This window comes from Carassius gibelio, chromosome B13 (genome assembly GCF_023724105.1).
Source record: "Carassius gibelio isolate Cgi1373 ecotype wild population from Czech Republic chromosome B13, carGib1.2-hapl.c, whole genome shotgun sequence".
Taxonomy (NCBI): Eukaryota; Metazoa; Chordata; class Actinopteri; order Cypriniformes; family Cyprinidae; genus Carassius; species Carassius gibelio.
Genome location: NC_068408.1, coordinates 26,288,738 through 26,432,916, shown reverse-complemented (window position 1 = coordinate 26,432,916; position 144,179 = coordinate 26,288,738). Strand labels below are relative to the sequence as shown.

The following is a 144,179-nucleotide window of genomic DNA, read 5'->3' as shown; positions in this document are numbered from 1 at the left end:
GCCTTGTTCCTAGATGGATAGAGAGTGGAAAGTAATAGATCAGATGAGGAGATGGAGATAGAGGAAGAAAAAGAGGGAAATGTAGAGGCACAACGACAGAAAGAGAGCAGGGAACCGCAAGCCAGGACACAGAGGCTGGTGAGAAAGTGGAACATGTAGAGGCACAAGCAATAAGAAGTAGTCCAGTGCAGAAAGAAGTAGCCATGGAGAAAGAGGCTGGTGAGAAAGAAGGAAATGTAGAGGCACGAGTGACAGAAAGAGAGCAGGGAACAGCAAGTCAGGAGAAGGAAAAAGATGCCAGAGAGAGGCTAATTTCAAACCTTTTTGGACTACAACACCCAGCTGATCCTGTCCACGTCCTACAATTTAACATAAAGTATGATGAGGCCTATATCCAAATGTGTGATAATATTGGATTCTGCCAACCAGTACTGTCATTTCCAAAGAATGTAGAGGGGTCTATTTTATATTATGAAAAATAGAAGTGTCACACTAACTGGAAAACTGTAGGATTAAATCGCTGGAGGAAGGCTTTAGAAAAAATGAAAGAGCATTGTGCCTCAGAGGCTCACATGTATGGTATGGTGAGGTGGAACTCGTTCAAGAAAAAATTACTGGAGGCAGCATTTGAAGTGGGTGACCTTGAGTCGCAAGCTGCAAAAGACAAAGAGAGGGAGAGGAGCAGAGAAGTGTTGCCTCATCTGATTGCCATTACTCTCTTCCTGGCAAGACAGGGCATGTCTTTCAGGGGAGATGTTGAGACTTCATCAAGCCAAAATCGAGCGAATTTCTTAGAGTTAGTGGAGTTGTTCAGCAAGCATGATAGTGTAATTAAATTACACCTTGATGCCGTAAAAGAGAATCAGCGAACCTGCAAAATCTTTTCGATACTTCTGGATGAAACGAAAGATGTGTCCCACACTGAACAGGTTTTGTTTCTTGTGAGATATGTACACAACATGAAAATAAAGGACATCCGGGGTCAAGGTTATGATGGGGCTGTGAACATGAGTTGGCACTATGAGGGATGGTAGTACAGAATCCTAAAGCAAAATCAAACATCTGTTTTGTCAACTTTTTTATCTAGTTGAAACACTTTAAACTTTTGATACACTTTTGATGACTTTGGCCAACTCATCAAAATGGCACTCTGCATTTATTGAAATGAAGAGGAAGCACCCCGATCAGCATCCACTGGAGCTGAAGAAACTGTCAGATACTCAGTGGGCCTGTATAAAGAGTGCACTTAAAACTCTGGAGAAGGTCCTCCCCTCTGTCATGCAGTTCCTTGAGGAAATGACACAGCAAGATCCCCCAGACTCCTCAGCTGGTGATGCAATGATCCTTCTAAATAGCATACATTTTGAGTTCTTCTTGTGTCTGGAGATGACCTGTCCAATCTTCCAGGTGTCTGCAATTGCATCTGATGCATTGCAGCAGAAAGACATGGACCTGGCTGCACCATACAGCATTGTTGATGGAGTTTTAAAGAGGCTTGCCTACAGCAGAACAGAAGAAGAGTTTGAGAACATAAACAGGCTACAGAGAAGGCTGCATCAGTGGGCCTGGATCTTCCATCTGAGGTCCCTGGTCAAGCTAGGAGGAGGAAAGTGCCAGCGGAGTTCGAGTTTGCTGTCACATCAGCTACGACTGACCATGCTTTCCCAACTTTGCTGGAGTACTACAGTGTTAAAGTGTATTACATTTTTGTGAACACAATGATACAAGAGCTTCAGTGACACTTTAAAGGAGGAGATAATTAAAAGTGGAACATTTTGCATGCCTTACATTGCCTGGGAGTCCCAGAGAACTGGAAAACAGCTAGCATTCCAACAGCAGCATTCCAGTCTGTGAAGAAACTGTGCCAGTTCTATAACATTGATAATGAAGACAAATTGCAGACAGAATTGAAGGTCTTCCATACATCATACTAGAAATACTAGCATAAGAGCATGCCACTAATGTTAGTGTTAATGTAGTTTGCTAATAGTAATGGAGGGTGAAATAATTGTCCCAGTTCATGTTTCGGTGTACAAATCTGAAGTGTGCCGTCATTTGGGCTTATGTGGTAACATCCACCGCGGGACTGTGGCGCTGGTGCTGCTTTGGTTCCGCCGCTTGCAGTGACCCGTGTGAAGAGGGTCGCTCGGGGCTCAGCAGGTGGGAGGTTCACCCCGCGACTCTAGTTAGCTCTCATTTTGGGTGCGTTTTGTCCAGTTTGTGCGGTGCTCGCGGAGTGGATTCAGCGATTCCAGGCGGAAAATAAATACAAACGGAAATACTTATGTGTAAACAGACTTATGTACCTCTAGAAGCTTGCTTGTTATAGCACTTATATATCATTGCTCCTTTGTTGATTTTGATTGCATCCATTGTCCGAGTGGAAAGGTTCAAAATCTGTATTAATTTTGTGACACAATTGTACACTGAAACTGTGAACCTTTAAATGAGGGTCTAATATATATACAGTACAGACCAAAAGTTTGGACACACCTTCTCATTCAAAGAGTTTTCTTTTTTTTTATGACTATGACAATTGTAGATTCACACTGAAGGCATCAAAACTATGAATTAACACATGTGGAATTATATATGGAATTATATACATAACAAAAAAGTGTGAAACAACTGAAAATGTGTCATAAGTTCTTCAAAGTATCGACCTTTTGCTTTTGTAACAGAAATGAGTCGAACCAGACAAATTAAAGAGTCTATCAAAGCGATGCATTGAAACACGAGCTGAATTCCTCAGGAAGTCATAAATCAGTTCTAGTGCCACAAGAACCAAGCAAGATGACCAACCAACTTGCTCACACAACAGCTTTGAACATTAACACCACTAGAACAATTATTTACAATTTCAATTCGAAGAAGAGAAATTTGGTGTCAAAAAATGTGTTGTTCGTAATGGAAATGCAACGCTGGACATCACTTGTAAACCCAGGAGATCAAGTTAAACACTTCCATTGACTTCCCACCCAGCAGAACCAGACTGAAATTCCTAAGGGGGGAAGGGCTTTAAACCTCTGTCTTCACAGAACATCCCTTTGTCAGAGAATGGCAAAGAAACTTCTTTTGTACAGATATATGGACCAGAATGAACTCAAAAAGACTTATAAATGAATCAGTCCATCGCTTCACTCCATATTCATTTATGTGTAACCCACACATTTGACTATCATGTTATAATCACTTATTGTGTATGTTTTTTTTTATAACTATGGCATAATTTGTAATTATGTTTGGTATGTCTGTGATTGAATTTTCTTGCTTGATATTGTCCTGACAATCATTTATTTGTAAAATATATCATAACCTGGTAATAGGAATCATGTCCAAAATTAGGCCCTGCGAGGCAGGAAAATTCGGACCACATGCTTGGTAAGATAAACAAATGATTTATGATACCCCCGAGCCAAGACAATATCTGATTGGTCAAGACAACATTTGAGGTGTTGCCAACAGGCCACTTTAAATACTTTGGACACCATGAAATCTGGCTTTTAGTTCTAGCATTGCTTGTGCTATCAGTCATGCCTTGCTTTTTAGTCTGCTTTTAGTGTCTGCTTCTAGTCTCTAGCTATGCTTTGGCTAGCTTGTAGCATCTAGCCATGCGGTTAGTCATCATTGTTCTTTGAGCGCGGTTGCTTAAGTTTTGTAACGTCGAGTCTCCGACGCCTGACCTCGGGTGCCCGTTCAAATTCAGCCAACGCCCAACAACCATGGGCTTCCCAAGACGTCACTTCAGCCACTACTGAACTTCCAGCCAATCAGCGACACCGGGATACCCCTTTCAACGGGAGTCCCTTTCACAGGAAACGAAGGCAACATATCCCCAGATATTTGTTGTACTGGTGTATCTAATATAATTTTAGTCACATTGAGGAACTCAATGCGAGGGCTAATTACGTGATTGATGGTTGTTCATGTCTATGCAATTTAACGTATTGCTGTAAACTTGGGATTCAATATTTCCATTCTCTTAAACTCATCTTTCCCTAACTTTCAGTTTCTTCCTGCAACTTGTGTGAATGTGTGAGTGCGTGCATTTATGTGTTAGATTAGTTTATATGTCTTAGATTGATCTAATAAAGCCTTATTCATATTGAAAAGAGAAGTATCTTGTGTTTTGTGCTTACAAGTTAATGTCTTAAACTGACGATCTTGTTACTGTGCTAATTGATAGTGTTTCACTATAGTTTGGATATTAATATCCAGCGCAGATTTGATGTTAAACGGCTTGTTCAGTGAATCGCAGGGCGTCTCATTGATCAGCCGTGAAACAGTGATTCTGTTCAAATTCCCTTTAAATTATTAAATGATTCCCTTTGAGCTAAATTGACCTGTTTCCCTTACACTTTGATTACTGCTTTGCACACTCTTGGCATTCTCTTGATGAGCTTCAAGAGGTAGTCACCTGAAATGGTCTTTCAACAGTCTTGAAGGAGTTCCCCGAGAGATGCTTAGCACTTGTTGGCCCTTTTGCCTTCTGTCTGCGGTCCAGCTCACCCCTAAACCATCTGGATTGGGTTCAGGTCCGGTGACTGTGGAGGCCAGGTCATCTGGCGCAGCACCCCATCACTCTCCTTCTTGGTCAAATAGCCCTTGATGCCTTCACTGTGACTCTACAATTTCCATAGTCATGAAAATAAAGAAAACTCTTTGAATTAGTAGGTTCATTTAACTTAAGGATCCTGCAAGCGCTTTAATTTATCCCCTTTACTCATACTTCACAAAAAGTGGTTCAATAATGTTGAATGTTACAGGGACTGATTATTCCCAATGCAGATCTCAATGTGTTCTGGTTAAACAATTTTTATTTATTTATTGTAAAGGTTTGCATATAGTGGTGTGTTCTTAATGAAAGCTTTCCTTACAGTATATCCTATTCCTAAAATAAGAAATATCCCAATATATCGCCTTGCTTACAGTATCGCAAAGTGTAGCGACATATCGCATCGCAAGCCATGTATCGTGACATGTATCGTATCGCCATATTCATGGTTTTATAAGTACACTCATAAGTTTTCTTTACGTGAACTTTACATGATATTTTAAGTATACACCTATGTCCCTATTTGGGTATTCATTTGTATACATTTTGTTATATGAATATCCGAACATACAAACATCAACAGAAAGAACATGGTATCTGCTTGCAAACTAAAAACTTTTTTTTCTAGCTTCATGAATCTTTTTATAAACACTTGAATGTAAGTTTCACAAAAGAAAGAAAGAAAGAAAGAAACATTTTGAACAAAAAGCTGTAATAAAAAGACGTGATAATCAATACGTACTGTAGATTGAGTCGACCAGCACCCGAAGCTTGACAGTCATTACCTCTTCATGCGTCGCTGTTTTATTCCATCACATTACACAGTTTTGATGCTGTTTTATGTCTGATGATCATGTTAGATTATTTGTGAAAGCATCTGTTGTTTTGGTTTCTTCTTCACTTGTGTTTTGGAAATTATGTACAGAAGATGTATGTAATGCTCCCTACCAAATAACAATGAAAATGTGGATTTCTTGAGCACAAATGAAGCTCAAATATATTTAGACTTTTTCTAAGTATAAGTCGAGTATACTTAAATGTCAATACATAAGGCCAGTTTCTGAGAAGTACATAAAAGGTAGATTGAAATTATACTTTCCCTTTTTTTTTTTAAGAAGCACACTAATAGCACCCTTTAATAAACATATTTTTCTTAAGGGGATATAGTCTGACACAGGGTTTAAAAAATATTTTGTGTTAGGTAACATGGCATGGTTGCAATGTTGCTGTTGGTAAGTTACATGTCTTTTCTTGATGCTAAAAGTGCTTTACATAGGATGGGGAAATCTCCTCGACCACCACCAGCAGCATCCACCTGGATAATGCACCTGCAGCCATATTGCACAAGAATGCCCACCAGACACTAGTTTATTGGTAGAGAGGAGAAGAAGTGAAGACGTCAATCAGTATATTGGGATAATTATGAGGCCATGATGATGGACAGAGGTCATTGAACAAATCTGGCCAGGATGTCGGGGTTACACCCCTACTCTTTTTCGAAGGACATCTTGGGATTTTTAAGCTAGTAGCGTTGCTAATTGTAGCTAGCTACTCCCCAACACTGACAGCTGTAGCATGAAAGAAAATTATAATTACAATTTTGGAGAGTTACAGCTGTCAGAAATGAATAGGAATTGTAGTTGCACTTGCTTTGTATGACATCTGCAGCTGCAGTACACTACTAGTCTCTCACACTGTGCTGGCATGATCTTCGTATTCTCTTTTTCCAGTCTCTTCCACAGTTTGGTGACTGTAGTGGGTTTCTTTGCCATAATATAGTCACCTAGTCACCAAGGATTTTCCAGAGATTTTCAACCAGATTAAAAGGACTGTGATCTGGCTATTCCTTTATTTCATTCTTTTCAGCTTCAAGGAACAGCTTTACCTGTTTTGCAGTGTGACATGGGGCATTGTCCTGCATGAAAATTGCAGGCTGATTGGGTGATGAATGCAGGGTAGGAACTGCATGTTGCTGAAGGAGGTTCTAGTAAACATTTGCATTCACTCTGCCATGCATTTCACCAAATACAACATGTTCCGATGTTGATCCTGGAACAATAGTGCAATTAACCAATTAGAACTGAGATATTTGCAGGAACTATTTTAGGCTTAAAACAATGGTTAGGTGCTTCTACAACCAGGCACGTGCACACATAGACATCAAAGGGGGCTTGAACACCTGCCCTTTTTATTCCTGGAGAGAAAGTGCCCTTTTTTCTGGGGTGCTTTTTTTTTTTTTTGAAAAAATAATATATATTCCTGTTTGCGCACAGCTTCCCTGTCAAACAAATATATTTATTGAAGAATAGTGTATCTAAATATCAGGTCAGGAGTTCTGAAGCGCACATCGACACACATCAGATACACAGACACACAACTGCAGGCAGCAGCAGCCCCTCCCAGCAGTGTTTTTCTTGGCTTGTGCTGAGGTGAGTGGAGCTGGTGATGAACAAAATATTAAAATACCAGTGCCTCGAATAATGCTCAAATTTACTGCTGATTAGCCAAAGGCAAATATAACTTAGTTAACCTGTGTTTTGCTTGCATGCATGCCTCATGAGCTACTAGACTAGAGCTGTGTAAGGGATAATCGCTATACATTATCCTCCTGCTTATTACATGGCTACCTACCAAATAAATAAATACTTTGACACAAAATATTAAAAGGGAGTTTATTGATTTAAACCCGATTGTATTGCTTCCGCTAAAGAAAATAGTACGCTCCGTCTCTACGGTTAGAATCCTGTGAGTCCATAGCAACGCTCTGTTTTTCATAGCAACGGTCTGTAATACTCCGCACAGCGGTCTGTTATCAAGAAATAACAGACCGCATTCTACATTGGAGATCAACCAAGCCATGTAATAAAATAAGTTAATAAAATAAGAACGTCCCCAGTTAGTTAATGACTTATCAAGAGTCTTTCCCCCTGAAATTTAGAAATTTACAGATGCAAACAGATGGAGGATAGGCTACACTCTAAAAAATGTAGTAAATCTGAGTAACTGCATCTGTACATTAATAAATAAAACTGAGTAGATATAAGTTAACATTAAAAATAACAATATTTATAAATTAACTTTTTATCTATTAACTTTTTTTTTTATTTCCTCTAAACCTTTATAAAATAGTATTCCATACAACCACAAATACATTTTTATTTAATTTTATTTAATTTTTACTCAATTATTTTGGTAAGTTTAATTCAAACAATCAAGTAAGATTTCCAGAGATTTTCAGAGACATGTAATTTTATTTGAAAAATAATATGTAAAAAAAAAAAAAAAGTATTGTATTAGTGTTCAGTTTTTGATTACACCTAAATTGAGACAATGAGACCAAAGTAAGAGCTTAATAAGTTTATTTAGCTTCAGTTTTTTGCTTAAAATTTCATCAAAAAAGATAAAACTATTTTATATAAAATAAAATCTACTTTATAAAAATGTATATGCAGACAGTAGTTATACAGTAAAGACATACAGTAAAGACATAACAAAAAAAGTTACTTGCATCACATGCACAATGCATGTAAAAAATCATTCTCATATATGCTTACAATAGCAAGTTTTATTTGTCAAATACTTTATGGGTATATCATTAAATCTCTCTCTCTTACAAACACACACATATATATAAATTCTGCATTACATAAGAATTTCCCATAGAGAGAATGGCAGTTTCAATGTAAAGCTTCAAACAAACTAAAATTATTTTGTTCCAGTTCTTCAGGTTAATGTGTCTCACTTTTATTTATGTTGGCATTAAAATCCAAATGAGTCACTCTGTAAAGAATTTGTGCAGGTATTTGTACGTGAAGCTTCCTCTGTGAAAGCAGTTTCCAAAACCTTCAGGATTGACTTGCGCACCTTGACTTTAAAGTCTTGTCCCATGAAAACATACAACAATGGGTTCAGGCAGCTGTTTAGGAAAGCCAAACTGGTCGCAATGGGAATTCCAACAGTGGTGACATATTGCAGGGTGTAGCTGTATTTCATTTCCACGTGGTTTACCATCTCAATGAGCACCAGGATATGGAAAGGAGCCCAACAGATGAAGAAGGTGGTGACCACAGCAGCAATGATCTTTAAGGTGCGTCCAGTTCGGCCAGGCATGGAACGGTTTCTTTGGAGACGATGGATGATGACTGCATAGCAGGAGATGATTATCACAAAAGGCACCACAAAGCCTAAGATGAAACGGGTAATGATCATGGCACGATACCGGAGCCTCACCACCTCTGGTGTTTCAGAGTCATCAGACAATGCAAAGTTGTTGTAGCAGATGATTTTGTTGCTGTGGAGTGCAGTGTCCCTGAAGACGAAGGAGGGTGAGCTCAGCACCAGGGCAAATAACCAAACTCCGAAGCTCACCACAGAAGCTCGGCTCACATTCCGATGGTTCTGTGCCCAGATTGGACACACCACAGACAAACAGCGGTCAACACTGATCACAACTAGGATGTACACACTGGCAAACATGTTGATTAAACTAAGTGTGCTGTTGAATTTGCACATGAACTGGCCAAAAGGCCAGTGGAAGCCCATAGCCGTGTAAGCCACACTGAGAGGAAGAAAGAATGTGAAGAGGAAGTCTGCTACAGCAAGGTTCAGAAACCAGACCGTGTTGACCGTCTTTTTCATTTTGAATCCAGTAACCCAAATGACAATGCCATTGCCCACCACTCCAAGTACAAAATCCAGACTGTATACAATGATTGACATGATGTTAAGAGATTTCCTGAGATCTGTATACTCATCATAATAATCTTCATAGTAATCTTCATAATCGGATGAGTTGTTATTGAGAGGACAGTTTTAAAATTGTATGGATCCATCATTGAATCTTCAGACCTATGTTGAAAGAACAAATATGGTATGATAGAAGTCAATTTTAAGCAGTCAAAATATACCTAGACTGAGAACCATCAATTTTTTTTTTTTTTTTTTTGATAAAAACATTTTTGATATTTTATTCTACGTCCTTTGTAGAGGATGCCAGGACTAAGTTATAAAAAAATCAATAGATATGAAAAGGCATGTATAGGCAAAACAATGCTTTTTTTAATTCACCAATCAGTTTTTAGGTTTCAGGCTATTTTTAACACAACTTTGTACAAAGATGTTTCTCAACTATGTTATGAAAGATATAACAGAATGATACTATTTTACTTTATGGAATATGTCTGTATAATGTCCATAATTTGGTATTCTCATTCTATACCATGTATCTATACATTGCATATAATTTGCAAATTAATGCGTTCTCGGGGGAAACCATAATGAAAAAAAAAAAAAAACAATTATACTGGGAGTAATAACTTGTCAACATTTTCATAAGAGTATTGCATATTTCCTATGAATATTGAATATGGGTTTCCCTAAAATGTGTAACTTAATATGCCATTTGTCCTGGTGTCCTCCACGGAAGTCATGTATGAAACATATGCCCTGTTTCATTACAAAAAGTCTTAATTCAATCTGAAACCCCACTATATTTTTCTGAGATGTTTTTGTAAGACAAACGATTTAAAAATGAATCAGATTTAAATGTTAATTACATAATACATCATATTTTCCTAAGAGTGCTAAGTTTTGATCATTCTGTCAATATCAGTAATTTTTAGGAGGATTGTTTAGTGATCAAACATCCAAACATCTGATATCCTCTAAAAGCCCTGAATGTGCTGTACAGGACCACCAGACTTAATTTGTGGGTGTCAGAGAAATTCACTAAAATATAATGTTCTTTACAGAGGAAAAAAAAAAGTCAATGCCTGGGTCCCAGGAGGATATAGAAAGAAAAGAAACTCATTTGCTCACATGTTGTTCTGCTTTTGTCCACTGGAGGCCATTATTTGATTATTTGTAGTAAAGTGAGTCTTTGCATTAGAGAAAAGCTCTAAACAAAATCTGAAAACATTTTCTCTACTCAGCCATGTCAAATTTCACCATCTATGAATTAACCATCTATTAAGGTGAGACACTGCAGGCAAAAACACAGTTTTTTCAAGCACCCGTCAATTTTGAGATTTTGGGCTTTTTGGTTTTTCATAAAGTGCTTTTTCAAACTAGTGGAAGGAAAACATCCAAAAGACACTGTTAAGTGTTTATTTTATAGCACTTTATCTGTTTGTGTCAATAGAGTCCAATTACAATACATATTTTTAAAGGCCGTTTTCTCAAAATGAGTTTTTCTTCAACACTGACCCATAAATCTCCACTTCAGTAACACTTACACACACCAAACTTGACATTTTTATTCCTGTCTATATTCTGAAGGTTTTTACAGAGGGATTTGTTCATACAGTATATATTTTCCTTGATTATATACAACATTTTATTCCCCCCAAAATTGTGAAAATATATCGTATTCTGACTGTTCAAAGTATTTTCTGAATTATGGAGTGACAAAAAAAGATAACCATAATTCCCTCTGTAAAAACATTTGACTCTAATATGTCAAAAATATTAAACAAAAATTTTAAAACTGAATTTTCATCTAGTGTTCAGATTTTTGTACTAGACATTTATGCGAATTAGCACATATTTAATTAAATAATGCCTCATGTGCATATTTAAACAAAACATTTTTGAAAACTTGTAATACAAAAATTGTTTGCAATAATCAATGTAATCAATCAACTGGGTAAGTAAGGTGATAACTATTAGTTTTTTTTTTTTTTTTTTTGCCCTATTCACCTGCAGTGTCTCACCTTAAAATACACATTTTCTTCCTGTTCTATGATGAACATCTGTCTCTACAGTGCATTAAACTGAGTTCATGCTATTCGTGAACTATTCATATTATGTTCATGAATATGAAATATGCTATTCATTCATGAGTTCATATACCCTAGACAATTCTAGGCTGTCTCCAAAATGTATTTTAGACTTATTCATGCTATTGTTAAAACGGTTATATTTACAATGCAAACGATACACAGCTCAGTTTGTGGTTTGATCTCTTTAAGAGACACATCAGTTGATAACTAATGATGCTCAATTGACTGTAGCCTAAAATGTTCATTCATTTGAAAATGTAATCATACTTAAAAGTTGCATTTCACAATAAGAAATTCATATTAAGCGTGCTGCTTACCTAGAGTTGACTAAAAAGTGACCTCAAAATAATTCGACCAGACCTGTGATTTACGAGAGCAAAACTGCAATAATCTCTCTCGCTCCTGGTCGGGAAAGTCAATACCAGTTTGGAGTGACGTCACATCACCACCCTGCTCGTTCTACTTGGTTGTTCTTGTTGCTGCTGCTCGCTTATTTATCACAGTTTTATAGTTATGTTCCTGTAGGTTTGACCAAAGCGGTGTGTTTATACCCACAATGCACTGATACGGTAAGACTAATCATTTTTGGAGGCGACAAGCCTCTTCAACGGGTTGTAATTTACAGAATATTTCCAACATTTGCAATGACAGCGGTTTTCACCCAGATAGTAAAACACACTCGAGCCAGTTCCGGTTAGATTCTCGCCTGCCGGAGACTCCTCCGTCTGCTGCACGCGGGTCGGATGCCTGTGAACTTACTACCCGATTCCGGTGTTGTGCCCAATTTTGACCCCCTGCCAGATTATTACCCTCCTAGGTTTAGGAGTAGGTTTGATTTAATTTTTTTTTCATTTAAATCTTTCATTTAAAATTGATACGCAGCCAAGATGTATACTTTGATTGTAATTATAAATACATAAACATCTCATTTTGATGAATGCATTTTTAAAGTAAAGAACTCACTTGATTAAGTTGGCATGAGAACATTTTATTTACAAAACTATGAAATTACAGCAAACAAAAACAAAACAAAAAAAAGTAAAAAGTTACACATATAAAAACATTTAGCGAAATTACCTTTGCATTTATTTAGGGGAGAGCAGGGGCAAAAGTACTATTTTTCAGAAAAACATCATTTTAAAAGATAATGTTGTAGACAGAGATATATTTCTGCTGTGGCCAGTAACTCAGAAGTGTGGTCTATCAAAACCAGGTGGTATTTTGTAGAAATTTAGAAAGACTTCAGAATAATTTCACTTTGAACATAAAATGCAAATTGTTACTTTCGACCCCATCGGTTGGGACGAAAGCAGGCACGTGCACACATACACATCAAAGGGGGCTTGAACACCTGGCCTTTTTATTCCTGGATAGAAAGTGCCCTTTTTTCTGTGGTGCTTTTTTTTTTTTTTTTTTTTTTTTTTTTTGAAAAAATAATATATATTCCTGTTTGCGCACAGCTTCCCTGTCAAACAAATATATTTATTGAAGAATAGTGTATCTAAATATCAGGTCAGGAGTTCTGAAGCGCTCATTGACCACTTCGATGCTGCGGTGACGTCACCACGTATGGGAACGATATACCAAAACGCCTGACGTACCTGATAACTGAGATCCGAGGAAGCATCTGCTCAAGCGGAGAGAACCCGGGAGCCAGGAGCCATCCTCACATCTAGACTGTAGGACTTGATAAAAGTGCTCGGTGAGGACCATCCTGCCGCAGCACAGATATCATACATAGAAGATCCACTGGGAAAAGCTTGAGAAGAAGCCAACCGCATGGCCCTTACTTTTATGTCCAAAACAGACAAACAGCTGGTCAGATTCACGCCAAGGGGCTGTACGATCCACATAAGTCTTTAAAGCTCTCACAGGGCAAAGACTTAGATCTTCTGATCCAGCCTCAGCAGGTGAAAAAGCTTCCAGGAACACTTGCTGAAAGCGAAAGGGGTTAGATGCGACCTTAGGAACATAGTTAGGCCTGGGCCGCAGCAGCACCTTCACAGAGCCCGGTGCAAATTCCATGCATGAGGGTGAAACAGAAAGAGCCTGTAAATCCCCAACTCTCTTGAGGGAGGATAAAGCCATGAGAAGAAGTGTCTTCAGTGTCAGGAATTTATCCGGTACAGTCTCCAAGGGCTCAAACGGATGCCCTGATAAACCTAGCAACACAATGGATAAATCCCATGAAGGAACTCGCACAGGGCGGAAAGGCCTCAGCCGTCGCGCACCCTGTATGAAACGAGAAACTAGTGGATGACGCCCCACAGAGGCATCGCCTATGTATTCCTGGTAAGCTGAAATGGCTGCCACGTAAACCTTTAAAGTGGCTGGTGTTACGCCATCCGAAAAACGGTCCTGGAGGAACTCCATCACTGAAGCCACTGGGCAGTAAACTGGATCCACATTACGATTGCCACACCAGGCTGTAAACAGTCTCCACTTGAAAGCATATAAGCGTCTCGTAGAAGCTGCTCTAGAATTCAATATAATCTCAGTGGTTTCAACAGAAAGACCGGGACATACTAACGCACTCCGCTCAGTGGCCACGCCCACAGTTTCCACAGATCTAGCCTCGGGTGCCAAATCAGTCCCTGTGCTTGTGATAATAAATCCTGTCTGAGGGGAATCTCCCATGGAGAGCCCACTAGCAGACTGATCAGATCCGCAAACCACGGCTGCGTGTGCCATCGCGGAGCCACCAGCAGCAGCTGTTCCACTCTGTCCCGCCGTATTCTGCATAACACCGCTGGGATCAAACGAATCGGAGGAAAAGCATACAGACTGGTCCTGGGCCAGCTGTGAGCTAATGCATCCACGCCCAGGGGCGATGGGGGGCATAGGGAGAACCATAGCGGGCAATGCGTAGTCATGTTCGACGCGAACAGTCTCCACTTGTCTCCACTTGAAAGCATATAAGCGTCTCGTAGAAGCTGCTCTAGAATTCAATATAGTCTCAGTGGTTTCAACAGAAAGACCGGGACATACTAACGCACTCCGCTCAGTGGCCACGCCCACAGTTTCCACAGATCTGGCCTCAGGTGCCAAATCAGTCCCTGTGCTTGTGATAATAAATCCTGTCTGAGGGGAATCTCCCATGGAGAGCCCGCTAGCAGACTGATCAGATCCGCAAACCACGGCTGCGTGTGCCATCGCGGAGCCACCAGCAGCAGCTGTTCCACTCTGTCCCGCCGTATTCTGCATAACACCGCTGGGATCAAACGAATCAGACTGGTCCTGGGGCAGCTGTGAGCTAATGCATCCACGCCCAGGGGCGATGGGGGGCATAGGGAGAACCATAGCGGGCAATGCGTAGTCATGTTCGACGCGAATAAATCCAGTTTCGCTTTGCCGAATATCCGCCATAAAAGATTCACCGTCTGGGGGTGTAATCTCCATTCTCCCTGTTCCAGAGCCTGTCTGGATAGCAAGTCCGCACCGAAATTCAATCGTCCGGGGACATGAACGGCCCGGATCGACAGAAATTTGTCCTGAGACCAAAGAAGAACATGCCTCGCCAGCCTGCACAGGGGGCGAGAGTGTAATCCTCCTTGATGGTTCAGGTATGACACAACCGCTGTGTTGTCCGATCTGAGCAGCACATGACGGCCGATCAGCAGATCCGTGAAATACTGGAGAGCCAGAAAAACTGCCAGTAATTCCAGTCTGTTTATGTGCCAGCCGCGCTGAGCCGCTGTCCACACTCCGTGGGCTGGGCGCCCTCGACAAACAGCTCCCCAACCAGTCAAAGACGCGTCCGTCGTGACAGTCTCTCGGAAAGCATAAATTCCCAGCCGAACTCCTGTCAGGAGAAATTCGGTTGACATCCATAGTTTTAGCGACATCACACACTGTCGTGTCACCGAAATCGTTCGATGCGGATGACAACGGGGTGAAATATTCCGCCTTTTCGTCCACCACTAAAAGGGGCGCATGTGAAGAAATCCCAGACGAATCACGGGGGATGCTGCTGCCATTAGACCTAAGAGTCGCAGGCACAATCTCACTTTCACCGTGCGGCCCGCTTTGAAGTGCCGCACGCATGACGCAATCGACTGAGCGCGCGGGAGAGAAAGCTTCGCTGTCATCGCGCGAGAATCCAAATCTATTCCCAGAAAGGTTATCCGTTGAGAGGGAATTAAATCACTTTTCTGGAAATGTGTGTGTAAGCCCAGGCTGTTTAAATGATTCAGCACAAGATCCCGGTGAGAGTGTGCCTGAGTCTGTGATTGCGCTAGCACCAGCCAATCGTCCAAATAATTCAAAACACGAACGCACTGGAGCCGCAACGGGGCCAGAGCTGCGTCCATGCATTTGGAGAAAGTACGGGGCGCTAAAGCCAAGCCAAAGGGAAGAACGCGGTACTGATACGCTTTGCCCTCTAAAGCGAATTTGAGGAACTTCCTGTGTCTCTTGACGATCTGAATATGGAAATACGCATCCTTCAGATCGATCGTAATAAACCAATCGTTTGGTCGGATCTGAGACAGAATAGACTTTACCGTCAACATCTTGAATTTGCTCGGCCTGAGTGCAAGATTCAGACGGCGTAAATCCAGAATGGGCCGTAATCCGCCGTCTTTTTTCGGTACCACGAAATAACGGCTGTAAAAACCTGCCTCCATCTGAGAAGGGTGTACTTCTTCTATAGCCCCTTTGCTCAGCAGAGTTGACATTTCCTGTCGCAGCAGCGCCATTTCCGTAGACTTCACCGTAGTGGAAAGAATTCCGCGGAAAGGAGGCGGGCCTTTTCGAAACTGAATGGTGTATCCGTGACAAATTGTGCGTAACACCCAATGAGAAATGTCGGGCAAGTGTTCCCACGCGGCCCGAAACAATACTAGCGGTCTCAAAACTTCCGCTCCCTGCAACGCTGTCATACGCGTTAAAATGTCCGGGCACGAAAAACCTGTGGTGTTCGTGCACAGGGGAAGCGTATGCACAAGAGTCGTTGCGTCCCGTTGAGTATAATCCTGAAACGTGTCCACGGCAGGAATTAGGCCAACAGATTGAACATCGGGCTCTGCCGCTAGCGAAAAAGCGGCGGCTGCGCGAGCCGTCATAAACGGGCCGTTTGTGTAGGGTATCTGAGTCGCCCCTCGAATTCCGAAAGCAGGATTGTGCAGAGTGTCTGAGGGAGCGTCTGACATTACAGCTCGATCCAATGCCGCTCGAGGTGCTGTTTGCGGCGAGACAGTCAATGTTTGAGCATGGGGACTGCAATGAGAGTGTAGGATGCGCGAAAGCAGTCCGACAGCGCTCTCTAGCGGAGGGCACACTCCCTGGCAAGCAGCAAAATGATCAGGGGCTGCTATTCGGTGCCCGAGAACGAGAGGCCTTTGCCGTCGAGGTCAGGTTCAGTCTTTTTCGTTGACGCTGGTGAGCCGGAGGAAAAACCCTAGGGCCCCAATCCTTACGAGGAGGCGCCATAGGTGAGGGCTCCTCTCGAGAGGCTGCTCATTGGCGGTAAGAGGAGGTTGAGCGAGAACGCGCGGGCGCTTGCCGGCGTTCAACCTCCCTGGGTCTGCGGGGAATCAGCTGGCGGAAAGCGGCTGATTGCTGTTTCGCTGCCCTGAACTTTTCCACTACCGACGTGACAGCCTCACCGAACAACCCATCCCTGGAGACAGGGGCATCCATGAGGAAAGATTTGTCCTTTTCCTTAATATCGGTGAGATTAAGCCAGAGGTGGCGCTCAACCGAAATCAAACCGGCCATAGAACGGCCCACTGCACGAGCGGTATGTTTGGTAGCACGTAGCGCCAAATCTGTTGCTCTACGCAGTTCTTTTACTGCCTCCGGCGTGATGCCCTCACTTTCGTCAAGTTCCTTCAATAGCTCCGCTTGGTAGGCCTGAAGGACCGCCATAGAGTGGAGAGAAGCAGCCGCTTGACCAGCCGCCATGTAGGATTTACCCACGAGGCTAGACGTGACTCGACACACCTTCGAAGGAAGAAGGGGGCGAGACTTCCATGTCGCGGCCGAATTAGGCGCAAGGTGTTCGGCGAGAGTCTCTTCCACCGGGGGCATTATTGTGTAGCCATGGTTCGACATATCAGAAACGGTGGCGAAATCCGCGGCCGCAGCATTAGTAATCCGCGCCGAAAACGGCTGTTTCCAGGACCTCGAAACCTCCTGGTGGAGGTCCGGGAAAAAAGGTAAAGGCCTCCGGGGCTGTGTAGGTGTCTGACTAGTTAAAAAATGGTCGTCCAGCTTAGAAGAGGGTTGGGCCTCGGCCTTGTCAACCTCCCAGTCTAGCCCCAATTTACCCACCGCACGAGAAACCACGTCCAACAGCTCACTGTAGGAGGGGGAAACATGCCTCTCCTGTCCGCTAGGAGGGAGAGGGCTAGTGTCGGTCGCGAAGTCCTCAGACCCCGAGGCCGCGGTGGATAAAACGTCGTCATCATAGCGACCACAACCGAAGGAGATGGCGGCGCATGCCTCCGGTGTGGGGTGTAAATCCTCATTAGAGAAGACGACAGGCTCAGTATAACTTTTATTCTGCAGCAGGGTAGGGGAGAGCGAGCGATGTGGAGAATATTCCAGCGCTGCGCTTTCCACGAAATCCATGTCGCACGTGTCACCCCAGGCCCTCGCCTCGTGCGGTGCCTCGGCAGTCGCAGAGGTGACATGACGGGGGTTAGACTCGAGGGCGACATCGGAGAATACTTCCACCCTAGAGCGCAGAACTCTGAGCCGCAGGCCATCACAATGGGGACAGGAAGAAAGGCCGCTAAGCGCCGCCTGTGCGTGATGTAAACCAAGACACACTACGCACCTGTCATGAGTGTCACCCGCCGTGATGTACCTGGTACATGGCTCCTTACATTTACGAAAACTCATCGCGTCCGCGAAGAGGAGTTAACACTGCTCGAAGAGATCGCTGGAGAACGCGAGATGATAGGGCACAGATGATTTGCTATTCCTGAAGGAATGAAATATGAGCGAAATGGCCATTTGGCCAATAGGATTGGCGGGATGGTATAGGGCTTCAGACATTCGTCACACCGAAGGTGTTCCCATACGTGGTGACGTCACCGCAGCATCGAAGTGACCTATGATAGGGAACTGCAGGCAACAGCAGCCCCTCCCAGCAGTGTTTTTCTTGGCTTGTGCTGAGGTGAGTGGAGCTGGTGATGAACAAAAGATTAAAATACCAGTGCCTCGAATAATGCTCGAATTTACTGCTGATTAGCCAAAGGCAAATATAACTTAGTTAACCTGTGTTTTGCTAGCATGCATGCCTCATGAGCTACTAGACTAGAGCTGTGTAAGGGATAATCGCTATACATTATCCTCCTGCTTATTACATGGCTACCTACCAAATAAATAAATAATTTTTGACACAAAATATTAAAAGGGAGTTTATTGATTTAAACCTGATTGTATTGCTTCCGCTAAAGAAAATAGTACGTTCCGTCTCTAACGTTAGAATCCTGTGAGTCCATAGCAACGCTCTGTTTTTCATGGCAACGGTCTGTTATACTCCGCACCAGGGACGTGCACAGACATTTTGAGGGGCAGGGGCTCAAGTGAAATAAAGGGCACTTCTCATAATTACGTTTTTTTTTTCTTTTTTTAAAACAAAAAAGTATATCTATTAACGCAACACTGACTTTCTTTTAAAAGAAATAATTAAAAAAGTTAATTAATTTTATCTTCCTCAAACTCTAATTTTCAAAAGATGTCTACTACTCTTGGCTGTTTCCTGGCGCTCCTTCTAACGTTAGAGACAGAGCGTACTATTTTCTTTAGCGGAAGCAATACAATCGGGTTTAAATCAATAAACTCCCTTTTAATATTTTGTGTCAAATTATTTATTTATTTGGTAGGTAGCCATGTAATAAGCAGGAGGATAATGTATAGCGATTATCCCTTACACAGCTCTAGTCTAGTAGCTCATGAGGCATGCATGCTAGCAAAACACAGGTTAACTAAGTTATATTTGCCTTTGGCTAATCGGCAGTAAATTCGAGCATTATTCGAGGCACTGGTATTTTAATATTTTGTTCATCACCAGCTCCACTCACCTCAGCACAAGCCAAGAAAAACACTGCTGGGAGGGGCTGCTGCTGCCTGCAGTTGTGTGTCTGTGTATCTGATGTGTGTCGATGTGCGCTTCAGAACTCCTGACCTGATATTTAGATACACTATTCTTCAATAAATATATTTGTTTGACAGGGAAGCTGTGCGCAAACAGGAATATATATTATTTTTTCAAAAAAAAAAAAAAAAAAGAAAAAAAAAAAGCACCCCAGAAAAAAGGGCACTTTCTCTCCAGGAATAAAAAGGGCAGGTGTTCAAGCCCCCTTTGATGTCTATGTGTGCACGTGCCTTCTCCGCACAGCGGTCTGTTATCAAGAAAAACAGACCGCATTCTACATTGGAGATCAACCAAGCCATGTAATAAAATAAGTTAATAAAATAAGAACGTCCCCAGTTAGTTAATGACTTACATCAAGAGTCTTTCCCCCTGAAATTTAGAAATCTACAGATGCAAACAGATGGAGGATAGGCTACACTCTAAAAAATGTAGTAAATTTGAGTAACTGCATCTGTACATTAATAAATAAAACTGAGTAGAAATAAGTTAACATTAAAAATAACAATATTTATAAATTAACTTTTTATTTATTAACTTTTTTTTATTTCCTCTAAACCTTTATAAAATAGTATTCCATACAACCACAAATACATTTTTATTTATTTTTATTTAATTTTTACTCAATTATTTTGGTAAGTTTAATTCAAACAATCAAGTAAGATTTTCAGAGATTTTATTAAGTTAATTAATTTAAATATTTACTAAGCCACATAATATTTTTGAGTGTAGTAGGTTTAAAACAAACTTCATCTAAATGTGGATTTTGAAGGTTTTGTTTGATGATGGTGATGATACAGTCCTCCCTCAAATGTGAAACTAAGTCCTTGTCAGTCACCATGAGTTATTGTGTATGTGTACATGCATAGCAATAATAATATTAATGTATTTGATTAAAACATTAAGGCAATTCAGCATTCTGATGCTTAGTTGTGTGAAGCTAAAAAGTTATTTTGCTTGTGAAACAAAAAGTATTTAAACAATTAATTTTAATCATGCTTGCAGTGCAGGGCCAGGCAGGCAGCATAATGCCAAAAAAAGAGAGGATACAGAAAAGGAAGGAGAAGGAGCGCCAGGAAACAGCTAAGAGTAGTAGACATCTTTTGAAAATTAGAGTTTGAGGAAGATAAAATTAATTAACTTTTTTAATTATTTCTTTTAAAAGAAAGTCAGTGTTGCGTTAATATATATACTTTTTTGTTTTAAAAAAATAAAAAAACATACGTAATTATGAGAAGTGCCCTTTATTTCACTTGAGCCCCTGCCCCTCAAAATGTCTGTGCACCGCCCTGTCTACAACCTTGTTAATCAGCTATCATTTCACAATGATTTTAGGAATAAATTATAGGTAGGGTTAGGTTCAGGGGTAGGGACTGGGTTAAGTCTATATTTTTGGACAGTAATGTTGATCCAGGATCATCAGGAGATGTTGATCCAGACACATGTCTTACTTGGCAAAATCATTAACACATACTTTTACTTGGTGATGCATGTGTGTCTTTAATAAAATACTTTTTTTTCAAACTTGCATTCTCTCTTATTCTCATGCGGCATGAACCACCTCTTTTGTGTTCTATTTCTAAAATAAAATAAAAAAAAATTCACAGATATTTGGCTCTGCACAAAAAAAAAAAATAATTATCACTGCACTAACAATTTAATCTGTTTTTCTGCTGTCATCTTGTGATATCTATCCCGCTATCTACTGAATGTTATCGTTTTTATAGTGCCCGTGGCCCTCATAAAGATAAATCTTGTTTGTCTATGTATCCTAAGGGGAAATTATCAAATAACAATAGAGAAAGAAAATGGCTTTTTTTTTCCAAATGGCTTGGAAATATTTATTTCACCAAGAATTTAACTCTGCACCCCACTTAAAACTTTTATGTAAAATATTTGTGTGTAATTAATTAATGTATTTATCTATTTATGATTATTATTATTTTACAAGTTTAAAGAGGACACTTATTTCGGTTTGGTTGTGTGACGTCATTAAAACGCGCCGCGATGCTGGGTTTGTTGTGGTCCGGCTGAAGAAAGGTTTGTGGATTTTAACTGTTTAAAACATTGAAATCGATACAAATTGTTCATTCTATTTTAGTTTTAACAATCGATCTGTAATTATTTATTATTGGCGTTGTAATGCTGTATCAGCTCACTAAATCATGAATCCGTTTATTATAAGCACATACTGAGCCACTGACGTGTAGAGATGAGGGAAACTGAGCTTTTGATTCAAAGCAAAGGAATCAGTTCACGCTGTCGACACCCGCTGGTCAGAAAGGAGAACTTTCACAGACAACAAAATGTCTTCTAGAGGTATATAACTAAATATGCAGTTTCTGCATAATTAAAACTCTTTTATTCATTTGTATTTAGAGTTTGTGTAAGCCATTAACACTCTGACTAACACACTTTGCCAATAACCCCTTTGAAACACACCTAGAAATGTAGTTTGGATTTTTCTTCATCTATTTATTTATTTTCTATTCAGTAAAATGGCAGTGTCCAAACACAGAATAAAATCCTGAGATCCATGTGACATCCTGTTATGAAGATGGCATTAATTAAAGAGGAGCGTGGAGACATGAAGATTGAAGAAACATTCAGAGCAAGACAAGAAGATCCCAATGAACTAACAGGTTGGTTTTTATTCTCTAAGCTGAACCGTGATCCTTAATAAGATGTTTCCCTCTCAGGAAAATAATTAATTTTGAAGAGTGTCATTTGGTGGCTTAATGAAAAAGTTTTATGTCAGACTAGGGATCCACAGATATTAGTCTTTTTTTTTTTTTTTTTGGCTAATACAATATTGATTTTAATAAACATCTTATACACCAACTCTGATACAGACACAAACACTTGCTCACTTATTTGAATTTTATTAAATAAAATATATTACATTCTGAAATCATCAACATTCATTGGGGCATCATTATATAAGGGGCACAATATTAAAAATAAAATAAGACATGGCAACCCTCAGAAGTTACTTTTGCTATCAAATAGCTCTTATAATATAAATTATTAAATACATTTTTGCATTATAATATTACATATTTATTTATTGAAGTCATTAACAAGTGCATTAATTCTAGTGATTATGTTGCATTATATCTAGAAGGCTATAAATGTTGCTACTTCAAAAAAAGATTGACTGCTTCCCTAAGTGCAGTCTGACACACTATACAGGGCTCAATGCTAGGGAATATTTCTATCACAAACAAATATATTACACTGTATAGCGAATGTGTAACACTACATGCTCTTTACTGTATAAATTAAGTAATATTAATTAATATCAATATTAATTTTAAATGCTTTACGTGTGCGCTTCAGATGTTTTGTGCACACAGAATTGTACAGTACAGAATTGACTTATATTTCACGTGTTCTTGCACTCAATATCCTTTCTTAACCCACCTGAAATCTTGATGCTCTGGACCCATCGAGGCTCCTGACACCCACAGGTACTGCATCCTGTGTCTGAGTCTCGGTCTGGAGTGGGAGTCCACCGACGAACCAGATAAGAGTAAGCTGGATTCATGGTTCCTTTCCTCGCACTGCCGAGCCGTCACTCCGAGGAAGCGAGCCCCATTTCTTCCTGATCTGCATGATGGAGTCGCTAAGGCATGGGCGGTGCTCTAGACGGCTCACACCCTTGTCAGCCTCTCTGAAAGAGGAGGCGATGCTGCCATCAAAACCCTGCCATCTGACTGCTCACATCGGGGACAAAGTATATGCTGCCTCGGGAGAGGTGATTTCGGCACTTCATACAATGGCAGTGCTCCAGGTTTTTCAGGCACAGCTCTTGAAAACCCTGGACGAGCGGGAGACAGATCCTGAGGTGTATAAAGATCTGCGTGCGGCCACAGACTTTGCATTAAAAGCTTAAAAAAAGATGGCCCAGGCAATCGGCCAGAGCATGGGATAAATAGTAGTGCTCCACTGGCATCTGTGGCTGACGCTGACAGAGCTGAAGGATGTGGACAGGAAGGCTCTGCTCAACGCACCTTTGTGGCGGGCCCACTGCAAGACATCCAAAAAGTTCTCACAAGGTCCCTTTGTCGGTTGCAGGTGACCACGAGAATGTCTCTGTTGTGTATGTTCAGAATGCAATAAGGTCTGTTACGCACTCACAGAAAGAGATTTCCTCTCCTCCTCCAGTTATAATGCTCTCACACACACACTATGTTCGGTGTGGGAATCATTAATAGATTTGGGTTTGCAGCCTCCCGTGCAACTGCTGATGCTCTTACCTCTGCATTAACTGTCGAATTCACTCTTGACGTATTGCTCCTACATAAACATTCAGCAAAGGGCTTGCGTTCCCCGTTAACCGGCGACATGCGACCCTCACGCCAACACAGCTTTCCTATTCATCCTGTGAGTATTCTGAACTTGACTTTTGTTCAACGGTGTCACTCAGAATGGAGACAACGAAGCGCCCCACCACCCTCTGTGCTAATTTACAGACGCATGGCGAGCCATTCTGGGCATCTCGGACTAGGTGCAGAATGTAAAAGAAAATTACTAAATGCATCAGTTTTGGTGCAAACAACGGTGGTTCAATGGTGTGTTCACGTAGACCGTACCGGCACACAGCACAATGATGCTGAAGCAAGTGGTCCTCAGTTCTTTTATCAGATAATGCAATATAAGTGGTACTGAAGCAGATCCTTGTGCAGATCCAGATAAGAGATTGGTTTATTGGTCTTGGCCCATTCAGAAGATGTGCTCAACAGCCACAAACGTGCCCTGTTACTTCATTTGGAGAGCTTGGGTGCTCTATGCCCCAGCCGATCAATTACATATCTGGGGTGCTTCTGGATTCGGTCTTGATGAGTGCTCATCTGTGTCAAGAGCATATACGATATCTAATGTCTGCTCTGGATGGTTTCATCCTCGGATGTCCCGTAGCACTGAAAGGATATCAGAGGCTTTTGGTATGGATGGCAGCAGCTTTTTTTATATGCGCCCCCTCCATATTTGGCTGAAGAAGTGGGTAGTTAGAAGGTCCTGGGTTGCGGGGCATGCTTGCGTGGTGGTCACTCGCAGGTGCCTGAGCGCGTTGAAACCATGGCAAGACCTCCGACCTGTACCGACGTGGCGTACTGGTACTGGTCACGTGGTGGAATGTGGTCACGACGGACACGTCGATCAGTCTTGAACATGAGTACTTCACAATGATGAACCAAAACTCAGCAAATGCTTGCCTCACAGAAATGATCAATATTATCAACAGAAAGCTTTAAATTACTCGTTGTGATGAGTGGGGTGGTTTGGAAATGAGCTACACCTGCGCCACTCACCGGTCTCGAGTCCCACGGAGGAGATCGGAAGGATCCAAAAGAGGAGAGATGAGAGTGAAGGATTAGAGAGGACCAGGACTGGACTTTAATTTGTGTTTGGTTTTTTGTTTGTGGGCGGCAGTCATCCTAGAGGGGCTGTCGTGCTGTTTTGTGTTTATTTTATTATTAAAAGCTTCACTTGAATGTCCGGTTCCTGCCTCCTCCTTCCCGTGATGATGTTTTTAGAGTGTTACACACCTTAAAATTATGTAATCAGTAAAGATGCATTACTCTGTAAAAGCGCATCTGATGAGGAAATGGTGAGACAGTCATAAAACAATTGTTTATTAATAATTCAAATGGCTAATCTTTTTCATCATCCAAAATATAAAAATAAGAAGAAAGCCTAAAACAGGCCCAAATCCCTACCCTAGAGGTGAAAATAAGTTGTGGCTCGGGCTGAAATGCTGTGATCTATTCCAGTGGTTCTTTGGTTACTCTGTGGATATGAAAGGCAGCTGTGATGGTAGTCAGTGGAGGGACAGTGGGGTGTAAATGATTTGTTGACAGTTCTAGCTTAAGATTTAGAGCACCTGATTAAGCTATTTGAAGATCAGGTTAAATTTTACTTATTCTGTCTTCTTGGAAACATGTAAGTATCTTCTGTAGCTTCTGAAAGTCAGTACTACAAAAAATAAATAAAAATCTTTACAGCCCATTAATGATATATTGCTATTATATTAATGATATATTGTGATAAATAATGTTATAGTCATGGTCCCCTTTATTTACATTGCATCGAGTTACATTACATTTCAACTTTTCAGAATGCCACAAGCACAACGCGAGTCATGTGACAATAACTAACCAATCAGCTTCATCCTTTCCCGTAACAACATTGAAAGCTCAGCCAAGATGAAGGAACAGCTGATCATAGCTGTATATGGATTGCCATTTTGAAATAAATTTAGTAGCAGAGCTACTGCAAGCGATTTTTATAGCTGCAAATCCATTTATCCTTTGCTAAAATTTCCGTGTCTTCATGGAGAGAGCACGTCATGATTGCTTAGCAAAGGCAGACGCTTCAGGAGTGCTTCTGCCCGAGTGCTTTGGAAAGAAGGAGAAAGCGGCGCACCTAGCGTTTTCCACGCGTTTTTAGGTGCGATATGTGAACATGCAGAGTTTTAGGTCCTATAATTAACACCTGTTTTTTTTTTTTTTCAGAATTTAGCAGTAAGAAATTACTCCTCAACCAGGTTTTTATATCGGTTTTTACTATGCATTCTGTTCATTTAATAAATTGTTATTTTTCTCCGGGCCTTGAAGAAATATAGAGCTGAGTATCATCAGCATAACACTGAAAGCTAACACTGTGCTACCTGATGATATCTCCCAAGGGTAACCTGTAAAGCGTGAAAAGTAACGGCCCTCATACTGAACCTTGAGGTACTTCATACTTGAGATGTGCATTTCAAAAGTGATAATCGATAATCGCTAGGTATTTATTATTCGATTACTAGTCGATAATCGCCCCCCTCCCGCGCATGCACTCACTCACACATAAACACACACCCATAAAAAGAGAGAGAGGGAGAGAGAATATTCAATCTATATGATAACAAACTGTTTAATATATTAGAGAAAGGTCTATCCTAAGCCAAGAAATGTTAAATATGATTCTGACCGTAACTGGGAACAAGTCCGGTAAGATCAGGATAAGTGTGATGTGGGTTGTCTTTGGCTGATTGTAGACCAGGCATGGTGCTGTGCTCTTGACCATCTGCCAAGGCTCAGTGGTGCTGGCTGGAAAGCTGACCATTCTTGAAATGATAAGAGATTGGACTAGCTTCTGTGCCACGCATTTGGAGCTGCTTATTATCTGCATAGCAGCAGAATAAGAAGCCATATCCTTTTATGATTGTTCCCAGTGAAATTGTGTAAATGTAGAAGCAAACAGAACTGTGCACTCAATGCTGGGGTAACTCCAAGAGCAGTTCTAGCTGTATGTTGTTAGTTTTGATGCCTTTAATGCCGTTAAAATCATTATTTCTTTTGTTTCTTTTTCACTTTAGAACTGATGTCACTGAAAGAGGAGCGTGACATGCTGACTGATATGGAAGAGAAAGATCAATATGAGAAACATCATGGTTTGATAACTGGAGATGAATCTTTTAGTTGCTCACAGACTGAGAATATTTCCTCAGGAAAGATAGCTCATCAAAAGATAGGAACAATAAGTTATTTTGCCTGCTTTCACTGTGGGAAGAGTTTCAGTCAGCATGAAAACCTCCAGGTCCACCTAAAACTTCACACTAGAGAGGAGTCTTATACATACCCTCAATGTGGAAAACAAGATGGGAAACTTCAAGTCCACAAAAGATTTCACACTGGAGAGAGCCCTTTGACCTGCCAACAATGTGGTAACATATTTACTCAAAAAGGAAGCCTTAACAGGCACATGAGAATTCACATTGGAGAGAAGCCTTACACGTGCTTTCAGTGTGGAAAGAGTTTTGATCAACATGGGAATCTTAAGGTCCACATGAGAGTTCACACTGGAGAGAGCCCTTTCACCTGTCAACAGTGTGGAAAAAGTTTTAGCCGAAAAGGAAACCTAAATTATCACATGAGAGTTCACACTGGTGAGAGTCCTTTCACCTGTCAACATTGTGGAATAAGTTTCACTGTGAAAGGAAGCCTTACCAGGCACATGAGAATTCACACTGGAGAGAAGCCTTACACATGCCCTCAGTGTGGAGAAAGTTTCGAACAGCATGGGAACCTTAAGGTCCACATGAGAATTCACACCGGAGAAAATCCCTACACATGCCCTCAGTGTGGAAAGAGTTTCGATCAACACTGGAACCTTAAAGTCCACTTGAGAGTTCACACTGGAGAGAAGCCTTACAAATGCACTCAGTGTGGAAAGAGTTTCGATCGACATGGAAACTTTAAAGCCCATGTGAGGGTTCATACTGGAGAGAAGCCTTACACATGCACTCAGTGTGATAAGAGTTTCACTCAAAAAGGACACCTTGAAGTCCACATGAGAATTCACACTGGAGAGAAGCCTTTCACCTGCCAACAATGTGGAAAAAGTTTCAGCCGAAAAGAAATCCTTGACAAGCACGTGAACATTCACACTGGAGAGGATGAGTTTAGATCCACATGGACATCTTAAAGCCCACATGAAAACTCACACTGGAGAGAAACATTTATATTTGGTCAGTGTGGGAAGAGTTTACGATATAATGCATCCCTTAATTACTACATGCAGATTCACCTAACCCCTTCTAAGCTGTTCAAGGTCTTTTTAATGCCAAATGACATTTGCTAAAAATATATATTTAAAAAAAAAAATGTTCCCTTTATCAAAATGTCAAGAGACTTTGTACGCCTGTGGACACTTGCTATCTTTACAGCTAAAAAAAAAAAATAATTGGATTGATATTTTGTTGTATGTTAGTGTGGGAGGGGAAAAAAAGTCACACTCAGGATGTTTGAAATGACCCCACATTGAAATGAATGGGGAAATTATAAAATTATTACTTTTTATTTATAATTTGTCCAATAAAATCACTAAATCCGCCACAATGCAGAACACAAAATGCACAAAAATGTGACAACCCTTCCACTGATCCACTATGTGGAACACTCTACCCCCTAAAAATCACCCATTGAAATAAATGGGATACTATATAAACTAATTTCTGTTACATAATTTGTCAAAAATGACAGTTACAATGCAGAAAACAAAAACTAAAGGTGTGACACCACAACACATCCTTGATAGAGGAAAAGTACACCCACCCAATGCCCCCCAAATTCACTCATAAGAAATGAAAAAGTTGCATGACATAATTTGTAGGGGTGCTCCGATTGATCAGCTAATGATCACTATCAGCCGTTAATTGTTTTGGGATGTTTGATCAGCAGTCTCTAAATAGCCTGCTTCAAATCACATTGCGTCTGCACTTTAAGCGAGCTGCACATTAAACACAGTAATTATCACTTGCAGAATCGAGGCAGTGTCGAATTGTTACAAAATTGTATACATTTCCGTGCCCTCATGCACACTCGCACCTCATACACATAATGCCAGGTTCACATTTCTCTGTTTGCAGTGTGTATGTGGTGCATATTTTTTCTGTGCTTATGTTAAAAAGATTGAAGCGTTCACACTACACCCAGCAGTGCGTTCCAGTCATGTTGCATCTGCAGCAGTAGATTATTTTTGGTAAATATGAACATGGATTGACACAAAAATTTTATTTCACAATACATGCATATTAATGCTATATTTATTATTGCGTTTAAACACGTCTATTTATGATTGTATTACTGCACTGTTTAAAAAAAGAAAAAGAAAAGAAAAGAATCACAATGCTGAAAAAAACTTTCAGTAACAATGTTTAGATTTAAAATCAAAATAATGGATAAATGTGTTTGTAGAAAACAGCCTGTGCTGTGCGTAAGCTAATGCGCAACAATTGCACGATTGTCAAAACAAAAGTGCAGTGCATGATCAAATATTTAGGTGAGAAAAATATGTTATATGTCTTACAAATTGAAATATAATAGAATGTCTTAAAAAATCCCCTCTCAGAAGTCACCTAAGAGAGGAATTCATTTTCAAAAATGAAATTCAGACCCTGAATAAATGTCTAAAAATATTGATTGGATCATCACTGTAAATAATTCTACATGATAAAAAGAAGGCTTTAAAAATATCGGTATCTGTGATTGTATCGTCAGATACTGCTTTCAGTTATCGGTGATCTGCCTCAAAAATCCTGATCAGAGCATCCCTAATAATTTGTTAAATAAAAATCTACAAAGCTACAATGCAGAAACATACACAGAAATGATAGAGTGACACCACAGCACATCCACGATAGAGAACGAATGCAAACACACACACTAATACACACATATAACACCATATTCAGGTTTGGCTGTAATTGTTGCATGTAATTGCAAAAACTGATACTTCAGTGCTAAAAACTAAATGTGCTAAACCTTCACAAAGAGTAATTTGTCATTATAATAATTATTTCATTATGTCTTAACATAAATCTAAAATAAAAACAAAATAAAAAAATTGAGAAAATGTCTATGTGACTCTTATGTGGAAATAACAAATGAACCATTGAGTAATGCTGTAGAGCCATTGGGTTGCTGTAGTTTAATTTCTTTCTTCTTCTTCTTCTTCTTCTTTTTTGTCCATTAAACAAATTAGAAATGTGGGTCTTCTTTAAAGTGAATTTTCCATAAAAAAAGTATAATTTTGTACAATAAAAAGAAAACAGATAGAATAGAAAAGAAGAATGGAGCAAGCTAGTGTTAAAGGCCTTTTCTGCTTTTGTTAAATAATGAATAAAAAAAGCAGATAGCATACAATATTTTTTTTTTTTTTTTAAAGCAGTAAATGAATAGAGTGCAAGTTTAAAATTGACACTTTTTTATAATAATAGAATTAGAATAGAGAATGCTAAAGTTAGAGGGCCAAATAAAGATGGAAGAGATGTGTTTTTAGCCGGCTCTGAAGATGGCTAAGGACTCAGATAATCGGAAAAATAGTACTTTATATCTCCCAAAACACAGCTTAAACGTATAGGTAAGAAGTAAACAACAACAACAAAAAGATATATAATTTGTATTATTAAAATGTATATGTGTGTGTGTGTGTGTGTATGTGTATATATATATATGTATGTATAGTGAGTCAATTTTCACCATTATTGGCTTGGTTGTTTTGACACACTGCGGCCAAACAATTCTATTCAATTCAAGTTTATTTGTATAGTACTTTTTACAATTCAAATCGTTATAAAGCAAATTTACAGAAAATTACATTTCTACAATATTTAGTAATAGCTTATAAGTGGTGACTGTCAGTTTGTGTGCACATGATAGACATTTTCAGAAAAATTAATACATGACGTAGTCAGCCAGACGATGAACATTATTAACAGCAATTATTATATGATGCAGTCACACTTGTAGCAATATTTGTTAGTTCTGTTGTTGATTCAGGGTTACTGTGTAACCCTGACAAACAGCTGTGTTCAAACACCTTATACGTTCCCCATTAAAAGAGAGATGTTTTATATGTCATCTGTGTGGAATAAGTCTCATTGTATCACAATTTGCAGAAACAAAGCTAATTTTAAAGGTCAGAAAATCTTAAAGGGTTGTTTATGTGTATATATATATGATTTGCACACACGCACAAATAAAATGTGGAAAAATTATTTTCAACTTTCGTTCTGACCCTGTCTCTAAAACAACCTGTTTGTAGGGTGCATGTCCTTTCAGGATTGTCGTTAATTGGCCACTGTTGGCTAACGTCACTTCAAAGGAAACAGTATAAACACCCCTCGCTATTTTGTGTGTTTTGGTGATATGATAATGATAAAAAAGAAAAAAAAAGACTTGAGCACATGGACTGTCAGAAAGCAAAAGTGCATGTGTATACTATATCCAGTGTAGAAAAGATAGTGGCAATATCTTTGCTATTAGTGATGCACTACTCGCATTCAGCTCATCAAGTGTCAGCCATTAAGCAAGTAAACACCAATGGGCAGGGCCTATGGTGAGAAGATGACTGCTCTGGAGGCAGTGTTTATGCAAATGATTGTGCCCAGGTGATGTCACCTTATAGCCCCTTTCACACTGCACGTCGGACCCGCAATATTTCCGGAACATTGCCGGGTCGCCTTCTGTGTGAAAGCAACCACGTCCTGGGATCGATTACCGAATTTAACCCGGGTCGGGGACCTAGTAACATTGGGGGGTTCGACCCGGGACGAGTGCTGTGTGAACAAAAGCCAGATCTAATGCCGTGTCGAAGTGATGACGCGCGATATCGCGTGACTCTTTTACCGGCTGTTTTGAAGGAAGATCAACGTTCGCGATGAAAACACATCTGCAAACTATAATGAAGCAGAGATCAGTTAGTTCCTCACTTACCGCGCTGACGCCGAGATCGTTTGCTTGCTTCAGTGAAAATATAACGTGCCTAGCGTTGTCGACTCGTACATTACTCGTCACACGCTGATGTCACGTGTCGTTACGGGATCTTCAAGGGTTGTGTGTGAAAGCACGCACATATACCGGGTCATCACTGGCAGTGTGAAAGTGCAAAATCTAGCGACCAGGGAACAATTGCAGGAACACTTTACCCCTGTATTTGCCGGAATGGCAGTGTGAAAGGGGCTATACCTCAGATCCAAAACGAGCCATTTTTTGGAACTTGACTAAATAAATGCTTCGTTCATAATTAGGAGGATGTTTTAAGCTTTGAAACATGCAGGATGTTTTAATGGTAAAAATACCTATGCTAAAAGATTAAGACAAATTTGATTTCTCATGTCAAGACCTCTTTAAAAAGAGTCATAAAATACAGTTTCATATGTTCCTTGAGGTTAGTTTTTGAACCTCTATGAAGGTTTTTTTTTTTTTTTTTTTTTCACCAATAAAGGTCCAGTGTTTGTAAAAACTAATAATTTTTCATTCTCATTTTTACTCTCTGTGAAAAACACTCTCCTAGGGGTGTCACCTCTTGCAGACATGGAAATAAACAGCCAGTTCTGTGACTGGCTAACTTCATCACACCATACCTATGCTCTTCTACAGCCTGTTGTTTGTTTTGATAATCAGATGGTAATTATTGTGATTGGGCCAAATATGTTTGAGCTTGAGTTGGAAGAAGAGGAAACGGTCCAACCACAATAATTGCCAAAGACTGTTTCAGCATGGTAATTGGTTTTGCTTGCTTAATTTGAAGTACTATTACAAAGAACACTACATGTGTGCATATGTGTGGAGATTTTATCAACACTCAAACAATGGTTCACAGTAATTCACAAAGCAGTCAGTTTTAAAATGATAAATGATGCCAATTTTTCCCATTGGCCATTTAGAATTTTGTTTTAAAATGGTTTGTTTTACAGATTATGAAACCCAATATGTGTCATCGGGACCATACTCTGAAGGTACCCAATGTTTTGTAACGGTGCCACCTTCTGGTCAAAATTAACAATATAATTACAAAAAAATGCTAATTGTGTTTGATTAATTCTATCTATTTTCATGAAAATACTGTAGTCCCGACAGATTCTCTAGATCATCCTGAAGCACTGATGCCAATTATGCTAAATGTGGTCGAAATTACATTCTGCCATTTTTAATTCATTTGAAAACCTACTTGTTCATCCTCCTCCTAGGCTAGACCATCTATGGACCTGTGGATCAGACCATCTTCAGTCCGTTCGAGCAATCAATCAATAAATATACAAAAAAAAAAGTTTTTATGATAAAAAAGTTTTCTAAAATGTTATGTTTAAATATGCAAATGAGGCTTTATTTAATGAAATATGCGCTAATTTGCATACATTTTTTAGTACAAAAATCTGAACACTGGGTGAAGCCAATTTCAAAATTATTTTTTAATTGTCTTGACAAATTAGATTCAAATGTTTTTACAGAGGGAATTCTGTGTAACTCTTTTTGTCACTCCATAATTCAGAAAATACTTTGAACAGCCAGAAAACAATATATTTCCACAATTTTGGGAGGAATTAAATGTTTTATATAATCAATTACAATTTAGTTATTTACTTGTAGATTTTATTAAAGTTCTATTTTGACCCATTTAGTAGGTGTTCATTTATTTTTTCTTCCATAATAATTTGGGGAGCGGGCACAACAATACTGTTCTGCTTAGGGCACATTTGTGTTGCACTGACGTGTAAATGCTGATTCCCTCTGGTTGTAGTTCCAGCCATCAAAAGCTTCTCAGTCAGCCAAAATCCATAACAGCAGATGCTGTCAAAGTAGTATCAAAGACCTCACAGGTGAGACACCTTGGGTCAAAGTCAACTGACATCATTGAGAAATGTTCTGAAGATCTTGAATATCTGATGAAGTGCAGACCGTTGTCCATGCCCAGAGAATTCAGTGTCATTACAATTATGGCTGTATACATACCACCACAAGCAAACACTAATGTGGCATTTGTGTATAGGGCATATCCAGATAGGGTAGTGGTTGTGGCAGGAAATTTTAATCATGTGAATTTCAAAAAAATACTGCCAAATTTCATAAAAACTTAACCATACGAACTATTGGAAACCATGTTTTGGATCAGGTGTACAGTAATATACCAGGAGCTTATAAAGCCATTGTTTTCCCTCATCTGTGCATGTCTGACTATGCTTTATTGAAGCTGATTCCATCTTATACGCCTCTTATCAGTAGAACCAAACCAGTTGTTAAAACTATTAAAGTGTGGAATGAGGAGGCCACCTCACAACTAAAAGGTTTTGATCTTACAGAATGGGATGTTTTTACAGAGGGGGATAATTTAGATGAGTAGTACATCAGTTTTGGCTTATATAGACTGTTGTACTGATATTGTCCAGAAAACTAAAACTATTAGGATATTTTTTAATCAGAAGCCATGGTTTGACAAAAGAGTTTGGTCTTTGCTTTCAGACCAGAATGCAGCCTTAATATCTGGTGATGTGCAGGTCTACAATGCAAGGAAATAATTGAACAAGGGCACTAAGGAGGAAAAGTGTAGATATAAAAAAACTTCTTGAAGGCCCGTTTAATAATAGTGATTCCCGCAGTATGTGAAGAGGAATAAAGGCCATCACTGACCATAATGGCAGGTCTTTACATATCAATAATGAACCTTTCTTTTCCTGATTCTTTAAAGTGCTTCTTTGCTTGCTTTGATGATCAATATGACAATAGAGCCTACTCTGGAGTAAAACAGAATGGGCGGGGAATTGTTTTAAAGCATCATCAAGTGAGATCCATATTGAGGAGGTTTGAGATCAACAAAGCATCAGGTCCTGACAGAGTTTCAGCCTGCACACTAAGAAATTGTGTGGATCAGCTGGTGGGAGTATTTACAAGTTTTTTAACCTCTAACTACAACTGGCTGTCGTTCCTATCTGTCTGAAGTTGACAACCATCATTCTTGTACCTAAAAGAATGCAGTGGAATGTTAATGACTTTAATGACTGTTTAATGACTTTCATCCAATTGCTCTGACCCGTTTTACAAAGTGCTACGAGAGACTTATATTGTCACAACCAAAGCTAACATACCTAAGGGTAGTCATCAATTTGCCTATCGGGTGTACAGACCTACAGAACGTGCTTTCTCAATAGCATTTCATACACCCCTGACACATCTAGAATAGCCCAACAGTTGTGTGAGAATGATGTTTATTGATTTTAGTTCTGCTTTTAATGCAGTCATTCATTACAAACTTGTATGCAAATCAGGTGATTTAGGAATAGATGCAGCATTCTCTGCATTGATTAAGGTCTTTCTAACAAACAGGCCCCAGAATCTTAAAATAGGCAACTGTACTTCTTTAACTATTATCATGAATACAGGCATACCACAGGGTTGTGTGCTAAGCCCGGTCTTATATACCCTCTGCACTCATGATTGCACTTTAATTTATCCTTCTAATGCCACAGTAAAGTTTGTTGATGATACGAGATGGGTATAAACGGAGGTCGGAGCCAGCTCCAAATGGGAGGGGGGTCAGCTCCAAATGGGCTGTACAAACCTCCAGAGGCTTTGATTGGTTTATTTAGAGAGCCACACAGATGGGAAATCAAAAATTACCTGTATTACAGTGTATGATGTACCTGTCCATCAGTGTAAACAATGTGCAAAGTAATTAAACCAAAAAGTACACGATTTATAAAGTTATTGGCTTCTAAAGTAAGGAGTCGACTCTGAATCGCTGAAACGAGTCATTATAGATTTCAAATCTTTTGCCCATCTCTATGTACGTCACTAGGAACACTTTGCATAATAATCTCCGCCTACCGTCTTGGGAGAAACGAACTCTGACCTGCCCCACCCCCCACACAGACGCTCTGGTTGGTGTGATAGCATCATGTCGAGGAGACAGTGTGTTTTTAATTGTAAAGGCAAGTTTTATTTAATAATGTTTTATTTTCACTGCCAAAGAATGAAGATCAGAAGAACCAATGGCTAAAATTCATTTTTACCACAATACCAGAGCAAATCCTTGTTGTGTTCACAACATTTCACTGATGACTGCTTTTCTAATCTCGGTGAGTTCAAGGCGGGATTTTCAAAGCGTTTGGCCATAAAAGATGGTTCATTACCAACTTTATTTAGACCAACAAGCATCTCCGAATCACAACGCGAAGTATGATTATGAAGTTATGTGTTTGTTTTCTCCCGAGCGTCTTATCAGTATGTGTGCTGTCTGCAGCCTGTCTGTGCTGATCGTCATGTACAAACACGTCATTAAAATGAAGTGTAACTCCATGAATGCTCAACGAAGAGACATGAGAGAGATATCTATAGAAAGCTTGACATGTCTACTTTAAAACTAAACAAGTGCTGCCGAAAACAGATATTCTGTGATAAAGTAATCCATATGAAAACAATGCGATGCCTGTTTTTCATGTCTCCCTTCGTTATATCTAATGTGACCACGCCCCCGCGCTGAACGCGCTATTCAGATTCAAACTGAAGCGAGCGGCTTGAATACACACACACAGAAGAAAAAGCAGCGAGACTGTTCAAGTTTTTTATTTTACTGTTTGCTTCGCGGTGAGAGGAATATGACATAATTCACCCCAAACAGATGCTAACGCATTGTTTATAGTGAAGTCGTGTGCGGAACAACCAATCAAAACTATGTCAGTTGACCAATCAGAACACAGTATGCTACCGAAAGGTGGGGTTTAAGGAAACTGAATCTTTTGAACAGCTTCGCGCGAACCGTTTGGGGATCTCTGAGAATTGAGGTAATTTTAAAATGATATGTTGACAAAATGACAATGTTTTTTAACCTTGGTTGGATTTAAACCTAATGTACAGGACTTATAAGCAGTGATAGGAAGCTTAGAATTTTCATCTTACTGGCTCTTTAATGTCATGGCGGTAATGTACGCTGCGAGTTGCCCAAACAAAGAAGAAGACAGCTTCCGTCAGATTTTCAGCGCCATGAACGATGAGTTGAAGGGTTAAGTTTGTTGAACAGTCTTTAGACTTGTACAATGTATTACAAGTTGTAAAAAGGTGCATTATCTTGGTGGTTGATGTTTTAGTCTTGACTTTAGTCAGAATGGAATGAGACAATTGTATCCAAAAAATTTAATTTAGAAAGTTAACGTATGCTACCTTCATGAGCTGTTGGAAATTCTATAATTTTCACTTCTGAGGTCGTGATTACGAGCTCATTGTATTCAAGTTTCAAAATGGGAGGGTGTTCATGTTTAATTTTTAACTAGAAAAGATTATTCCAAGAGCATGTGAAGGCAGCATTAGCAATGCAGACAAATGACAACATTACAGTGTCTTTCAATACCCCCTTTTTTTTTTTTTTTTTTGCAAAATATTTCTGCTATCCATTTCTAGAATCTACGCTGCAGATTATAGACACTGGACTACAGTGGACTAACAGCTAAAACATACATTTTAGTCTAGAACTAGCGTAAGGCTTGTCTGCGAAAATTGGAAGTAAATGCCAAACACACGTTATTGTGTTTTTAGGTTCACGTTTCATTGAAAAATGTGCTTGTCACTCTTGAGGCATACCAGTGCCTCAAGTGCACAAAGTTTCACTGCCCACTTTGCCCAAGCTACAGGCCATCTTCAGTCCCATTTATCCTGGGTGGTTGTACATGGCAGTAAGTAGACCAAATCATTTTTATTTGTTACATTAATTATGTATTGGTGTTCATTAATAGCCGGCTAATATTGACAAATGGTAATATTTTTTCACATTTTTTAATAATACTTTTTTTAGGCTTCAAAATATATAAATGCCATGTCTTGTGTCACAAAGCCGCACATTGTCATTGTTGTTACTATGGCAAACCAATATTATGTTGGAGAGACTTGGAAAAACACCTCCTTAGACATACCACAAATATAAGTGCAGAAAGACCGTCAACCAGGACAATCACATGACATGAACAACAACCGTCTACTGTGACCAGTGCAACAGGGTTCAAATTACGAAAAGGGGGTTCATAAATCCAGCATGGCTGGAAAAACAGCAGCACATCAGCAGACCATTGACCATGGCCAATGAACTGGGGGTCCAGCCATCCAGTTTAGTCCATATACCAACTGACCAGCCATCTACAATGGACTATGAACAGGGGGACCAGACATCCACCATAGCTCATGTACCAACTGACCAGCCATCCACCATGAACCAAAAACAATGGATTCTACCATCTGTGGACCAGGAGCTGGAGCTGAGACATCTTAAAACAAGTAAAAATTAATTTCATGTTCTAAATGTAATGTGACTTTATACTTGAAAAATTTGCAACGAAAAAAGAAAGCATGCAACTGAAAAAATGGACATATGTGCTGATTGTCATCTTGCAAGTCAGTGTATAGATGCAGTGAATGGTATTTTTGCAGTTGCCAAAATTATTTCCGTGGGCCTCCTGTTCCTGTCCATGTAAAGCAAAAACTGAGAGGTCCAAATGAATGTGAGGTGGATGATTGCTTGTTGTTTTATGACATAGCAGGTAGGAGTGGGCATTTAGAAACACCTGTCATCTTGAGGAAGATACATTGACTGAGCTTGTAAAGCAGAGATGATTTACAGAAAACAAGAAAGAAAAAGGATGCAGACCAAAGTGCCCCCCTTGCTGTGGGTGTTAAAATTAGACCGCCCAAAAAGCATTATGTGTCTGTCTAGGACAACAAATCTTCATACAACAGTCGATTGGGAAGGGTGATGGTTAAGTATGATGCCCAGAGAAACAGCTGGCATTGTCCCTGTGTTAATGCATGGATGTCATGTCCACATAAGTGTGTCGCGAAGTGGTTTCTCTTTCAAACTAATAGACTGCTTTGTAAATTTGTTAAATCAATTGGACCAGATGAAGATAACTTGGATGAACATCAATTAGGCAGCAAGGAAAAGCCATTTGGACTTGGGAATGAACGTTTGCAAATAATTTTAAAGTTTGTCTTGGATAAGCAGTATCCATCAAACCTTCCTGAAAATCTTTGCAAGGGAGTGTTTGATCCTCCCCCACCAAAATACATTGTGTCACCAGAGAAGTTTTGCACTGAATGCTGTTATAACTTGCCTCTAAGTGACCACATCCTGATCACAGCAAAAGCTAAGAATGAATCACAGACATTTTGAAGTATTGGTGCAACATGACACAAAATATTAATGTAGCAACTGTGGCTCTCATCCTCCTGTGGTTATTATGGATCTTCATACAAAGGAAGTGTTTAGCATGCCAGGAGGTAAGACAACATATACATAAAACCTATTCTGAAAATAATTATTTTTATGGTGAGGGACAAAAAAAATGTTTGTTACCTTTTACAGTGAGCGAGATACCTGATCAAGCGGAGTATACTGGGAAAGTTAATGTGAAAGTCTTCTGGGAGTCTGTGTCCTTGAATATAATTTCTTCCAGGTTTGTAAATGGTAAGACATGGATTTCCTTTACCATTGAACTAAGAATCAGAACATTTTCAATCAATATCTAGGGTATGTTGTAGTCCAGTTAAAAATTAAAAATTTTTAAAGAGTTCGTTGACCCAAAAATGAAGTTTGTACGCACAATTCCATTGTCTACCAGTAAGTGTAAAATAAAAGGTTGTGAAAAATCACTTCTATCGATTGACAATAGTTTTATGTCGCTGTCTCCCTGACGTAAAAAGCTATTAAATAATAATAATAATAATAATAAATAAAAAAATAATTCCCTAATACACCTAATTTGGTGTAAAAAGAAAAGTCGTGAAAATGTCCACTGTCCCCTTCTCTTGATTGATACTGGTTTCATATCTATATCTTCTTGATAAAGAAAGTTATTACAGAAAGAAAGTAAATTTTGGTGATACAATTTCCTAATCAGCCACTAGGGTAAAAAGAAAGGTTGTGAAAAATGTCCACTGTCCTCCTCTATTGATTTGACACTTGTCTTATGTCTCTATCTACCTGCTGAAGAAAGTTATTAAAAAATAAGGTAAATTATTGACATGCAATTCCCTAATTAGCCACTTAAGGTGAAAAGAAAGTTAGTTCGTTTGGGCAGAGAGAGAGAGTGAATTGATTCGCTATATGTAAACAATATTCTTTGTTGTATTTTCCCGTCCAAATAATGGTTGAAAAATATAAATAAACAAATAATCAGTCAAACTCAATCGAATTGAATGAAGGCTTTCCAGTTGAGTCTGATTCAGCAATCAGTCTGATTATAAACAGATTGCATGTAAACACAGCAACTGTGGCACTACACAGAAAGACAAGGCTTTTCTAATATTTTTCTGAATCAAATATTAAACAAACCACTTCATAAAAACTAAATTAGAGACTGTCTACAGCAACTGTTAAATGTTTGAAACTATAGAAAAGGAAATGATCAGGTGGGACCACAAGCGTTCATATGTATGTGACACAACAAAAGGACAGGATACAGAATAAAACACATGGTGCAGTGTCACCTGTTAAGATGGTATCTGATATGGGCCACAGTTAAAAGGTCCTGTGAACAAAATAATATGTGAGAAGAAAATCGGCATTTAGACTACATTCGGCTTTGGCGTAAACACAGCCTTGATTTCACATAGAGACTTGCTTTCTGATGCAATTTAAACTTGCTAAACCACTTAAAACGCTTTCCACACAAATAACACAAGTAGAGTCTCACATCTGCATGACCTTTCATATGTATCTGTAAGTGTGATGGGAAATTAAACTTTTTATTACACTGATCACAATTCAATCGCCTTCCCCCAGAGTGGATGCGCAGATGACTTTTAAAACTGCTCCATTTCCTAGACATCTTCCCACACTCTAAACACTGCGGTTTCTTTCCAGAATGAGTTTGAGGTCAGGTCTTTTTGATTTGTGAAACCCCCCTCACACTTAAGAAGCATGTAAGGCCTCTCTCCGGTGTGAAGCCTCAAGTGAGTTCCTTTAAATCTGAAACTCTTTCCACAGTGATGGCATATGAAGGGCCTATCTTCCGTGTGAATTATCCTGTGAGTCTTGAGATTTCCTTTACGTGTGAAACTCTTTCCACAGTGGTGGCACATGAAAGGCTTCTCCCCGATGTGAGTTATTACATGATTCTTAAGGTCTTTCTTGTCGGAGAAACTCTTTCCACATTGATGACATGCAGGACAGTTCTCTCTTGAGTGAATCCTGGTGTGCTTATTTAAGGTCACTTTGTATCTGAAACTCTTACCACACTCATCACATGTGAACGGCTTCTCTCCAGTGTGGATTCTCATGTGATACTTCAGATTTCCTTTTTGTGAGAAGCTTTTTCCACACAGTTTGCAGGTGTAAAGGTTGTCTCCTGTGTGTACTCTCAAATGGATAACAAAGGACTCCTTATACGTAAAATTCATTCCGCATTGAGGGCATGAGTAAGGCTTCTCTCCCGTGTGAATTCTCATGTGAGACTTGAGGCTTACTTTATAACTGAAACTCTTTCCACAGTTAGGGCACGTGAAAGGCTTTTCTCCAGTGTGAACTCTCATGTGATACTTTAGATTTCCCTTTTGTGAAAAGCTCTTCTCACACAGTTTGCAGGTGTAAGGCTTCTCTCCAGTGTGACTTCTCATATGAGCGTTAAAGGTTGGTTTATATGTGAAATTCTTTCTGCACAGCGGGCACGAGTAAGGCTTCTCTCCGGTGTGAATTCTCATGTGAGTTTTGAGACTACCTTTATGACAAAAACTCTTTCCACAATAATGGCATGTGAAAGGCTTGTCCTCTGCGTGAATTCTCATGTGATTCTTAAGGCATTTATTTAATCAGAAACTCCTTTCGCACTGCTGGCATTTGAAAGGCTTCTCTCCAGAAGCTTCTCTTGTGTGGGAATTAAGGGTTCCTGTCATTTGAGCTATATTTTGTGGGGAAGTATTTGTGAGCAACTAAAAGACTTGTCTTCAGTCATGAAATCACGGTCTTCCTCTTTCATTTCATTGAGTACTGCCCTCTCCTCTTTCAACGCTACCAGATCTAGGACAGAACGAAACAAATACAAGTTAACATCAGTTTAATGACACAAAGTAGACAAACCAGACCTCAACATTTAACTGGAGAGGGAGTTATTTTATTTACACTTTTTTACAGTATAAAATAGGAAAATAGTGTGTCAATAATGCAAAAGGACAATAGTAAACACTCAATTTTCAGTTGAAGGCAGTTCATCATTGAATTCAGTGATGTCATCATCCAGCTCAGCTCAGTTTAAATAGTGTCTGTGCAATCAAGTCGATGATTGCTGTAAATCAAGTGAACGTCACTTGATTGTTCATCCCAAAGAGGCACAGAATCACTTTCACAGACCTTTACATTAAATGTTCCCTCTAGGTGAAATGACCTGCCCAAACTCAGCCTCAGCCATCTTCAAGAATTGTCTAAAAACACACCTCTTCCATCTTTATTTGACCGTCTAACTACAGCACTCTCTATTCTAATTCTATTCTTTAAAAAAAAAAAAAAAAAAAACACTCTTAATTTAATAACCGCTTGATTTCAATTAACAACAACAAAAAAAGCAAGAATAACACTAGCTTGCTATATTCTTTTTCCATTCTATTGGTGTTGATTTTTTTATTATTAAATAATAAAAAATAAAAATAAAAACTTTTCTTGCTATGTGCACTACATTAAACTAACTGAGACTTGTTATAGCACTTATATCATTGCTCTTTTGATCACTTTGATTGCTTCCATTTTCCTCATTTGTAAGTCACTTTGGATAAAAGCTTGTGCACAATAACTTGTGTAAATGTAATGTAAGTTCTAATGTAAATGTAATGTAAGTTCAGTTTTGGAAATGTAAACTTACCTGTTTGTTCCTTCATTTCTTCATGTTTAACTCTGAATGAGTTTTCAATCTTCAAGTGTTCACTCTCTTCCTTAATAAACACCATCTTTTTATTAGTCACATGGATCTCAGTTGCTTCACCGGGAGTTTTTCTGCATCTTTGGTCACTCTGTCATGTTTAAGATAAATAATTAATTATTAAGAATAATTAACAAAAAGTTAATATAAATATAAATCCATAGTAAATCTCTAGCTCCTTGTTTGGCAGTCAGTGCACTGGAATGGTGTCTGTCAGAGTGTTAATTAATGGTCTTAAATTAAATAAATAAATAGCCAACACTTCAAAACAGAAATACAAAAGATAACAGAACACACACAGAATGTCATAGGTCTGTAAATATTCTCAATACACAAGATGTAATCTCGCTGCATGTACACAGTTTTGACCAGCAGGTGCTGATTGGAGCGCTTCAGATCAGTTAATCATTGATGATGGCTTCTGTGTTATTACTAAAGATCAAAGCCGAATTCATTACGACAAACTGATTCACGATACAAGAAGCGAAACAAGACACACTTATTCTGTTACTCATGTGTGGGTGTGCTTTAGTCACAACTAATACATAAAAAACGTCCATTAATGTTAGATAAAACATAACAATGTAACATTGAATTATAAATCTTGTGTTGTGTGCAAAAACTATGAAATGTATTTTATAGTGATGGACACGCAAAAACGATAAAAAAAAAACAAACCTTCAGCTCAGAGCGTGGCGCAGACGTATGACGTCACGTCGCCTGCTCAAAATAAAAGTCTTATTCACACGCAATTTAAATTCGAAACACATGGCACTCAGTATCGGTTGAATGAATGTTTTGCTTCGTTCATATCTTCTAAATATATTTGGAATATAGTTATGATCTAAACATTTGTTTAGATATTTTATACAAAATATATATATATATATATATATATATATATATATATATATATATATATATATATATATATATATATATATATATATATATATATGGACTCTCTCGTTTACATTTCAGTACTGTTACATGTATAAAGTCTGCTTTAATACTCAACATGTTATTTATTATCACGTTTTTTTTTTCTTTCTTTCTTTTTTTTACTCCTAAACCGCATTTGCACTACTTGCATTTTAATATATGTATAGCTGGTTTAAATAGTTTTTCTGCACCCAAACATTGAGACAGAATCTTCCACTCTATATTTAAAAAGCTCACATAAAGTTTATTTTATTTGCTGAGGACTGTATAATTTACTTGAGGCCTCTTATGTATGTATGAGTGTATGCAGTGTGAGTGCGACCGCGACAGCAGCTTTCACACAGAAAGTGGGTTCCATTCGACCGTAAGTGGACTGCGAAGTGGACTTCACAGGATATTCAGCCATTTTAAGTGAAATTCCAATCCGAAGGGAGCGAACATTTTCAGTCTGAAGAGCACTGCAAACAGCACAGGAAATTAGGAAACAATACATCACTTCGCAGGAAGTGGAGAGGGAAAATCACCATACTGTTATTGTGCACTGCATCAGTTAAAACTAATCATGGAGCAGAGCCGTTGAAAGAGTTTTTGCAATAGAAGGGTTGCAATAAATGTTAGCATTATGCAAATTAGAGTATTTATTGTTGTGATATGTAATACGTGTGTACGTATGTACGTGTGTGTACGTGAGTACGTGAGCCGGAAATGTATGTGTACTGAACATGTGAATCCTTAGTAAAGAAGTTCTGATCCATCTCTGATTCTGTAGAGTAATACTTCATGGTGGCAGCGGTAAAACAACCATAGTATCATCCACGTGAGTGTTCGTGACCAGTGAAGCGAGGAAATTATGCCGCGAGCCCAATCTGTTTAACGCTAGATGGCTGTGTAAAGTTACCGCGGGAGTACATTCCGTGACGCGCTCTCTTATACACGTGTGGGATCGTAAAAGAGCATTGTCTGCGTGATAATTGCTTATCAGTCCGAGGATACAACAAAATACAGAAAACGACAACTACTTTTAACGTGAGTACAAGATACATGTGCAAAAATGGCGGCACATCTACCAATGATGAACTGGTCTGACCCCGATCTGAGTGAAGCAATGTCTTTATTTAAACAAAAAACGAATCTGTACCTCGAAGATGAAGAAATAACAGATGCTGAAAAACAAGCTAGGAAAATATGTAGAGGAATTGGAGATGAAGGATTAAAACGACTAAATGCAAGTGGGCTTAGTGATGCAAATAAGAGAGAGCCTGACACCTTGTGGAATTTCTTTGAAGGACAACTAAAGTTAAATGTGAACTTCAGAATCCACAGGCTACATCTTATGCAGTATAGACAAAAGCCAAATGAGAGCATTGATGACTTTGTGACTAGAGCCAGAACTTTAGCACTGAAATGCCAATTCAATGACGATGAGCTCAATGAACGTTTAGTTGAACTTATCATTGCCAGTACTCCTTTTGATGCTTTAAGAAATGACCTATACAGCAAACCTAAAGGTCATCCAATTGCTGAAGTTCTTGCAGAAGGGCGAAAGTACGAAGCCTTAGCAGCTGGTAATGAACAGATACAACAACTTGGTATGTCACAGACTGAAAATGTCCAAGCTGTAACAAGAGGACGAACATGTCAAAACTGCAACACAAACCACAAGCCAAGGCAATGCCCTGCATACAATGATATATGCTCTATGTGTGGTAACAGAGGCCACTGGGCAAAGTGCTGTAAAAAGAGCAGACGACAGAGAGAGTTATCCAGCCAGCACAGAAGAAGCAAGTCACGAACTCGCAATAGATACCAAAGCCACGCTCGCCCATGGAAAGAGCACAAACGCAAAGACGAGTCCAGCATTAGCACTGTAGAAAGCACTAAAGATGATGAGTATACATACCAACAACACTTCTACTCCATCACCATCAGTTCTAAATGCATGCATAGCATCCATGTGAAACCACCTAGAGATGAGGCATACACAAACCTAAATATTAAACCACCTTTCTTGCAAGGACATGGGTACACACTTCGTCTGAAAATAGATACGGGGGCATCTGGAAACACACTTCCATTGCGTACATTCAAGCAGATGTATGGTGCATCTCCACAAAGCATGGAACATTTAAAATCAGCCTCCAACGTAAAACTAACGTCATACACTGGCGATGTGATTCCCTGCTTTGGAACCATCAACATGCCATGCCAACACAAAAAGTCCAGATGGATAGATGTAAAGTTTTATGTCGTTGATGTACCTGGACCAGCCGTGGTTGGACTACCCACAAGTGAACTCCTCAACCTTGTGACGGTAAATGTTGATGCAATGTCTGAAAGAGAAAATAAGGGACATGAAGAACGACAAACAAAAGTGAGTACCTATCAACACATAAAAGGCATCAAAGAACTAAAAGAGCAATACCCAGACCAATTTGACAAAATTGGCAGTTTCAGTGGCACAGCAAAGCTCATCCTAAAGGAAAGTGCCAATCCATTCATCGACCCACCACGCAAATGCAGTATCCACATAAAGGACAAACTTCAAGATGAGTTGAATAGACTTGTCGACCAAGGAGTCCTGCGAAAAGTAGAAGAACACACAGATTGGTGTTCTAGTCTTGCTTTCAGCACTAAAAAAGATGGATCACTTCGAATCTGCTTAGATCCTCAGAAACTAAATGCAAGCCTGAAGAGGTGCCCTCACAAAATTCCAACTGTAGAGGAACTAAACCCAAAATTTGCAAATGCAAAAGTGTTCAGCAAGCTAGACGCAAAAGCCGGTTACTGGTCGATACATCTTGAAGAGGAGTCACAAACTCTAACCACGTTCCGCACTCCTTTTGGCAGATACTGCTGGAGACGCTTACCATTTGGTCTCAGTGTGTCCCAAGACCTTTTCCAAGCCAAAATGGACCAAATTCTTGAAGGTCTTCATGGTGTAATCAGCATAGCAGACGACGTTGCAGTTTGTGGAGTTGACGAGGAGGATCATGACAGAAATCTGACAAGCCTGATGGAAAGAGCTGTAGAAACAGGTCTGGTGTTTAACAGTGACAAGTGCATCATCAAACAGCAGAGCATATCTTTTTTTGGCAACCTGTACACAGACAAAGGCATCAGACCAGATCCAGCCAAAATCCACGACATACAAAAAATGCCAACGCCACAAAACAAAGATGACCTTCATCGATTCATGGGCATGCTAAACTACCTGTCACCCTACATACCAAAGTTTGCTGATAAAGCCCACAATCTGAGAGGATTGTTGAAAAGTGACTCACCGTGGGTGTGGGACACTGATTATCAGAAATGCTTCGATGACCTAAAGGCAACAGTGACTATTGATGCTTGCTTAAAGTACTATAATCCAGCAGCCACCCTAACACTGGAGGTAGATGCGTCACAGAAAGGCATTGGTGTAGCACTTGTGCAAGACAACCGGCCCATTGCTTTCGGTTCGAAGACGTTAACTGAATGTCAATCAAGATACAGCAACATTGAAAGAGAAATGCTTGCTATTGTGTATGGTATGCAGCGATATCACACATACTTGTATGGCAAATCATTCGTCGTAGTAACGGACCACAAACCTCTCGTCACCATATGCACAAAGCCTCTTCATGCTGCTCCTCCAAGGTTACAACGCATGTTGATCAAAACACAGGGATACAACTACAGCATTGTGTATCGTCCTGGATGCCAAATGATTTTAGCTGACACTCTCAGCCGCCTGCCAAACCCTGAAAACAATGAAGACATTGAACTCGATGAACGAATTGATGGGCTGGACACCGAATTTGAAGACCCTCAGCATCATACTGTTGCAATTGTAAACTTCTCACCAAACAAACAGGAGAGTCTTAGAATGGAGACTGCAAAAGACCCCAAGCTCAGTGCGCTTAAAGAAATCATCCATCAGGGATGGCCAGACAGGATTCAAGACTTGCCAAAAGACCTACGCAGCTATTGGCCTTTTCGAGATGAACTTGCCATAGAAGCTGGAGTTGTATTTAAGGGCAGACAAGTGCTTATTCCAGAATCCATGACCAGCGACATACTGACTCAACTCCATGCAGCCCACCAAGGTATCGAAAAAACGCGCAGGTTGGCTAGAGAAAGTGTATATTGGACCAAGATAAACACAGACATTGAAAAAATGTGCAGATCTTGCAGTACCTGTGCAGAACACCAAGATGCACAACCAAAAGAACCTCTCATTCCACACAAAACTCCCACAAAGCCATGGCAATACCTGGCATCAGATCTGTTCGAGATCCATGGCCATCAGTACCTACTTACCGTGGACAGATATTCTAAGTATCCATTAGTTGATGAAATGCCCATACCAGTAAGTAGCCATGCAGTCGCACAAAAAATGCAATGTTATATGTCTTTATTTGGTCGACCAGATGAAATAATGACAGATAACGGACCGCAGTACACGGGACAACCTTTCAGGAAATTCGTAACTGATTGGGGAATAGAACATATCACAAGTTCACCACACTATCCAAAAAGCAATGGATTTATTGAACGACATGTGAGACACATCAAATCAATCATAAAAAAAACAATACAACACAAAGGAGATGTACAGATGGCTCTGATGCAGGTGCGAGCGACACCCATTGACGGTGATTTACCATCCCCTGCAGAATTACTCCTTGGCAGACCAATCACCACACTCCTACCAAGTCATGCAGATCCAGGTAAACTGGAACACAGACAGCACCTGGAAAAAAGGATTACAAGGATGAAAACACACCATGACCAATGTAGTGGTAGGGACTTACCACCATTGTTCCGTGGACAGAGTGTAAGAGTGTTAGACAAGGAGAGGAAAACATGGCACCCAGGAACTGTTGTGGAAAGATGCAAGGAGCCGAGAAGTTACCTGATCCAAACACCAAATGGAAACACAGTCCGACGTACTAGGAGCCAACTACGTGAAATGTATGTAACACACACACAGAAAATACAGAAAAAAGTACAGTTTGCTGAAACACCCCAAAAGGATGAGGTTGAACAAAGCCACAAGAATCCAGTGGAGAACAAAATCACGCAACCTCTTGATACAAAAACAGACAATACAGGTACTGAGACAAGACCAACACGCACAAGGTCTGGACGGGTCATTATCAAGCCAGCCCAATACAAAGACTTTGTGTAAAGATTAAGTAATAGTCAAACAGTAAAAAGAATACCAAATACGGACTAAATGTGTATTTTTCCCGCGTAGTAATTAAACAGATTGTTTGAGTTCATTATAGTTTTAAAGTGCAACATATTGAAAAAAAAGAGCAATATTTTTGTTTGTATTGGTTATCTGAAGTGTTTACACACTTATGTTAAACAGGGGGGATGTTGTGATATGTAATACGTGTGTACGTATGTACGTGTGTGTACGTGAGTACGTGAGCCGGAAATGTATGTGTACTGAACATGTGAATCCTTAGTAAAGAAGTTCTGATCCATCTCTGATTCTGTAGAGTAATACTTCATTTATGAATGGCTATGGTGATGAATGTTACATTTGGATATTGTATTGTATGAATAGGTGAAAGTAAAAAAAAAATGGTGAGAAACAGCTGAGGCTCTGTCATTTTTTATTTGACTGTATTTACTTAAGAAGAGTTAAATATAAGGCTGCGTGTGGGAAAGAAAGTGCACAAGTTAAGACCACTTAAATCTCTTAATTTTCTAAACATATACATTTTTACTATATTTATTAGATACCTAATTGTATATACATTTGTAACGATGTTAAACTCCATATCATCGGGAAGAAGGAGGCGGGAACCAGCGCACAATCAAAAGCATTTTAATATTGAAAAATAAACACAAACTAGCGCACCAGCCCCTCACGGCCGACTGGTGCGCATAAATAAAAAGCAAACATAACATAATGTCCAGACGCACTGCTGCTCGGCCCCCCACCAGCTGGGTGATCTCCTCCGCGGTGCCGGCGGTGGCACTGGACGGCCCTCGGCGGATGGCACGACACTCCTCCGCCGCCCGATGGACGGCGACGGCTCCTCCGATTTTGGGCAGCGGCAGGAGTCCCCCGTTCCCTGCCCCTCCGGATTCCATCACGGAGGCAGCAGGCTCCGGCCCCCTGGCGAACGGCGCCGACTCCTCCGCTCCCTCACGGACGGCAGCCGCCCCTCCATATCGTGGGCGGCCGGCAGCGAGCTCGCCCGTCCCCGGCAACTCGCTCCAGCCCACCGCCTCGAGCGTCCATGGCGGCACGTACATCGCCAGCTCGAGGGCACCGCGGATTCACCACAGCGGCGAGGGATCTTCAGCAGCGCGTCCCTCCTTCTCCCGGGCTTCGGCACCACTGTAACGATGTTAAACTCCATATCATCGGGAAGAAGGAGGCGGGAACCGGCGCACAATCAAAAGCATTTTAATATTGAAAAATAAACACAAACTAGCGCACCAGCCCCTCACGGACGACTGGTGCGCATAAATAAAAAGCAAACATAACATAATGTCCCAGGCCTGGTCCTCTCTCGTCCTTCACGGTCGTCGCTCCAGTTTTATATCCTTCCATCTCCTACGTGGGACTCGATACTGGCGGTGGGGCGCAGGTGCAGCTCATCTTCAATCACTACACCTGGCCTCACTCCTCGTTCCAACGCCTCTCGGCCCCGCCCCACTCGCCACAACATTTTATATACATTTAAATTTTAAAGTTAAATAAATTACGATATTTATTTATGTTATATCACAATCTGCATGACCCCGTCATTGACTTTCTTTGATGAGATTATTTGATTATTGTCAGCGAAGTCCACCTTAATGGATGTCCAGTGCTTAGGGAGTGAAGAACAGTGAATACTGTGAAGGGACCCTGTCAATCAGAACACACCTATAATTAATAATAGTTAACAGAGCTTAGGTGATATTTTGTTACACTGAATATTTACTTCAATAGCAGAATCTTAGCATTCTTTAAACATCTATAATGCTGAATTAATTTTCACACTCAGAAAAGCCCTTACTTCACCTTCAAAATTATGGCTGATGGAAAACAACAAAAACAAAAACAATTCTATTTTATATTTTTAAATTAACAATGTAATTTATATTCTGTTTATTAAAGCCAAGTATGAATCTCATCAAGTTAGTGTTTTAAGCATTTTACATTTATTCAAAAATAACTCAAGGCAGTAACAAAGTGGTTATATGTAAGTATGTGAGTTGTTTACTATTTAAACGAGTCTTTCCATTAATTTGATCTGTTTCTAGCTGTTAACGTGTCTTATTTGTTGATCTGAAGTGTTAAGGAGACAATGACATTAAACTATATTACAGTTGCACTGTATTGAATTGCTGTAAAAATTACAGCATTATTTTACAGCCGCGGGCTGTTTTTTAATAATACAGCATATTGCTGTAAACTGCAATGCATTCAGGGGTCACGTGTTGGTTTGGCTCAAATTTACAGAATATTGCTGTAAATTTCAAACTTCAGAGGCACATCATTGAATCTACAATGGTCGAGATTAATATTAAAGGCAAGAGGAGTGATTCACTACTGTGGTAAGTGGTGATTATTTTTCATGTTTGGTAACTTGTAGAATATGAAGGTATCTACATTCGCTGTTTATATTGGTAACCCCAGATTCAAGGGTTGATGGTTAAAGGAACGTGCTGATTGTGCTCTCCTGAAGTCAACAACAATCTCCTTCGTTTTCTCCACATTCCGAGAGAGATTGTTGTCACTGCACCATCCGGCCAGGCGGCTCACCTCCCTCCTGTAGTTTGTCTTATCACTGTTGCTAATGAGACCCACCACAGTCATGTCATCCGCAAACTTAATGTAGAGGTTGGAGTTGTTTGATGGTGTGCAATCGTGTGTTAGCAGAGTGAAGAGGAGGGGTCTCAGCACATATGCTTGGGTTGTTCAGTGTGATGGTGCTGGATGTGTTACTGTCAGTCTCTGAGTACTCCTGGAGGTCAGTGGTGTTATTGTATGTGGCAGCCTGCTTAAACATATTCCAGTCATTTGTGTTGAAGCAGTCTTGAAGTGCCCCTGATGATCCTTCCGGCCACACTTGAATCTGTTTTTGAGCTGGTTTGGCGACTTTAATGAGCGGTCTATATGCAGGCATTAGCATGACAGTGATGTGGTCTGAGGCTCCGATGTTGGGGAGGGGGAGGGAGAGGGCTTTGTAAGCTCCTCTCTGTGTGGTGTAAACAAAGTTGGAAAGGGTATGTGTTGGTGTATTTTTGGAAACACACTCTTTAAGTCAGCATTGTTGAAATCCCAAGCTATGATGAGAAAAGCATCAGGGTGTGCTGTCTGCTGCTCACTGATGTGCAGATGCAGGTCATTTAGTGCATCGTTCCTGTTGCAGTTGATGTTCCTGTTGTTGTTCAGGGGAATGTAAGCCGAGACAAGTAGTATGGCAGTATATTCCCTCAGCAGATAGAACGGCCGGAACTTAATAATCATAAACTCCAGAAAGGTTTAGCAGTATTTGCAGATCACAACAGCATCGCAGCACCACATATCATTGATGTAAACACAAAGCCCGCCACCACGGGTTTCTCCTCCCCTCGAAGAGAGCTCTGTACGCTCAATAGCATGTCAGCTGATCGAGCTGATTAGCGCATTCCGGAAAGCTGTTGCTAAGCCATGTTTCCGTGAACACAAAAATACAAGAGTCTCTTATATTCCTCTGAGTTGAACGTAGTAATTGGATGTAGTCCAGTTTATTGTCCAAGGAGCGTACGTTAACCAGTATGATGGTGGGGATAGATGACTTGTGTGGGTTAGCGGTTAGCCTAGCCTGGATGCCGCCGCACATACCCCTCTTCTGCTTCCTCTCATGCCGCTTGTGGTGTCTCCGCTGTGGGCGAGATGCAGCAGTGGGGGTCAGTGATAATGTAGGCCTCTGGAGCAGACCAAGATCCCACAGCTGTTGGGCGTGCACAGAGTTTAACTCTAAAAATTTGGTTCTGCTGACATCCAGCAGAAACTCACGACTGTATGCGCACTTAAAGACAGGTAGACGCAATGATGACATACAAAAACACTGCAACTCACAAGACAAAAAACATGAAAACACTGTTCTGCTGGGACAGAGAGAAGCCGCTGCATGTGAACACGCCGCCATCTTGGATATAAGATGGTTAGACGATATATTGTTAGACGATTCTAGGCTACAGTTGAATGTACATCAAAAAAGGACTCAGCTGCAAGTACTGCTGCCAAAATAATATTTTGAAATTATGGATAGAAAAATACACTTCCATAACTTTCACTTGGCTATCATACTTCAGAGGAATTGACTTGCTGGAAGGATACCACGGCCAGGCTCAATGGCGCAAAGGACAACACTATTCGGAGTTGGACAAATGTTGCTCATATGTTGTTAGATGGGATGAAAAGTTGACATCCCTACTATGCTTCACTGATTTTTAGCACCTTTATTTTTCTCCCTCTTTTTCTGTATGTGGACGGCTTCATGGCATCTGTTTGTACATAGTTCTTTTGAACCGTGACTTGTGATTTATTTCTGAAAGTGAAATTAATCTGAATAAAAATGTTGATCACAAAAAAAAAACAGATGTCATAAAGAAAAGACAGAGCACAGTGTAATTGATGATATTGTTCAGGGAACAGGTGAAAGCCAGGGAAGCACTCAGGAGTCTATGGTCTATTCCGAGGCTGCCTCATGCGAAATGATTACAGATGAGATTTATCCTGAACATGTAGATGATGACATGTTTCTAAAAAATCTGGCCCTGTTTTATCTTAAATTGCAGGCAAAGTTGTTGCTTTCTACATCAGTTATTCAAGCTGTCATTGAAGGGCTCCAGGAGATACATGACATCAGACTGTCAAATTTGCTGAATAAACTAAAAGAGAAACTGATTCTATTTTGAGTTCCCGAGACAGATGTAGAAAGAGTGGTAGACGAGATTACAGTAGATGATCTTCTCCACACTTGCAACACTCGGATTTTGAAAACAGATCAGAGGAGGAAAACCCTGTTTAAATAAAGATTCAACTACATTGAACCGGTTCCCATTTGTTTGGGGAACAATGAAGCAGGTAATGAATATTTTGCCCAATACATTCCAATAAAAAAAACAGTTGCTGGTCTTTTCAAGAGCGAGTCCATGCAGGAGCAGCACAGCTACACCGATTTGCAAGTTCACAACAAAGATGTTCTTAAGGACATTTGGGATGGAAAAGTAATTGCAAAAAATGCTTTAAGTCAGATACCATGTCCTTGGGCTTGATTCTCTATCAGGATTAATTCGAAGTAGTCAAGCCATTAGGTTCAGGAAGAAAAAAAACATTAACAAGTGCTTGTAGTCTATTTCTCATTAGGAGACATTTTGCAAGATTTGGTGTTAGGACAGTTGATAAATGATCTCAAAGACCTCGAGGTGAGTGGCATCCAACTTCCCAGTGGTGGGATTAGGAAAGCAATTGTGTGTGCCATTGCCGGAGATAATGTAGGCTCACATGCTATTGGGTGTTTTGTTGAAAATTTCAGCAACAGTTCCTTCTTTTGCAGATTCTGTGAAGTTGATAGATCAACATTTGTGGCAGACCCACTGGCTGAGGGACCAAGCAGGACTGTGCAGTCATATAAAGGCAATGTCCAAGCAGATGATTTGCGCCAGAAAAAAGGGGTCAAGTTTGTTTCACTGTTTAATGAGCTGTCACATTACCATGTCTGCCAGCCTTGCTTGCCTCCATGCATTGTGCATGATCTTTTCGAAAGCATTATGTCCTATGATTTGGCTCTATGCATTAAACATCTGGTCAAAGTTGAGAAACAGTTTACAGCTCAGATGCACATGATAAGCCATGTGAGATAAATCCTGGGAGTGATAAACTTGTAGGCCATGCGGTTCAGAACTGGTGTTTCCTCCGATTGCTACCAGTGTTAATAGGAGATAAAATACAGGGCCCACTTGATAATGATGTGTGGCAACTAGTTTTGCAGCTCTGAGAGCTGGTGGAATTTATATGTGCATCTTCTATTTTTGCTGGACAGATTGCCTACTTGAAGGTAATGATTGAGGACTACCTGTATTTTCGAAAGAAACTATTTCCTGACCATCCTCGGAGGCCAAAACACCATTATGTCAGTCACTATCCAGAACTAACAGTCCAGTTTGGGCCACTCATTCGTCTCTAGACACTAAGATTCGAAAGCAAACACACTTATTTCAAACAGTGTTCAAGAATGTTGCACAATTTCAAAAACATTTGCTCTATTCTTGCAGAAAGGCATCAGCTTTTTCAAGCATACTTAAGCGCTTTTAGTCTGTTCCCACCCCATTTTGTAGTTGAAAAAGGAATAGTTTTTTGCCCATCCGATTACAATGATGATATTAGAGAAGCTGTTTCACACTTTAACTGTCAGTCAAACACACTAATTTCACATGAGGCGAAAGTGAAAGGGACTAAATACAAGAAAAATATGTTGCTTGTGTTTGATCAAAGTGATGATGGAACTGTATAAATAAAAGCCATTCTGATTCAAGGAGATGACGTCAGCTTCATCACAGAAAGATATAACTCTTCAACTCTCATTGATCAGGGCCTTCATTGCCTTTCTGAGAAACCTGCCAAAAGGCTGTGTTGTGTCAGCCAGGAAAACCTATTGGACTACTATCCTTTGTCCATGTACAAGTTGTGTGGCCTGTCAGTGCTTGCTCTTCACCACTCTTTTCCTTCTCTAGAATGATGTCTACAACTGTGGGGGAGGAAGTACAAAAGGTAATTTCCAAAGGGCTGCCTGGGCTTCTTGAAGAGAAGAAAGAAGAGTTGCTGCAGACACTTTTTACCTGGGGTGTGGAGAGCACAGATGACCTTAAGTATGTGGAGGGAGCTCCTGGAGTGGACCTGTCTGATTAACTCCCGCCAATCCAGATTCGCAAACTGCTAGACAGCTTTAAGAGAGATTATTTTGACATTCTATATATGTATATACATATGTATAAAGTATATATTTTTTGTGTTACACTGTAAATAGTTATTTTTCTGATAACAGATCAGAATATTTGCACAGTTACATAACACCAACATGTTGATGGTGTATTTTTTTATTATTATTATTAGCTGGAGAACAAAATCAATCTGCTGATGTCGCTGCAACAATAGCTCCGCCTTCCTCCACTGTCACCTTAGACACCATTATCCCACCAAGCTTTTCTTCAACTGCAGCTGTTACTTGGCCTGAGTCTTTTCAGGTTCCTTGGAACCAAATGTCAAGCGAATTACGCAGTACAATAGCGAATGGAACGAGACCAATCCCTGCTGATCGACGCAAAATGATTTGCATCATTGTTAATGAAATTAGGAAACATAAAAAAAAATCCAAGCAAAGCACAATGCCTTGCTGTTGCTCTCAAAATTGTCAAACAGTATCCAAAGAGCTTTTCTGATTTTGATGATGCTCAAGAAAAAAATGAAATTGGGTATTACTCCCTCTTGAAACAAATAAAAACCCCTGTTTAGCACATCAATAGAGATAATACTTTATCACGCAGGCGACAGATCAGGTGAGTAACTGACACACCTGAGAGAATGCAATGCAGAGAACCAACAGCCACATACGGATGTACACAATAGTGATGCACGGGTCAGGGTTTTTTCCAACCCCTGGGTCCCGCTTTTATGAAATTATTTGGCCCACCCCAGTCCGCCCTGCAAACAAAGTACAATTTATTTACCCGCCCCAACCTGACCCGCAGGTTATGAGGCGGCCTATTATAATTCAGCGATCAAACTGCCCAGCTATTTCACTTCAGCACCGCATTTCACACACACACACTCGTGAGCACGCGCTAATGAGGAATAGAGCCTGTAGCAGGTGAAGTCTCCATCCACAAACAGACGTACATCATCTGCAGATATAAGGTATTTCATTGCACTTTAACAAGTAATCTGAACAGCTCATATATGTGCAATATTGTAAACGAGCCCTCACTTACTGAGTTTAATGACACAGTTATGTTAGAATGCATCTCATTCTTGTTTCTGTGGCGGTAGTCGGTCTCATCATGAGGCACACGGTCCAGAGCACTGTATGACTGATGCATTCATACAATTCAACTTTACTCCAAATATATGAACTTACCTGTTTTTAATGATTTACATTTAACGTGTTTGTTTATGTCCATATTAGTGTTAAACTGTTGGACTTGAAATCTACTATTGATTTTCTCCGTTGTCTGGTTTTGCAGAACATTTAGACTGATTGATAACTTCCGTGCGCAGAAGCGGCAAATTTGTCACAGGACGCGCAATATGACAGTTGCGTCTGACTACATATGATCTAGCTGTTTTAAATATAGTACTTTTATATTTAACATTAGTTTGTCAGTATTTTTGAAAGTTAACTTTTTTGATTATTAGTGATTACATAGGCTCTCTCGCGCGCACCTGCGTGGTTTAAAACACCAAATGGTTAGGCCTATGCTATGACAAGAACAAAGAGTCTCTCTCCTGCTCCACCCATGCATGATAATATTGTGTCTCGTCGATCTGATCTGATTTGAAAATGACCATATCGCCCAACACTACAACATATATGAATTTTTGTTTTTTGTTTTTAATGATATTTTTATGAGACGACCCGCGCATCACTAGTACACAGTGGCAGCCTGAGCTTCCGCTTGCAAATTCTGATGATGTGCTTGAGGAAAAAAGACAAACTTTAGAGAATTTGTATCAGCAATATGGGAAAAGTGAAGCTGACAGGGGTGATGTTTGTAGGAAACATACTATTTGCAAAGAAAGCACATCAATGACACAGAAGCACATCCTATCAAAGACCTCAAAAGTAAATGGCCATACCTGTTTGTGCAAAAGCACATATTTGCACATTTTGAGAAGCTTTCCAGTATCCCCCCCCCCCCCCCATACACAAAAGGCTCAACCAGGCCATGCAGGAGTATGGTAAAGTCCTTGTTGACTTCTTTAAGAGCAAACCCACAAATGATGTTGTCAAGAAACTCTTGTTGAGTGAAGAAGAAGAAGAAGTTGGACCCCTTGTGATTAAACTCATGCTGGCCCATTTCCGAGAGGATCCGGATGGACTTCTACTACTCGAAGATGTAAGTAAATAGCTGAAAACCACTATTTTTGGTTTTTGTATGTTCTTGTAAATATTTTATATGGACAGGTCTTCCACTGGAATTCTGTTTTTGAAAGCCATATCACCGATCCTGGTATGATATGTGCCACAGCAGGTGACTTTCAAATGACACACACCATACCCGGAAGCCCACGACTTATTGTGATTGGTAAGTCTGCACCGAGTGTGCACACTCTTTATTGACCAAAACTTGGACTTAACAGAAAAGAAAAACTATACATTTTATTTTTTTATTTTTTTGTAAGAAGAACTGATTTATTGTTGTGATTGTTTTCTTGTTTCTTGAGGTTTCTTATATCGTGTTCCTCCATTTCATTTTCAAGTTTAGTATTTTTGTAAGGCTGTCCTGTTGGCTTTATGCTTGCTGCGGTAGTCTGTTTTACTGGTATTACCCGGTATTCAGCTGTACATTACACTGCCGTTTTGCTTTTTTATAGTAATAAAAACAGTTTAGTTCGGCCGGACAATGGATGCTACAGTTTTAAACTGAAAGCATCTTGCTTTAATTTGCTTATTGTTTTTTTTGTTTTTTTCATCAATTCAACAAAAAAAAAAATTCAGTCCTTGCAGGTAATTTTTTATTATAAATAAAAATATACATAATCAAAAAAGGTGTATGTGGAAGCATTTGCTTATGCCTACTCTTTATACATAATGCAAGACATTTCCCAAAATATACATACATAATTACAAAAATACACACATTTATCACCTTATTTTTAAACATTTTCTTGAATTTACAAATTGAAATACACAGTTTTAATTATCACAATTATTCCATAGGTTTACTTCTTTGACAGTAGTTCTTGCCTTCATTTTATTTTAATTTTTTTGTCAATAATCATTTCTTTAAATCGAACAGCCTCTGGATACAATTTGAAATTAAATTATTATATACCTTATATGTTTCCTGTAAATAAGCCTGCACTGGCCCTTTACGGGCCACTAGGGCTGCCAGCGCAAGGCCCCTGAGAATTTGCTCATTGGCAAAACGTTGGTCCCTTAGCACTGGCCCTACATGGCTGTAACTTAGCCTCCAGGAAGCCTTAGCGCTGTTTTATTTAAAAGCAGAGCAGAGTGAGCGTTTTCAGTTGATTCCTATGGAAGCTCAACTTCCATAAATGATGCTGGATAATGAGTATTGAAGGCGAGGTTGTGTGTGTTTCCTGTCCATCCTTGACACTCTGTTTGCTGCTTATTACTTGTTTAATCTTGAGTACAGGTGGAAGAAGTGTGTACCTTGAAGTTCATTCAAAGGTAATGGTTGAATTTTAACAACTTCAGAATCAACATTTTACTTATAGATAAGTTATATCAGAACGAAATCGAGATTTTTCTATCTTTCTCTGCCTTTGAGAAAATGGAGGCTGATCTTGAATCTCCTCGTTGCAACGAGAATTGTTACCTCCCCTTTCTCTGCTTTGCCCGCCCAAATATTTACATATAATTCAGCACAGGCGTTACAAACAGACTTTTATGATATGGATTCGACAGCACACCGGCACAAAGTGTTCATTAATGCCTTATCTGTGATCAGTGATTTCTGATGGGTAGCTAATCATTCAAGTTCACACAGACTTCCTTTCTAAATCGTTTAATACTGTTTATGCATCAGTGAATCAAGCCAGTGACTAAACGATCAACTTCGCGTTGTTTCTCTTAGTAACATGAAACAAATCTGTTATTTAAATTGTGATTTAACTACAGAGAGCGATCAAAGAAAGCTCACTTTTTTTCCGGAGCTGTTACACATAGCGAGTATATCTGCACACTTGCCCAAACTGCCGTTACAATGAATGACGCTGTTATGCTGCACAACGGAGCTTATACTGTATTCATGTGTTTGCTGTTAGCTGTGGTGAAAGCATTTTGTGAGATAACGTGTTGCAATAATGACAAGATCACTGCATCCACGCGATAAACAGACTCTGTCTACTCAATGCTCATCACTGCAGCCTTTCATGTCATGGGAAAAGATCGAACATTTTTTTATATAATCCACACTTCCACGATTCGTTAATCTCGACAGCTGTAATAGTTAAAAAAAATATATATATATATGACGTTATATTTGAGAGGGGTTCCACATGAACGCATTTCGAATGCAACGATGTCAGCCAATCACAACAGTTGTGGTTTACTCGGAGTCTCACAGCAGACACGCCCCTTCAAACAGAGCATTCAAGCCAGAGGGCTAATATCAGGATCTAAAAATGCTTTTTATTTCTAAATTTTAAATGTAAAAATCATACTAACAATATAAGTACACCTAAGAGAACATTAAAAAGCATTTAAAGATAAGGAAATGATCCATGTCATGGGACCTTTAACAACAGCAAGCTATTGAGTTAAATCAGTTTTTTTAATTAGTTGGCATCTCACACTTTCTGGGAGGTCCTCAAACCGATCTTAATTACATAAGCGTTTCCACCGCAGGAACTTTACCCATGAATTAGGGACTTTGGGCTGGTACTCTGCCTGTTTCCACCGCAGGAACCAGGAACTAAATAAAGTTCCGGGTAAAAAAATGCCCCTCAGAAAGTCCCTGCTGGCGAGGTAGTACTTTTTCAAAGTTCCGGAACTTTCCGAGGCGGGACTTGGGCGCTAAACATGCTGATTAGTGGAGTTCATGCAGCATTGTGATCATTGTGATTCAAAATATTACTGTTATTGTGTCATGAAATGTAATTTTAAAATTATTTCAGGCGAGAATGTAGTTGTTTAAAACAAAAATCTGTGGTTTATTTATAAAGACAGCGCTTATTTAAAAATGTGTTTCGCCGATCTCGGAGACGGTCAGCTCCAGGCGATCAGCGGGAGCTCAGTCATCATTTATCCGCCGAGAGCAGCCTCACCTCGGCTAGACCTTCTGATGTGTGCCGCTGGCTCTGATGTCTCTTTAGTGGTTAAACATAAAATATAATTTGTTTTGGGTAAATCTAACAGGTAATCTTTGGTCTGTATTCAATTTATCTATATGTTAAAATGAAAATAAAAAAGACAAATTTATATAATATATTGTTTCATTGTAATGGCTTTATATATACACATTTCCCTGAACTAAATACATTTTTGCAGCTGTTATAATGTTTAAAGAGAACGAAAGGAGGCAGTGGTATTTGATATCATATTTCATTTTATTGTAAATATACAGTGAGGAAAATTGCAGTAGCCAAGTCGAGCTGACTGAAGTTATCAAGTACGCTGCAGATTTACCGGATTTGCGTCGTTGCGGACATCACACTCCCTCGCCGAATGCACAAAGTCTGAACTACCGAGGATGCAAGTCTGAAATGTACATACTGTGTATTGAGAAATATTGAGACCTACGTCACCAGACTATTTAACTAATCTTCTTGGGACTTTAGACCGCGGTGGAAATGCAGAAAGAAACAGGTCTGGGGGGGCGGGCTGTTCCTGGGGAAAAATGTTCCTGGTACACATGTAATTTTGGTGGAAACGCTTTGTGGGCATAAATCTGGAGAGAGGATCCAAAGCTAAGGAAAGTGGCATTGAAAAAAAACAGGACAAATGATACAGAAGAAACGTGTGGCAGTCAACCCACATGTTGCCACTCTGTGCAAAGTAATGGATTTACAATGGAATTTCTGAAATGTAAGGATACACACACACACCAAGATTGCGTCTTCCTTTTATTGTTCTCTATCTGTCTCTGACTGTACCTCTCATCCCTCTGACTGTATCTGTCATCCCTCTATCTGTCTCTGACTGTACCTCTCATCCCTCTGACTGTATCTGTCATCCCTCTATCTGTCTCTGACTGTACCTCTCATCCCTCTATCTGTCACTGACTGTATCTCTTATCCCTCTGTCTCTGACTGTATCTCTCATCCCTCTATCTGTCTCTTACTGTACCTCTCATACCTCAATCTGTCTCTGACTGTATCTGCATCCATCTATCTGTCTCTGACTGTACCTCTCGTTCCTCTCTCTGTCTCTGACTGTATCTGTCATCCCTCTATCTGTCTCTGACTGTATCTACATCCCTCTATCTGTCTCTGACTGTACCTCTCTTTCCTCTATCTGTCTCTGACTGTATCTGTCATCCCTATATCTGTCTCTGACTGAACCTCTCATTCCTCTATGTCTCTGACTGTATCTGTCATCCCTCTATCTGTCTCTGACTGTATCTGTCATCCCTCTATCTGTCACTGACTGTATCTCTTATCCCTCTGTCTCTGACTGTATCTCTCATCCCTCTATCTGTCTCTGACTGTACTCTCGTTCCTCTATCTGTCTCTGACTGTATCTGTCATCCCTCTATCTGTCTGACTGAACCTCTCGTTCCTCTATCTGTCTCTGACTGAATCTGTCATCCCTCTATCTGTCTCTGACTGTACCTCTCATCCCTCTGTCACTGACTGTATCTCTTATCCCTCTATCTGTCTCTGACTATATCTGCATCGCTCTATCTGTCTCTTACTGTACCTCTCATACCTCAATCTGTCTCTGACTGTATCTGCAACCATCTATCTGTCTCTGACTGTACCTCTCGTTCCTCTCTCTGTCTCTGACTGTATCTGTCATCCCTCTATCTGTCTCTGACTGTATCTACATCCCTCTATCTGTCTCTGACTGTACCTCTCTTTCCTCTATCTGTCTCTGACTGTATCTGTCATCCCTATATCTGTCTCTGACTGAACCTCTCATTCCTCTATGTCTCTGACTGTATCTGTCATCCCTCTATCTGTCTCTGACTGTATCTGTCATCCCTCTATCTGTCTCTGACTGTATCTGCATCGCTCTATCTGTCTCTGACTGTACCTCTCATACCTCTATATGTCTCTGACTGTATCTGCATCCCTCTATCTGTCTCTGACTGTACCTCTCGTTCCTCTCTCTGTCTCTGACTGTATCTGTCATCCATCTATCTGTCTCTGAATGTATCTGCATCCCTCTATCTGTCTCTGACTGTACCTCTCTTTCCTCTATCTGTCTCTGACTGTATCTGTCATCCCTCTATCTGTCTCTGACTGTATCTACATCCCTCTGTCTGTCTCTGACTGTACCTCTCTTTCCTCTATCTGTCTCTGACTGTATCTGTCATCCCTCTATCTGTCTCTGACTGAACCTCTCATTCCTCTATGTCTCTGACTGTACCTCTCATTCCTCTATCTGTCTCTGACTGTATCTGTCATCCCTCTATCTGTCTCTGACAGTATCTGCATCTCTCTATCTGTCTCTGACTGTACCTCTCGTTCCTCTATCTGTCTTTGACTGTATCTGTCATCCCTCTATCTGTCACTGACTGTATCTCTCATCCTTCTGTCTCTATCTGTCTCTGACTGTACCTCTCATCCCTCTATCTGTCTCTGACTGTATCTCTCATCCCTCTATCTGTCTCTGACTGTATCTCTCATCCCTCTATCTGTCTCTGACTGTCCCTCTCGTTCCTCTATTTGTCTCTGACTGTATCTGTCATCCCTCTGTCTGTCACTGACTATATCTCTCATCCCTCTATCTGTCTCTGACTGTACTCTCGTTCCTCTATCTGTCTCTGACTGTATCTGTCATCCCTCTATCTGTCTCTGACTGAACCTCTCGTTCCTCTATCTGTCTCTGACTGAATCTGTCATCCCTCTATCTGTCTCTGACTGTACCTCTCATCCCTCTGTCACTGACTGTATCTCTTATCCCTCTATCTGTCTCTGACTGTACCTCTCATTCCTCTATCTGTCTCTGACTGTATCTGCATCCCTCTATCTGTCTCCGACTGTACCTCTCATCCGTCTATCTGTCTCTGACTGTACCTCTCATCACTCTATCTGTCTCTGACTGTACCTCTCATCACTCTATCTGTCTCTGACTGAATCTGTCATCCCTCTATTTTTCTCTGACTGTACCTCTCATCCCTCTGTCACTGACTGTATCTCTTATCCCTCTATCTGTCTCTGACTGTACCTCTCATCCCTCTATCTGTCTCTGACTGTATCTGCATCCCTCTATCTGTCTCCGACTGTACCTCTCATCCGTCTATCTGTCTCTGACTGTACCTCTCATCACTCTGTCTCTGACTGTATCTGTCATCCCTCTATCTGTCTCTGACTGTACCTCTCATCCCTCTATCTGTCTCTGACTGTATCTCTCATCCCTCTATCTGTCTCTGACTGTCCCTCTCGTTCCTCTATTTGTCTCTGACTGTATCTGTCATCCCTCTGTCTGTCACTGACTATATCTCTCATCCCTCTATCTGTCTCTGACTGTACTCTCGTTCCTCTATCTGTCTCTGACTGTATCTGTCATCCCTCTATCTGTCTCTGACTGAACCTCTCGTTCCTCTATCTGTCTCTGACTGAATCTGTCATCCCTCTATCTGTCTCTGACTGTACCTCTCATCCCTCTGTCACTGACTGTATCTCTTATCCCTCTATCTGTCTCTGACTGTACCTCTCATTCCTCTATCTGTCTCTGACTGTATCTGCATCCCTCTATCTGTCTCCGACTGTACCCCTCATCCGTCTATCTGTCTCTGACTGTACCTCTCATCACTCTATCTGTCTCTGACTGTACCTCTCATCACTCTATCTGTCTCTGACTGAATCTGTCATCCCTCTATTTTTCTCTGACTGTACCTCTCATCCCTCTGTCACTGACTGTATCTCTTATCCCTCTATCTGTCTCTGACTGTACCTCTCATCCCTCTATCTGTCTCTGACTGTATCTGCATCCCTCTATCTGTCTCCGACTGTACCTCTCATCCGTCTATCTGTCTCTGACTGTACCTCTCATCACTCTGTCTCTGACTGTATCTGTCATCCCTCTATCTGTCTCTGACTGTACCTCTCGTTCCTCTATCTGTCTCTGACTGTACCTCTCGTTCCTCTATCTGTCTCTGACTGTCCCTCTCATCCCTCTATCTGTCTCTGACTGTCCCTCTCGTTCCTCTATTTGTCTCTGACTGTATCTGTCATCCCTCTATCTGTCTCTGACTGTACTCTCGTTCCTCTATCTGTCTCTGACTGTATCTGTCATCCCTCTATCTGTCTCTGACTGAACCTCTCGTTCCTCTATCTGTCTCTGACTGAATCTGTCATCCCTCTATCTGTCTCTGACTGTACCTCTCATCCCTCTGTCACTGACTGTATCTCTTATCCCTCTATCTGTCTCTGACTGTACCTCTCATTCCTCTATCTGTCTCTGACTGTATCTGCATCCCTCTATCTGTCTCCGACTGTACCTCTCATCCGTCTATCTGTCTCTGACTGTACCTCTCATCACTCTATCTGTCTCTGACTGTACCTCTCATCACTCTATCTGTCTCTGACTGAATCTGTCATCCCTCTATCTGTCTCTGACTGTACCTCTCATCCCTCTGTCACTGACTGTATCTCTTATCCCTCTATCTGTCTCTGACTGTACCTCTCATCCCTCTGTCTCTGACTGTATCTGCATCCCTCTATCTGTCTCCGACTGTACCTCTCATCCGTCTATCTGTCTCTGACTGTACCTCTCATCACTCTGTCTCTGACTGTATCTGTCATCCCTCTATCTGTCTCTGACTGTATCTGTCATCCCTCTATCTGTCACTGACTGTATCTCTCATCCTTCTATCTGTCTCTGACTGTACCTCTCGTTCCTCTATCTGTCTCTGACTGTACCTCTCATCCCTCTATCTGTCTCTGACTGTATCTCTCATCCCTCTATCTGTCTCTGACTGTCCCTCTCGTTCCTCTATTTGTCTCTGACTGTATATGTCATCCCTCTATCTGTCACTGACTATTTCTCTCATCCCTCTATCTGTCTCTGACTGTACTCTCGTTCCTCTATCTGTCTCTGACTGTATCTGTCATCCCTCTATCTGTCTCTGACTGAACCTCTCGTTCCTCTATCTGTCTCTGACTGAATCTGTCATCCCTCTATCTGTCTCTGACTGTCCCTCTCGTTCCTCTATTTGTCTCTGACTGTATCTGTCATCCCTCTGTCTGTCACTGACTATATCTCTCATCCCTCTATCTGTCTCTGACTGTACTCTCGTTCCTCTATCTGTCTCTGACTGTATCTGTCATCCCTCTATCTGTCTCTGACTGAACCTCTCGTTCCTCTATCTGTCTCTGACTGAATCTGTCATCCCTCTATCTGTCTCTGACTGTACCTCTCATCCCTCTGTCACTGACTGTATCTCTTATCCCTCTATCTGTCTCTGACTGTCCCTCTCGTTCCTCTATTTGTCTCTGACTGTATATGTCATCCCTCTGTCACTGACTGTATCTCTTATCCCTCTATCTGTCTCTGACTGTACCTCTCATTCCTCTATCTGTCTCTGACTGTATCTGCATCCCTCTATCTGTCTGACTGTACCTCTCATCCGTCCATCTGTCTCTGACTGTACCTCTCATCCCTCTATCTGTCTCTGACTGTATCTGTCATCCCTCTATCTGTCTCTGACTGTATCTGCATCTCTCTATCTGTCTCTGACTGTACCTCTCGTTCCTCTATCTGTCTCTGACTGTGTCTGTCGTCCCTCTATCTGTCTCTGACTGTATCTGCATCCCTCTATCTGTCTCTGACTGTATCTCTCGTCCCTCTATCTGTCTCTGACTGTATCTGCATCCCTCTATCTGACTGACTGTACCTCTCATCCCTCTATCTGTCACTGACTATATCTCTCATCCCTCTATCTGTCTCTGACTGTACTTTCGTTCCTCTATCTGTCTCTGACTGTATCTGTCATCCCTCTATCTGTCTCTGACTGAACCTCTCGTTCCTCTATCTGTCTCTGACTGAATCTGTCATCCCTCTATCTGTCTCTGACTGTACCTCTCATCCCTCTGTCACTGACTGTATCTCTTGTCCCTCTATCTGTCTCTGACTGTACCTCTCATTCCTCTATCTGTCTCTGACTGTATGTCATCCCTCTATCTGTCACTGACTGTATCTCTCATCCTTCTATCTGTCTCTGACTGTACCTCTCGTTCCTCTATCTGTCTCTGACTGTACCTCTCATCCCTCTATCTGTCTCTGACTGTATCTCTCATCCCTCTATCTGTCTCTGACTGTCCCTCTCGTTCCTCTATTTGTCTCTGACTGTATCTGTCATCCCTCTGTCTGTCACTGACTATATCTCTCATCCCTCTATCTGTCTCTGACTGTCCCTCTCGTTCCTCTATTTGTCTCTGACTGTATCTGTCATCCCTCTGTCTGTCACTGACTATATCTCTCATCCCTCTATCTGTCTCTGACTGTACTCTCGTTCCTCTATCTGTCTCTGACTGTATCTGTCATCCCTCTATCTGTCTCTGACTGAATCTGTCATCCCTCTATCTGTCTCTGACTGTACCTCTCATCCCTCTGTCACTGACTGTATCTCTTATCCCTCTATCTGTCTCTGACTGTACCTCTCATCCCTCTATCTGTCTCTGACTGTATCTGCATCCCTCTATCTGTCTCTGACTGTACCTCTCATCCGTCTATCTGTCTCTGACTGTACCTCTCATCCCTCTATCTGTCACTGAATGTATCTCTCATCCTTTTATCTGTCTCTGACTGTACCTCTCGTTCCTCTACCTGTCTCTGACTGTATCTGTCATCCCTCTATCTGTCTCTGACTGTATCTGCATCCCTCTATCTGTCTCTGACTTTACCTCTCATCCCTCTATCTGTCTCTGACTGTATCTCTCAACCCTCTATCTGTCTCTGACTGTACCTCTCGTTCCTCTATTTGTCTCTGACTGTATCTGTCATCCCTCTATCTGTCTCTGACTGTATCTCTCATCCCTCTATCTGTCTCTGACTGTATCTGTCATCCCTCTATCTGTCACTGACTATATGTCTCATCCCTCTATCTGTCACTGACTATACGTCTTGTAACAGAAATGACTCGAACCAGACAAATTAAAGAGTCATCAGGGCTGTGTTTGAAACACGAGCCGAATTCCTCAGGATGTCATAAAACATTCTGTGCCACATGTCCCAAGCAAGATGACCAACCAACTTGTTCACACAAAAGCTTTCAACATTAACACCACTAGAACAATTATTTACAATTTCAATTCGAAGAAGAGAAATTTGGTGTCAAATTTGTTGTTCGTAATGGAAATGCAACGCTGGACATCACATGGAAACCCATGAGTTAAACACTTCCATTGACTTCCCCCCACCTAGCAGAACCAGACTGTAATTCCCAAGGGGGGAGGGGCTATGAACCTCTGGTCTCCACAGAAATCCTTGACAAGATATGTCTTTATGTCTTTTGTACATATGGACCAAAATGAACTCCAAAATGACTTCTAAATGAATATCATTCCATCGCTTAAAGCTGCAGTAGGGAACTTTTGTAAAAATATATTTTTTACATATTTGTTAAACCTGTCATTATGTCCTGACAGTAGAATATCCCTCTATCTGTCTCTGACTGTATCTGCATCTCTCTATCTGTCTCTGACTGTGTCTGTCATCCCTCTATCTGTCTCTGACTGTATCTGCATCCCTCTATCTGTCTCTATCTGTCTCTGACTGTATCTCTCGTCCCTCTATCTGTCTCTGACTGTATCTGTCATCCCTGTATCTATCACTGACAATACTCTCATCCCTCTATCTGTCCTTAACTGTATGTCTCATCCCTCTATCTGTCTCTGATTGTATCTGTCATCCCCCTATCTGTCACTGACAATACTCTCATCCCTCTATCTGTCCCTAACTGTATGTCTCATCCCTCTATCTGTCTCTGATTGTATCTGTCATCCCCCTATCTGTTTCTGAAAGTTTTATTATATTTTTTAATATATCTAATGTATTGTCCTCTTTGTTCTTTTTGATATTTCTAGTCACACTTTGAATCCTGGGATGGAACGTCATCTGGAGCATAATTGTTCTTTGGTTGATTTTTATCTGTTTTTGATGGAAAGTTTGTATGACTTGTTTGGCCATGTTGGTCTATTCATTAAGTTGATTAAAGCTATCTGAAAGTGTCTTTGTGGTTTTTAAAGGGTTAGCTCACCTAAAAATGAAAATTCAGTCAATAATTACTCATGTCGTTCCACACCCGTAAGATCTTCGTTCATCTTCACAACACAAAGATATTTTTGATGAAATCCAATGGCTCAGTGAAGCCTGCATTTCTAGCAAGTTAATTTCTTTTTCAATGCCCAGAAAGCCGCTAAAACATATTTAAAACAGTTCATGTGACTACAGTGGTTCGAACTAAGTATTATAAAGCGACGAGAATACTTTTTGAGTGACAAAAAAACTACTTTACTCAACAATATCTAGTGATGGGCGATCTCAAAACACTCCTTCATGAAGCTTTGAAGCTTTACGAATCTTTTGTTTCAAATCATTTGTTTGGAACGTGTATCAAACTGCCAAAGTCATGTGAACTATTGAAAAAAAAAAACACTTATGACATAACGAAGCCTCGTTTACTGAAATCATGTGCCTTTGGCATTTTTTGATATGCACTCCGGACCACTGATTTGAACGAAAAGATTCATAAAGCTTCAAAGCTTCATGAAGCAGTGTTTTTAAAAAAAAAATCGCCCATCACGAGATATTGTTGAATACCGTATTTTTCGGACTATAAGTCGCACCTGAGTATAAGTTGCACCTGAGTATAAGTCGCATCAGTCCAAAAATACATCATGATGAGGAAAAAACATATTTAAGTCGCACTGGACTATAAGTCGCATTTATTTAGAACCAAGAGAAAACATTACCGTCTACAGCCGCGAGAGGGTAGAAGGTAATGTTTTCTCTTGATTCATTTTTAGTTTGTTTTCTCTTGGTTCATGTCAAATTAATTTTGATAAATAAGTCGCAGGACCAGCCAAACTATGAAAAAAAGTGTGACTTATAGTCCGGAAAATACGGTAGTCATTATTTAGTTTTTTGGCACACAAAAAGTATTCTTATTTCAATAAGGTTGAACCACTGTAGTCACATAAACTGTTTTAAATATGTTTTTAGTACATTTCTGGGCATTGAAAAAGAAAATGATCTTGCTAGCAATGCAGGCCTCATTGGGCCATCAGGTTTAATAAAAAAATATCTTAATGTGTGTTGTGAAGATGAACAAAGGTCTTAAGGGTGTGGAACGACGTGTGGATGAGTAATGACTGAATTTTCACTTTTGGGTGAACTGTTTTAATATGACCATATTGGTCATGTTTTGGTTATAATGCCGTTTGTGTATTTCTTAGTGTCAATGTCCACGATGGCCAATATGTTTCAAGTAATTAAAAAAAAATACATATATATATATATATATATATATATATATATATATATATATATATATTGGTGAATTAAGTTATGCATTATACAACACTTAATGCAGTTAAAAATAGTTTAAAACGTATGTTAATAGTTTAAATTTAAAATTCAGCTGCCAGTCATTAAGTCAGCAATAGGGAAAAATATATTGTATGCTATCATTGTTCATACTTTAAATATAGCAAATAAACATATGCTTTTTTTTTTTAAAGAATTGCTGTATTTTTCACAGTGAACTACTTGAATGTGTGTATTTGCAATTTTAAAGGGAATGGTTCACTTTCAAATTAAATTTTGATAAGTTTTAGCTTACCTCAAGGGCATCCAAGATGTTGGTGTCTTTTTTTCCGCAATAGTTCCCATTTTTATATTTTTAGGTCAAACCGTTCTTGTCTGTGACTCATATAATGGAGGTCTATGGTCACCACCTCAAAGAGCATGCACAGAGAAGTCGAAATTAAACAATTCCCCATCGTAAGTACACATTGATGTCCAAAGACACGAAAAGAAGCGGTTCGTGTAAGAAAACGAACAGTATTTATATAATTTTTACCTCTTTTACACAACCACATCCAACTGATCTGAGGGCACGAATGATTTCTGATGTGATGTGTGCGAGTGCTTCCTGACGTGATGTGCGCGCGCGCTCTGGCTTAGTCTGTGCAAGCGCGGAAAGCACCGGAAGCGGTCTCTCGCGCGTGTACATCACTCATTGTTTACACTCACTGTCTATGGTTTACACAGAGATTACGGAAGTACCTTTCACTCTGAAGATCTAAACATACTAAGATGTACAGGAAATTGCAATGGAAGACGATTTCAATATATCCAGACAACGTTTAATTTTTTTCACAACCATATTTATTTGAACCAGAATACAGAGATCAAGTACTCAGGAGCGATGGAATAAGCATCCACTGCGGCAGCACGTCTTCAAGCCTCAGAGAGACAGAGATCTCTTCAAAATTGGTGGTGTTTTAGTAGCAAGTGTTGTGAGATGCCAACAGAAGTGGAGAGCATATTTTGTCATGAATGGAACAAGACGACGACGAGGACATTGACAGTATCGCATCACACACCTGCCTGACTGAAGTTCCTGAGTTTTCTCCGCTGTTGAGACGAAGCGTTTTGCACGTTGTGTTTAGTTTGCCATGTATAAACTGGAGGCTAAAACATACCAAAATTTAATTTAAGATGTATGTTAAATGCCATCTACAATATATAAAAAATGCAGTATACAATATATTTTTTATTATAGACCCTGCTGCCAGTATTTTACTATAAATTGTTAGTCAGAAACACAAAAATGTGGAAGTGTTTCTTGATGAAAAACCTGATGCATGTATGAATTCACCTTCCTCTTCTCATCTGTCATAATGCTTTTAATTTTAATCTTGTGAGAATATGTGCACCACAGTTGTTAATTCTCTCTTACTCTTTTATGAATACTAAGGATTTGGACTGTTGGCTAAACGTCTGATGCATATAGGGACACAAAAGGGGAAACAGTTCAGGAGTGTTGAAGTCGTCTTCGGATTTGTTGAATTCTACAAGATTTCCGCGAGACGTGTGTGTCGCATTCTTTAATGCTCTGTCCGTAAACAAATATGCCGTGACACCAAACCCCCTTCACAAAAGAAGAAAACCTAGTGTTTACAACAATGAGCGCTTCTCACGATCAACTAAACACTGGAGTTTCAAAAGTATGTGAAATATGTAATACAAAAGTTCACGGCATAAACTCTTCCAAATACGTCCGAGAGTTTTACATACCGGTCTGTTATTGTGGCGACATTTCCATGCCTCGAAACTTGAAGATGAACGAAACAAACTGTGATTGGTTGTTTGACATGTTGGTCATTGACATGTTGGTCATTGGACATTGGGCCTTGGCCAATGAAAGCTGCCATGAATTCCAGAATAGCCAACAGTCTGAAGGTCTGGCCACACAAGTTGCCAATGTTTATTTATTTATTTTCTGTCCCAACTCAAGCATCATATTTTAAGTGTTTTTCACAGTATAAGGGTAATCCACATATACCAGTATTCCAAACGTAGAACATGTCGGTCTGGTAGCAAATATTGGAGGTAGACCCTGGAGACTGTTCTTTGCAGTATTACACTGAACAATGCTGTCAGAAGACACAGGGTCAAGGCAAAGAAGATTTGGAGAAGTACTTCATCTTCAGTGATAGTCAGGAAGCCAACAGATACTAGTGCCTAGAATACATCAGCATCAGACCTGTATAAAACCAAATTAAAACTAAATTGGCAGGGAAATGTGAATGATCAGTTTTCAGTGTTATCTGTCCTGTCTACACTGCCATGCCATTGAGTTAGTTCACCCAAACTTGAAATTAATGTCTTCATTTTCTCACTCATGACTTTTTGCAACACAAATAAAGACATTTTCAGTGAAATCTGAGAAATTTCTGTCTTTTAACTGAATATCTATTTTCCCAAAACCTTAGACGGTTGATCATATCTACTTGGTCGTAAAACCAATTCAAAATTAGCATTTCTTCTGTGATACAGTACTTAGTGTTTAACAGAGCAAATAATAATTACTGCAAGACAACGAACTGATTCAGTTTAAACCTAAAATATGTGATCAAGTAATTACTATGATTGAATTAAAATGTTGACAATAAAATTGTAAACTGAAAAATGACTTTAACTTAAAAAGTGACCAAAACCTCACAGTGTAATATAATTATAGAGGGAATTTTGCAAACTAGGAAGGAGAAGTTGCTAGCACATCACTTCCACTGGGTGTCTTTACCATGCCTTTTCCTGACTACAAGCAGAGCCTGTCAGGAGGCTTCACCACTCCGGTAATGAAAATGGAGCATCTAATGGGCTATTTGTAACTCACTTTATTTCCCTTATGTATGGATGATCTATTATCCATACATTATCTATCATCTTCTCTCTCATATCCTTGCTTTACTTCGTCAGGTTTTCTGAGCTAATTACTTTTGAAAATTCTTTCTTGAACATTTCTCCTTTGTCTTTATTAATTACTGCAATTTCTTCCCCAATATTTAACACTGAATAATCATATTCTCTCCTAATTCCACTCATCTTTTTAATCATATTCCAGACTTATTTCACTGGAGTATTCTTCCCAATTTCATCACAAAACCTTCTCCAATACTCTTTCTTCACTTCCCTTATTATTTTCTAGTTTCTGCCTGAGTTTTCTTATATATTATCATATTTTGCCAGTTGTGAGTTCTCTTCAGTTTTTTTAATACCTTTCTTTTCCTTCTAACTGCTATTGAACATTTCTCATTCCACCATGGAACTATTTTTCCCACTCTCTTTCCTTTAATTTTTGGAATGCATTTACTTGCACCATTGTGAATTGGTGACACTATCTCTGTATATATCTTCTCAGTTCCTATTTCTTCATTCACCTTTATCAATTTCAATTGTTCCTCACACAAGATTTAGAATTTTTCCCAATCAGCTCTCACTTTCCTGTATTTGCTTCATTTACCTTTCTTACCTCATCATTTACAATAGAACTAATTGTAGGAAAATGATCACTCCCAATTTTACAATTCCTTAGAACCTACCAATAATTTTTTCTCTCTCAGCGAATCTGAAACAAATGTTAAATCTATTGCAGATAACCAGTATTTACATCCCAATGCATGTAACTCCCATCATTTCTGCAGACCAAGTTTTTTCTTTCTATCACCTCTTCAATGATTGATCCATTTGTATCTGTTAATAATCCACCCCATAACGTTTTATGAGCATTAAAATCACCGCACCATATTACTCTTTCTCAACTTAGTCCTTTTATTTCTTCCATTTTGTTTTGTACTAGTCTTTTAGATGGATTATAAAAGTTTATTATAACAAAATTCTTCAATCCAGACCATATTTCTACAACTATATACTCCATTGTCAACCCTTTCTTCACAACTCTAAACATCCCGAGCCAATATGTTGACAAAACTTGTACTAGTATTTTTACAATGTGGCACTAAAATGCTGCCTTATATGCTACTGAATGAAAACACAATTTTGGCCCAAAAACAAACAAACAATATAAATAAATAAAATAAAAGAAGAAAAAAAAAGAAGAGTCAATGTTGCAAAAATTAATTTGATGAATCTGACTTGCCATCTCCTCATTGGACGTGCTTTTAGAGAGAAATGCATCTTTAGGATTACATAATGAAAGAGTTTTTGATTTGAATTATTTTGTTTTAAAATAGTAATTTAAAACGCAACAAGCATTCCATAGTTATTCTATAGAAAAGCATTCTATAGATATATTTATCATGTCAGTGAAGTGTTCCTGCTCAAGACCAAGAGGACAGAAAGCGCATTCCTGTTTATTTTCCTTATTTTACAAAAGCATAAGGTTTTGTTGATATTGTGAGTGCACACAAATACAAGTAGACCCTTTGCAGTTTCAAATGATGTATACAAGGACGGGGGACATGGACAAAAATATATCACATATTTTTTTATATAACACAATTCTTTTGTCATGTTGGTTTTACTATTTTGCAAGTTGTCTTAGCATTACAGCCAAACTAATTTCCCTATTATTAAGACAAAGCATTTCAAGGTAACAAAATAGAAAATGAATGACAGACATTTAGGCCAAAGAGAACAAAGATTGTTTATCTTCGTTCTTATTTTTTAGTAACAAAGATAAAACAATGACAGAGGTATACATTACAACTACACGTAATATACAGATAAAACAAACATTGCTTTATTTTCAGGTGCAATAGGTGTATTTAGCAGATGCATTCAAAAAAATAAAGGAACAAATATACAAATAAAACACTATATAAACTGATTCCTAAAGCAACCATATTCAATTTCTTTTTCTCTGTGTTTTGTTGTTTTATTAACGTTAAAGTAATAGTTCACTCAAAAATATTATTCGGTCAGCTGTCTGTTAATTCTGTCATTTGTATGTATTTTTGTATCCCCATTTACTCTCTCAAAATTGGTTTTAAACCTAAATGTTTCTTTCTTATTCTGAACATAAATGCTATTTTGAGGAATGTGGAAAACCAAACAGTTGCTGGTCCACAGAGACTTTCGGAGTATTTTTTGCTACAATCAAATTCAATGTGGACCAGTAACTGTTTGGTTACCCCAAATTCTTCTAAATATCTTTTTATTAATACAGGTTTGGAACAATGTGACAGTGAGTAAATAATGACAGAAATGAAATTTTAGGGTGATCTATCCCTAAATGACAAAAGGCTGCATGTTTAATAGGCCTACTTTAAGACCTGCACACGTCTAATATACAGGCACGCATACATTTTTTTCTCAACTGTTTACTTTCATTTTAGACATAACCAACATGTAAACCTTCTGTGTTTGACAGTATTAGCACAAAAGATAACTTAGTAGTTCAATAATCAGGTGCTGTTTGACAGGCTTTAGCACATGCGGTTCGGGTGTATGCAGCGCTCAGAAAAAGAATTTTTTTTAAAAAGTATGGTGTATTTTTAAGTTTCCGATGTCATAAAAAAAAAGCATGCTGGCACCTTCATTACCTGCAAAGGGCTCATTCTCTGGACAAACGATTGGATATGCGCCTAACAGTGCTCATTTATCTAGGTTTAATATTTTAATTAATACTATGAAATGCATGAAGTGTCTGGTGTTCACTCGTTCCTTAAAAAAACATAATTTACATAACATAAAATGTTCCAAACATATTTCTAAATTAACTTAATAAAGAAAAACAATAAGAAATATTACAACATTGCCATTAAAAACCAAAACGTATTTATTAGCAGTGTAATGGGGAAGAGAGAGAGAAAAAAGTCACAGTATCCAGTCAGATACTGTTGGAGAAAGGCTGGGACCATGCAGTTTCTCCCAGCTCAACATGCCCCCAAACTGCTCGGGGCCCATGTGCACCTACATATCCTGCACACCCAGACTCTATGCCACTGGGGAGAGAGATGTGTACTTTAGAAACTGTTATCATGGTCATTACCACCTTAAAGTCTTCCTTGGGGCAAAATAGGACAAAGCCAAATGATTTTTAATGTACTTATTCACACGTACGCTTATCCACACATACGTTATCCAGACACAAAGTCCTTTCTTTGCTATGTGATGCCACACAGATGAGTGATGGGCTTTTAGTTTTAAAATAACAGATCTTATTTTAAATGTATGAACTGTATGAGTGATCATAATGCCTAAATATAAGTTACATGGTAAAAAGTGGAAGAATGTTTCTCGTAACTCTCGAAACATGGCAAAAAATGGCTTAGTATATTTGTCTAATTTCTAGTCAAAGTATCTTGCAATTCTTAAATCAAGATACTTTTACTAGATAAGCCAAATGACTTCAGATTTTTAGTCTTGTTTTTCATGGGTAAACAAAAATTCAATTTAGTGCATTTTTCTTAAAACAAGTAAAATTATCTGACAGTGGGGTAAATAAAATACTCTTGTTTAAAAATATTTTACTTACCATACAGTATGTATCAATGAATGACAACACTGTTTTGAGTGTGTAATACCTAATTAACTCTCTTTGATCCATGGGAAATTCATATAATGTTATTATGTATTATTTTGTTTCCATTATTTTGTTTTAAGAAGTTAAAATGACTCAGAAAAACCTTGACTGAAATATTCTATCACATTATTTTGACATTTAAAGGTTTGGATGGTTTTTTGTTGGGGTGGGGGGGTATGAGCTTTTGGGCTGGGTATGAGCTCTCTGCTCTGCAGAGAGTTTTTAAGTGTGAACTTTATTCTTGTCAAAGGCCAGTGTAAAATTAATTCACTTCCTGTGTAGACATAGAACTAGTCATTATTCTTAAGAACAGCTTATCCGTGAAGAAGAACTATCATCAGTGAATAATGGAATTAGAGGCAATTTATGAAAATGTTGAATGCAGAGATATTCAAAATACCACTAGACCTCAGAGTCAGGATGAAGGAAAGGATCTAAAACACAGTAAGAAAAGAAACTACTTTAAAGCAGAAATTATGTTATTAATAGTGTCAATAATGTGGAAATGAATGGTTAAATACAACTTTAAGTATTTATTCTAGGAAAAATTATGTGACACTGGACCACAAAAGCAGTCTCTTTTTAAGTCTCTGGGATATATTTTTAACAATAGCCAAAAAAACAACAACATTGTTTTGGTAAAAGAAAAAATTATGCCAAAAATCATTAGGATATTAGGTAAACATCATGTTCCATTAAGATATTTTGTAAATTTCCTACTGTAAATATATGAAAACTTTTTTGATTAGTAATATGCATTGCTAAGAACTTCATTTGGACAACTTTAAAGGTGATTTTCTCAGTATTTAGATTTTTTTGCTCCCTCAGATTACAGACTTTATAACAGTTGTATCTCAGACAAATATTTTAAAATTAAAATTGACACTTAAGACTGGATTTGTGGTCCATGGTCACATATGTCAACGTTTCCGCATTTATTTTAAATATATCAAAATATAATTATTTTCTTGTTAATTTGTCTAATAATGTTCTTATTTGGATATTTTACCTTAAACCAACATTGTTACTGTATAGCAGGGATCGGACAACCATTTCGGCATGACGTGCAATTTTTTTATTTTTCTGGTTAACCGCTTTGCCAACACCCATAACCCCCCTTCTGTATTTAAACGGTACATACACATTTTTAAATGATATGATAAAAAAACTATTTGATGCAAATAGTTTCGGAATATTTTTTAATATATAGTTTTTTTTTTTTACTTAAAAAAAATAAAAAATAATAATGACACACAGTGTGTTGTGTGTGTGACAAGGCCAATGCATTAAAACAGTTTAGCTTAATCTCCAGTTTAATGCGCTGCTTTAATTGATGCACACATATACACACACACCACTCACACACAGAGATCTGAGATCGCAGTATGTGCAGCGTTTGCGCATGCATCCGTAGACTAGCGCAAGTTAAATCTCACACTTTAACGGTATTTATAGCTCCTAACAGGCTGTGTGACTATGAGAAGTTATTACCTTATTTCCACGCTTGCCGTAGGTTGCCAAGCCCTGCTGTATAGCAATGTTTGTTTTATAAAAGATAAAAAAAACTCTACAACATTATTTAAAGATAAAGACTGATTATCGTGGAGGCTAATTTGAAACTTAATGTCTAGTAATATGATGGGTATTCATTAATATTTGTGTGTTTTGGTCAGGAGGAAGTAGATGTTTGGTGTTGATCACAGTGAGTCTGGCGCTCATTTGTGTTCTTCTGCTGGTCTTCATCATACTGCAGCAGACCACCATCACAGCAGAGAGAGACCTGATAAAGAGTTACAAGATCACAGTTGAAGAGTTCAATCAAACTATCAACAGCTTACAGGAAAAATACAATGATGTCAAGATTGAAAAAGACCAACTGCAGAACAACTTCACCTCTTTGAGTCAGAAGAAACTGAAGCTCGAGACCAGAGTCAATAATCTCACTGCTGAGAAAAGCCAGTTGCTGATCAACTTGAACTCTTTAAGTAAGAAGAAACTGGAGCTGGAGAGTGGTCAACTGAAGATAGAATATAAACAAGGTCAGTACAAATCTGTTTTTGTTGTTGTTTACATATACAGTATATATATATATATATATATATATATATATATATATATGTGTGTGTGTGTGTGTGTGTGTGTGTGTGTGTGTGTGTGTGTGTGTGTGTATATACACTTCAGTTTTCATGTATCTATACAGTTTTGAAAAATGTTTATGTACAAAAATCTGTGTGGTCCAGTTTATTATTTCATATCCAATGAGTTGAAGAGCTGGTCTGACAGCAGGCAGTACTGCAGGGATCATGGTGCTGATCTGGTCATTATCAACAATGAAGAGAAGCAGGTGAGTTTGTTTGTTTGTCTGTCAGTGAATGAGTGCAATTACATTAATTCCTTTTATTCACACACAGAGGTTCATATCTTCATTTATGAAAGATGTTGACAGAGCGTGGATTGGTTTATCTGACAGAGAGCAGGAGGGCAACATGACATGGGTGAATAATTCAACACTGAAACAAGGGTAAGAACTAAAACATTCACGAGAATTCATTGTGGATTTATTTGTTGGCAGGAACTGTTTGCACCTCTTGTGTAGTACATTGTAATGCAATAGTAACAACATATTCAGTGTGTATGATCATATTTATTAAACACTGCCCTCCAACCAAAAATGACCCTGTAGGTTGTAACGATCAGGCTTATCAGCCAAATTACATAAATTTAAAATGGGATCAGATTAAACTGTGTGATAAATTAAAGTGTTTAAAAAGATACCTCCTCAGTCCAGCTTTTGGTCAAAGACCAAATTTATTATGAATTTACCAATTCATGTAAAGACATACACACATTAAAATGGTTAAGAGGAATAAAATGTATAAGACATCATGAAAACCTCTTAAAGCACAAATACATAATAAATAAAATAATTAAAATAAATTGAGCAGGTTAAAACATGTTCTGTGTGACAGTGTCACAACGTCTGTCAAGACTCTTTCTCGTCTCCGTCTTCAGCTGGTGTGCCCATCTTCTGTGAGTGTTGTGTTTGTTTGGTGCCATGTGTTTTGTCCTGTCTCTTTTCTTACCCTGCCCATCTGGTTACCTCATTAGTGTTTTGGTTGTTACACCTGTGTTTCTCCCATGCTCCCGGACTCATTTACCTTTACTCCGCACACCTGGTCTCTCAATCATACACAGCTGTTGCTCATTGCTCGTCTCACACACCACTCTGTCTGGCTGTATTAATTGTCATTTGTATATGTCCTGGTTATTCATGTGTGCATTTCAGCTTGTTCCCTGTGATTCGTTTTTTGTTTTGTTTTTGCAGTGTTGGCCTTTTGGTTTAGTTCCAATGAAAATATTCTTCCCTGCATTTGGACCCAGACCCTGTTCTTTCCACAGTGACGTTCCCTCCGCACTGTAACATTTATTTTGTTTAATAACGATGTAACAGTTCCAGAGTGTGTTCACTATTACTGGCTGTCTATAGCTGTTTTGGAATTATCTTCCTGGTCACCAGGGGGCAACGCCCTCAGGTAAGGGGTTGAGAATTCCCATATAAAGAAGAATGAGTGATCTAGCTGGGAAAGGGCCATGTGGAGGCTTGATTGAGAGAGGGCTCACTCTTTTTACTTAAGAGGGGTTTTTGAGTTAAGGCTCAATGTTTATGCCTCTTTTGGCTATTATATGAGGAACAGTGTGTTTGCAATACTCAATGTAGGCCATATTTCCTCAGTTGTGTTGTTTGATGTTAGCCGGAATCCTGGTGTTCAATACGGACTTAACCCCAGCATCAAATCTTCTTCGAATGGACTTTTTTCGGGTGGATTATATATACTTTTTTCCAACCTGGCCAGGAGGACTACAAGTTTTGGCTGAGTGAGTTTTTCCGGTGATGAGACTGTGGTCGCAACTGATCTAATTTTGAACTGAACTTTTGTGCACTAACAAGCGGATTGATCATCGCTGGATTACAGGTTCATTATTTCCTTTACACACATGTTATGTGTTTACCTTGTATGGATTTAACTAATGTTGAAGGTCTCATTGGACCAGGTTTTGGGTGATTGTAAGCTATTATTGCTGTTTGGTGTTGTGATGTATTATTTTGATATATATTCATTTTGAGCTGGTGGTTGGCAATTATATTTGGATGTGATTCCCCCCTTATTTTTTATTTGTGTTTCATTTTTGTCTTTGATATTAGACGAGTTGTCACACAAACTGCCCGAACAGGGACCTTCCAAAGGCAACCAGTTCATTTGAAAGAATCTTGATTTGTTTGTGTGTACTGGGTATTGTACGAACAATTCTATTTTTTTGTATATATTGTAGTTTACTCATATCCTCCCAAAAATGGATGCTGATCCTGCCGAGACAGTGGGTGAGGGTCCAAAAGAGCCAGTTTATGGTTCAGATGCTTTCACTGTGCGTCATGAACCCCTGCAAGATATCATAGAGTTACTCAGTAGTCTCTATTTGGATCCTGTTTTGGAGGGTGAAGAGGGAGAAGAGCTAACTGTGCTGCCACCCTACCGCCAATAGAGGAAGATGAGAGTCTAATATCTATGCTGATTGCCTCAAGGGTAAGCCAAGTTGAACAAAAAGTGATGGGGTTGGAGAATGATATCAAGTGTCGCATTAAGGCCTTTGAAACACAGGTACTTGATGGATTTAAAACCCAGCATGACCAGGTTTATCATTTGGAATCTCAAGTCAGTGCCCTAGAAAGGTCGCACAAGGAGTTGGCAGAAACCATACTTGATAGAACTAAACAAGAATGTCAGAGAGTGAAACAGCTCGTTGAGCAGAATATGCAATTGCTGGGAAATGCTGTCATGGACTGCCTTAGACGAAGAGATGAACAGTTAAAGACTAAGGCACTCCCCATTCCATATGCCATGTCCACCCCCACTGTAACTTCAGCCTCACCCTTTGACACTGGGCAGCGATCAATTCACTTTAGTGCTCCCATCAAAATTGAATTTCCAAAATTCAGCAGTCAGGAAGGAGAAGATCCGATAGCCTACCTAGAGAAGTGTGATGAATACAGAGATATTATCCATGCTTCCGTCAGTACTTATCCACACAGCAAAAGACTGGTGGATTGCTGAGAAAACCCGGGTAAAAACTTGGACTCAATTTAAGACTCTCTTCTTGTGATTGTTCTTGACTGATGACCACGAAGTCGAAGCTGATAGAAAAATCAGGGAGCGTAAACAGGAAATAGGAGAAAGTATACGCACTTTTGTTTATCAATACAGAGCGTTGTGCTTTAGACTGAAGCCTTCTATGTCTGAAAGAGAAATTCTACAAGCCACTCTCCGAAACTGCAATCCTCGTATAGCTAGCGTACTAAGGGGTACCATATCCACAGTGGACGAGATGGTTAGAGTGGGAACATTGGTGGAGAGAGACCTCAATGAGGAGAGAGCATATTGGAGACAGAGGCAGGCTGAGCAATCACGAAAACCTGCTGTGGTTGGAAGAGCTGGTCGAGGTCAGCATGATAGTCAACCTATTGCTCTCGTGGATGGAACTTGTGAGCGTTCTATAACTCCTCTGACATTACCTCTAGTTATTCGTGGTTATCCCTTTGAAGCTTTAATAGATACCGGCAGCACTTGCTCGTTGGTACAAGAATCCCTTTGGCATCGTATCAAGGAAAGAGAGGAAGCTTGGCAGTCTGCTAAAGGGCAGATGTTTTCCCTTGCCAATGGACACATTCAGCATGCCTTGGGAAAGGTAACATTAGAATGTACATTGCATGACCATGTTTATCCTTTTAACGCTTAGATCATGAGAGATTGTGATTTGACTTTTCCCTTGATAGTAGGCCTTGATTTCTTGAATGTATCTGGAATGTCCTTGGACTTCCGTAGTGCAGCACATTCTTTGCCCAAAGGGGATAAGGTGCATCAGTTTTCCACCCCTTCATCTTCACTCAATACTGACTTCTTTTCAACTGCAACCAGATTACATTTAGCTCTACCTGCTGTTCAGATCAATGAGGCCACCAGAACTATCATTAAAGATATTGTTAGTTCAGCAGATGCCTTACCTTCCCAGATATATCAATTAGAAAGCCTTCTCTTTGAGTGGCCTACACTGTGTACTGATTCACTGGGAAGAACTTCAACCATCAGGCATTGCATCAACACCAGTGATGAAATTCCAGTGAGGAAACGGGCATACCCTACCCCAGTTCACAAGCAAAAATTAATTGAAGATGAGGTGTCGAAGATGCTGGAAAAGGGAATCATTCGTCCATCCACTTCCCCATGGGCTGCGCCAATTGTATTGGTGCCAAAAAAGGATGGTAGTTTGCGCTTTTGCATAGACTACAGGTCCTTAAATGCAAAAACTCCACTAGATGGTTTTCCTATGCCTCAGGTGCAGGACATTCTTGTCTCTTTTTATGGAGCCTCAGTTTTCAGCATGTTAGATCTGAAGAGTGGTTATTGGCAGGTGTGTATGGAGGAAGATAGCATTCCCAAAACTGCTTTTGTCACCAAATCTGTACAATATGAGTTCATTCGTCTTCCGTTTGGTTTGAAAAATGCTGCTTTGACTTTTCAGCGATTAATGAATACCATCTTACAAGAGCTCATAGGTAGATGTTGTTTTGTCTATATAGACGATATTGTTGTGTACTCAGCTAATGTTCAGGAGCACTTTGGGCATTTAAGACAGCTGTTCACAAAGCTGGAAGCTTCTGATTTGACTTTGAACTTGAAAAAATGCAATCTAATAAGAAAGTCCCTTTCGTTCCTTGGTCATGTCATCTCAGGAGGAGGAGTAAAGACGGAACCCTCTAAGGTTGAAGCTGTCCATAATTTCCCAACTCCCAAAAATGTGAAGGAAGTCCAGCGATTCCTTGGCTTGGTGGGTTGGTATCATCGCTTCATACCTAATTTTTCAGAACGTGCAGCACCTCTTCATGCCCTGAAAAAGAAGGATGTCTTGTGGGTATGGACTCAGGAGTGCCAACAATCATTTGAGTGGCTACAGGAAGCTCTGCAGAAAGCTCTTATACTTAAACCTCCAGATTTCAGATGTTATCCCTGACACGCTGTCAAGAGGAATGGAAGAAGAAATCCCTGGGACAATTGCTCTCTCTCAGCCAATCAGTCTCTAGGATGAAGCCAAAATTGATGATGCAAATCAAAATCGCATTCGTTATGTCATTCAAAATGACTACTTATTTAGGTGTACCTCCAACAAAGAAGGCGGGCAAGTTTTCCAAGTGATCATTCCTACACAATACAGAAAGCAGTGTCTTCAATTCGTCCATGCAAACCCCTTGTCCGGACATCTGGGACGCATGAAAACCTTGCGCAGATTGCTGGAGGTGGCCTATTGGCCAGAGATTCAGAAAAGGATGTCTGGAAGACCTGTAAAGAGTGTCAGACATGCCAGCAGTATAAGCCACGGATCACCAAACTTGCAGGTCGACTTCAATCAACTCCCATTGTTGAACCAGGCTTTATGTTAGGGATTGACCTAATGGGGCCTTTTCCCAAAAGTACTTGCCTGAATGAATACCTGCTGGTGATTGTGGATTATTGCAGCAAGTGGGTGGACTTATTTCCTTTAAGATCTGCAAAAACACCCTTGATTTCAAATGTCCTGACGAAAGAAATCTTTACCAGGTGGGGTACTCCAGCATATCTAGTCTCAGATCGAGGCCCTCAATTTACATCTCAACTGCTTCAAGACACCTGCAAGCGGTGGGGTGTGGTCCAGAAACTCACAAAGGCTTACCATCCTCAGACTAATTTGACTGAGTGAATTAACCGTACCCTTAAGACCATGTTAGCCTCCTATGTGCAAGAGAACCATCGCCAATGGGATAGGTGGATCCCTGAATTCCGGTATGCCCTAAATTCGGCATGACAGGAGAGCACTGACCACACACCTGCTGAAATTGCAATTGGCAGAAAACTGAAAGGTCCCCTTGAGCGTCTTGTCCACAAGTCTCCAGTCCCTGACCAAGCCACTTCTAACACCATTGAGAGACAGAAGGCCGTATTGGATTGTGTCAAAGAAAATGTGAGTAGAGCCCAGAAGAGACAGGCCAAGTATTATGATCTCAGAAGGAGACTAGTCCAATATGAAGAGACTTAGTATGGGTACAAACCCACCCATTGCCTCGAGCAAGTGATGCTTATATGGCAAAGCTGGCTCCCAAGTGGCAAGAACCTGCTAAAGTTATGTCAAAACTTAATAAAGTCAATTATCGAGTAAGAATGGTCCAGGAGCTAATGTTAAGATCTATCATGAAGAGAAGTTAAAACCCTTTTTCGGGGCTGTCTAGCCTTTTTCAGAAGGGAGGGGTATGTAACAGTTCCAGAGTGTGTTCACTATTACTGGCTGTCTATAGCTGTTTTGGAATTATCTTCCTGGTCACCAGGGGGCAACGCCCTCAGGTAAGGGGTTGAGAATACCCATATAAAGAAGAATGAGTGATCTAGCTGGGAAAGGGCCATGTGGAGGCTTGATTGAGAGAGGGCTCACTCTTTTTACTTAAGAGGGGTTTTTGAGTTAAGGCTTTGTTTATGCCTCTTTTGGCTATTATTTGAGGAACAGTGTGTTCGCAATACTCAATGTAGGCCATATTTCCTCAATTGTGTTGTTTGGTGTTAGACGGAATCCTGGTGTTCAATACGGACTTAACCCCAGCATTAATCTTCTTCGAATGGATTTTTTTCGGGTGGATAATATATACTTTTTTCCAACCTGGCCAGGAGGACTACAAGTTTTGGCTGAGTGAGTTTTTCCGGTGATGAGACTGTGGTCGCAACTGATCTAATTTTGAACTGAACTTTTGTGCACTAACAAGCGGATTGATCATCGCTGGATTACAGGTTCATTATTTCCATTACACACGTTATGTGTTTACCTTGTATGGATTTAACTAATGTTGAAGGTCTCATTGGACCAGGTTTTGGGTGATTGTAAGCTATTATTGCTGTTTGGTGTTGTGATGTATTATTTTGATATATATTCATTTTGAGCTGGTGGTTGGCAGTTATATTTGGATGTGATTTCCCCCCTTATTTTTTATTTGTGTTTCATTTTTTTGTCTTTGATATTAGACGAGTTGTCACAACGAAACCAAAAAAAGAACAGAAGTCCAGATATACAAGTGTTTCTCATTAGTCCTTACGTGCATCTTCCTCATACCCTGGGCTTCCCTTAAAGACACATACACAATCTTCTGACACTGTCCCCTTTTAAGAATTTGCTATAACCTTTAATGTTACAGGATTAACTATATCAAAACATTACCATGAACATATATTTACTCTGTACATTAGTACAAGACTGTGTTTTAAAGATTCAGTTTAAGCTCTCTTAAACAATCACATGTTCCATAATTTACTTTATATGCATGCTGACTCACTAGTCATAATGTTTCTTACACTTACTAACATTTTATTTCCTTTCACTTTACTTTAATGACTAACCTTGATATTGAACAGCGTGTTAACCACAATTCTTACACTACTTGTTAGACATAATGCATTACAAATTAAGTTTCTCAACTGGTTTACTCACTCAACCAGACCTTGTTTCCCTCCATCCTTCACAAGTCTGTATAGGCAGTGAGTCATTTGTTCGAAGGTTGTCCTCATCACAGTTTGTTTCACTGCTCTCAGAGGGACCAAGTTGTAAGTGACCGCGATTCCACCTTTTCATTCCCCCTTCCGGGCTACTGATCATGTAGGAGCACTCTGTTGCACTTCGTCTCACTACCGTTGCTGGAGTCCTCCACTGTTTTTTTTTTCTCATCCAGCTTAAGGAAGGTAAGTTTCTCACTCCATGCCTGCTGTTAAAATAAAATGTGTGTTGTTGCTTAGCAGCAGCTTCTCGTCTCCGTATCAGTCTCTGATCTAACCACTTCGGACTGAAGTTTCTGTCCAGAGTTGGTAATGTATATCTGAGTCTCCGTCCCACTTGACGCATTTGGGGTCATTCTGTAACTTTTTGCCGTAGGATGGCTTTTGCTTTCTCATTTTCACATTCTGCATGTCCATTTCTTGAGTGGTGATGTGGGCTTGATGTTACATACATAAAGTCAAACTCATGGCTAAATGACTGGAATTGCTTCACTCGTGAATTGGCTGCCATTATCCATAATGATTACTTCTGGCATGCTGAATTTTGCAAATGTTGCTTTGAGCTTGATGACAACTTTTTCAGCTGTGGTGTTTGATAAGTGTGGGACTTCCAAGAGTATGTAATAATAGTCAGAGAGTACAATGTAGTTTTTACTTTTGTACTCACATAAATCTAACCCCAGGTGCTGCCATGGTCTATCAGGTAAGGGAGTTGGGCTCAGAGGTTCTTTTCTCTGTGTTTTCCTGTGTTAGCAGCAGAATTCACATTTTTAGTTCAGATAGTCCTGGCCACCGTATGGATATCTATGCTCTCTCCCTACACTTGGTCAAGCCCAGGTGTTCATGTATTCGCTCAATAATTTCTCCTTGAAGAAATTATAGCCTCACACATTTCACACTTGAATGCATGAAAGTCTCTTGCCAAGGGATGCTCCACTCGCTGCAATTTTTCATCTTTTTGCATTGCATCTCAAATTTAATTTAATTTTTTCCTTTTTAAGCAGGAAGGCTGTCAAAGGCTGATCTGTGGGCTTCACGATAAGGTGTCTGCTACAAAAAGTGTTTCACCTGGAGCATACTCAGCTGTCACATTGAATTTCATTAGTCTGAGCAAAAGTCTTTGGCATCTGATCGGTACATTGTCCAAATCTTTACAGTATATCCAAGGAACCAGCGGCTTGTGTTCTGTAATAAGTTTGAAATGCCCCATTCCACTCGGATATTTGCTTAAATGTTCACATGCCCAGACTCCTGCAAGACACTCTTTCTCTATCTGTGCATACTGATATTCAGCATTAGTGAGGGTTCATGAATAGTATGCAACAGGTTCCCAGCAGTCTCCATGTTGCTGGAGTAGAAAGTGAAAAAGAAAGGGACATGACATTCAGCCAAGTATGGTGACCCATACTCAAAATTCGTGCTCTGCATTTATCCCATCCGAAGTGCTCACACACACACACTGTGAACACACACCCGGAGCAGTGGGCAGCCATTTATGCTGCGGCGCCCGGGGATCAGTTGGGGGGTTCGATGCCTTGCTCAAGGGCACCTAAGTTGCTCAAGGGCACCTAAGGTGGAGAGAAAACTGTACATGCACATGCACTCCCCCCACCTACAATTCCTGCCGGCCCGAGACTCAGCTCACAACCTTTCGATTGTGAGTCCGAGTCGCTAACCGTTAGGCCACACCTTCCCCTCAACTAGCACTCCTCCCAAGCCATAACTGCTTGCATCACCAGATACAGCTGTTGGCTTCTTTACATCATAAGATGACAATACTGGCAATGTCATAAGAGCTTCCTTTAGTTGTTGAAATGCTCGGTCCTGGGCTGAGTCCCAAGTTCATGCTGTTTCAGTTCTTAAAATGTTGTATAGTGGGCCTTCCATTGTTGCCAAGTGGAATATAAAGTACAGACCAAAAGTTTGGACACACCTTCTCATTCAAAGAGTTTTCTTTATTTTCATGACTATGAAAATTGTAGAAAATTGTAGATTTAGCTCACCCCTAAACCATCTCAATTGGGTTCAGGTCCATTGACTGTGGAGGCCAAGTCATCTGGCACAGCACCCCATCACTCTCCTTCTTGGTCAAATAGCCCTTGATGCCTTCAGTGTGATGCTACAATTTTCATAGTCATGAAAATAAAGAAAACTCTTTGAATGAGAAACTGTGTCCAAACTTTTGGTCTGTACTGTATATCTGCGCATGTAGTTAATCATCCCCAGAACTCTCTTAAACTCTTAAATTCTTTGGGGCTTTCAGTTCAGTGATAGCTTTGACTTTCTCTAGGTCTGCTCGGACTCCATTCTCGTTAACTACCTGACCCAGGAAATATAGCTCACCTTGTCGGATCTTATATTTGTCTTTGTTTAACCACAGGCCGGGGAGTTCCATTGTTTCTGCTTCAGTCACGTGTCATTTTCTTGCATGGATGCTCCATATATGATGACATCATCCATGTACACTCCTTCCAAGCCATACAATAGCTCTTTCATTTTCCGCTGAAAGATATCAGTTGCAATGCTGATGCCAAAAGGAAGTCTTTTAAATCAGTACCTGGCAAATGGCGATATGAAAGTTGTAAACCGGCTGCTCTCAGGATGCAGTGGTATCTGCAAAAAACCACTTGCAGCATCTAGCGATGTGATTTCTTTTGCACCTGCTAGTTTTGCGAGAATTTCATCTGTGGTTGGCAGTGTGAATCGTTCTCTTTTGATGTTTCCATTCAGTCTTTTCAGGTCTACACATATACAAACCTGTCCACTGGGTTTGATAACAGGCACTATAGGTGCACATCACTGTGTTGGTTTGGTGACTCTTTCAATCACACCACTTGCTTCCATCCTTTCTAGTTCTTCTTTTACTTTCTGAAGCAGTGGCAAAGGAACTCTATGGGCGGTATTAACCACATACAGTTTTGATCCTTCTCAGGTTGAATCTTAACTGGTTCAGTCTTAAGCCTTCAATGGTCCCCAATGGTTGTATTGATCTCTTCTATTCGTTTAATCAGACCCATTTCTTCAGCTGCCTTTTCACTGAGAAGATTATTCACTGTTGGACCCTTTACAATATACATGGTCAGTTCGTAGTGTTTGTCTTTATGCTTTATGTGACTTTTGAATTGACCCATGCATTTCAGCTGGCATGCTGGACTGTTTAGTGTGACATTTGCTTTGCACATTTCTTGTTTATTTTGTAGATTTTGGAATGTTTGTTCACTAATAATTGTCACATCTCCTCCAGTATATATCTTAAATGCTACAGGCGTGTTTCCAATTGTCAGATTGACAGTCCATGTCTCTGTGTTTTTTTTTTCTGTCTTTTGTACAGATCCAAGGTAAAATTAGTCAGATTGTCTTTCTTCCCTCATGACTTCAGGAACTAATTTAGTGTTGCACATGCGAAACCCAATGACCTTTCTTATGACATCTCCTGCATTCTGCTCCTAAGGCTGGACATTTCTCTCTGTCTTTATGTTTTGTCTTGCCACATTGGCTGCATTTGTCCTCACCATTTTTTGTTTTTCCAGATTGGTGCTCTCTGCTGTACTCTGTAGACCTGTAGTACACTGTTTAGGTCACCTGATCTCTTGAACGCTACACATTGGATCCCCCTGCTGGCTGACCTGGTGTGTAACTTCCTCAGCTTGTCTTACCAATTTTACCAGGACATCCAGAGTGAGATCTTTATTTAGTTGTAATCTTTTAGACAGGTTCTTGTCTCCTAATTCCTACAACTAATCTGTCTCTGATGTTCTCATTTTCTGTTTGTAGCAAAATCACAGTTTTCTGACAACTCGTACAGTGAGCTAATAAATGTCTTCAGCTTTTTTGAACTGTGAAACTGTGCCTTCTCGTGTATGACGTTGGTCTGCTGCATGGAATAGTCATCGTACTTCTTCAAAACGATCTCAAAATCATCTTCTTTTGTTCTTTCATTGAAAACGAATGATTTATAAATATTTTCTGCCTCGATTCCCATCACGTAAATCAATGTACTCACTTGGATGGTTCCATCCTCTTCTGTGAATTTGGCAGCCGTTTTGTATCTAACTAAATGCAGCCACCATGATGGCCATTCTCCCGGCTTGTTGAATGTAAAGTTGTATGGCAGTTTGAAAAGTGGCATTTTCTGTAAAGTGGTTATCTTTTTACATGGCCACTTATGACACCATGTCAAGAAAGGAGGCAGATGATGACTCTTTCTTTAGTTTAATAACTAAACCAACAAAAGAACAGAGTAACAAGTATTATTCATTAGTCCTTACGTTACATTACATTCCTCTTCCTCTTACCCCAGGCTTCCCTTAAAGACACATACACAATCTTCTGACAAGGTTGTTTGTGCAAACCCCTTATTATGGCCTATATTTACTTTTTAAAGTTTAGCGAAAGGGTCTATAAGGCAGTGGAGTGGGTAGAGAAAGGGGATGTAATGACAGAAAATATGAAGAGTGGAACAGGTAGAATAGGATAGAATAGGAGATGTGAGAAAAGAGGAAAGCAGAAGGAAAGGGAGAAGAGATGAGTAGAGAGAGGAAGTCATTGATGTAATGGAAAGAGCAAGAGCAGAAACTGTGAGGAGACATGGACATAGAGGAAGTGGACAACAGGGTGGAAAAGGTGGAAGGAGCGGTAGAAGGTGCAGATGAGTTACCCAAACTGACCATCTAAGAAGTCATGGCCTCTCCTTTAGAAAAGCTGGGGGGAAATTTACTAAGTCAATACACATATAAAGGGTTAAACTATGACTTTTAATTATTTAGATTTTTAGTCCTTCTGGGACAACTTCTATTATTTATTGTAAATGTCCAAATATTTTTCAGAATTCAAGTTTGAGATCATTCAGGTGGACAATTAAGATTATTTTTAATGGAACAGGAGCATTGTTGACATGGTATTCCAAAACAACATCACCAGCCACAAAGTAAGAGGCCATGGATATGTTTATATATATCACCAGAGGTGATCAAAGGTCACATGACCATACAATATTATCATGATAACAATAATAATACCAAAACAATGACATATCAAACAAGGAGAAAAACAAAGGAATAAATAAATAAACATATGAAGCAATTCTCAATGTATAATTAAATAACGTTAATTAATACTTGCCTACGTACATAAATTCAACTAATAACCACAAAACATTTCTTATATATAAATAGATATATTGCGTTTAAAGAAATGGACGAATATCAAAGTTCTCATTTAATCCTCTAGGCCAGGGGTTCTCAAAGTCTACTTTTAAAGGTCCACATCTGAATTTTCATCAGTGTCAAAGGACCAAAACTATTGGTTATCACAAAACTTGTTTTTAATGAGCATGCATAACATTCATTACTTATCAGCACAAGTGCCTTTTGCTTTCAGAATACATTGATAACAACTGCAAATGTTGCAAAAAATTGAATTTTAAGAGTCAGCATTAAATGGAACAAAACACAACAAGAAGTTGGCCAAAAGTAACAATGGTGCAAAATACAATGCAGTCTAACGTGAGAAATGGCGCTGTCTGTCTTCCACCAGATGCTTAAATTGTGGCATAAAAAGTGTGATTGCTAAACCGAGTCACTGGTCTAAATGTTCGTTAGTCAAGCTGCTGCAGTATGAGTTCTTCACAACATTCATGGATGAGAATGCTCTCTGTAGGTTAGGGAACTTTCACTTGTTTTTGTTTTTTACATTGTCACAGTCCGCTTCCCGTAAAGACACGTTTTCCTGCAATTTAACTAATTCAGTCTGCAGAGATGCCATGTTTGACCATGGGAAGTAGTTCTTGGTTTCTTTTTAAAAAAAATCAACATTCTTGACCAGGAATGGAGATTGAATGCAGAGCAGTACTTGTCTGCTAACATTGAAGCCCTTAAAATGTGCTTCCTGAAATTTTCAGCTAGATTTTCCAAAAAGGAAAGTTGGTGAAGTGGAGTGGGTAGAGAAAGGGGATGTAATGAGAGAAAATATGAAGAGTGGAACAGGTAGAAAGAGATGAGCAAATAGGAGAATGTGAGAAATGAGGAGAGCAGAAGGAAAGGGTGAAGAGATGAGTAGAGAGAGGAAGTCATTGATGTAATGGAAAGAGCAAGACAATGGGCAACATTCTTGACCAGGAATGGAGATTGAATGCAGAACAGTACTTATCTGCCAACACTGAAGCCCTCAAAGCGCTTCCTGAAAATTTCAGCTAGATTCTCCAAAAAGGAAAGTTGGTGATGATGGTGATTGCCATTAATCTGCTGGAGAAGAGTTGGAAAGTGTATATGTGGCCCTTCATCCTTCTTGAAGATCGTTCCTGGTTACTTAACTGTAACCTTGTTCCTTGAGAAAGTGGAATGAGATGCTGCGCTGCTCATCGCATTGGGAAATGTCTTATCCGTGACCAGTTGTGAATAATGTGTGTAACACATCGATAGAATTGTCCCGGTGGTAATAAAGCCTCGGTTGATGACATCATCGGGGCGCGCCCACAACACTGGGCTACGAATAGATAAGCCACAGGTGCATCAGCAGGACATTTTGTCTGAAGAGCATTCCTTGGACACATTCAGCACGGCAACGCAGCATCTTGTTAACTATACACTCTTTAACTATCTCTGCATCAGAGTATGGCTTCTGGTTTTTGCCTGGTAACCTACCCAGGTCACCCTAAAAGATGATTCTGTAGCTTTTTCTTGCTGTGTCAGAGCTCTTACAAGCAACTTGTTTGTTGATTCATTAAAATACTTGAGCTGTCGTAGGTTTGCTGTCCTCGCCTCTGTATTTTGTGTATTTTGCCTTTCAAAATGTCTTTTTCAAACAGAATGGCTTTGTGTTGGATTTGGGCAAAATGAATGCGTACGTCTCTGCCCAATCATATTTGAAAACTATTTTCTTTGTCAACTTTTCTTTTCCTCGTAATGGACATCCTCGCACCAAACACTCACTGCGGTCAAGGTAAAGTGTTGCCCGATTACATCAAACGTCATACGCTGAATGAATGCCATGACAACAATGTCATGCATAAAAACTTTTAATAACTTGTCTTCGCTATAATTTCAGACCATTTTCAAAAACATATAAAAAACTAAATAAATGATTTTCAAGTTTTACAAGCATTTATCTACTGTAGCATTCCCAGCTGAACAGATGCACTTTACTCTCAAGTACTGATGATTACAAAGGGTTTCATCTTCCAAAAACACCATAAGAGCAGAATAAAACAAACAATGCTCCATCCTAGGTCTATATGGACAGCATAAGGTTCATTGTCTCCTCCTAAAATCACCTGTTTTGGTGCCAAAGCCTTTGGACAGCTGGAGCCTACCAGGAGACCAACCTCACAATCCTGCAGAGGTGGAATTTTATCCACTATTGTAGAGAGATGCTTCCAATGTTGTGTCGTGTCGTACTGTGTCACAAGTAAGTATATGAGTACAGTACACTGGAATGGAGTCCTTTGTGTAGGCTGGGAGCAGGATGAGGACAATGGAGGAGCTGTACCCTCTTACTTTGAGACCTGAGAGCCTTTCACTCGGCATGACAACATCCTTTGCGGTCATAGTTGTCAACTTCAGTCTCACAGGAAAGGAGTCAGCTTGTAACTTGATGCTCAGCTCTCTGTCGATAAACACAGTATCACTCTGGGTGTCAAGCAGAGCATAAACAAGTTTTTTTCAGAGCTTGGTTCCTCTAAGTTGATACCCACACTGGCACGATCACTGAAGAATTCGTGGGTGGCTCATTATTCTCTACTTTGTGAGACGTAGATGTAGTTGTCTCTGTGTCACCTTGGTTCGAAACTGTTGCAGAGTTAACTTTCTTTGTATAATTTATATAATCATGTAGACATGTTGGATGTCTACCTGTCTGTTGGATGTCTACAGGTGTCACAGGACAGATGGTAACGGCAGTCTTTTGTGCTGTGTCCTGCAGAGTTTGTTATCCTTCACATATTTCTGTTTCTCTTCTAATGATTTTTCCACAAATTTAGGACAGTTGTGAATCTTATGCTTGCTGTCCTTGCAGAAGAAACACATTTTGAAATTCCCTTTAGTTGGCCTTTATTAGTTTTTCTGTGGCTGTTTGAATCTGAGGTACAAGGAGCACTGAAGGAGGTGATAGGATTACAAGTAATCTCTGCTTCCATTGACATGAAGATCACAAAATCTATAAACTTTGGAAAGTCATGAGTCTCAGTCAGTGTCTGCGTGGCCTGACGGTTCCAATGTGTTGCTGCCCAATCTGGTAATTTGTGTACAAGTTTCAGATTTTCATCACAATAATTTATTATTTCAAGCCCTTTGACATGAGGCATAGCTAGATGACATGCATTAAAGAAGTCAGATAATTCTCTGAAACCTTTAGCATCCCTAGGATGAATCTTAGGCCATTTGGCTAGTTTTTCCCTGAATGCCTTTTGTATATCAAATGGCTGTCTTTCCGTTGGTTCAGCTTGTTCCACACATCATTATAAGCCTCATTATCATTCCTGTAGAAGATACCATCAAGACACTTACGAGCTGGACCGCCAATGTACCTTTTTAAATAGTGCAGCTTGTCAGCAGAATAAATGGCCCTTACATCATTGAGCGACACAAATGCAGCCTTCCACTCAATGAACTGGATAGGATCACCGTTGAACACAGATGGTTCTGTTGCAGACAGCCTGTTCAGAGCTGTGCTATTTTGGACAGCTTGAGCGAGATAAAATACATCAGATTTTAAAGGTGAGGATTTTGCTGTAATGTCAGTAGGATGCATTGCTGTGATGTTGGTAGGACACTGAATAGGAAATGGAACCACATTTAAATCTGAAGTATGAATGCTGTCTTCTTCTTCCCTTCTCAAGTGTATTAAGAAGCGCTACCAGTTTGCTCTCACCAAATTCTGTTTTTAGCTCTTTCTTGTGTTGCGAGTCAGGACCTTCCATTGTTCTTACAGCTGAATGAATCTTTTGTCCTTTTTAAGGGCCTCACCTTCTTTATATACATGCATATTTTCCGTGGGTTTCCATTGTCGATCAGAGTGGTGAAGCACGTCCTCTTCCATTCCATTCCAAGGGGCGTCCATGTGCTGATCTGGTTCTTTATTTTCAGAAGCATCCATTTTCTTTAAAGAAGTGCCAACGAATTAGATCATCACGCAAAATCCTTTGGTCATTAAACACCTTTTAGATGTGTGGTGGGACTGATGAGGTGAAGCTGTTGTTTTTTCTACGTAGGTAAAGCACTTACTCTCCAGAGTAAGAGCCAGCTCTCACTGTAGCATTCCCAGCTGAACAGATGCACTTTACTCTTAGAAACTGATGTTTAATCTTCAAAAAACACTGTAGACATCTAAATTATAAATAAATGTCCAAAACAAATCTATACACAAACAGATACACAGTTGCAATCTGATTGGCCTACATCATAAATTGTGTGACAATAAATCACATTTTTAGTGTACATGCTAATGTAATAACCTTGCCTCACTGTACTGTAGTAGACATGAGTAATGTTAATTATTTTAACACTGACAGGAATATTGAATCACACTCTGTCTGAATAACAACATTAGCAAGTGAAATGAACATCACTGATATTCGAAACTTGCATATATGCTAACAACCAGCTAAGCGTTAGTTAATAGCTTCCAAAGAGATTGCTAACATAAACACTTCAAAGTCTTTCAAAGTTTACCAAACAGCATGAAATTAAAACGGTACCTTGTGCCCTTCATCAGCCAGGAGCTAAGAGATAGGGAGAAACCTTGTAAGCTTACTTGTAGAGCATGCACCCAAAAGTTCATCCTTCTTTTCTGGTAACGTAAATCAGAATGATGCTTCACGTACAAAAAAATGCTCCAATGTATACACACCAAACTACTTCAATTCCTTTTTTAAATTTAAAAATATAAGCATGTGTCAAGAAACACTCTTGAAAATCAAACAGGAACACAATGTCCACATTAGGCACTATGCGAAAATCACCAGACAACCAATACATAACCAAATAAATAGACATTTGGCTCGATTTAATAATAAAGTCCTTTCTTGACTATTCCATGGCAACACCTCCATCTATGGCGGGAAGTAAAGGTGTCGACTCACTTTAATGATAAGGGGATTTAATGGTCATTTACAAGTACACTTTTAATCCATTACACACAATTAGTGCTCTTAAAATACAAAATGGAAACTGGTCCGGATTTAATCCCCTCGAGTTTGAACTTTGAGGAGCACTGCTCCAGGAGACATGAGTACACCCCCTCTGAATAAATATAAAAGACATATTTTCTTAAAGATCAATAATTTAATTTATGGAAATATGGCAAAATGTAATCATATACTTAACAAAAACAACAAAATATATGCCAATATTTTCTGTAAGATAAGTAAATTAGTGAATTTTGTTTAAATTAAGGATTGCAGAAATGAGTACACATATGTTAAATATTCTAGTAGGATGTCCTCCAGAACTTAAAGTAAACTGCTGTGACCCTTCTTGGCACTGAGTGGACAAATCTGTCCTGTTTAACTCCTGGATGACCTCCTTAAATGTCCTTGTCTTAAATTGAAGTTTTGCTCATCTCATCGCTACAGAATCCCCCACAGCTGCTCAAGAGTGTTAAGATTGAGTGAAATACATGTCCACTGAAGGATTTTCAACTTGGGAGAATGAATATCTTCATTATCATTAAAAAATAAATTAAATTAAATTAAATTAAATTAAAAAAAATCTCAATAATGCAGGAAATGAGGGTAGGGTAGCATCTTCTGTTTCAGGTTTTTGTAGTACATCACACAGTAGTGTGTGAATTCATGCCAACACTGATAAAGCACAAATCCCTCACACCTTCAGCACTCTTTCGTCCCTATATAAACGCTTTACTAGCACTGAACCTCACTGTGGGTACCAAGCACTTCTCACTGCACTCCTCCTCTAGCAACACCAGAACATGTTGCTACAGTATGTAATTCTAGTGGTGAAAACAACCATGTATGTCACTTCTGCAGGCTGCATCATACTCTGTGAGATAAAGCGTCACTCTTTTCACAGCCTTTGTCGGCTCTTATTATTTCAGGAGCCTGAGCAAGCAAGCAAGCCTGAGCAAGTCCATTGTTTTGAATGCCAGTGCTACTTCTGCTATATTTTCACACTTAAAACAATAATTTGGTACTTATGATAAAAAAATTTTTTTTTTTGACATTCTTCTTTGGTAATTGATCACTTGTTGAAACATTGCATATCCAAATAACCCTAACATGTCTTCTAAGTAAAGAGTAACTGCTGGATTTGTTAAGTTTTAGAGGGGGTGTACTCATTTATGTTGCGCACTGTAAATCCAAAAGGCCTCACACTGTAAAATAAATTTGTTGATATCACCTCTGCAACGTGGACACCTGAAGAGTAGAAACTGAGTGTCTTGAATCTGAAAAGTCCTGTGCTACCAGACTTTTTGGATCACAATGTCTAATTGCACATCAACGTTCATAAATGTGAATTTTCAGAGGTCTGCTAGTCTTACCAGTATAACATAAACCACAGGGCAATGGAACAGGTAAATTACATTAGCCATCTTACATGAACTAGTGCCTCAAATTTGTGATTTTACACATGTGAGTATGTGTAAAGTTTGACGTCTTATATGTGAAATTATGCTACTGTGTGTATTGTTGATTTATAAATTGCTTATTACACTCCTTTTTTTCTTAGTTTGATAATTGGTTTATGATTTGATTTGGGGTCCTGATACTAATCTGACAAATTTGTTCAGGTTTTGGATGGAAGGTGAGCCGAATAACTATGAAGGTGTAGATGAGGACTGTATAGAAATGAGACTTTCGAAAGACACACTGAATAACTGGAACGATCTGCCATGCTCAATTCAAAGAAAAGGGATTTGTGAGAAATAGGGTCTTATCTTTTTACTTGTGTTATTTTATGGCATCAACCTTATTGTGATTGTATAAGTAATTTTTAAGTTTCCTGTTTTTTAAAACATGATGTGTTGTGAAACGCATCTAATGTGGTCATGTTATGCTAAATCACAAGCAGCTCTATATTATTATGATCTTATTCTAGTTGTTATCATGTCTCATTTGTTGATCTGAAGTGTTAAGGGGACAATGACAATAAACTACATTACAAACTACTAACTATATATTGAGTGTCTGTAAAACTGCTTTTGAATTCAATTGCTTTTCTGTTTGAATAAAATTTTAAATTACCATCATTAGAATAGTGAACTTGACATTGTGATTTTCTTTTTTTGGGTGCTTCTCAATAGTCAGACTGATGCTTCCTTGTTTCTTCGCTCCTCTGTCCTCGAGCCTGTGACCCAGAAACTGATCAAAGTTATCCATCTTGATGTACATCTCAATTCTCTAATTAGACCACGAGGAGGTGAGGGAACTTCCAGAGGAGAGATGAGTGAGGATGCAAAAAATATCTGATGCATATTAATTCACCTCCCCTTCTCATCTGTCAATTTATATTTTTATTTACCTTTGCAGTTTAAATAAAACATTCACGTCATAAATTTCAACAGAGCATTTTACTTCATTAATATTTAACATGAATGTCTTTAATAACCAAACTCTAATATAAGGGCAGATCCCCTGAGTGCATCTTCAAGAAAAACCAAGAAACTCAAGAAAATTCCAGTGTACAATTATATTTTCCTTCTATTCCTCCATCCTAATTTTCTTTCCTTGCTTCCTTCCCTCACATTCTAAGGGGGTGGAGCTAATAGACAAGGAAAAGAAGCATGAAATGGAAACGAGGATGCATAAATAAGAAATCAGAAGCATCCTTGTTGAATCTGCTGTTTTGTTTTATGGAGAGACTTCCTCCAGTCCAGCAGAGCACAGCCGAGAGCAGGTTTATCAGACTGAAGTATCAGAGAGGAAAAGAAACATGAGATCAATGCTGAATCTGAAAGCTCTAAAACGTTCCCTTCGGAGGCAGCATGCCAAGGCAGGAAGGTATCAAGGCACGCCCGAATCCATATTCTGCTTTACTTCCTGTCTCCAGAGGTACCTTCTTCTGATCAAATTTTGAAGGCAGCATGGACTTTTGATGTTATTTCTAGCAAGAAATCAGTATTATAGTAATACAATTTTAGTATAGCTTTTATCAAAATTCGTTCTGTTTTGTTGTAGATCATTAAACCGTTATGTTGCTTCAGAAACCTGTCTGAAATCACTTTTATGAGGTGCCCTCATGCAAAAACACTGCCTACAAATTAATTGCCTCATATGGCAGTGAGGCAACAAGTCAGCTGCCTAGGGTTTTTGGTTGCAGCCCAAGTGTCTTTCTGCACCAAAAAAAAAAAAAAAAAAACTGTACAGAAATTTCAACAAACCACCATTATTGTGATCAGTGTTTGCTTTAGTTGGGCTCTTGACTCTTTGTACTTTAATATTATATTTTCATTGTCTCTTATAACAATGTGCGTATGCATTTGTTGACACAAGGAAAGCTAAGATACATTGGGATCAGGTGATGGTGATGGCAATCATTGTGAGGTTATTTAAATAATTTCTTCAAGTGTGCTGTTTTTTTTTATGTGTAAATAATGTCAAAGTCAAAGTCAAAGTCACCTTTATTTATATAGCGCTTTAAACAAAATACATTGCGTCAAAGCAACTGAACAACATTCATTTGGAAAACAGTGTCAATAATGCAAAATGATAGTTAAAGGCAGTTCATCATTTAATTCAGTTATGTCATCTCTGTTCAGTTAAATAGTGTATGTGCATTTATTTGCAATCAAGTCAACGATATCGCTGTAGATGAAGTGACCCCAACTAAGCAAGCCAGAGGTGACAGCGGCAAGGAACCGAAACTCCATCGGTGACAGAATGGAGAAAAAAAACGTTGGGAGAAACCAGGCTCAGTTGGGGGGCCAGTTCTCCTCTGACCAGACGAAACCTGTAGTTCAATTCCAGGCTGCAGCAAAGTCAGATTGTGCAGAAGAATCATCTGTTTCCTGTGGTCTTGTCCTGGTGGTCCTCTGAGACAAGGTCTTTACAGGGGATCTGTATCTGGGGCTCTAGTTGTCCTGGTCTCCGCTGTCATTCAGGGCAACAGAGGTCCTTTCTAGGTGCTGATCCACCATCTGGTCTGGATACGTACTGGAACTGGGTGACTGCAGTGACCCTCTGATCTGGACACAGACTGGATCTGGTGGCTACGGTGACCTCGGAACAAGAGAGAAACAGACAAATATTAGCGCAGATGCCATTCTTCTAATGATGTAGCAAGTACATAGGGTATTATGTGAAGTGTTTCCGGTTCCAGTTTACCTAATTAATGCAGCCTAAAAACGGATTTGGATATTAAAAGCATATTATCATGTTATGTGTTTGCCAGGTTAAAGAGATGGGTCTTTAATTTAGATTTGAACTGCAAGAGTGTGTCTGCCTCCAGAACAATGTTAGGTAGGTAATTCAAGAGTTTAGGCGCCAAATAGGAAAAGGATCTGCCGCCCGCAGTTGATTTTGATATTCTAGGTATTATCAAATTGCCTGAGTTTTGAGAACGTAGCGGACGTAGAGGAGTATAATGTAAAATAAGCTCATTCAAATACTGAGGTGCTAAACCATTCAGGGCTTTATAAGTAATAAGCAATATTCTAAAATCTATACGATGTTTGATAGGGAGCCAGTGCAGCGATGACAGGACCGGGCTAATATGGTCATACTTCCTGGTTCTAATAAGAACTCTTGCTGCTGCATTTTGGACTAGCTGTAGTTTGTTTACTAAGCGTGCAGAACAACCACCCAATAAAGCATTACCATAATCTAACCTTGAAGTCATAAATGCATGGATTAATATTTCTGCATTTGACATTGAGAGCATAGGCCGTAATTTAGATATATTTTTGAGATGGAAAAATTAAGTTTTACAAATGCTAGAAACATGGCTTTCTAAGGAAAGGTTGCGATCAAATAGCACACCTAGGTTCCTAACTGATGACGAAGAATTGACAGTGCAACCATCAAGTCTTAGACAGTGTTCTAGGTTATTACAAGCAGAGTTTTTAGGTCCTATAATTAACACCTCTGTTTTTTCAGAATTTAGCAGTAAGAAATTACTCGTCATCCAGTTTTTTATATCGACTATGCATTCCATTGGTTTTTCAAATTGGTGTGTTTCACCGGGCCGCGAAGAAATATAGAGCTGAGTATCATCAGCATAACAGTGAAAGCTAACACCATGTGTCCTGATGATATCTCCCAAGGGTAACATATAAATCGAGAAGAGTAGCGACCCTAGTACTGAGCCTTGAGGTACTCCATACTGCACTTGTGATCCATATGATACATCTTCATTCACTGCTACGAACTGATGGCGGTCATATAAGTACGATTTAAACCATGCTAATGCACTTCCACTGATGAACAAAGTTTTCAAGTCTATGCAAAAGAATGTTGTGGTCAATTGTGTCAAACGCAGCACTAAGATCCAATAAAACTAATAGAGAGATACACCCACGATCAGATGATAAGAGCAGATCATTTGTAACTCTAAGGAGAGCAGTCTCAGTACTATGATACGGTCTAAATCCTGACTGGAAATCCTCACATATACCATTTTTCTCTAAGAAGGAATATAATTGTGAGGATACCACCTTTTCTAGTATCTTGGACAGAAAAGGGAGATACTGTAGCAGACGGCTGAATGGTTGCAATTTTATCTCAAATAGTATCGATTTTAGAAGTAAAGTAGTTCATTAAGTCATTATTGCTGTGGTGTTGGGAAATGTCAACACTTGTTGAGGCTTTATTTTTCGTTAATTTAGCCACTGTATTGAATAAATACCTGGGGTAATGTTTGTTTTCTTCTAAAAGAGAAGAAAAGTAATCAGATCTAGCAGTTTTTAATGCTTTTCTGTAGGATATGTTACTTTCCTGCCAAGCAATATGAAATACCTCTAGTTTTGTTTTCCTCCAGCTGCGCTCCATTTTTCGGGCTGCTCTCTTTAGGGTGCGAGTATGCTCATTATACCATGGTGTCAAACTGTTTTCCTTAACCTTCCTTAAACGTAAAGGAGCAACTGTATTTAACTTGCTAGAAAAGAGAGAGTCCATAGTTTCTGTTACATCATCAAGTTGTTCTGAGGTTTTGGACATGCTAAGGAATTTGGATACATCAGGAAGATAACTTAAAAAGCAGTCTTTTGTGGTAGAAGTGATGGTTCTTCCATACTTGTAACAAGAAGTAGAATTTACAATTTTGGCTATATGAAGTTTACACAGAACTAAATAATGATCTGAGATATCATCACTTGGCTGAATAATTTCAACACTATCAACATCAATTCCATGTGACAGTATTAAATCTAGAGTATGATTTCGACAATGAGTAGGTCCTGAAACATGTTGTCTAACACCAATAGAGTTCAGAATGTCTATAAATGCTGATCCCAATGCATCTTTTTCATTATCGACATGGATATTAAAATCACCAACTATTAAAACTTTATCTGCAGCCAGAACTAACTCGGATGTAAAATCACCAAACTCTTTAAAGGGGGGGGGGGGGGGGGGGTGAAATGCTCGTTTTCACTCAATATCCTGTTAATCTCGAGTACCTATAGAGTAGTACTCCATCCTTCAAAACTCCAAAAAGTCTTTAGTTTGATTATATTCATAAGAGAAAGATAGTCTGTACCGATTTTTCCCGGAAAAACACGACCGGCTGGAGGCGTGACGTGTGGTTGGAGCTAAAGAATCACGAATGCGAGTAGGCTTTTGCGTTGAGAGCGTTTGGAAGCTGTGACATTACCGTGAGGAAAAAAACATCCAAAACAAACCATGGCTGACAGTCAGATTCAGCCGTATATTTATGATCCAGAATCAGATCCAAAGGCTGAAATTTAACAAGAGCAGCATCAGCAAAGACGTCTATATGTGGTATGTACTGAAACTGTATATATTTGCTTGGTTTTGGAAAATGACTAAGTTCCACTTTATGTCGTCTTTTTTTTTTTTTTTTTTTTTTTAAGCTGTACATGTGGAAAGTGCAGATGACAACGTCGCATGTTGTATACTTGTTGTGCTTACACGCCGACAGCTAAGTTAACAACACAGAGATATTTGAAGCAGTTTTACTCACTGCACGCGGTTCCAACACACGTGATCGTGATCCTTTTTCGTTGGGACTGCATTATCCTTAAGAAATAAACGCTGTGCAAATCTGGCGTCAAACTGGGCCATTTTAGTAAAACAAGCATCTTCGAAATGCAGGGAACAAAAACACTTGCACAACTCCGTTGATGCTCTGTAAAAATAAACTCCATCCACTGGTCCCTTAATGCTGTTTTTTTTTTTTTGGTAATCTGTGCAGGGTTGTCTTGCCCTGGCAACCAAAAACACACTTCTTTTGTGACAATTCGGTCTCTCGCTCTGATCAGTGAATGTCTGTGCTCTGCTCTACGGGAGCGCGCGCTCTTCCAGCAGAAGTGCCCTTAGGACCCATATAAGGAAATTCCGCTCCATTTAACGTCACACAGACCCATACTCGAAAAAAACTTTCCGAGACTTGTGACAAACCGGAAGAGGTGTTTTTGGAACAAAAATACTCCTTCAAACGTACAACTTAATTTTTGAAACTTTGTCCATGTTTAGCATGGGAATCCAACTCTTTAACAGTGTAAAAAACTCAGTATGCATGAAATAGCATTTCACCCTCCCTTTAATAAAGTCTGTATGGTGCCCTGGTGGCCTGTATACAGTAGCCAGTACAAACATAACAGGGGATATATCATTAACATTTGTTTCTCTGGATAATGTTATATGTAGCACCATTACTTCAAACGAGTTATACTTGAAGCCTGCCCTCTGAGAAATCCTGAAAACGTTGTTATAAATTGAAGCAACTCCTCCCCCTTTGCCTTTTTGACGTGGCTGGTGTTTATAACAGTAATCTTGGGGGGTGGACTCATTTAATATAATGTAATAATCAGGTTTTAGCCAGGTTTCTGTCAAAGAGAGTACATCTATATTTTGATCAGTGATCAAATTATTTACAAAAAGTGTTTTCGTAGAAATGGATCTGATATTCAATAAGCCAAGCTTTATCATTTGTTTATCCATATTGCAATAGTTTTTTTATTTGTTGAACCTCAATTAAATTGTTAATCTTAACTTGGTTTGGACGTTTTTTGTATTTTCTAGTTCGGGGAACAGACACAGTCTCTATAGTGTGATATCTAGGTGAAAGAGTCTCTATGTGCTGAGAATTAACTGACCTCTGTGACGGGAGGCAGCTAGCAGACTGTCGGTTTAGCCAGTCTGTCTGCTTCCTGACCTGGGCCCCAGTTAGTCAAGTATAAACACTAAGACTATTTGCCATATTTCTAGAGAGAAGAGCGGCACGACCTCAGGAGGGATGAAGACCATCTCTTTTTAACAGGTCAGGTCTGCCCCAAAAGCTCCTCCAATTGTCTATGAAACCTATGTGTGATACTACAGTGTGAAATTTAAGCAGTAATACAACTCATACTTCTATGAATTAACAGAAAGTACTTAAAACAACTTGTTAAATTGCTGAATCAATTAATGGGGCTGTCCTCCCCTTTTTCCATATATTCCGGAAAGATGTGTGTTTCTCAAAACAACAACAGCAACAATTATTTAAAAGTATAAAAGGGTAACTATGTTAACAAATAATAGGTTTTATGTCTGTATGTCTGTATGTATGTATATATATATATATATATATATATATATATATATATATATATATATATATATATATATATATGCTTGATATGTTTTATGTAATCAATGTTTTAATATGAGGTTTTTAGCAGATAAAGCTATTAATATGTGTGTAAGATATGTGAAGCTAAGTGTTGAATAAAAGCTTGTTTTATTTTAAATATCTGGGTGTGAATGAAATGTGATTTTCAGTATCATACGCATGATTAAGAAACTTTACAGAAATATAAAAAAATCTGGCAAGTATGGTCCCCACGATAAATTGAAGCATCATGTTCATTTATGCAAAACGCTGATTGGGACAATAGCTTCTGGGATGGACCAGATCAGCTCGCTTCTGAAGCTCCTATGTCTCAAGGCAAACCTCCATTCACCACAAGGCCTTTTACCAAAAGACGTCATCCAAATGACAGATCTGCAACCAATCAGGAACACGGTGATTCCTCTCTGCTGTAGACAAGCCAACAAGGAAAACCCCTCTCAACTCAAATGCAAGTAAACAAGGTCTCCTTACTAGCTGGAAATTTGGGCCAGAATTGATTTTAAGCAGTAAATGTAAGCCAATCTCTGCTTTTGTGATTTTCTGGTTGTTGGCCCAGATCCGGGCCACACAATGACTTTTCCCTTGGCCCAAGTACCACAAAGAATGACGGCCCAGAAGTGGCCCAGAACTGGATTAAAGACTCGGGCCACACATGGGCCATAACTGGCCCGAATCTCAGCCAGTTAATCAGCCTTAGTTGGCCCTGATCTGGGCCAAAACAGGTTTTATTATTGGGGCCAGTTCTCAGCCTTAAGTAAACCAGAATCCCCAAATATGAGCCACACCTGATCCTTATATAGCCCAGACCCAACCCAGGCAGCAAGCAGTGTCGGCCCAGATCCGGTCCGAGTGGATTTCAAGTGGATCTGGGTCAACACTATATTGCTTTCTGGGAATTTTAACATTTCATATTATTACCTTGTATATTACTATGATCACAATTATTCATTTTGTGCTTTATGCTTTAATGTACACAAACTATATGCCAATAAAGTACAATAAACTGAATAGAAAATCAGACTTAAAACCCACACATCATGTAACTGTGCAATAAAAAAACGTATTGCATTGGTTTCTCTATTTATTTTTATAAAGAACAAAGAGTGTGTATAAAGTATACAGTCTATAAGAGAAACGTAACAGATAGACACATGTAACTTAATCATAAGAATTTATTACAGATATGACAGAGCAGTAGCATAGTAGTCCAAATGAAGATGCATTGCAGTTAGGGTTGCCACCCGTCCCTTAAAATACGGAATCGTCCCGTATTTGAGAATAAAATAGCGCGTCCCGTTTTGAATCAATACGGGACGGGGCTTGTCCCGTATTTTCGGAGTTGTCTTAAATGCAGCATCTAATGCAAATCATGCAAATCATCCCACCCGCATTCTGTGAAGACTCGTCCTATTCAGCCCCTGATTGATTAATACTCGCTGCCATCATTGGATTGATTGGTTTGTTTCAGGTTCACGCCCAATCAGAGTCAGAGGAGGGCGGGTCTCTTGGCAGAGAGTCGATTTGAAAGAATGGCGGAGGTTGCTCCAGATACTCCCTCGAATATTTGGCTGGAAAGTGTCGGCGGAAATGAGTATCAAGCCAAATGCACAATTTATCGGCGAGTGTTCTCTGTTGAGCACGGTGGCTTGTCAGATATGCAACAGCATGCCTAGGGAAAACAACATTCATACACTTTACAATATGGTTAATTTATTAAACATCAGTGTATTAACTAACATGAACTAATAATGAGTAATACATTTGTTACAGTATTTATTAATCTTTGTTAATGTTAGTTAATAGAAATAAAGCTGTTCATTGTTTGTTAATGATAGTTCACAGTGCACTAACTAATATTAACAAGATTTTATTAAAGTATTATTAAATGTGGAAATGAACAAAGATGAACAATTGCTGTATAAATGCAGTTCATTATTGGTTAATGTTAATGAATATAGTTAACTAATGAACCTTATTTTAAAGTGTTACCAATTTGTTTATTACGGTTAAGGTGTACAGTAAGACACATACCTAAGCATTATTTTAATAAGAGACAAGAGAGATATATTTAATAATAAAAAATACAGTGCCTATGTGAAGCAAATAAACAACTTAACTAATTTAAATGATTGCATTCTTCAATAGGCTACTGTAGAATTAACAATACACTATATAAAATAGATTACCAATAATAATAATAATAAAATTGTGTGTTTTACATAAATTTAGAAATGTTTGTAGACCAATTATTTATTATGTGGTTTCACTGTTTGTATGGTGTTACTGTCCGCAAACAATGACAAATATTTTATACAAAATCTGTGTTCACGCCACCTTATACAATTACTTAAGTTCATTAGCAATTAATATTTTTATGAAAACATGTTTTAAGTTGTGATTTACCACCACTGGCACGTCATCTGACCTTTGGTCATCGTGGCCCCGAGGGGTGTGTCCCTCAGGTGTCCCTTATTTTTCTGTATTGAAGGTGGCAAGCCTAATATCAGTTGCAGTGCACTCTGGCAGAATATAATAGTGCGAGGAGCAGGGCATAATTTAAGTTGTTAAATGCTTAAAATACTATCCCGATCCACTCCCTTAAGGCACGCATTTCTCATTCAAAACACATATCACCGGAAACACGGCAAGTCACAATCTCTGACGAAACCGACGAGAGCCAATAAGCGTTTAATATCGCTGCCGTAAAACTTGTTGTAACACTTCGTAAAGGCACATTTTTAAATAATCACTATAGCTACAGAGTAAGGAGATACACATCGCCAATGAATGCGGTTTGAATTTGGATCTGTTCCTCACACCAAACATCACATGGATACAGGATTTAAATAAAAATAAAATACTTTCATGATCGTTTTATTTAATGCTTGTGCATGACAGCATAGTATTAAAATTGATGTGCCCCCACTCTCTATTATAAATCAGTGTGTGTCCCATAGTAAACCAAATAAATATTACATGATAACGGTTAAATACTCTCTCTCTCTTTTCATGTAAGGATTCTAAGATTATTTGTACCAAGAATACTTATATAAAATTTTATAAAATTATAATTAAGTGCAGTTTAATGAACTTGACTGATTTGCTTAATTTTTAAATGATAATGTTTCATTTTGTTTTGACTTGCCATTTCAAAGACTACATTTTAACAATACTACACTGTACATTAAAATGTTTGTGATCATTTAACCATTATCATGCAATATTGTATTTATCTTATTTATCATGGGTCACATAATATGCTGCCAGATCTTAGCCTGATATGGAACCACATATCACTGGACTTATCTGGGCCACACTCCTCCCACCAACAATCGGCCCTCATGCTGTTTGCCGGATCCCCACCGTGCTGTCATTGCCACACATGGCCCAGCTCTGGCTGAAAGGGTAAATGCCATTGCCGACAGGAGGCCAGCAGTGCCACCTTGAGGCCACACATGGGGCAAGTCCGTTTGCTATGTGGGAAGTACTAGAACTTTGGGACTTCCTAAGAATTTAAACTCTCATCTTTTGAACTGTGTGTGTGTGTGTGTTTTCATTAGTTTTAGTTCCATGTAATATACACTAGCAACAATTTACTAGAGTGCAGTCTGTGCATTAGTGGTTCATTTAGAGCCCAAGTCTGCGCAGTGGTGCTTCATATGGAGCCTGAGTTTGTATAGTAGACACACAAAAGTATAACGGCTGTATCATACACCTGGTGCAGTGCAATGCCAGACACAAGACAAGTGCTTACTGCTTGTAGTTTCAGCTCGATGCAGTTTCTTTTTCATGTCCAGCACCACGTTGTTTAAATAGCAAATTCACTTGCACCCATCTGGTCACCCATGCGTGTATTGGTCAGAAAACAAAGTGTATTCAAGCACATTGCAATTTTGAGGCAACTGAAAACGGTAGCACCACTGACTAACTAAAACCTGATGTAAAGTCAATGTTGCGGTATTTATATTTATTTATTTAATATTTAAAGGGTGTATTAGTAATATGTGCCTATAGGTGGGTCCACAACGTGCATACAGTATGCTTATTACACACACAGGGATGTGCAGCAGCACACAAACATGCCGAATATTAAAAACGAAAGGATGACCATGTAAAAGATTTGTATTGTGTACATAAAGATAGAGGCTTGTCCCATAGATGGTCTGCTCTCCATTTCCTCTGTGGAGAAGCGTTTAGTCTTTGCTCTTTCAAATTCTGCCATGTAAATAGCAAATCCACCAGGGTGAAAGTGCAACTGGCTTTTAAAGGGAATGTAATAGTCATCATTTCAAGTTAAACCGTACTTTTATTTTGACAGTTTGTCATGAAGGTCTTTCAGTTTTAGTCGCATTGTCGCATTGTCTCATTCCCTACTCAGGGAACCATGGTTACATTCGTAACCTGAGATGTTCTCTTTCAAGGGAACTTTGAACTGCGTCCTCTAGAGGGTGTTTAGGGGAACAGTATACCCACGCTGCCATGCTGAGGGGAGAATCATGTCAAACACTAAGTACCAACTCTACCATTTCCATGGGAGTTGCCCCTGGGACGTTTAGACCGGTCCATGACAATCTCCCTTACGGCCAAAGGCCTGAGCTACATACCCAGTTTTTATTTGTTGGGGCCTCGGCCCGGGGTAGAGCTAAAGGCTTGGAATCAGGAAGGATTCCTTTAGAGGGATACGGCTAAGAACCCACAAGGTCTTACCTGTCACACAGGGGCTAACGCTGGCTCTCGCATAAGCTTGCTGAAGGAGCTGTCTCAACAGATCCCTAGTAACAACACCCTGTTTAGATAAATGGAGTGGTGCCAAAGATGAACGGGCTTTTACCGACTCAAGAAAGGGCACGAAGCAAACGCACAAAGTCCTCACCATATAGGATTTTAGAAAGAATGCAGAGCACTAGCGTGCGAACATAACACAGTGTGAATTTCATCTGTGTGTGTGAAAAGACTTTACTTGCACACTTACCATAACATGGATTTTTAAATACTGTTCTAAGGAGGGGCTCTTGTGGCACTCTGATCAAGCAGCTCATAGATGGAATGGTGCATCTCAAACAATATGTTTGAGAGTCATCAACTCAATCTGTGAAAATAATGCTGGAGCACTCTGGGGAAAAGACATAAAACTCAGTCTAATATGAGAGGAGAACTCCGAATTCAGAGTAGCGCACTCATAGGCGACGCTTCCTGGAAAAGGGGAGAGCTGCTAAACTACCACGAGAATCACCCAGATAGCCCATCACGTTCAGGGAAGTGATGGTTGAAGTGTAAAAACAAATACACTCTGGCTGAATGGAGCCCAAGGAACCCAGTTCTAATCATCTCGTAAAGTATTTTATATAGAATTTCAGAAAAGTGCGCAGAGTCTTGCGTGCACATTTACCACTCACTTGGATTTTAGAAAGTACACAGAGCTTAGCGTGTGTACTTAAAGGTTCCTAAGCATCGCAGAAGCGCTGAACCGCACGGGAGAGGCAAGCTGAAATTTTGCAAACCTCTGGCAAGGGGAGCATCACCAGAGGAAGTATATACAGGAAGATTTCCGTAACTACCACCTCCACTTCCCGCTGGATGCGTTAGCACAGCTAAGTTGCCAGGAGACCCCTCAAGGTGGCCTAATACCAGAGCACGAGGACGGACGGCCAGTGCTAATGAGTGTTTAGTAAACGCCGTAACTGAGCACGGTAAAGGAAACCCACAGAGTTTGTTAGTAGATACATAACCACTAGCAATTTAATACACAAGTATATACAAAAAGGGTTACATACTCACCCACCCTCCTGCACTGGAGCGCTGCTCAAGGGGCTGCTTTTAGTCCGGACCATCAGTAAGGTGGTTGCTACATGAACATAGAACCAGCCAAAAATATCATAGGTCCAGCACAGGAGATTGTTATGTGAGGAATTTTCGGACAAAAACACTGCCTCATCTGAATCACATCCCTCAGATCCTGCTTATCTCCTCATGACCCACGATTCCTCTTACCCCTGCCTTTAGGCGGGGGAGGAGCACGAGCCGTGACACTAGCCTTCCTTTGATCCTCAGATCGAGACGGGCCAGAACCCCTATGTTGTTCGGGCTCAGACCTGGACCTTCGTGAAATGAAGGATTTAAAGGCAGCTGAGCGCTCTCCTCCGTGCCTCAGCAGTGGCGGGTCCTGAACCGCGGGAAGCAGATGGCTTCAGACACGGGTCACGACGAGGTGTTCCCCATAGCGCCCCCTAGAGGATGCAGTTTTGAAAGGGAACTACTCCATGCATTCAAACATACACACAGAACATTAAGACTTATTAGCAACATGCACTGACTGGTTGCTGTAACATGTATTTCCGTTGTGTGATATGATGTTAGATTAATCTATATTGAGTAAAAATTTGGTTATTAACATCAATTTTATCATAACTTCGATATGACATCATTTATTGACTGGCACTAATTTAGGCTATTTATCCACCTAATTTTGCAACGTGGAAGTAAATACGATTACAAACTTCCTTATACTTCCTTATAATGTGTTAAACTTCTGTTTCGCTAGCCGGCAGGTAAGGAGCGATGGGGTGGGAACACACATAGAATACTATTAAACACTGTGATGTTAATATTTTTACCACACCAGCGATGTACCTCCCACACAGAGGGAGGATGAAATGAAGTGGCTTAACATAACTTATGAGGACAAATTTTTATTATTTTGTTTTGTCACTTGGAGTAGACAGGTGTTCGTTGCGGATTTTTAAATGCACTGAGGCATATCAGTAACATTAGCTGCACAATGAAAAAAGTCGGTTGAGTGCTGTACTGATACATGGAACAGAAAGAAAATTCATGTTTTCAAAAGTAGAGGTGAATCCCAGTACTCTTATGTGATTGCATTGAGAATTTAGGTAACTGGTAAATGACTAATGTCTCCTTTTTCTCTTTCATCTGTTAAAGCATTTGTTAATAGTATTAAAGTACTAATGAAATATTTTTTGCCCTTATCTGTAAACTAATTACTATACAGGGCAGAATTAGGGCTGATAAATTGCATCTAAAATAAAAGTTATAAGTAACTAAAATATATGTAATTTCTTACTGCTAAATTCAGAAAAAAACAGAGGTGTTAATCATAGGGCCTAAAAACTCCGCTTGTAATAACCTAGAACACTGTCTAAGACTTGATGATTGCTCTGTCAATTCTTCGTCATCAGTTAGGAACCTAGGTGTGCTACTTGATCACAATCTTTCCTTAGAAAGCCACGTTTCTAGCATTTGTAAAACTGCATTTTTCCATCTCAAAAATATATCTAAATTACGGCTTATGCTCTCAATGTCAAAGGCAGAAATGTTAATCCATGCATTTATGACTTCAAGGTTAGACTATTGTAATGCTTTATTGGGTGGTTGTTCTGCACGCTTGGTAAACAAACTACAGCTAGTCCAAAATGCAGCCCGGTCCTGTCCACACTGCACTGGCTCCCTATCAAACATCGCATAGATTTTAAAATATTGCTTATTAATTATAAAGCCCTGAATGGTTTAGCACCTCAGTATTTGAATGAGCTCCTTTTACATTATACTCCTCTACGTCCGCTACGTTCTCAAAACTCAGGCAATTTGATAATACCTAGAATATCAAAATTAACTGCGGGCGGCAGATCCTTTTCCTATTTGGCGCCTAAACTCTGGAATAACCTACACTGTAAAAAGTTTAACTATTATTTACTCAATTTTTTTGGTGAAACATTTTTACACTCAAAAAAATTGAGTAAATTTTAAAGCTGTGAAATCAATGAAATATACTGTTTAAATTGAGTAATTGTCAGTAAAAAAATTAAGTAAATCTGAATAACTGAATTACTTTATATGAGAAATAAAATTAATTAGATATAATCAAAATTATAAAACACCACAACTGTAATTCTATGTAAAATAAACAAAAAATATTGAGTAGATATAATTGAAATATTGGATGAAATTTAACCAAAAAAATGTGCTACGTTTACTACATGTAAAAGTGAATTTAACTTAATATTGGACTATAAATTATCAAAATGTTGCATTCACTTTTTTTTTTTTACACCATTTACCCTTTATAATTAATATAATAAAACCAAATAAAGAAAGAAACACATTTTTTTATTGAAAATTTATTTGTCAATTAAACATAAGACAAAGTCTAAAATCAACCTTTGAAACATCTTATCCATTTTAATATTCCAGTAAATTGCAAAAATTAAAACTGTAAAGTAGCCATAAGGGAAATGATTAAACCTTATGAAACATTTCATCCATCTTAGTATTCAAGTAGATTACATGTAAAATACGATAAGACATACATAAGAGAAATGACATCTTACTTTGTTCCTGGTGCATACCAGCCATTTGCAGTCACACTCAACATTAAACCATAAAAAAATAAAAGCAACACTTACATCAATATTAAAGGGATAGTTCACCCAAAAAGATGATGTTGTCATAATGTACTCGCCCCCCCCATCCCCCCCCCCCCCCCGGGTTGTCCCAAATCTGTACGAATTTCTTTCTTGTGTTGAACACAAAATATGATTTAATGAATGTTGGTTAACAGATAGTTGAAAGTTGCCATTGACTTCCATGGTAGGAAAAAAAAAAGTATACTATGCAAAGTCAATGGCAACCTTTAACTGCGTTAACCAACACTCTTTAATACTTTGCTGAATGTCACGTCACTTCACTTAAAATATCTTTTGTGTTCAACAGAAGAAAGAAACTCGTACAGGTTTGGGACAAATTGAGGGAGAGTAAATTATGACAAAATCATCTTTTTGGGTGAACTATCCCTTCAACAGAATTAATCCGATAACAGAAACACTTACATCAGGAATACCCATTCTGTGGGATGATCATGAACCACTACTATGCAAGAAGATAATTTTTTAACCTCTGAACATTAACAGAGTTTTGGAGGATCCAGCTCAAGAAACAGTTTTTGGAACAACTTAAGTGAGTACAGGTCCCTCTCAAAAAATTAGCATATTGTGATGAAGTTCATTATTTTCCGTAATGTAATGATAAAAATTTAACTTTCATATATTCTAGATTCATTGCACACCAACTGAAATATTTCAGGTCTTTTATTGTTTTAATACTGATGATTTTGGCATACAGCTCATGAAAACCCAAAATTCCTATCTCAAAAAATTAGCATATCATGAAAAGGTTCTCTAAACGAGCTATTAACCTAATCATCTGAATCAGCTAATTAACTCTAAACACTTGCAAAAGATTCCTGAGGCTTTTAAAAACTCCCAGCCTGGTTCATTACTCAAAACGGCAATCATGGGTAAGACTGCCGACCTGACTGCTGTCCAGAAGGCCATCATTGACACCCTCAAGCGAGAGGGGAAGACACAGAAATAAATTTCTGAACGAATAGGCTGTTCCCAGAGTGCTGTATCAAGGCACCTCAGTGGGAAGTCTGTAGGAAAGAAAAAGTGTGGCAAAAAACGCTGCACAACGAGAAGAGGTGACCGGATCCTGAGGAAGATTGTGGAGAAGGACCGATTCCAGACCTTGGGGGACCTGCGGAAGCAGTGGACTGAGTCTGGAGTAGAAACATCCAGAGCCACCGTGCACAGGCGTGTGCAGGAAATGGGCTACAGAGAAGCAGCACTGGACTGTTGCTCAGTGGTCCTAAGTACTTTTTTTGGATGAAAGCCAATTTTGCATGTCATTCGGAAATCAAGGTGCCAGAGTCTGGAGGAAGACTGGGGAGAAGGAAATTCCAAAATGCCTGAAATCCAGTGTCAAGTACCCACAGTCAGTGATGGTCTGGGGTGCCATGTCAGCTGCTGGTGTTGGTCCACTGTGTTTTATCAAGGGCAGGGTCAATGCAGCTAGTTATCAGTAGATTTTGGAGCACTTCATGCTTCCATCTGCTAAAAAGCTTTATGGAGATGATTTCGTTTTTTAGCATGACCTGGCACCTGCTCACAGTGCCAAAACCACTGGTAAATGGTTTACGGACCATGGTATTACTGTGCTCAATTGGCCTGCCAACTCTCCTGACCTGAACCCCATAGAGAATCTGTGGGATATTGTGAAGAGATAGTTGAGAGACGCATGATCCAACACTCTGGATGAGCTTAAGGCCGCTATCAAGGCATCCTGGGCCTCCATAACACCTCAGCAGTGCCACAGGCTGATTGCCTCCATGCCACGCCACACTGAAGCAGTCATTTCTGCAGGATTCCCGACCAAGTATTGAGTGCATAACTGAACATAATTATTTGAAGGTTGACTTTTTTTTGTATTAAAAACACTTTTCTTTTATTGGTCAGATGAAATAAGCTAATTTTTTGAGATAGGAGTTTGGGGTTTTCATGAGCTGTATGCCAAAAGCATCAGTATTTAAACAATAAAAGACCTGAAATATTTCAGTTGGTGTGCAATGAATCTAAAATATATGAAAGTTTAATTTTTATCATTACATTAAGGAAAATAATGAACTTTATCACAATATGCTAATTTTTGGAGAAGGACCTGTATTTGTGGGTCTTGGGATATCTCAAATCCAATGTGACTCCCAAAAGATGGCAGCAGGCTCTGCTGTGATTCCCAAGATTACATCGCTGACTGCCCCATCATTGTCCCGAAGGATGTAGATTTTTATGACCTCCTCTGCCAACTCTGCTTGTACGAAGATGGGTAGATCAGCTGAACCCTACAGGCAAATTTTAAAGATAACTGGTTAGAGCTAACATTCAAACCTGAATGTTACAAGAAAGTGACAAATACACAAAACAAATAGCACCTGAAGAAGCAAAAATTCTGTTGGACCATATGATAGGTAAAATCTCAAACAAAGTTTACTAGGGGGAGGAGTTGCAAAAATTAACAGCATTCTTCTTAACAACAAGACAGGTTAATTTTCTACATAGGGACATTTATTTTTAACAATAACCCTAAAAGAAAAATGAAAAGAGACCAACTGCGAGCTTCTATGCTGTAAATCAATGCTATAGGCTTTTATTGAGGAAATAATGTAAGTTGCTTTGGAAAAAAGCGTCTGCCAAATGCATAAATGTAAACATATTAACTGACTAAAAATACAACAGTTTATTTTATCTAAAATGTACAGTTATATTTTATTTTTTCCACTAAAACAATTTAGTATTTGACTAACAAATTGTTCATTTATAATACACATAATATATTTGTGAAATTTCTATCAAACTATTTAAGGATGGAAAATTAAACTGATCTGTTTCAGGGAACAAAAATATTACTTAATTCAAATCAAAATGAATATATTTAAACACACTCTTAAGAAATTTAGTAAGTTCACTCAATTAAAACAACATACCCCTCACCAAGCCTCGGCTGTCCTTCAATACCCACTAGGTCTGGATTTGTTACATTAAAAAGCTTAATGTTTTCAAAGTTTTGACCGATATTGTATGTCATAAGTTTCAGTGTACTAGAATGATTTTACAACGGAGCATATAGTGGGAGCTGATTAAAACGCACCAGTCTATGTTATGTCCACGCCATTTTAAATACTTTTGCATGGAGTATTTGTAGTGGTGATTTAAGATCTCATACCTGAGTTCATGTATTAATTATGATGTTTTACAAAAACGTGACAGCTTTTTACAAGACAGAATGTTGTCATTTGAAAGTTCATAAATGATGTGTTCCCTTTTCACAAGCCACTGACCCCAAAGGGGAACCTGTACAAAATCGTTTTCCATTGGGCATGTATAGTTGCTGGACCACGGTTACACTTATCGTTAGACTTTCAAATGGCGGTTGAAATAAACGGTGATCCAAATAGTACGAACGTTAACCCACTCCAAAAAAAAAAAAAAAAAAAACTAACATACATATGGCTGCCCCACTAACTAACTTAGAAAACTACACTGTTATGTACACGTACACACGGTCAATGTTTAATCAACTTTTGAATACATTATTGCAAATATACATAGTTATAAAATGACTACGTTACTTACAGGAAATTCGAGTGATGCTGTTCACGTCGTAGCTGAGAAAAGCAGTCCTTCAGTGACAGGTGCCTCTTGTTTGAGCCGCGAAACTTGTTAAACTTCTTAAGATGACGCAAAATACAAACACAATTGTTAGGAAATCCTTAATAATTAACTTCTGAATTAAACATTACAAACATAATTAGTATTAACTAGCTGGATAAATTACATAACGTACCACAATATGAGAGGAGTGCGGGCCTTGCCGTTGCTGAGGAAAGCCGTCCTTCAGGTGACTTCGATTAAGCTACGAAACTTGTTGAATATGACGTAAAATACAAAGACAATTGTTAGGAAATGCTTAATAATTATTAACTTTTTAATAAAGTGTTACAAACGTAAGTAGGATTAGCTGACTAACGTTACTTACCAGGAGTTGTGAGGTGTATGGCTAGTCGACGTCGCTGCTGAGGAAAGCAGATTTTTTTTTTTTCCTGCGGAGCTGCACACGTGATCACTTTAGCCGCGAAATTTACTCAATTTATTTAAACTTTCATTTATTAAGCTGGAACTTTATTTAGGAAAATTGGTAGGAAATACTTAATAATTTTAGTTTCTAAAACAGATCAGTACAAGTAAATAATTATCAAATATTTCTATTAGAATTCACCAGAAATATTGAAGGTATATTAAAAATATAATTAGTTAGTTAAATACTTATTTATTTTCATTACATAAACTTAAATAATATATGTAAATTTTAGAGAAATTATTTGTTGGATTTTTAATTATTATTTTTAATCTGACCCACTCAAAATATCACTTAAATGATTTCAAAAGATTTTATTAAGTTAATATAGCTCTTTATTTTTGTGAAATTTACTAAGCCACTGAATTATTTTTTACAGTGTACCTAACATTGTTCGGGAGGCAGACACACTCTTGCAGTTTAAATCTAGATTAAAGACCCATCTCTTTAACCTGGCATACACATAACATACTAATATGCTTTTAATATCCAAATCCGTTAAAGGATTTTTAGGCTGCATTAATTAGGTAATTCACATAACTTCACTTCCCATAACACCCTATGTACTTGCTACATCATTAGAAGAATGGCTTCTACGCTAATATTTGTCTGTTTCTCTCTTGTTCCGAGGTCACCGTGGCCACCAGATCCAGTCTGTATCCAGATCAGAGGGTCACTGCAGTCGCCCGGATCCAGTACGTATCCAGACCAGATGGTGGATCAGCACATAGAAAGGACCTCTACTGCCCTGAAAGACAGCGGAGACCAGGACAACTAGAGCCCCAGATACAGATCCCCTGTAAAGACCTTGTCTCAGAGGACCACCAGGACAAGACCACAGGAAACAGATGATTCTTCTGCACAATCTGACTTTGCTGCAGCCTGGAATTGAACTACTGGTTTCGTCTGGTCAGAGGAGAACTGGCCCCCCAACTGAGCCTGGTTTCTCCCAAGGTTTTTTACTCCATTCTGTCACCGATGGAGTTTCGGTTCCTTGCCGCTGTCACCTCTGGCTTGCTTAGTTGGGGTCACTTCATCTACAGCGATATCATTGACTTGATTGCAAATAAATGCACAGACACTATTTAAACTGAACAGAGATGACATAACTGAATTCAATGATGAACTGCCTTTAACTATCATTTTGCATTATTGAGACACTGTTTTCCAAATGAATGTTGTTCAGTGCTTTGACGCAATGTATTTTGTTTAAAGCACTATATAAATAAAGGTGATTGATTGATATGTGTGTACTATATATAGTATATATATATATATATATATATATATATATATATATATATATATATATATATATATATATATATATATATATATATGAAAGTGACATACTGTATATACCCATCACACAGCTTCTTCAGTCTGCTGCCATCAGGGAGGAGACTGCGGAGTCTCCAGGCCAGGACCAGCAGACTGAAGGACAGCTTCAACCATCAAGGGGCGGTCACACTGCACTTTTCGTTCCATTGACTTCCAGTCATACGCATGCGAATGCGCAGGACCGGAAACGCAGGCTTATGCGAAATATTTCGCATTTCGCTGCGTTCGAAAGTTCAAGTTTGGTGAACTCTGACCTGCGAATTTGCATCACGTGAAGTCGTGTGACCAGTAGATGATCGAAACATCACTGTGTGACCTCTCTGTACAGAAATTAAAAAATCAAGTGCTAATTTTAGCCGTAGCACAGCATCCTATTTTTTATAATACATATTTAAAAGAAGCTGCATGGTTCGCAGTGTCAATGGAAACAGGAACAGATGGCACATTTGAATGAGGACACGTTCTATATTTTTTTTTGTTTAGTGTGTATATATTTATATATAGAGAGAGACAGAGTACAATATAATAAGATGCTTTCGACGCTGTCACCAAAGACACAGTAAAAGCACAGATTAATCCATGTTGTGATAACTGAGGGGAAACCATTATATCTTGCTCCCGCTCATATTCGCAGCGGCGTCCGAAATAATTTTGCACGTTCAAAGGCTAGTGTGACCGCTGTGGAAGATTTTTATTGGTCAATATGTAAACTAATCAGGCATAATCAATGTGAATCTAGCCATTTATGTATCAAGTTATTCTACTGTTATAATCATGCATTTGACTGTATGTAGAGGCCTGCGTGAGAATGGAATGTGCAGAGAGTGCAGGGGTATAGTATATGGTGCAGCTGCAGACTCTATTTGGACATATGACAAAATATATGAGCAGACCTCCTTGGTGCAGACATTATCAAAATACAGCATATAGTAAAGCTGGACACCCTGTTTTGACATAAGACAAAATATATGATAAGGCCTCCTCGTTTCACTTAAAATAAATTGTAAATACTAAAAGCAAGCTGGAGACACAGCCATAAAAGGTAAAAGAGTTGATAAACAGAACCATATGTATGAAATGTATTGAACATGGGCACGCCTTCAGAAGCACTGTATAAAATAGAGAACCGACACAGACTCGGGAGACTGTTCTGCAGAGCTTTCTCGGTTTTATTTTCTCTTGAAAATAAAATCTTTCTTATGGAAACAAAACCCTGAGATAGTGTGATTCCTCAGAGCCACGGAAGAAGAAAATACACTACATTTGGCACCCCAGATGGGACTGGAAAGGAGCAGAGTGGACGACTGCTTTTGAGCTGACTCATGAGCAACACACACACACAGTGGTGGCCACCATAGAATAAGGTAAGCATTTTTGCTTATATAATTAGTGTGTGTTGTTGACTGGTCAGTTCTGAGCGGTAAGGTCACTTAAAATCTGCTCTTCCAAATTTAGAACTAATTAAATAAATAAAAATGGGGGGTTTTGTTTCCAGAAGAAAACTGCACACACATATTTGGTTTACTGAAAGGTCTTTTAGAAAAGGCCTGATTTTAATCTGGATAGTGTAGGCAGAAAGACATTGTATGCAATGGTCTGTGTTTATTGGATAGCTGTGCCGGGTAAGGACAGTGATAAACGGATAAGCAGATTAGTTAAGGAATCGCGCGGAAAAGTCCCATGGATACCGCTTTGAGAATGTATAAGTGAAATTCTCGAAGGACTGAATAGATGGGCCCTTAAGGACGCTCTAGGTAGAGCGAGCTCTAGGTAGAGCTGTGTTTTGTTGTGTGGATGTATCTGTGTCCGGACGAATGAATGTGTGAACAAAGAAATTCCGTGTTGGGTGGGTAAAGGTTGCGCACCATTCTTGGACACTCACTTCAGGGTGGCTGGGTGGAGTTGGACGCAACTAGTAGCCACTTGAGAGGGATGAATGTATGATGAGCCTTGATAATAAAAGGACAATTAATGCCTGATTATCCCTTAGATAAAGGGAAAAAGTATGCAAGAATAAGCACTCTGGCTCAATAAAGAGTGCAGAAAGTGTGAATGAGGTTAGGAAAATAGTATCAATAAAGTTTGAACCAGAGATGGGACCAAGTCACACATGTGCAAGTCTCAAGTAAGTCTCAAGTCTTAACCTTCAAGTCTCAAGTAAGTCCCAAGTATTTTTTTCTTGGGCAAGTCAAGTCAAGTCAAGTCACAAGCTATGTCAAGTCAAGTCCAAGTCAAGTCACCTTAATATTGTTATTTTACCTGCAGAATCTGATCTTAATAAAGTTAAAAGACAAGATATAAGTAACTGTCAGTAAATTAAAATAATTTAAATGTAAATACTCATGTTCAGTAAAATACATCATGGAATCAAACAAAATTGTAAGTTCCTAAAATTATTTATTTTTCACTTCTGCCAACAGTGTTTGAAATGTTTTACATTTTCAACATTGAGTCCATAAAACTAAACATCCAACAGACTCCTCTCTGAACACCTCTCTCTCTCTCTCTCTCTCTCTCTCTCTCTCAAACACAGTTTACATACAACATTAAACTGTTACATTTCTCCTCTCTCTCTCTCTCTCACACACTCTCTCTCTCTCAGAGTATAGAATATAAATATGACGTATTTTCAGTTGTTTCATACTTTTTTCTTATGTACAGTACAGACCAAAAGTTTGGACACACCTTCTCATTCAAAGAGTTTTCTTTATTTTCATGACTATGAAAATTGTAGATTCACACTGAAGGCATCAAAACTATGAATTAACACATGTGGAATTATATATGGAATTATATACATAACAAACAAGTGTGAAACAAACGAAAATATGTAATATTCTTGGTTCTTCAAAGTAGCCACTTTTTGTTTTGATTACTGCTTTGCACACTCTTGGCATTCTCTTGATGAGCTTCAAGAGGTCGTCACCTGAAATGGTCTTCCAACAGTCTTGAAGGAGTTCCCTGAGAGATGCTTAGCACTTGTTGGCCCTTTTGCCTTCTGTCTGCGGTCCAGCTCACCCCTAAACCATCTCGACTGGGTTCAGGTCCGGTGACTGTGGAGGCCAGGTCATCTGGTGCAGCACCCCATCACTCTCCTTCTTGCTCAAATAGCCCTTGATGCCTTCAGTGTGACTCTACAATAGTCAATAGTCATGAAAATAAAGAAAACTCTTTGAATGAGACGGTGTGTCCAAACTTTTGGTCTGTACTGTACATAACAAAAAAGTATGAAACAACTGAAAATACGTCATATTTATATTCTGTACTGTGTATATATATATATATATATATATATATATATATATATATATATATATGTATGTAATATGCACTTGTCATGACTGGGTAATCGCGGCAGCTACATTTGTTTTTCTGATCAATTGTTTTGCTCTATGAGAAAGACAAGGTAACAAAATATTCGGGGCTTATGCACCCTTAGCCCAACCCTAGCGCCGCCCCTGGAATGCGTTTTTTTGACGGCCTGCTAGCGGATCATTAGGGGCTGTTCACATCACGTATTTTGTGCGCGCAAGTTCGTTATTTCCAATGTAGGCGCGCGGTATACGCGCTTATAATGGAAGCAACGCGCTCAACATCTAAACTTTTCAGAATGCCGCAAACGCACCGCAGGTCATGTGACAATAACTAACCAATCAGCTTCATCCTTTCTCGTATCAACGTTGAAAGCTCAGCTAAGATGAAGGAACAGCTGTTCATAGCTGTATATGGATTGCCATTTTAAAATGAATTTAGTAGCAGAGCTACTGCGAGCGATTTTTAGTGCTGCAAATCCATTTATCCTTTGCTGAAATTTCCGCGTTTTCATTGAGAGAGAGCGTGTCATGGATGCTTAGCAACGACAGACGCCCCAGGAGCACTTCTGCCCGAGCGCTTTGGAAAGACGGAGAAAGCGGCGCGACTAGCGTTTTCCACGCGTTTTTAGGCGCGAACTATTGAAGACAAAAGCGATGACCCTCGGTACCTCTCAGGCTGACATGTTGATGTGCTGGGATATCTGATTTAAGTGGGCGTGGTGTGTGTAAGGTAGAGAGGGCATGACTGATGATAGTGTCCTGATCCAGTCACGACGCTATTCTCAGCCTGCGCTCCAGCTGAGTAATCAACTTTATTTAAAAAAATAATTTATATATTTTATATTCAAACTGAAAACATGATGTAATTAACACTCAAGTCATTCAAGTCATCGTGACTCAAGTCAAGTCAAGTCCCGAGTCTTTAACTTCCAAGTCCGAGTCAAGTCTCAAGTCCTAAAAATAGCGACTCGAGTCGACTCGAGTCCAAGTCACCAAGTCACAAGTCCCCATGTCTGGTTTGAACCAAGATCTATAATAGATTTTTGCATTTTGGATGTCTGTGTGAAAGGGGAGAAAATATTCTGAGCCCAGTGCAGTGGGAGTGAGAGCAAGGGAGGAGGAGAAGCCAGCTGTGAAAACATAGAGGCAACCCAGAAAAAGTATAAGTGCAGGAGCCCTAAAACAATAAAGTTAACTGTATGAAGGTTGTTTTAGAGGAAAATAAATACAAATGTTCCAAGAAATGGACTAATATAAAGATGGCAGATACGGTGGAATATAGAAAAAATAATAAATTAATTAAAATAAGATATGCATTTATTATTTAATAACTTATATTAATAGATGAATTGAAAAGATGCACGTGCTTAAAACTTTATATCTAATATGTGAAGACATCTAAAATTTGTATCTTGTTATCCCTGGGACAGTATGAAAGTTAATCCATTACAGAGTTTCAGAGATTGGGCTTGTGTAAATGTAAAAAAAATAAAATGCATAACTTGTGCAATGTGTAATGAGAGCAAGATTGGGTGACCAAGTTAATAGACATTTTGATACAAAAGCCATAGGCATTTTACAATAGGAAGGGAACTAGTTGCTTAAAGAATTAAATGTAATTATTATATTTACAATAATAGGAATTATTTTATGTTGGTTAGGAAACATTAATTCACCAATACCAGATGTTTCTGAATCATGTATGCAAATATAGAAGAAAAATGATGATTGAAGTCTTTATTTTACCATACGCATGTCATGCTGTTATAAAAGGAAGGTTTATTTTGTTTTATTGCAGTATACTTAGATAATAAAGGTAGCTGATTTCTGCATCTTGCAAAGAAGAAAAAATGCTTGCTATTTTCCTGCAATGAAGAACTTGCTTTACTAACATAGAATAAGAGAACTGCTGTTTTCAACCAGATGATTTTGTTTTTATTAAGGGACTACTGAAAGAAGAGGTTGAAAAGTGAAAATTTTAAAAAGAGCTGATTGCTCAGACACAATTTGGTCAGAAGTTACATAGGTACATTTGATTAATGCAGTCTCTGAGTGTTCAAATTTCAGATGACTCCTGGAACAGTGCCTTGACAAAGGGGAGCAATGAACTGGAGTCTGTAAAGTGGCAAAGCAGCAAACACAGCAGCGGAGAGAAGACGAGGGAGGGGCTGATGGATGTTCCCCTCCCCTCCTGAAAGAGGAGAACACACTTCAGCAAGGAGAAAGACTGAAATTAAAGCAGGAAAAGGTGAATCTTTCACTTGAGACTTTTCCTGAGGGTGAAAAGAACATTATGAAATGCAAAACTCTGGCAGAAAGCAACCAGAAGCCAGACTGAGAAAAAGCAGAAAAACAACGGAGACCGTTACACCACAACATCAGGTCTTTGAGTGCCATCACAGACTGACGACCCAGTACAACAGCCCAGGCTGATGATGTCACCAGAAGGACTTTCATCCCTTCAGTGCACAGGTCCTGCATTTTCAATGAACACTATTGAGACTGCTTCAAATGTTAATTATTTTATTTCATTATCTTATTTACTATGTTTCAATCTTGATTATTCACTGGTCTCACAGCACTTCCTTAAATTCTGTGTTTTAACTAACTCTCTCAATCTGCTTTTCAATAGGTTCCAGTCCAGCCTTATGTCTTAAAGAAATAATAATTTTGACAGACAGAAGTGAGTACTTGACTCACCAATCAGATAAACATGGAGCTGGATTTGGCATAGTAAGACAGTTTCATTAACCAACTAGGGGAAAATGCATAACTGAATACTTGACAACAATGCTGAGCTCTTTGAGAAAGAAGAAAGAAAAAAAAAAAAAAAAAAAGAATATCTTGATGAACAATAGAAAAAATATATTTGGTTGAAAAAATAGAAATATTGGTCACTCCATTTTGTAATTTTCTAAGGTAAAACTGAATAAAATAATAATAATAAAAATAAAATAAAAAAATATTCCAAAGATCCAAAATCATGATATCACATATACTGTCATCACTGGGGATAACAAGATGGAAGTGTTGATGGCCATGGATCCAAGATTTACAGAGATCTCCAATCCTCTTCTCAGAGTCGCTCATGAGCAATAACAAAAAAGTATTTGACTAAACTTTAAATTAGACAAACACATGACATTTGAGAAATGATAATTGGCTCTCTCAAATGCCCAATGCCTAGGCCTAATATTCTAAACAAATTAATCTATTAGATTTTGAACAAAGGAAAGAAAGAAAAGAAAAGTTTTTGGCAAAAAAAAAAAAAAAAAAAAAAAAAAAAAAAAGGGGTATGAAAGTGTGTGGAAAAGTATGAATGATGGTGTTGTATGGCATGAAAGGAAGGAAGGAAATTCAATCAATTTGCCAAAACAGCTGTATACAAATTTTAAATGTGGGCCCACAGGGCAAACTTATGCCCAGAAAAATAATGACCATGGATGAATTTGGTTAAGTTTCCTGGTCTGTACCTGGGTCTTTGTTGTGGCAGAAAGAAAAACAGTGCCACACATGTGCAGCGTATAACATGGGAAGGCAGAGCAAAGCAAGCTTGCTCTGTCCACCCCACATTTAACTTTCTTTTCAGCATATCATGATGGAGCTGATTGTGTCAAAAGGATGAAATATTATCTTTCTGACTGTTAAAATAAATACAGTGGGTTGAGTGTTTTCCAGGTCAAAAGGCCTATGCTATGGAGCAACATAGGCTTAGATAAATTGTCCATTAATCTAGTGGAACTCAGTTTTCAAAACAAAGAGATAACTGAATAAGCAAATTGTTGAGAATAAAATTGAAATGAATTAAAAATAGTAAAGACAGCACTGGAATTGTGAAAACTCAAAAAGGGGCCAAGACAGCCCTCAACCCACATTACATTTCCACAGGTCACACCAAGAAGGACGACTAGCAGATGAGCAAATTAGCATGCTTGATAACACTAACAAAAAACTCTGAAGTTTTCCATTTACAGGTGACAGCAGTTCCAGTAAGGCCAAGGAATGCTTCGCTCCATCAAAGAGAACCAGTGAGGGCGCAGATATGATCTCAAGAGAACCTTGCATTAATCAGCAAAACGGTTACAGAGTGACACCTGAGTTCACATCTCTAACCTTAAAATACTCCAACAAGCTTCAACAACTCCACACAGCATGAAGTGAGGGATGAAGGGCGTGCTAGTAACGACCCACCCTTGCCAACGAGGGACAGACCATTGCAACGACTCGCAAAGAGTCTCCCTGGTGAAGATGGAATGAGAGAGTGATGGGACTGCTACTGAGATCAAAATACTTGGGAGCAGAGAGCTATTTTTGTGATGTTACATTCTTTATGTTGTGATGTTTATTCCTCTTGGATTCTACATGTGTGCTGAAGTGCTGACCATTGTTTTATCTTTAATGAGGGGTTAGGGAGACTGGATCTTTTACTCCCTCCTTGTCAAATTAGGAGAGAGATGTTTGGTCCAGTAATCCCTCAGAGTGGAATTTCATAATCTAGTCACTTGTAGTAATACAATGTGACTTATTTAGTCACTAGGTAGTGTAACTAATATGACTGGATTATGGAGTAGCACTCTGGATAAAAATAATCAAATGTGAGACTTACTAAGTCTCAAAGGGGAGAATGTGGAAGATTTTTATTGGTCAATATGTAAACTAATCAGGCATAATCAATGTGAATCTAGCCATTTATGTATCAAGTTATTCTACTGTTATAATCATGCATTTGACTGTATGTAGAGGCCTGCGTGAGAATGGAATGTGCAGAGAGTGCAGGGGTATAGTATATGGTGCAGCTGCACACTCTATTTGGACATATGACAAAATATATGAGCAGACCTCCTTGGTGCAGACATTATCAAAATACAGCATATAGTAAAGCTGGACACCCTGTTTTGACATAAGACAAAATATATGATAAGGCCTCCTCGTTTCACTTAAAATAAATTGTACATCCTAAAAGCAAGCTGGAGACACAGCCATAAAAGGTAAAAGAGTTGATAAACAGAACCATATGTATGAAATGTATTGAACATGGGCACGCCTTCAGAAGCACTGTATAAAATAGAGAACCGACACAGACTCGGGAGACTGTTCTGCAGAGCTTTCTCGGTTTTATTTTCTCTTGAAAATAAAATCTTTCTTATGGAAACAAAACCCTGAGATAGTGTGATTCCTCAGAGCCACGGAAGAAGAAAATACACTACACCGCACCTTCAGGCTGTCAGGAAGATGAACTCTCTCCAGACCATGCCCCCCACCTCCCCTCTTTCCCCCCACCCCCCAGCTTCCACTTCCCCAGGTCTTTCCACTCCCCTTTCCCACTAACAAACTGTGAACTTCACCAGTCACTTTGTGCAGCATTAGTCTGCTCACTACCTCATTCAACTACTGTACCTCTTCAGTCAGTTTAAATGAGTTGTCCACCCCATTTACAAAAGTATTATAAAAAAGTAGCAAAAGTATTTTGTTCATGGCACCATGGTGTTCCAATCCCAGTACAGTGGTATTTATATTCAATACAATCACAGTACCTGACTTTAAGGGATAGTTCACCCCAAATTAATTTTTTTTATAATTTACTCAACCTTGAGTTGTTTTAAACCTTTATAAATTTTGTTGTTTTACTGAACACAAAGGAGGATATTTGAAATAATGTCAATATAAAAACTATTCTTGGATACCATTTACTTCCATAGTATTATATATTAATCTTATTACTATGGAAGTAAATGGGACCCAAGATTTGAACAAGAACAACTCGCGAGTAAGTAAAATTTTAGCTATCCCTATATGTGCTTTTTTGTAACAATTCTCTACTGTTATTAACAACTTCCACTTAGCACAAATATTATTCATGCCCAAATGGATATAGAAATGGTTTAAACAGTGTCTTTTGTTAAATCACGAAACTTAAGAAGCATTAACATACCTGTCAGTGTTCTGATGAAACTTCACCTTGGAGTCTTCACTATAGCATCGTTTCTCGGGGATGATTCTCTGTGGGTCTGCCATCAACGAAGTGGAAATTTCAATGGTTTCTCTAAGTTTAATTTTTTTGAATCAAAGCCGACGAGCTTCTCCTTCCTTCGGAGAGACGTGCAAATCATAGGGAGCCACACATCCACATTCAGCTCTGATGCTTGTATTAAGATAAAAACAAATGTCTTGCAGGTATTTGTTTATGCTTGAACTAGCTATTACGAGACCCCTTAACTACACAAAGTATGCCAGTCTTTCTGCGGTCCATATTAAATGTAAACTAGCCTGTAAAATCTACACATTGACCGCAAAACTACGGAATCACAATACAATTAATGTTAACTGAGGCGCTTTACTGGAAATCTGACACATTGTAGTTTGAAATTGGCAGCGCTTACGTGAAAAATAAGGTGGATAGAACATGCTTGGCGGGCGACTAAGAGACTCCATGCGGGCTACCAGGATACATGTTACATTTACATTTAATCATTTTGCATACACTTTTATCCAAAGCGACTTGGACAAATGAGAACAATAGAAGCAATCAGACCAACGAGAGAACAACAACAGTATACAAGTGCCATGACAAGTCTCAGTTAGTCTCCTCACCCCTTCTCTGCCCCACACATACGTACACAACACTGGCATAATGGCGATCACGGAAACAAGCAAAGAATGACACAAGCATATTCAAACAAAAGCCAACACAGATAAGTTGTGTGAAACAATGCAAAATTAACGTTACTCGCATATCAAGAAGAAACAACACAATCTCTACGTATGATTCCAGTTCACTCCACCGCTGAAAAGCAGCTCTGATTTTCATGCGAGTCTTACCTCTTGCCTGATCATAACCCTTCTTTTTTAATGTTTTGTTACTCCAATATTATCTTCTTTTTTATCTTTCATTTCTCCATATATAATATGGATAGTCAGTCTGCTTTATCTGTTCTGTGCACTCAAATGGAGTGCTCTCTTCTCTTTACTAGTCACTCCCTTTACTGAAGATTGGCTACAAGTGTGTTTTGGCCCACTGCCCGACACTGTGGTCAAAAGCGTTTTTTTATTATTATTATTATTGCTTAGTACACCTTTAACTATTAAATGAATAAACTGGCATTGAAGACCAGAATCAATGATTAAAATTGTTGAGAAATGCCAGTAACAGAACTGTTTTGAGTTTCCTGGCCATGCAGTAGTCACTCTGGCAACTTATGCTGAGACACTGAGCTGTTCTGGAGCAGACTAACTGTCAGGCTAAGCTGAGCTCCTCTAACACAGACCAATAGGAATGCATTGATATTACTGAGCTGACTGTCCACATACAATTATTTGATGTTATCAGTCCAAAAATAAAAGTATGCAGAAAATGCAACATAAATAAATAAAAATATATAGACTACCACAGACTGTATTTAAATGTATTGTGCGCAAGATTTAATGACTTTGTTTCAAGATATTTTAAAACATTTTAACATGCTGCTACATGCGCATTCAGTGGATCAGCAATTTCTAGCCATGCAGCCTTTCCCTCTGGTTTTATGACAGCAAGACTTTATGGCTATTAGTAGAACAGTAAAACATTACAATATAAAATTGATCTTTAAAGCATTAAAAACACTAACTTATAAGTTAAATCACTAAATTAATAATGAAAATAAATAATATGAAACAGACTATATTTTATATGATAAGAGGAATACACTTTTACACTTTATACTTTCACACTTTAAACTCATTTGAGCTAGTTATTAGGGCTGCATTAGCTAGCTTATATTTGATTTACAGTTAATGCAATAAAAAAATACACTTATATGTAGAATTAAAATTCTGCGTGTCACATTTAATGTCCAACAACAAATATTTTAGCAGAATTCATATTTTATTCAGAATTATTTATTAAATTATTTATTCTATTCTATTCTGTTCTATTGCGTTCCACCTGTGTAGCATGCAGTACTCGTTCACTTGCATAAGCCTTGCCCACTCCTGACAGCAAAATGTATGTATTTGCATGACTTTCTAACATACCTGTGACATGTCAGTTATGCAATGAGGAAAACACAATGTCTCAAATGCATTAAAACGGCACAAATCTTTGCTGTTTGCCATGGTGGATCAATTGGATCCATGATCGACATTAAGGTGCACATCAAATTATCCTGACTCATTGAACCTGGATCGAATTAGTGAGATTGTGTGAACTTAAATTGTCGTTTATAAAACCGCTTTAGTCCCAACTGATTTGTTAGGTTATTTTAATCCCCGCTTTTCTTAGCAACTTTTATGAAACAGCCCCCAGGCTTGTTTCAGCTAGTCTAACGTACTCTCAGCTTTTTTTTTTCTTCAAAATAAGTCAGACTTAATTAAATAAGCCTGGCTTATGAGAAAAACTTGTTTTATGAAATAGGCCCCAGTTCAAATTCAACTCCAGTTATTTATTTACACCATCTCAGTTAGAATTGCACAACTGTGAAAATGAATATCCTGTCGTCACCCATGTGTGTTTAATAACTGTAAACAGGACGTCGACGTCCCACAATCTGTATTTGCTATCATCATCCTCTCTGTCTCTTAATGACACAGTGGTGCAGATTAAAAACATAATTTATTCCTATAATAAGAAGTTCTGGTCACTTGTCATCAATACATAGTCTGCGTTAGGTATCTTTCAGGGTGTTTAAATCCATTTTTTATGGGCACAGGTTCCTCTTGTTGGATATTGTGGCTGCTAACATGATCACAGGAATAACTCCACATTGTTTTGACAACATGAGGTTGAATATAACAATATATATATATATATATTGGTACAGTTGGATGAGTCTACAGAGAGTTTTAGAATGAGAATGAAAGTCTAGAATTTTCTGAGCCTGAACTAATGAAACCACTTCCTGTGTAGGGTTTGCACTATTTAAAAACACGCTACACATTATAAAGATCACACTCATCTGTGCACACATACTGTACTCTACTGTAAGTAAGAGAAAATAATGGAATCAGGGAACTTTTATGTATGCAGAAATGTTACAAACAGATCTAGCCCTCGAACACAGATTCACTTTCAGGATGAAGGAAAATCGCAAAAGCAGAGTAAGCAGAAAGTTTCATTTGAAGTAAAGGCGGAATTTCAGATGGTTTAGCTAATGTTTGCTAATGTTCGAGGGGATGAGAAACACACACACACAAAAAAAAATTGTTAACTTGGAAACCATTATTTTTTCCGTTACATTTTCAGCATTTGTTTTTATTTATTTTTTAATTTTTTGGTTCTCATATTTTTAACATTTACAGTACGTTTTATGTTTACAAAGAGCATACTCTTAGATAAGGCTCATAATATATCTACCAACCAAGGTAGATTACATACAAAGGTTGATTTGAGATGTAACATCTAATAATATTGAGTAAATTACTATTAATTGATATTTGTGTGTTTTGGTCCTGTTCGTCAGGAGGAAGTAGATGTTTGGTGTTGATCACAGTGAGTCTGGCGCTCATTTGTGTTCTTCTGCTGGTCTTCATCATACTGCAGCAGACCACCATCACAGCAGAGAGAGACTTGATAAAGAGTTACAAGAGCACAGTTGAAGAGTTCAATCAAACTATCAGCAGCTTACAGGACAAATACAATGATGTCAAGATTGAAAAAGACCAACTGCAGAACAACTTCACCTCTTTGAGTCAGAAGAACGTGGAGCTCGAGACCAGAGTCAATAATCTCACGTCTGAGAAAAGCCAGTTGCTGATCAACTTGGACTCTTTGAAACGTGAGTTAGAAAGCAGAATCACATCTTTAAATGATGAGCTGGGGAAAGAACAATCTAAATAGAGTCAGTAGAAATCTTGTTTCATTTCTTTACATCTCTTTATCTTTATGCTAAGAGTTTAAAAATATTATTTTGGTTAGGAAATCTGTGTGGTCCAGTTTGTTATTTCATAGCCAATGAGTTGAAGAGCTGGTCTGACAGCAGGCAGTACTGCAGGGATCATGGTGCTGATCTGGTCATTATCAACACTGAAGAGAAGCAGGTGAGTTTGTGTGAGTGTATGAAACTGAATGAGAGGAATCACACTTATTCCTGTTCTTATTCACACACAGAGACTCATATCTTCATTAGTCAGTGAGCGAGTGTGGATAGGTTTGTCTGACATAGAGAACGAGGGCAACATGACATGGGTGGATAGTTCAACAGTGAATCAAACGTAAGTGCTAAAACACCTAAAGAAAACCACTGTGGATATGATTGTTTTTTTTTTTATGATAGTTTTCAAAAATTAGAGAACCTCTAAAAAAATTAAGACATAACTCTCCCAAGAAACACCACAATCATTAGATTTTTAGCAAAATAAAACCTTCGCTTTTGTTTGCCCTCACTTCTGCTGTAGCTACTGTACTAAGTTTATTTTGATATATGTTATTCAGATTTTGGTTTAAAGGAGAGCCAAATAATGCAGGTGGAAATGAAGACTGTATTGAACTGATGCCTTCAGAGCCCACCCTGAACTGGAATGATCTGCCATGCTCAGCGAACAGAAAAGGGATTTGTGAGAAATAGGGTTCATCCCATATTGTTGTGTTTTTAACTGCATTGTTTTATGAAATCAATGACGGACTGTGATCGGCTATGTTTCTGACTGAGGTCTTTTAAAACAGTTCACTTATTTAAATTTATATAAAATGCTTTCATGTCATCAATTTCGTTTTTTTTGGTTTTCTTTAACATACAAGTTTAAAGTGTCTCAGATTACCCTAATTCATCCTATTATTCTGATACTGATGTCTGAATAAAATGGTCAATACCACATACCTTGTAGTTTTAAAATAAGCCTGAAGGACTTGATTTGGTGGACCAGGTATGTTTAATTTAGGTTGAATTGACTCAGGGCTGAGTATGACTGTGTTTACACTTGGCATCAACATGCAACCTGTATTCAGATGTTGTCCACATACACACTGAAAAACACAAGTGTAAACGCACTTCTGATCGCAATGTTATCCGATCTGTGTGTTGTGGTCCAGAGGTAGTCGAGGACGGATATCAGTGTAATGTAAATGCAATCCAACCATATGCATTCGTAGGTCAACATCACGCAAAACGCCACCCCCTCTCTTGTGAACTGTCAGAAAAGAAAAAAGATGGAGAACATCAGTGCTGAGACTAGTATACTTTTGTTTGATTTGTAAAATGTCCCGAGACTAAAAATACTTTTCAAAAAAAAAAAAAAAAACACTTCAGGTTTACTTTGCATTGAACCATTCTCTGGAGACTTATCTAAATATTGTGCAGGTAAGACAGTTCTGGTCGGTTATCCAGATAGAAAAGTCAGTTGATGTCTGCAAGTTCTTATTGTTCTTATTATTCCTGTTTCACAATGAACACCTTTAAAAATAATATAGCTAATTCAATTAATAAAGAATCACTGTTATTTTTAAAGGAAATCAGTTGAGCCAGTGTTTACATACAATTAGTAATTGATCGAAATGTACATACATTTCAGGATGTGCTGCATACTTGGGAATAATCACGTTGGATCTAAAATAAACTGCTCTCAAATGATGACACCCCCCCCCCCCCCCCCCCCCCAAAAAAAAAAGAAAAAGAAAAAGAAAGAAAGAAAGAAAAAGATCTATTGGCTCAACTTACCCCCATTTATGAGTAAATTTAGTCTAGGGAGAGGGTAAGTTGGGGCCACAAGAAGATAAACTGTGCCACTGATTATGCTGAACATTTTCACTTCATGCTATATCAAAGGAAAATACAATAGAAATGATTTCTTTAAATCTATGTGTGAGCTATGTGATGGACTGATCATCTAAACAAGGAGTTTCCAAACCTGCGGCTGAAGATGCTGGGTTGGATTTCAACTCCCCTCAACCCTAATAAGAATTAACTAAAAAGGTTAGGATAATAGAATGGATGGATGACTTAAAAGTTGTATTTAAAGAGACAGTCCACAACACAACACTTATATTTTTTTAATTCAAAAATTCAGAACAAAAAGTTAAAATTGAACAATTAAAAAAGGGACTGCATTTAACCTCACAGAACCAGGCTTGTTGACTTATGTAATTGTGTAATTATATATGTTCTCTAATTGACTGTGATCTATTTTCATGAAGTGGGTGGAGTAATATACACAGGGGTGCAATCATTAATAAAATGGCCGCTGCTCTCTTGTGCGGGTGTGCAGGCTAAATGCCAGATAATGTCTGAGTGGTAAGTCTTTTAATCATTTGTCATGTATTACCGTTTACCTAGCTCTAATTGAGATGGCAGCGCTAACAGGGCTAATACTCAACATCCTAATTATAAATGTTGCAGGGAAATACAACTTCTTTAAAACTTAAATGGCAAATTTACATAAACAAGACCCTTTTTTTTATATATAAAATCAAGTTTAATACAAAGAACAAAATCCAAAATTCTGATCTACCATTTTAACAAACTTAACAGTTTAGAACTTACATCATGCTAACAGAATAGCCTCATACAATAACTTCCTAAAGCACAAGCACATTATATTTATTTATTCATTCATTCATTCATTCATTTCAGATGTGTCTGTAATTGTTCAGACACAAGAAGTACATTAAAAAAATCTATTTGGACCCAAAGAAAAAAAAATAAAGATGTAGTGATAACTCTCAGTGGGATTGGCAAGGTTATGTACATGACAATGGTAAAGTGTTTGGTTTTGGCAGAATAGATCTGCTATGCTGCTGCTGTGGCAGAGACTTGTTACTGCCAACAACTCCACAACATGCTGCTGTGAGCATGTAAGAAAACTGCTTCTGCCTGTCTGACAATTGTAAGTCTTCTAATCGCTGTGCCAAGAGAAATCTGAATCACCCACCAAATCTTGCAGAGAAGGCGAGCGTGAACAGGAGCACATTTTGGTAAGTATTCTGATTAATTATTTCCCTTGACTTTATGCCTCCACGTCCCCCCGATTGCCTCATAGACAGTAAAAGATTGTCTTCGACCTTCTCATCCCGTCCATACGGTAATTTCTCTACTGTGCGACAGAGAGTCACAGGTTAACGACGCAATCGATAGCCTATTTTTACAACAACTGCTTCCATGGGACCATAATGTAAGATACAAGATAATGGAGCCTTTTATAAATTTTTGTGTTTCTTTAGAAATAATTTATGGACGAATGGAATCTTTATTCGCTGTCAAAGTGACGCCAAAATGAATGGGAGTCAATGGAATGCTAACAGCAGGTGGGCATCCGCTAGCCAATGGTGGCGCCAAGGGCTGCTTCAGTAAAATATGAAACCCTGTCCCCCTGGGAAATAGGCTCTTGCTGGCCTGCGTACATGGCAGAGAGTGATGACATGATGAGTGATACAGTCTATGGTGAGGACATAACATTTAAAGTGAGTCCCCTCGTGGCTGGCTATTATGGCTAAAGGTCATCATAAGTCCCACACTTTTCATAAAAGTGACACTAGTGTAGCTGATCTGACTCGAACCAGACAAATTAAAGAATCGATCAGGGCTGTGGTTGAAACATGATTCAAATTCCTCAGGATGCAACCGGAGGTCATAAAACATTCTGTGCCACAAGTCCCAAGCAAGATAACCAACCAACCAAGGCTTTCACAGAACAGCATTCAACATTAACACCACTGGTTGGACAGTGTTTTCTCTACTTCCTGTTGGCCTTCTGTAGCTAATCGAAGCTCTGTGTAGCTGTTTTTATTTTATTTTTTCTCTAGAATCTTTATCTTACTATCACTGTCTGTTTTTTTAAAGTGGTAAAATATAATTAAATTCACACCATATTTCTGATATTATCGATCAATCTTATCAGATTAACTTTGATCGTTCACTTTTATTTTATATCCATGAGTGCAGTACACCTGCAAAATGTTAGCTTGTCATTAGCGTTTTCTTTTCTCCTCTCCTCTCTCTCGCTCCAGTTTTTCACAAGTTCATCAAACAACCGCAGTAAGAATATTTCATCAAGCACGGTGAGTAATGGCTTCTCCTGCTATTGTTATTTGCACCTCTTGCCACATGTACAGTTTATCTATCTCTGTCGCTGATGAGGGATTCACATGTGATAAATGCAGGGAAACAGTTAGGCTGACAGAGAAGATTTCAGAATTAGAGACACGCATCCAAACTTTAATTGAGGACAGTAAGAATGTTAGGGCTCTAGATACGGCTTTGGATGCGTCTAGCTCAGGGATTCCTGTACATTGTCCGGTTCCAGCAGAGCCCCTGACACACTGGCTGCGTGGTGTGAGCGCCGCGTGTCTGAAGCGTCCCAGAAGCGTGGTGGATTCTGTGTCTTTACACACCAGAAGCGTGCCTGCTGTAGAGGGAGACCATTGACAGACCAGGCTCTTGTCTTCATGACAACAATATAAACTTTTTTTTACACACCTACACCTACGCCTACTGATAAAGGACACCGTCAAAAGTATTGACGGCGAAATAGATTATGTTTGACAGGTGCAATATTTGAAAATCTATAATTATTTATTTATTTTTTAAATTACATTTATATCTGAATTTATGTCAACCTATAGACTTTCAAATATCAAAATATCATGAATTCATATGTATTTGTGTACAAAATGACATAAAAACAAATTTTCCTATTATATTTTGCCTGGAAACGCTTCCAACACGTGCGCGTGTCGCGGTAAAAATAGGCGTCGGTTCTATTTCTAGCATGCACACGTTTTCCGCGCGTCTCACGCAGGCGGTCTGTATGCTCTAACCTGTTAACATGGGGGAAGATTTAAAAACGACACGCCACGCGGCTGAGACGCTTGCGCCACGCATCCAGTGTGTCGCCGGCCTAAGTGGTGCCCACAGAATAGCATAGGTTTCATAGACAATTGGATGAGCTTTTGGGGCAGACCTTATACCATCTAAGCTCCTAAAAGAGGTGCTTCCAGCAGTCATAGATCCTCTTCTGACAATTATTAATTACTCATTGTCATTAGGATATGTCCCCAAAACCTTCAAACTGGCAGTTATTATGCCTCTCATCAAATAACCCTTATCATCTTATCTTGGGTGTATCTCTCTATTAGTTTTATTGGATCTTAGTGCTGCGTTTGACACAATTGACCACAACATTCTTTTGCATAGACTTGAACACTTTGTTGGCATCAGTGGAAGTGCATTAGTATGGTTTAAATCGTACTTATATGTCCACCATCAGTTCGTAGCAGTGAATGAAGATAGATATCATATAGATAACAAGTGCAGTATGGAGTACCTCAAGGCTCAGTACTAGGGCCGCTACTCTTCACACTTTATATGTTACCCTTGGGAGATATCATCAGGAAACATGGTGTTAGCTTTCACTGTAATGCTGATGATACCCAGCTCTATATTTCTTCGCGGCCCGGTGAAACACACCAATTTGAAAAAATAATGGAATGAATAGTCGATATAAAAAACTGGATGACAATAATTTCTTACTGCTAAATTCAGAAAAAAACAGAGGTGTTAATTATAGGACCTAAAAACTCCGCTTGTAATAACCTAGAACACTAAGACTTGATGGTTGCTCTGTCAATTCTTCGTCATCAGTTAGGAACCTAGGTGTGCTATTTGATCGCAATCTTTCCTTAGAAAGCCACGTTTCTAGCATTTGTAAAACTGAATTTCTGCATTCCATCTCAAAAATATATCTAAATTACGGCCTATGCTCTCAATGTCAAATGCAGAAATGTTAATTCATGTATTTATGACCTCAAGGTTAGATTATTGTAATGCTTTATTGGGTGGTTGTTCTGCACGCTTAGTAAACAAACTACAGCTAGTCCAAAATGCAGCAGCAAAAGTTCTTACTAGAACCAGGAAGTATGACCATATTAGCCCGGTCCTGTCATCGCTGCACTGGCTCCCTATCAAACATTGTATAGATTTTAAAATATTGCTTATTACTTATAAAGCCCTGAATGGTTTAGCACCTCAGTATTTGAATGAGCTCCTTTTACATTATACTCCTCTATGTCTGCTACGTTCTCAAAACTCAGGCAATTTGATAATACCTAGAACATCAAAATCAACTGCGACAGATCTTTTTCCTATTTGGCGCCTAAACACTGGAATAACCTACCTTACATTGTTAGGGAGGCAGACACACTCTTGCAGTTTAAATCTAGATTAAAGACCCATCTCTTTAACCTGGCATACACATAACATACTAATATGCTTTTAATATCCAAATCCATTAAAGAATTTTTAGGCTGCATTAATTAGGTAAACAGCAACCGGAAACACTTCACATAACATCCTGTGTACTTGCTACATCATTAGAATAATGGCATCTACGCTAGTATTTGTCTGTTTCTCTCTTGTTCCGAGGTCACCGTGGCCACCAGATCCAGTCTGTGTCCAGATCAGAGGATCACTGCAGTCACCCGGATTCAGTACGTATCCAGACCAGATAGTGGATCAGCACCTAGAAAGGACCTCTACTGCCCTGAAAGACATTGGAGACCAGGACAACTAGAGCCCCAGATACAGATCCCCTGTAACAACCTTGTCTCAGGGGACCACCAGGACAAGACCACAGGAAACAGATGATTCTTCTGCACAATCTGACTTTGCTGCAGCCTGGATTTGAACTACTTGTTTCTTATGGTCAGAGGAGAACTGGCTCCCCAACTGAGCCTGGTTTCTCCCAAGGTATTTTCTCCATTCTGTCACAGATGGAGTTTCAGTTCCTTGCCGCTGTCACCTCTGGCTTGCTTAGTTGGGGTCACTTCATCTACAGTGATATCGTTGACTTGATTGCAAATAAATGCACAGACACTATTTAACTGAACAGAGATGACATAACTGAATTCAATGATGAACTGCCTTTAACTATCATTTTGGATTATTGAGACACTATTTTCCAAATAAATGTTGTTCAGTTGCTTTGACGCAGTGTATTTTGTTTAAAGCGCTATATAAATATAGGTGACTTTGACTTTGACTAGAACAATTATTGACAAGACATTGTCAAATTTGGCGCAATTAATTCAGATGCAAAGCCGGACATCACATGTAAACCCATGAGAGTTATACACAATACCCTTACGAAAAATAACCATGGTTTTATTATAGTAAAACTGTAGTAACCCATGTTTTTTTGGCGTATTGACTGCCATTTGTAAAACCACAGATTTACTACAAATACCATGGTTAAACTATGGTTAATATAGCAAAACCATGGTTAATTTGTGGTTACCATGGTTTAACTACAGTAACCATGGTTTTTTGGTTTTATTTGTAGTAAAACCATGGTTAATTTTTGTAAGGGTATCCTTAAACACTTCCCCCAACTTGCAGAACCAGACTGAAATTCCTAGGGGTGGAGGGGCCTTTGAACCTCTGGTCTCCACAGAAATCTTTGTCAGATAATGACAAAGAAACCTTTTTTTGTACATATATATGGACCAAAATGAACTCCAAAATGACTTATAAATGAATATCAGTCCATCGCTTAACCCCATATTCATTTATATGAAACCCACACATTTGACTATCATATTTAATCACTTATTGTGTATGTCTTTTAATAACTATTGGATAGCTTAAGAATACATATTCATGTTTCATATGTATGTACTCGAATCTGCTTGCTTGAAACAGTCCTGACCATCAGTTATTTGTCAAATGTATTATATTCTTGATATAGAAATCATGTCCAAAATAAGACCCTGCAAGAGTGGGAAAATTTGGACAACATGCTTGATAAGATAACAAATGATTTATGATACCCCCGAGCCAAGACAATATCTGATTGGTCAAGACAACATTTGAGGTGTGGCCGACAGGCCAGTTTAAATACTTAGGACAACATAAAATCTGGCTTTTAGTTTTTAGCTATGCTTCTTAGCTTTTAGTCATGCTATTAGTCATGTTTAATTTTAGTTTTAGCTCTGCTTTTGCTATCAGTCATGCCAGCTTTTAGTATGCTTTCAGCTTTTAGCTTGTAGCTTTGCTTCCTAGCTTTAGCTTTTAGCCATGCTGTTAGTCATCACTGTTCTTTGAGCGCGGTTCCAGCGAGATTCGGCCTGCACGCCTGCTGCTACTTAGCCACAATGAGAAGAAACACCACCTAGTCTCGTCAAACTTTACTTCTTTTCTTTTCCGTTTGCGAGTTTCGTGTTCTGAGTTAAGTTTTGTAACGTCGAGTCTCCGATGTCTGACCTCGAGTGCCCGTTCAACTTCAATCAGCCACACAACTCCGTCTTCAGCCAATGCCCAACCATGGCTTCCCAAGACGTCACTACAGCGACTACTGAACTTCCAGCCAATCAGCGACATCGGGAAAAAAAAACCTTTCAATGACAACAATGGGAACACAGGCAATGTACCTTCAGACATTTGTACTGGTGTATCCTAATATAATTTTAACCTCATTGAGGAACTCAATGCGAGGGTTAATTAAGTGATTACGCGGTTGTTCATGTCTATGCAATTTCACGTATTGCTGTAAACTTGGGATTCCACATTTCCATTCTCTTAAACTCATCTTTCCCTAACTTTCGATCTTCCTGCAACTTGTGTGAATGTGTGAGTGCATGCGTTTATGTGCTAGATTAGTTTATATGTCTTAGATTGATCTAATAAAGCCTTATTCATATTGAAAAGAGAAGTATCTTGTGTTTTGTGCTTACAAGTTAATGCCTTAAACTGCCGATCTTGTTACTGTGCTAATTGATAGTGTTTTCACTATACTTTGGATATTAATATCCAGTGCAGATTTGATGTTAAACAGGGCGTCTCAGTGATCAGCCGTGAAACAGTGATTCTGTTCAAATTCCCTTTAAAATCTTAATGATTCCCTTTGAGCTAAATTGACCCATTTCCCTTACACTAGCCTACTCTTCAAATACAGTTTCTCCAAAAGTGTTTATTATTTTAGTCAAGTCAAGTCACCTTTATTTATATAGTGCTTTAAACAAAATACATTGCGTCAAAGCAACTGAACAACATTCATTAGGAAACAGTGTGTCAATAATGCAAAATTACACGATTAAAACTGAGAGTGTAATTTAAGTTCTTTTCGGGTTATCAGGAGAAAATTACTCAAAACGCATATATGCATTAATCGACTTCAAAGGGTTAAAGGCAGTTCATCATTGAATTCAGTGATGTCATCCCTGTTCAGTTTAAATAGTGTCTGTTCATTTATTTGCAATCAAGTCAATGATATCGGCTGTTTCCTTGGTATTGTCGTCTTTGCCGTGTCTGGGTGTGTTTTGCTAATTCTACAGGTGTGCTGCGGAGCTGAGGCAATCAGGTGGATTGGGTGCACCAGTGCACAGGTGTGCCTGTCATTAAAAGCTTCTCGTTTGGCCTCCTCATGGAGTGTTCCATTCTGTCACATTGATCCCTGGCCAGGACCAAGATGTTGATCGGCGTTGTGGCTTATTGCGAGAACTTGAGAGACAGTCTTTGCTATGAAGAATGTGAAAATAAAAAATATTGTAACCGCCGTAAACGTTTCATCCTCCTTCATTGTGGCTCCCTAATAAGGGAGTGACAATTGGGGGCTCGTCGAATTAAATTTGTGTTTGGATTCGTGCAAATGATTTTGAAAAAATTTTGTCTTTGAAGGAGGGTAAAATGTAGGATATTTGAATTGAATATATTTGTATATTATCTGCCTTTTTTTTTTATTGAAAAGTTGGAATGCTCCATTAATTAGTTAGGCTCTATAACATGAGATGTTGGGAGTAGGCTATTTACAGAACAAACCTTCCGGGTAGGTTTAGTGTGTGTCTTTGTGCACGTAGTTTTTATTTTATTTTAGTTGGTTATTTTTGGTTGGCTCAGGGCTTAGAGCAGTTGTCTCGGGGGCACATCCGAGGTTTGGAGGGCGACTTGGTAATTGGACGTCTTCCCAAACTTGCAGGATTTAGTGCGTAAGTACCCGGTCTTGGGCCAACTGAAGACTAGGGTTTGTTTAATTTTAAATGGATGGTTTAGTTTCTTTATGTGACAGGAAGTTAATTGGGCAAACTGTAACTCAGCTGACTACGCCACCCTGTTAACAGGGAACATTATTGTAAATCAATCACCTACTAAAAGCACACAGGAATGTGGTTTCCAAAGACAGAGGCAAGAGACGTGGATACCAAAAATACAAAATGTTTATTTCAACAATAAATATGAATATTAATCTTAAAAAAGTCACTATGGACGGAAGTAGAGGAGGCATACAAAACAAAAGGAAACCGAGGCTTACCTAAGGCAGGTAGGCTAGCTTAATGAGTATGTGGCTACTATATTGCCAGAAGCATAACACCAAGTGCACAATTCGCACCACACACACACACACACACACACACGGTAAGGTCAAGCGTGAACACACTGCACTCTTTGACAGAGTCCCACCACCGCACACAAGGGCCAACTAGCAGTCTGCCTGAAGCCTCGGTTCCTATAACAAAAGACAGTTAATCAAATTTAATTCTCAAAGAAAAATCAAAGAAATAGAAATAATAACAACAATAATAAAATACTTAGCAGTTGAATGAAATACAATGAAACAAATAAAGACTTAAACCAACCAAATCAAAACACCTGGGAAGTTGTAAAGAATTAAATCAGCTGGAGGTGAATACTCACCCCAGTTTCATGGCCAGGTGCCAATTAAATGAAAACAAACTAAACAAAACAACAATCATAAATAAGACACTTACATAACCAAAGTAAAACAACAAAAATGTAATATAACAATGAATAAGAATGAAATAAATAAATTCAAAAAAAGACAAACTGAAACAAATTACAACTTTCACAATCCAATAGGCAGAACGCAGAAAAGTTGATCAAATGGAGAGGACCAATACCCGCGCCAACTCACGCCTCTGCGTTAGATTGCAAAACAGACATGAACCAAACATAAACAAAGCAGCAGCATCAAAATACGTTGCCCCACAGGCTGCACTGAATGAATCCTCCTTAAAACTATTCCACCTAAAAAGGATTAAGTAGAGTATTGATTCGTCGCACCAAACACCTCAAATATCAACAGGGATGGCTACACATACCTTTTTATCGTAGCTATGATCACACGTCCAGCCGCACACGCAAACAGACATCAAACCGGCAAGAAGGGGTGGAAATGCAGCGGAAGTGCATTTAAAAGCAGTCGCCAAGCAACATGAGATGGTTATATGTCGGAAACTATGATTCAAAATAATGCTGGTTACCACAAGCGCACCACTGATTTGCATTCGCTAGCAAGCACATACCTGCAAGACAGGAAGCGTCTAAGTCAGGAAGGGGCGGGCCTCGAGCAATGACGCACAAGAGGTGAGCACAACACGGTGCATTAAAAGTCCCCTTTTATATAACCGTGAATGTGTATGATTGGACAACTGATGAAACAAATTTAAAGAGGAGACACCCAAGTTCGTCCCACTACATTCTACCCCCCCACTGATGGATCGTCGCCCCGACGGTCCTACTACTAGGGTCAGGATTACCTAATCCCATGGCCTAAAAATGCCTGGCACCATGCCATGCATTTGTTGCTGGGAGCCCTCACCTGTCCCACCTACTGAACGGGGAAGATGGTGTAGATTTGAATGTTGGCCCGCATTTGCACGGCTTGTCCTGCGTAAATCACCCTCATCTACCCTAACAAGGGCTTCAGGCTGTGGCTCCGGCAACATAGCTGTATCCCTAGCAGGAACCTGTGATCCTGGCCAGTTAGCAGGAGCTGGTCCCATAACACTCACCCTTTCCTGTGGACCATGTTCCACCCCAGATGCTGGACCACCAAGTCTTAATTCAACATCAACTCGATCCCGTCCTTGGACCAAAGCTAATAAATCTACCTCATCCTCTTCCTCAGCTAACGAGGATGGGTCCATAACTGGGTCAGGTAAAGGACTATCATGGTTAGTACCAACTGTTTCCTTACAGACTCTTCTCTTTAACAATGAACGATGCACGTTCCTTACCTTGGTCAGGTCATCTACAGGCGCAATGGTGTACACTACACCACCCTCCTTGGGTGCCCTTGTCACTTGATAGACCACTGGGCTCCACAGGTCCTGGATTTTATGGCGGCCCCTTACCCCATAATCACGGAGGTACACCAGTTGACCCTCCACCAGTGGTTCATCTCGGACGTGCTGATCATGATTGGCCTTGCGCCTATCAGCCATGACCTGCAACCGTTCCCGTGCACCTGCAAAGGCCACCTGGAGCCTCGTTTGAT

At 39.1% G+C, this 144,179-nt stretch overlaps 3 protein-coding genes and 3 long non-coding RNA genes across 11 annotated transcripts; 3 read left to right on the top strand and 3 right to left on the bottom strand.

Annotated features, from left to right (window-relative positions):
* Positions 1 to 8,314: 8,314 nt before the first annotated feature.
* On the bottom strand, positions 8,315 to 9,390 carry LOC127970506 (chemerin-like receptor 1). The gene is given in 2 exon segments (XM_052573101.1): positions 8,315 to 9,369; positions 9,372 to 9,390. Coding segments are annotated over 2 exon segments (1,074 nt in total).
* A 12,025-nt stretch (positions 9,391 to 21,415) lies between these two features.
* On the top strand, positions 21,416 to 32,200 carry LOC127970690 (gastrula zinc finger protein XlCGF57.1). Of its 3 annotated transcripts, XM_052573376.1 has the most exons (4): positions 21,441 to 21,478; positions 21,624 to 21,757; positions 21,933 to 22,080; positions 26,802 to 32,200. In XM_052573376.1, exons 3-4 carry the CDS (start codon positions 21,990 to 21,992, stop codon positions 27,908 to 27,910), a joined length of 1,200 nt encoding a protein of 399 aa, XP_052429336.1. In that variant the 5' UTR covers positions 21,441 to 21,478; positions 21,624 to 21,757; positions 21,933 to 21,989; the 3' UTR covers positions 27,911 to 32,200. The 3 variants fall into 3 exon arrangements, with proteins under 3 accessions (XP_052429338.1, XP_052429336.1, XP_052429335.1); XM_052573378.1 differs by lacking the exon at positions 21,624 to 21,757 and having other exon boundaries at positions 21,416 to 21,478; XM_052573375.1 differs by lacking the exon at positions 21,441 to 21,478 and having other exon boundaries at positions 21,485 to 21,757.
* A 5,770-nt stretch (positions 32,201 to 37,970) lies between these two features.
* On the bottom strand, positions 37,971 to 43,299 carry LOC127970691 (gastrula zinc finger protein XlCGF8.2DB-like). Its single transcript, XM_052573379.1, has 2 exons — positions 42,597 to 43,299; positions 37,971 to 41,761 (listed from the first exon to the last, which is right to left on the bottom strand). Exon 2 carries the CDS (start codon positions 41,527 to 41,529, stop codon positions 40,567 to 40,569), a length of 963 nt encoding a protein of 320 aa, XP_052429339.1. The 5' UTR covers positions 41,530 to 41,761; positions 42,597 to 43,299; the 3' UTR covers positions 37,971 to 40,566.
* Positions 43,300 to 76,894: 33,595 nt separating this feature from the next.
* LOC127970693 (uncharacterized) lies at positions 76,895 to 133,512 on the top strand. 3 transcript variants are annotated; one of them, XR_008156662.1, is made up of 5 exons: positions 130,920 to 131,060; positions 131,423 to 131,800; positions 131,878 to 131,999; positions 132,070 to 132,173; positions 132,394 to 133,512. It is a non-coding gene; the product is annotated as an uncharacterized LOC127970693 (long non-coding RNA). The 3 variants fall into 3 exon arrangements; XR_008156663.1 differs by lacking the exon at positions 130,920 to 131,060 and adding an exon at positions 76,895 to 76,931 and having other exon boundaries at positions 131,423 to 131,999; XR_008156661.1 differs by having other exon boundaries at positions 131,423 to 131,999.
* LOC127970694 (uncharacterized) lies at positions 78,712 to 98,319 on the top strand. Its single transcript, XR_008156664.1, has 3 exons — positions 78,712 to 78,831; positions 78,899 to 79,008; positions 97,850 to 98,319. It is a non-coding gene; the product is annotated as an uncharacterized LOC127970694 (long non-coding RNA).
* LOC127970692 (uncharacterized) lies at positions 113,912 to 117,618 on the bottom strand. 2 transcript variants are annotated; one of them, XR_008156660.1, is made up of 4 exons: positions 117,232 to 117,618; positions 117,040 to 117,116; positions 116,829 to 116,923; positions 113,912 to 115,537 (listed from the first exon to the last, which is right to left on the bottom strand). It is a non-coding gene; the product is annotated as an uncharacterized LOC127970692 (long non-coding RNA). The 2 variants fall into 2 exon arrangements; XR_008156659.1 differs by having other exon boundaries at positions 117,040 to 117,606.
* Positions 133,513 to 144,179: the final 10,667 nt, after the last annotated feature.

Bases quoted from the DNA above. Each gene is read 5' to 3' on its own strand.
- LOC127970691 (XM_052573379.1), bottom strand. From the start codon at position 41,529: ATGAGAATTCACGCAGAGGACAAGCCTTTCACATGCCATTATTGTGGA.
- LOC127970690 (XM_052573378.1), top strand. From the start codon at position 21,990: ATGAAGATGGCATTAATTAAAGAGGAGCGTGGAGACATGAAGATTGAA. The intron at 22,081-26,801 runs GTTGGTTTTTAT...TTTTCACTTTAG, and splicing joins AGATCCCAATGAACTAACAG to AACTGATGTCACTGAAAGAG.